Source organism: Aulonocara stuartgranti, assembly GCF_965226115.1.
Source record: "Aulonocara stuartgranti genome assembly, chromosome: 3".
NCBI classification, from domain to species: domain Eukaryota; kingdom Metazoa; phylum Chordata; class Actinopteri; order Cichliformes; family Cichlidae; genus Aulonocara; species Aulonocara stuartgranti.
The window spans coordinates 50,873,147-50,984,479 of record NC_138941.1 but is presented as its reverse complement, the minus strand read 5'-3'; the positions used below and the strand labels follow the sequence as shown (position 1 = coordinate 50,984,479).

At 40.1% G+C, this 111,333-nt stretch overlaps 2 protein-coding genes across 6 annotated transcripts; both read right to left on the bottom strand.

Moving 5' to 3' along the window:
• Positions 1-32,163: 32,163 nt before the first annotated feature.
• On the bottom strand, positions 32,164-45,128 carry LOC309703805 (type I phosphatidylinositol 4,5-bisphosphate 4-phosphatase-B-like). Its single transcript, XM_082528721.1, has 7 exons — positions 44,830-45,128; positions 40,882-41,063; positions 39,355-39,461; positions 37,020-37,131; positions 36,791-36,843; positions 36,593-36,683; positions 32,164-35,107 (listed from the first exon to the last, which is right to left on the bottom strand). The coding sequence occupies exons 1-7, from the start codon at positions 44,894-44,896 to the stop codon at positions 34,964-34,966; spliced, it is 756 nt and encodes a 251-aa protein (XP_082384847.1). The 5' UTR covers positions 44,897-45,128; the 3' UTR covers positions 32,164-34,963.
• A 2,587-nt stretch (positions 45,129-47,715) lies between these two features.
• Positions 47,716-97,411, bottom strand: LOC309703783 (uncharacterized protein). 5 transcript variants are annotated; one of them, XM_082528670.1, is made up of 35 exons: positions 97,061-97,411; positions 89,837-91,926; positions 85,082-85,143; positions 84,344-84,382; positions 83,953-84,219; positions 83,218-83,501; positions 82,601-82,818; positions 82,178-82,312; positions 78,802-78,900; positions 78,579-78,640; positions 76,217-78,489; positions 75,658-75,849; positions 75,522-75,556; positions 74,994-75,125; positions 74,665-74,793; positions 74,006-74,044; positions 73,758-73,886; positions 73,526-73,652; positions 72,621-72,791; positions 72,493-72,524; positions 71,794-71,958; positions 71,522-71,656; positions 65,885-65,923; positions 65,651-65,791; positions 63,697-63,785; positions 63,559-63,582; positions 62,616-63,141; positions 62,449-62,511; positions 55,511-61,228; positions 55,297-55,405; positions 53,867-53,965; positions 50,552-50,821; positions 49,016-49,117; positions 48,808-48,929; positions 47,716-48,485 (listed from the first exon to the last, which is right to left on the bottom strand). In XM_082528670.1, the coding sequence occupies exons 2-35, from the start codon at positions 91,556-91,558 to the stop codon at positions 48,402-48,404; spliced, it is 13,833 nt and encodes a 4,610-aa protein (XP_082384796.1). In that variant the 5' UTR covers positions 91,559-91,926; positions 97,061-97,411; the 3' UTR covers positions 47,716-48,401. The 5 variants fall into 5 exon arrangements, with proteins under 5 accessions (XP_082384796.1, XP_082384798.1, XP_082384799.1 ...); XM_082528672.1 differs by having other exon boundaries at positions 55,511-61,225; XM_082528673.1 differs by having other exon boundaries at positions 73,758-73,883.
• Positions 97,412-111,333: the final 13,922 nt, after the last annotated feature.

Here is a 111,333-nt window from a genome sequence, read left to right as displayed (position 1 = left end):
TGATGTGGACACCCAGGTATCGGAAACTGTCCACTCTCTCCACTGGCATGCCACTGATGATGATGGCTTTGTAATTCCTCGCCTGCTTTGTAGTGAAGTCCACGATCAGCTCCTTAGTCTTGCTGATGTTTAGGAGGAGGTTATTCTCCTGGCACCAGGTCTCCAGGTTCCTAATCTCCTCCAGGTAGGCCGTCTCGATGTTGTCGGAGATAAGGCCCACAACAGCAGTGTCGTCAGCAAACTTGACAATGGAGGTGGTGTCGGATGTGGCTACACAGTCATAAGTGTACAGTGAGTACAGCAGGGGGTTTAAAACACAGCCCTGAGGCACTCCAGTGCTGAGTGAGATGGAGGGGGAGACTTGTTTTCCCACCCTCACTGATTGGGGTCTGTCTATGAGGAAGTTGAGGATCCACTGACACAGTGATGAGCTGAGTCCTAGATCCGTCAACTTGGTGAAAAGCTTAGAGGGAGTTATTGTGTTGAATGCTGAACTGTAGTCCACGAACAGCATCCTAACATAATTCCCTCTGCCAGTGTCCAGGTGACTCAGGGATGTGTGGAGCAGGTGAGATATGGCATCGTCTGTGGAACGATTAGTCCGGTAAGCAAACTGAAGTGAGTCGATGGTGGCAGGAAGTGAAGAAGTGATGTGATCTCTCATCAGTCTTTCAAAACACTTCATTTTCCATTGTTTAAGCACTGCTTCCAGCCAAGAGTGATACCATATATGCCGCATAGCTGCAGAAAAGGCTAACATTGTTATCTTTTTACAAAAAAACAGCTGAACATGAGAGGTTTTTGGACCAATTTTGTGTTCTCCATTCTTTAAGCACCGGTTTAAGCACCGGCACCATTTCAAAAGTACCGGTTTGGCACCGGTATCGGATAAAACCTAAACGATACCCATCCCTAGTTGTAAGTAAGCTATTAAGACTCGACTGTACACTGTGTTCGTGTTTTCCTCCAAAACAATAAGTTCCGTTGGAGCAGCCTTTCAACGCCTCTCTCTGTCTCTTGCAAGAAAAGTTGACCCAGACAACAAAGTAAAGCTAGTTTTCAGCTACGAGCCCGACACGAACCCGACGTATTAGCCAGAGGTCCCTTTACTACGGTTCGGAGCCGCGGACCTTCAGTAACAGTAATAAATCACAGCAATAGTACATTCATGTAGTTGTAAACAGCATGATAATATATTAAGTAATCCAAAGTATTCCGTTACGTTACTCTCATTGAGTAACGTAACGGAATACGTTACAGAATACATTTTGGGGCATGTATTCTGTATTCTGTAATGGAATAGATTTTAAAAGTAACCTTCCCAACACTGCCTATAGCTGCAGAAAAGGCTAACGTTGTTATCTTTTTACAAAAAAACAGCTAAACATGAGAGGTTTTTGGACAAAGAGTGTGTTCTCCATTCTTTAAGCACCGGTTCGAGCACCGTTTAAGCACCGGCACCGTTTCAAAAGTACTGGTTTGGTACTGGTATCGGATAAAACCTAAACGATACCCATCCCTACCCGCAAGGGACATGGGAGAAAAAAAATTAAGATGGGCTTTTGCGACATCTCGCAAAAGTTTTGCGCGTTTTGCGACATCTCGCGAAAGTTTTAGCCGCATTCTTCAGAGGCTGCCAGCTCGAAGCCGACCGGGAGGTAGAGGCACGATGTGCCAGGAGAGCACCGTTCCACCCGGCTGTAGTAGGTCTCGACCTCCCGTTAGCTTCGAGATGGTGGGTGTCAGACATCTACGGAAACGTCGGAGCACTTTTGCAAATATGTGATGTCTTGTAAACCGAGCAGATATTTGACGTTTACACAGCTGCATGTACGCCTCAAAATATCTTAAAAGTTTATTTTGTGACCCAGAAAGAGTAATATTACAAATAAGTACCTGCCGCCGCTGTTGGAATTCAACTTTTGTGAGATCCCGAGTTTGTTTTGCGAGATCCCGAGTTAGTTTTGTGAGATGTCGGAAAAGTTCATCATAATTTTTTTTTCTCCCATGTCCCTTGCGGGGCTCCGTAAATATGCATTCTGCCAAATAATTATTATACTAAGTCATAAGTAATAATATCATAAGTGCCCTCTTTGTTACTAAAATTAGGGGTGTGTTTTGATTATCGATTTATCGATTAAAATCGATTCTGGCTTGGATAACGTGATATCGATTCATTAAAATCCTGAATTGATTTTTTAATATAAATTTATTTTGCCGGAAACGCCAGAATCTCAGTTTAAACCTCACAAAATTTCAACAACCACCAGACAGCTAAAACAGTAAAAATGTTAAATGGTAAATGGCCTGCATTTGTATAGCGCTTTTCTAGTCCCTAAGGACCCCAAAGCGCTTCACACTACATTCAGTCATTCACCCATTCACACACACATTCACACACTGGTGAAGGCAGCTACATTGTAGCCACAGCTGCCCTGGGGCGCACTGACAGTAAATGAGAGCAAGTACACAAAGACGTAAACACAAAGTGCGGATCCGCCGACGGATCAGAATCAGTGAGATGTCTCACCCAATGGCACGCACACGGTCGGGGCTGAAAGCCGACAGCTCGCTGATTCTGATGTTTCGGCGGGTCCGAGCTTTGTGTTTACGTCCTTTTTGCGCTGATTCTAAAGCTGTTAGTTTTATCTCTCTCCAAACGATATTGACTGAACCAGCAGCAAAAGAAGATCCAAACTACGCTTCACATAAACATCGTCATGGATTCCCTCTGACTATTGCTGTTTTGCTTCCACCACGATAAAATCACACTTCATTCACAGCTCTCTCTCTCTCTCTCTTGCTCTCTCCGTATACTCCAAGAACAGTTTCAGTCTAAAAATCTGTTTTCTGCATTATTCGCTTGCTTGTTACGCACAAGTCTACCGTTGTTTACAGCGCTGTCGGACGCTGTTTTTTTCCTTTTACTTGCTTCCGAAAAGAAAGCCTAATTTCTGCTGTTCAATAGGCTTCTGAACAAATGTAAACTTTTTAAAAGTATGCAAAATGCAAAACACTGTGTCTCTAGTAAAACCGCTGTAACTTCAGAGGTAATGTTCATATGTTCATCAGTGTTGGGACTAACGCGTTATTAAGTAACACGTTACAGTAACTACGTTATTATTGTGGTAACAAGCACGGTAACTAGTTATTATGCCAAAACCAGGAACGCATTACTCGTTACTGGGATTTAGATAGGCTCATTATTCGTTACTTCGTGTGGTGGCTATCGCGGAGCTTCCACAGATTCAATAACATTAGCAAGTGGTGGAAGCCAGCAGGTGGATGAAGGAAAAGGGAGGCAAGAGGAGAGACCCGAAGCGGCCGCTGGTCCGAGAGTGTCAGGTGAACTGAACTTCAGGTAAGAAGTTATGACCTGCAGTCTCTCTGGGTCAGATATGAACCAAGTTTAGGTGGAGTTTATTTTCGTTATGCTGACTTTTTCGTACTGCGTGCTAGCTAGCATGACGGAGTTTCTATACAGCTGGGTGGGTGCTATGTTACTGATGTTGAACTTTATTTTGTTCATAAGGTTAATTATTAGAGTTGTCAACCATCCTGTAAAAAACAGAATCGTCTCGTATTCAGAGAAAATATTACGCGTTTCGTATTGAGGTGAAACGGAACACAGTTTGTCCCGGACTTCAAATACAATGAAAAAGACACAAAGCTGGAGTTACTCTGTGTCTTTGCTGCACAGCTGCCTCTTCTTCTCTCATACTCAGGATGTTTTACCAGTCGGTGGTTGCTGGAGTACTTTTCTATGCTGTTGTGTGCTGGGGGAGCAGCACAGCAAAGAAGGACTCATCCAGGCTGGAGAAACTGATCAGGAGGGCTAGCTCTGTGGTCGGCATGAAGCTGGACACTCTGGTGACAGTGGCAGAGAAAAGGACATTAAAGAAACTGATGGACATTATGGACAATGCCAGGCATCCTCTGCACACGGCCATTAACAACCAGAAGAGTCTGTTCAGTGACAGGTTGCTTCTCCCAAAGACAAGAACTAACAGACTTAAAAACTCCTTTGTCCCACACGCCATCAGACTGTTTAACTCCTCTCTGGAGGGGAGAGGGAGGGGAAACAGGAGGACAAAGGAGGGGGGAACAACTAAGCTGTAGTGCCTCTTCACCTCACTGTGCAATACCTTTTGTGCAATACTTTTGTAAATAGTCAACAGTGCAATAGACTCAATACTTGAAATGTGCAATTCACTTGTATTTTTATTTTTTATTCCTATTTATTCTATTTATCCCCTTTGTATATTTTATTTATATTGTCTCTGTATTTATATATATGTGTGTGTGTGTGTGTGTGTGTGTGTGTGTGTGTGTGTGTGTGTGTGTGTGTGTATATATATAATATTCTGTAACTCTGTAACTTCTGTCGGTGCTGTGCTTTTTTGGAAATCGAATTTCCCAGAGGAACCCACCCGAGGGATTAATAAAGTTCTATCTTATCTTATCTTATCTTATCTTACTCTCCCCCTCCCTCTCCTGTTTCTACTTCAATCATGAAACTGATCAATGATCAGCTGATCGTCTCTCTTGGTTGTTTATCGCCCACTTTGCGCCAGAAAGAGGAAACCAGCAGATGTCGCGGTAAACAACAGCAGCACGTTTAAGCTTGATCAGCTGTTGTTAGAATTTATTTAATATTAATTTCTACTATCAGCTGATGTTTGCTGGAGCCACAGCTGTAAACCTGATGGTCATGATATCAGTTTGGTTATCTGGTGAGAGGGAAACATGAAGATGAAACCAGGAGATGTCCTTACTGGATCATCAGAGCTGTGATGGAGAAACAGGTTTACCTTTTAGGTGACATGAATGAGTTGAAGAGAAGTTATGAACTGTTTCTGAGAGACAAATAACACCAGGATCGTTTTCTAAGTAGCTGACAGCTGGTAACTGTGCAGGGGCGGGTCTAGCAAAGTGTTGCCAGGGGGGCATGTAGGGCATTAACGGGGAAAGGGGGGCACAAAGAAATACTTTTCTTTCTTATTCTCATTTAAAATGTCTAGCTTTTAAAAAATAATTATCTGAATCTTACAACAAACGATTGATAGATTGATGCATATATACCATCAGAACAGTGTACATCACTGTCACAACAGTGTTTGTTTTCATTCAAAGGCTTTATGATTTTTCCTATAATGGTGGGCGGTCTCTAGTCAAAATGCCCGGGCCAATTTTCTGTCCCAGTCCAGCTCTGTATGCGGCTCATCTGCAGTCTGGTGTTGCCTACATCTTCCTATTCAGAAGGCAGAATTTCTGAGTTCTGAGTACAATCGAAAGCACCACGGCTGCAGTTTTTGTGTTGGATGTAAAAAGCAGTCTAGAATCATGCGGCGGTCAACGACGGTCCAGGTGTGGGATTTCTCTCGTGGAAATGTGCACATTATTTTTTCCTTTCTATTGGTAGGTGGCACAGTGCACTGTGGCAAGTAAGCAAGCTAGAAGACTGGCAAAGTTATGGAAGAAACACATTAACAAGAGAATTCTGAGTAAAACCAAAGTTACTTTCCCTAGTAACTAGTTACTCTGAAAGTAACGAGTAACTTGAAGTAACTGAGTTACTTTTGATAGAAGTAACTAGTAATGTAACTAAGTTACTAATTTAAAGTAACTTACCCAACACTGATGTTCATTAATGGTTTTCTTTCGTTTTTGATGTACTGCAGAATATTTTTATAAAATCCCAGGCCAGGAAAATCACCTTCATGTTTTTTCTGTTTTATCTTCAGCTACTTTGACACAAAGGCACCTGCTGTGATGCTTACACCTTTGATAAAGTCTTGCGAGTGTCAGCTTCCTTTTTATAGATACAAAAATATGTAAATGTACTGATCTGAATTATAATATTTCTGACTGTCTGAGGCAAAATTTCCCAGATTCAAATCGAATTGAATCGAATCGTGGATCGAATAGATTCAGGACCTTGTGAATCGGAATAGAATAGATTCTAGAAATCAGTGACGATACCCAGCCCTACCTAAAATATATTGAACCTTTATCTCTCAAGAAGGATTTCAGTATTAATATGTAATACAGTTCATAGCTTAACTCTCCTCTAATCTTTTTGTTTTGTTTTGTTTTGTTTTGTTTTGTTTTGTTTTGTTTTGTTTTGTTTTGTTTTGTTTTGTTTTGTTTTGTTTTGTTTTGCTTTGTTTTGTTTTGTTTTGTTTTGTTTCACTGCTTATGTACTTACATTTTTGTTTACTTACATATTCATTTACTGTTTTGGGTTGTTTTTTTTTGTATGCATAAAGTTAACTGTTGTGTAATGTTTTGTTGACTCGATATGATGAAAGGGGATATCTGACCTGTACAGTTATGTCAGGCACAGAAATCTTTTGTTTGTGACCAGCAGCCACTCAGAAGAAAGGTCAAAAGGATTTAACAAGGATTGTTTCAGACATTAGATGATCTAAGAGACTTCCCCATGGACTGATAAAACTTTGTTAAGTATTATTTTGAACTGTTAATCACGCAAAGATACTCTGGAATAAAAACATGAAACCTAAAACAGAGTTATTCACACGTCATTGTTTTCATAAAAATATAATTTATAGCCATTTTAAAGGTCATCGAATTTGATTATAACTTGGTGGAAACCCAGTTACTCTATCTGTAGAACAGCATCCACTTTGTTTTTCTTGAGAAATACCTGTACACATCCAATGCTAAACTGTGCTCTGTGGCGGTATATTAGGGGACAGTAATAATATTTTTAATTCAGTTATGTCCTCCAGGCAGTGGCAACCATCAGTTTGCACCTGAATGTGTATCAGATAATATTACATAAGCCCTAAAAAAGAAGGTGACAAACTCTCTTTCTGCAAATAAATACATGAACGCTGAGCTTCAGAGCTGGACGCCCTCCAACGTGTGACTGGATTTAGCAAAACATAACAAGACTTTCTCTGTCCAGTGTGTGAGCTAGCTTGGAGGGTTTGATAATGCTTTGCAAATCAACAGTTTATCAAAAGGTGATGATGAATATTTTCATTAAAGGATCATTCTCTGGTGGGTATTGCAACAAATTACAAATATATCCCCTTTATCCCCTCCCCCGGACCACAGGGCTTAACACCTGAACGTGACACAACAGCTGATGGGCAGCACTCCGGCTCTGTGTGTGTGTCTATGGGGGGAAATCCAGCCAAAACTATGTTGGTTTTATTTTAAGCTGTCATCGCTACCTTGACTGAGGTCCATGGGGGTGACCTCACCATGGAGAACACACAGGAACGTGTGGAGACATATGGACGGACGGACACGTGTGTTTTGTGTGTATAGCACAAACATTCATGCAACACAAACTTCTTCAGAACGTTTCATCTTTATTTATTTCAGATCTACCTTGTACAGTGGTCCCTCGTTATCCGGTCTTTAAGTCTGACATAATTAGCTGCGTCTGGGCCCAAACTCTGCTGCAGGTCCATAAGTCAAACAATTACTGTGGGATTACTGAGAGTTGAAAAACTGTCTAAATTCTTTCATCTGTCATAAAATGATCAGTGTGACTGCTCTACCAGGTGTAACAATTAAGTTTAACATCCAGGCATCCATGAAAATGGAATTTATGACATTTAACGGAGTTAGAAGTTAGCGTGAAGTTAGCTTTCTTTGGCTTTTAATACAATACAGCCCCATATTTTTGAATTTTTGAACAGTTTGAAATCAAGAAAAACCTGGTGGGCTGGATTTTAGATTTTTTAACTGACAGGTCACAAAGAATGAGAATAAATGTCTGACCCAGTGTTCTCCTCCACAGGTTCTCCTCAAGGGTGTGTCTTATTGCCCTTATTATTCATTCTCTATACAAGCATGTGTCAGAGCAGATATGAAAGCAGGGCCATTATTAAATATGCAGATGACTCTGTCATTGTCAGCTTACTGAAAGAGGGTGAAACTTCTGATGACTTTTTACAGTGGTTCCCACATAGCAAGCAGGTCTGGCCCGGATCTTGTATCAAGCCGGCACTGCTGGCTGACTTCTGGCATGATAAGATGTATGTCATCCAGATATGGGCCAGGCCTGGCATAGATGGCACTGTCTATGTGATGGCATGCCATATCTGGCTCGATTGTGGTTTGGTTTATGTGGCCCAAGCTCATAAAAGACAGGTCTGGCCTGGATCCGGCATCAAGCTGGCACTTCTGACTAACTGGTGTCATGGCAGGGTGTATGTCAAGCAGATGCGGGCAAGGTCTGGCAATGAGGCACTATTTTATGTTCCTATTTTCCTATTTTAGTTAGAAGACCCAAATGTCATGTTGCAATACTATACTGCTATGGTAGCCAACGTTTCAAATGCAGGTTTGACAGGTTTGTGAGTAGAGATGGACTGATCCAATATTACATATCGGTTTTGGTCCGATACTGACCTAAATTACTGGATCGGATATCGGAGAGAAATAAAAAATGTAATCAATCCATTAAATATCAAGAAAGCACCTCACAAAACTTGCGACATAGCGTAACCCAGCTCATAACCTTAGCACGTCGGAGCAGTATGCATCACGTGATAGAGCGGTTGTGGCGTGTGAGACCTGTCGGCGGTCTGGTTGAGCATTTGGAGCCTCGCTATGAAACCGGCATTTCATCTCCGAGAAAGTTATCCCAGAGAGAAGTAAAGCAAGTGTGTAAGTTCATCTCTGAACATTTGTAAGCATCCCCACGTTAAGTTTAACCCACAATATATGGAGCGACTGCCTCTTCTCTCTCCCTCCCTCTCCTGTTGCTACTTCAGTCATGAAACTGATCAATGAGCAGCTGATCAGCTTTTCTGTCGCCACTCTCGTCTCTCTTGTTTGTTTTTGGCCCACTTTGCACCAGAAAGAGGAAACCAGCGGCTGAACAAGAGCGGCAAGTTTAAGTTTGATAAGTTGTTGCTAAAATTAATTTAATTAATTTATTTAGAATTTATTTAACTTTCTACACCAGGATCCTTTTCTTTTCTTTTCTTTTTTTTTTTTTTTTTTTTTTTTTTTTTGCCTGTCCCGTTTGGCTCTTTTGCCATCAGAATTGTTGTCTAAAGGCAAAGAAAGATGCCCAACGGATTTACTTTACCAAACTGACCATCCCAGCCTTGCCGTAATGGTCCATTTGATTCACCTTTTATTGTTTATTTTATTTTCACTCACTGAATACGGGACAGACTTGACTGGGGGAAAGAAGGGGAGAAAGAAAGAGGGAAAGAGAAACAGCTGAGAAGAGGGACGGGGGAGAAGGGCAAAAGACAAAAACCAACAGAACGGGCAGAGAAAAAAAATGCATCTATCGATCACCTGGATCACCTGCTGAGAAAGAAAAAAGAAAGCAAGCAGAAGAGAACAAGAGTAATAGAATAAACAACATCACAATGATATATGGGAATATGACAGTAAATACTAAATATTAAACATTATTGTGCAGCACATAAGATCAACAGAACACAGTGTGCTTTGAGGTAGGAGCCAAAAAGGGTGTAGTTTGTGGGTGTGATCACCCGTGTGTACACCTGTGAGCATGGACGCGCTTGTTTTTTGTTTTTTAAAAGGTTCCTTCATGTAATAATCTGCTAGAGGGTGTGGGGGGGCCACAGCCCCGTCCTCCAGGGCGTGAAGCAGGTGTGGAGGAGATCAAAACTCCAGACATCCAGAGGCCCCCAGAACACAAGAGACCAAGGAAGGAAAGAGCTGAGGAGAGTCCCAGATGAGGGCTCACTCAGCAGCCGCGGAGCAGAAGCCAGGGGGAGTTGCAGTGACGCGCCCGTGAGCTCCGCCGGCAGCCAGCTGCGCCTGAGTGACCGAGCCCCAGGCCGAGAGGCCGGGGGCACCCCACCTCCGAAGTGGCCCGAGCGAGCCCCAGGCTCCGGGCCCCGATAAGCGGCCGCCAAGGAGTGAGCCGGTGTGTACCTGGACGCCCATCCCCGGACACAAAGAACCACCAACGCACCGATGTCTGAGGGAGTCCGCCACTGGCAGGGGAAGTGGTGGTAGGGGGAGATAGGCCTCCAAACCTTGGAGGGCCTGAGATGTCCCCAGAGAGGTGGCGCCTGACACCCAACCTGACATATAGACACAGACATATAGGCACACACAGACACAAACATCCATTCCCACCCTCATGCTCTCATATGCACTTACTCCACACTCAACCACCGTGGAGACAGACATAAAGAGACGTTGTACACACGATCACACTCCCCAAGCGTACTCTACAAACCGGGTCTAGGTGCCCCCGCCCCTGGAGGGGGGAACTGCACCCAGACCCAGGTGGTGTTTCCCTTTTCCCTGCGGTGGGGGGAGGCAGACCGCCCCGACTCCGCAGCAGCAGGAAGGCTCCACACTCCAGACCGCAGTCGGACGGCCAACTCCTCCTCCTAGCCCCCCTGCTCCAGCAGGTCGCAGAGAATGGGGGTGAGAGAAGACTCCAAACCTCCCTCCACCCGCTCATTGTAATGTTGATGCATGTGTGTTCTAAGGTGCATTTAAAACCCAGGAGGGCTTGGAGCTACCTGCCAGAGAGCAGCAGGTAAGCGCATGGTCCCTCCTGCTAGCCCTCAATGTCTACGTGTATTTAAAATTGAGAGGTGGGCAACGATGCCAGGGGTGAGGTGTACACCCTGATGGTACTTTGGACTCCGTGTATCGTGCCCACCCCCAAGATCCTATATGTATGTGTAATGAGAGTGTGAGTAATGTGAATGTCTAAGTTGTGGGATAAAATTGAGGCAGAGGCAGCCAGAAGGGGACAGGGGGGGGGGGGGGGGGGGTAGCCTCCTCTGCACCCTGGTGACATACCCCTACTCCAAGGCCCTGCATGTGTGGGTGGTTGTGGTGGAGCGGGAAGAAGGAGGCAGCTGGAGATGGGGAGGGAAGGAAGGGAGGGGCAAGTGACCCCTCCCTGGGGCCAGCTCCCCCGCTGACCCCAGTAGGCACCCCCATACTCCGCGACCCGCCAGGGAAAGGGGGCCCAGGCCCATCCAGACCGGGCCCAGTGCAGCAGCGCCGCCCGGCCCCACAGAGCCCGGGACAGTCCACCCAACCCCACCACAGAGAAAACTGCACCCACCCCACCATCCACTCATCTTCCAGACTACATAAGACAATAAACACCCAGGCTGAGATCTTCCTCCACCTCTCCTGTATCTCCCCCTCCTGCAGAGGGAGCTCCTGAGGAGAGGAAAGCTCCTGCAAGATGTGACAATCTCCCCCACCAGTTGAAGAGCCCAAGTTTAAGTTTGATAAGTTGTTGCTAAAATTAATTTAATTAATTTATTTAGAATTTATTTAACTTTCTACACCAGGATCCTTTTCTACATAGCTGATGGCTGGTAACTGTGCAGGGGCGAGTCTAGCAAAGTTTTGCCAGGGGGGCAGGTAGGGCATGAACAGGGAAAAGGGGGCACAAAGACATACTTTTCTTTCTTATTCTCATTTAAAATGTCTAGCTTTTAATAAATAATTATCTGAATCTATCAACCAAAGTTTTAATCTGACATAAAATGTATAGAAATCAGTTACTGTATATAAGTCTAATATACCCTAGTAAGTATTAAACCCGATTCTTTGATCCCCATGACAGGGAAAACCCGACTCAGGAGTGGTCAAAACATTTATATTTCTTTATCCAATCATCTTCCGGAAGAGAGAGCCCTGCACAGCCCAAAGCAAGTTCCAGAATCTCTAACATTAGAAGCTAAAAATCTGTCTCATATAGGTGTTCTTTTGGTACTTCACACGTCACACATCGTTTCGATAAAAACAAGTCCTTATATGTTACTAGTTCCACTTTTCTGTCTGGTTTCCTGTATTTATTAATATACTTCTGCAGCTCTACCCTAGACTTCCTGTTTTCAGTCTGGCTAAGCACTTGGTTTATGAGTCAAAAATGGCCTTGCTTTGCAAGCCTTTATTATTAAAATACATAAAACAATATAATCAGAAAGTACTAAGAATATATGTTTATTTCGTAACATAAGCTATAGTACTTTTTCCTTTGGGAAGGTACAATCTGTGCAATCTGCAATTCTGTGCAAGAAAGATGTTGAATCTATTTAAATATTTTGAAAAAATAATTGATTTCTGTGCATTTGTTTTACACATGCATTGAATTAAAGTAGATTATATTGATTAAGCATTATAAGGCAGAGGGTGGGGGGTGGTTCCCTATTTTTCTTTTTTTCTTTTTTTCTTTTTTTTTGCTGGGAGTTTGCAACCCCATTACGTTGTATAATATTTCTGCTAAGTACTCTTTAAAATACCAGATTCTCGATTGGATTTAGATCTGGACTTTGACTGGGCCATTCTAACACATGGACATGTTTTGTTTTAAACCATTTCATTGTTGCCCTGGCTTTATGTTTAGGATCATTGTCCTGCTGGAAGGTGAACCTCCGCCCCAGTCTCAAGCCTTTTGCAGACTCCAAGAGGTTTTCTTCCAAGATTGCCCTGTATTTGGTTCCATCCATCTTCCCATCAACTCTGACCAGCTTCCCTGTCCCTGCTGAAGAGAAGCACCCCCAGAGCATGATGCTGCCACCACCATATTTGACAGTGGGGATGGTGTGTTCAGAGTGATGTGCAGTGTTAGTTTTCCGCTAAACATAGCGTTTTGCATTGTGGCCAAAAAGTTCAATTTTGGTCTTGAACAGTGCTATGTGGGATGTTCAAGGCTTGGGAAATCTTTTTGTAGCCTATGCCTGCTTGGGCCATGTTTCAGTTCTGGCCCCAGATGTCAGCCTAATGTGTACCTTAATTAAGCCATGTAATAACAACATGTGCATAATAGCATTCAATACCATCGTTCCCTCGAAGCTGGACAGAAAACTGCAGGATCTAGGACTGAGCACCTCCCTCTGCAGCTGGATCCTTAACTTCCTGTCTGACAGACGCCAAGTGGTCAGACTGGGCAGCATCACCTCATCCCCCATCACACTGAACACTGGTGCTCCACAGGGGTGTGTACTGAGCCCTCTCCTGTACTCACTCTACACCTACGACTGCACAGCCACTAACAGCTCCAACATCATTGTGAAGTTTGCGGACGACACTACAGTGGTGGGTCTTATCACCAATGGTGATGAGACGGCTTACAGGGAGGAGGTCAGCGCCCTGACCCACTGGTGTCAAGACAACCATCTCACCCTCAACGTCGCAAAGACAAAGGAGTTGATAGTGGACTTCCGGAGGTGCAGAGAAGTACACACCCCCATCACCATCAACGGCGCTGCTGTGGAGAGAGTGAGCAGCTTCCGGTTCCTTGGCGTACACCTGGCTGAGGATCTTACGTGGTCAGTACACACAAACAAAACAGTGAAGAAGGCGCAGCAGCGCCTCTTCTTTCTCAGGAGACTGAAAAGATTCGGCATGAGCCCCCGCATCCTCAGGACCTTCTATCACTGTGCCATTGAGAGCATCCTCACTGGATGCATCACCACCTGGTATGGCAACAGCACCGCCTACAACTGCAAAGCTCTCCAGCGAGTAGTGCGGTGCTCTGAACGGATAATTGGAGGTGAGCTTCCCTCCCTCCAAGACATCTACAGGAAGCGCTGCCTGAGGAAAGCGGGGAGGATCATCAAGGACTCCAGTCACCCCAGCCATAAACTGTTCAGACTACTTCCATCAGGAAGGAGGTTCTGCAGCATCCGGTCCCGTACCAGCAGACTGAGAGACAGCTTTTTCCATCAGGCCATCAGACTGCTGAACACGTCATAGACACCTCAGCTTCACTACTGGAACTTCAACATTATGCACTGCATACTGTACAGTAATGCCACTGTTTTGCACATGTCTCAACTCTGTATATTTTTATATATTTTATTTATTGTTTACTCTATTTAATTTGTAAAATATGTGTATACACACACACACACACGTAGAAAAACATTTAGTATACACATCCAGAATTTTTTTTTTTTTGCTTGCATATACTATTATATATTGTACATATATTTATTAGTTTCAGATTTAGCCATTCGTATATTTTGCCTGTTTATGTTATTGTATTTTGCACAACTCTGTTGCTTGTGAAGCTCGCAAGAATTTCACTCGCATGTGCTGTACCAATGTACCTGCACATGTGATGTGACAATAAAAAAAAAAAAAGTGAAAAAGTGAAAGTGATAGTGCAAAAGTAACGTGACAAAACTCTGTTCGGACAGTGAATGGACTGATTCTTATATAGCATTTTCCAACTCGCCCAGATTACTCAAAGTGCTCTATACAACATGCCACATTCCCCCAACCACACACTTTCTCTTAACTGAGTGCTTCCTAACTACATTCATACACACTCACACTCACGACATGCAGACTGGAGAAGCCAGGGATTGAACCACTAACCTTCCGATCAGTAGGTGACCTGCTCCGGCCTGGGCCACATAAACCAAACCATAATTGGGCCAGATATGGCATGCCATCACATAGACAGTGCCATCTATGCCAGGCCTGGCCCATATCTGGATGACATATGTCTTATCATGCCAGAAGTCATGAAAGTGGCCACTTTCATGAGTAAATCATATAAGGCTTACACGATTTACTCATGAAAGTGGCCACTTTCTCATTACTTTCATACATTGTTTTAGTAAGTATCCAAAACATACAAGTTTCATTATATAATTTTTCAAGGGATCTTATATCTGTTTTCACTCTTATATGCTTTTCATACAAGTTTCACACAAGACGGATACAAACTTTATAAGAGTTATATATATTTTTCCATATGGGTAGACTCCTAGATAAAACATTATGGGTCATTCCCACAACCCACAGCTTTACAGTGTTCCAGCAAAGTTCATTTCCAATGCAAGCTCTGCAAGTACTGTCTCTTCGCATCCAGACGCAATCTGTCTCTGTACCGTCCTTGTAACTGCTTTTAAGCATGTTTCTAGCAACCGTCCTTCCAACACAGCACAGTGTGTTTGTTTTGATTCGTGGCCCAGATATATGGCGCAGTACTCCCAAAATACATTGCAGTGTTACGTCAACTCCAAAGCCCTATGATCTAAGCAATTCTGGCTGGAGGTAACCAGACCCCAGACCACTGACAACAGACGGTGGCCGCTGCCAACATGGACGAGGAATATGAAATCTCAAATTAGTATCTGTGTTCAACCCTGAGTATCTTTCCGGGTTCCTACTTCCTCACTGTGATGAAACTGGAAATTCAGCCAGGGAGATATTACAAAGGAATATTTAACTGTCCCAGTGTGGCGGATGAGAAGATGTTAACAAAATGGCTGCAACAAATAACCCATTTACATGGCCATTTAACACAGTGAGAAAAGTGTGAAAAGCTAATGTGCTAGCACTGGTTTATGTTATGACTGTTCACTGGAATTTTCATCTAGAGACAATAAATAAAATAGAAATAACTCACAGCTATTACATCCTGTTCATGCTTTCTGCGTTTGGATGGTTGAATTTACATCTACACGTGACTGCTGTGAACACCTGAACATTCAGAGAACATAATGTCAGGTCTAAGGAGCTTGGAAAGAAAAGCATCTGGACTTCTTTAAGTTTCTTGAAGATGTTTCACCTCTCATCCGAGAAGCTTCTTCAGTTCTAAAGGTAAAATGGTGGGAGTTTCCCCCCAAAGACGGACAAAAGGACCCCCTAATGATCCTCTACCTAATCACATGAGCCAAGGTGTGAAAACGGGTGTGGGTCACAATCAGCCAGGGTTTCGGGTGAGCTCATTGTGAAACCTAGCCCCACCCTATCATGTGATTTCCTGAGGTCAGATGGCCCAGGATGTGAGTGGGCGTTAAGGCGTCTGGGAAGGGATCTCAAAACTGGATTATAGATGGCAGACAGTTGGTGTCGTAAACCACCGCCTCTGTTCAAAGATGGTCGCTCACAGTAGACATAAAATGGTTTCTTTCACTCCTCTTTCAAACCATCTGTCTTCTCTGTCCAAAATGTGAACATTGGCATCCTCGGAAGAGTGACCTTTATCCTTAAGATGCAGATGGACTGCTGAGTCTTGTCCTGTGGAGGTGGCTCTTTTATGATGTGCCATGCGTTTGTGAAGTGGCTGTTTGGTCTCTCCAATGTAGAGGTCTGGGCATTCTTCACTACACTATACAGCATACACCACATTGTTAAGTTTGTGTTTAGGAGTTTGGAGCAGAACTAAAAAGTTCCTGATATTAAACTGCTGCAAGGATGAAAGCAAAGACAGATAAATTGACTCGCCAGCTATTTCAGTAGATACACCTGTACCTGTTTAGCTAATTGTTAATGCAATGTGGCGTATTTATTCATGTAGATATCATCAAGTTGACCTGCTGAAGTTTAAACTAACCATCGAAATGGGGAAGAGAGGTGATGTAAAATACTTTGAACATGGCATGGACGGTCTGAGTATTTCAGAACAGAAACTCAAATAGACACTAGTTACAACCAAGGTATGTAGAAGAGCATCTCTGAATGGGGTACAGCAGTGGAAGACCACATTGAGTGCCACAGGAAACTGTTGGAGATGTTGTATAGGTGCTAAATGTATTAAAAATGGTACACTTATATAAAATCTTCACTTTTGAAACAATTTCAAATACGAAAGAATGTTCACTGAGATCTACTACTTGGCTCTTTTTTTCTAATTTGTTTACTGACCAAACTTTCTTCCTCTTTGGAGATTGTTAAAGTTGTCTTTCAGCCAGCTTCTATTTCAGACTTTAATATTGCCACCGTGTGCAGTGAGTCTGTAATGGAGACCAGGGGTTCCATTACCTGGTTGGTATTGTTAATAATAAATTGTTGGATTGGGAATTTAAAATAGGGTAATAAAGAAAACACATTAGTTCTTATGGAGTCTTTTATTAGGTTATTTGACATACGATTAAATTGACAGCTTGTAACAGAAAAGAGACAGTGGGACTGGCCATCCTACCTGTGTCGGAGAAGAGCCAAAGTTAGAGCTGTTTGCAGTTAATCATTTATCAATAACCTAAACATATGTGAAATGAGAACTTGTAAAGGTACTCATCTGTCCTGGTTGCTTCTTGCAGGATGTGGAGCAAAAGAGTGAAAGCGGCTCAATCACCTGCTTAAGAGCTCTTGGAGCAGACCAGTGTGCCGGGTTAGGGAGTATGGTTAAAGAGGGTTTTAATTTAGATAGAAATGGGTGAAGCTTATGTTATTGGTTTGTTTATAGTATGTGTTGGAAATATGTACAGTATATGTTTGTGATGTGCTTTAATGTTATTGTATGTTTGTTTGTGTGGAGGGTTATGTGTTCATTTTGATTAGTTAACCCCCATACTTGGGCTATTCCAGATGCTCACCTGAAAAGGTAGAGTATAAAAGGAAGCCATTTTGTTTAGTTGTAGTTAGTGTTTGTGCTGTTATCATGCTCCTTCTTTAATAAAGTGCCAATCCATGGATGTCTTTTACTCCAGTCTTGCGTCATATTATTGGACAGAACCTATGACCGCCGGCCAAAACTGACAGAGTCCATGAGAATCCTAATCATCACCCCTTTTGGATGCCAGCCATCACCCAACATACCCGGTCCTGACTGACAAGTCATGTGACATGAGTGTGGGGTTACCTCAGCCGTTAGTGGGAGTCCCTACACCCTCTGTTACATGCCCAGCAACAGACAGATGGAGTTTAAATCATCAGAAAGTGAGGACACAAAGTGCTCGCAGTAACCCACACCGGGCAAACCTTGCTGCTACACATGTTGGGGTCATAAATCTCTCCACAGCACCGCCACTTTAATAAGCTTTGATATTTTTGACAAATGACTCAGAGATAAGGGCATCTATCTGCTTAAGCTCAAATGCTTATGTTGTTGTTTGTATTATTATACAAAGATTTTCAGCGGCTCCTTTTGAATTATTCTACATTGATGTTAATTTGTGGTCTTGTGTGGAAATACAATATTGATTGGTAACAGCTGTGTACACCAGCACTCTGACAGCTGATGTAATCTCTGAGGTCCAGTTAGCCAGAGAGTTTAATAAGAACTGATGAAAATAAATCACTACTGGCTCAAGCAGAAAGCTGCAGTCACTCAGCACCTCGAGTCTTAGCTGTGGTGACGTGTGCAAAGATGTAAAACAATTTATTATGCCAGCACAATAAATGTTTAACTCTGAATTTGCAATTATTTTTAAACTTATTCATTCCTGTGAAGGCACATTCTGAATCAAAACTCTTTTTAAATTCTTTTAAAAATGATTTCATGCAAGAAAAACTTCTTTTTAAAGTTTCCTGAAGGTCAGGGCTTGCAGCAGTCAAGTCCAAATGTGGTTTCATGTCTTTGTTTTGACTTAGGTATGACTCAAGTCCAGGTCTCTGGTCACAAGGCTGCAGCAGCAGCACAAGAGCAGACGGCAGCAGCTGTTCGAAGGGTCAAACTTGGCCAAGTTATAACCCGAGTGTTTAGTAGGTGGAAATTTCTGTAACACTAAATAAAACCTAGTGAGACCACACAAGATAGTCCTTACATATACATAAGCTCTTGCTAAATATCTACAACTATTAATAACAATTATCAGTTATGCACGCCGGGAAAATTCAAAATGGCATTTCTCAAAATAGCATAGTGTATAAAAAGCCCATTTCCCCCTAGTAGCTACTCGAATTAACTCAACTCAGATTTACTGGTTTTCCATTAAAACCCAGTAGGGGTGGGTTTAAAAAAATTTTTTTTCCAATTTAAATAGATTTTAGCTTGAATAATGCAATGTCGATTCATGAAATCCTGAACCGATTATTAAATATAAATGTATTTTGCCAGAAATCCCAGAATCTTAGGTTAAGCCTCATAAAACTATTTCAACAACCACCAAACATAAAATGAGAGCATGTAAACAGATTCCGCACAAAGTTGTAAACACAAAGCACAGATCGTTCACCCCACATGGTGAACGATCCATATATGGACATCTCTCAAAGCCGGCAGCTCACAGATTCTGATGCTGCAGGTTTTGACACTCTCCGACTAAAATGCACTGAACCAGCAGCAAAAGAAGATCAAAAGTACGCTTCACGTTTGATAAAAATCCTCATTAATTCCCTCTTACCTTTGCTGTTTTGCTTCCATCACCATAAAATCCCATTTCCTGCACAGCTCTTTCTCTCTCAAATCTCTGTTTTCTGCATTATTCGCTATCTTATTACGCGCCAGTCTACCGTTGTGTGCAGTGCTGTCAGATGCAGTTTTTTTTCTTTCAGAAATGACCTCCGACAAGAAAGCCTCATTTGTTCTGTTCACCGAAAAAATGTAAACTTTTTAAAAATTATGCCAAATTGCAAAACGATGTGTCTCTAATAAAACTTTTGTAACTTTGCTCTGCTTCACTTCAATAGCATCAGGTAATATTCACATGTTGCTTCATGGTTTTCTTCATTTTTTGTTCTACTGCAAAATATTTTTAAGGTTATCTGCTATAAAAAGCTAGGCCAGGAAAAGCTTCATGTTTTTCTGTGTTTTATCCTCAGTTACTTTGACACAAAGGCATCTGCTGTTATGTTTACACCTCTGATGAAGTTTCACAAGTGTCAGCTTTGTTTTTATATAGCGATATAAAAATATGGATATGTACTGATAAATGATCAGAATTGTAATATTTCTGACTGTCTCAGTCAAAATTGAATTGAATTGAATCAAATCAGAATCGAATAGTTGGTTTTTTGTATCCATTTCCTGGGTTTCAAAAATGGCAGTTTTAATTTTTGTGAAGAAGACGCTCACATGACTCATCAGGTGATGCTCTGACCAGCCAATTGGTGGCATGCAGTGTGACATCACATTTTAGTACCTGCTTGGCAAACCGTGGCGAGTTGATCCGATTAGACACTAATGGAGAAGAAGCTTAATTAACAGAAAATTAATAGCTAATAGCATTACCCCATGTGACCATATCATCCCAATAACTGTAGGTTAGTATAATGCATGAATACTAAGTTTCTCATATTGTTTATGTGTAGCTAGAACATGTTTACACTTACAGAGGTCTAATGTGGCATTAGGAGTGCTATAAGAAAACTTTCATGCTACAGTAATGTGCTGTAATACCTCAGCATACAGCATCTGTTTGAAATTCAGAACAGGAATGAGAGTTCAGTAACCCTGCAACTACTATAAACCTTCAACAGTGATTTAGTTTTAATTTATTAAATAAATTTAACTTGTGAATAAGTTGTAACACAGGCACACAAAAAAACAAAGGGTGTTCATTATTGTTCTTGAGATATCTGGTGGAGATTGTAAAGTATTTCTCCCTTACACCATCATTATTTCTTAAGTAAGTTATGACTGAGTTTTAAGTGCGTTTTCTTTATCTTGTGGGTCTATGACCGGGGAACACCACAAACGAGTACAGGAGACGTTTCAGTGCAACTGTAACATTCCTGACTGCCCGACAGACGGTAGCCTTGGAAACGTGCTCAGCGTCACCAATATTATACAGAAAGCTCCCGTTTGCAAAAAAACGAAGTGCAATACAAATAATATGTACAGAACTGAGAGGATGTCCACGATGTGTCTTATGAGCAATATTAGGCCTGAGGGTGTTATTCAAATAAATTATAGATTGTGCTGAAAAACGATAACTTTCACACAGGAAATCATCAGGAAATGATAAAATGTCCAAACGTGCTCTAATCACTCTCTCCCGGCGGAGAGCTCTGCGGAGAATTTGGGCTTCAACATCTACTGGCTCTTCAAGGAAGGGACACGCCATGTCTGACACTTCCTACAGTCAGGTTTCTGACAAAGAGGCGGAGAACGTCAGGGTTAGTTGAAGTAAACCTGCTAGGGGCAGGTTAGCTTCACGGAGTGTGTCGTCATAGTGACTCACTCAGGATGAATCTAAACTTGCTTTGTGAAACCGAAAACCCAGAGTTTTCGTTAACTCAGGGTATACTTACTCAGAGTTTGCACTAAACTGGCTTCCTGAAATAGGGCCCTGGGCCCTGTGCTTCGTACGTCGCTTACTACATCCAAGATCAAATGAAACATCCAAGACCAAATCATCGCGCTAACTCTGAGCTCGCTATTCCGGTTCCCCGAACCCACCTGTTGTTGACGATTAGTATAGCTGGATGAAGTAATGTGAGATCACTGGGTGGCCCAACAGGGGCTACGCATCGATAGTAGAAACATTGATCGGCAACCCTTTGATTGGTCGGCGAAAATGTCGAAGGAGCGCGCTCGGTATTTTTCGGCAGCAGAGCAAGAACTCTTGAGTGAGGGATTTCAGGAGTTTCAGAGTTTAATTAAAACGCAAGGGAACACTGCAAAGGCTGCAAAAGCAAGGAGAGAGGGCTGGCAGAAAGTTGCTGACAAATCAAACTCGTAAGTAATCCAATAATAACAATAATAATGGAGTGGATTGATATAGCGCTTTTCAAGGCACCCAAAGCGCTTTCCAATGCCACTATTCATTCACTCTCACATTCACACACTGGTGGAGGCAGCTACGGTTGTAGCCACAGCTGCCCTGGGGCAGACTGACAGAAGCCAGGCTGCCATATTGCGCCATCGGCCCCTCTGGCCAACACCAGTAGGCGGTAGGGTAGATTTATCATATCACACCATATTATCCAATATTATATTACATTATATTATATTATAATATGTTATATTATATCCCCTTTCACATTAGAGCCACAACAGGACCCACTAGAACATGGGAACAAGTAAAAGTGAAATATAAGAATATTCTACAGAATGGTAATATTTATCACTTATATTGCTTGTCGTCTCTTGGAAAGAGACCCTGGAATACTCTGTTTGTTTGTTCATAACAGCAACCAAGAAAAGGGCAGAGCAAAAAAAGACAGGTGGTGGTCCTGCACCCCCTCGTCAACAAGTTGGTTAAGTGAATAATACCCTCACGGGAAAATCGATATCTCTCTATGAGCACACTGTCGCGCTGAGCTAAAGGATCCTGTCTGTCCCGCAATATACGCTGAATTCTGAGGACTCTCCTTATCAATCTTGCACCTTCCGCAATGGGTTGCTCGCGTAAACGGACAGGATATGACTGCGACAGACTTCCCAAATCCACCTTCGCTTTTATAGCCGTGGTCTCTCATCTTGATTACACGAAGTAATTTACAATTACTACTCTGAAATATGAATTACATCTGTAATAATCACATACATGTAATAGAATGTTAATAGTACATTTCCCTTTTTTAGGGAATGACCTGTATGTATCTGTGTGACATCAATAAAAGGATCAAGTGCTGCATTATCTTTAGTTACATTGATGTTATTTATTTATGGTGAAACAGTGGTGGAATATCGCTGTTGCTTTCGTATGAATGACGCGGACATACCTGCGTGGCCGCGATCTAATCCTGTTTACATAAAGTAAACCTGCTCCCCAGCAGGTTTACGCTTACGGCTCTGTTGCTATGACAGCAAGTCCCGGATGGGCTTCGGGGAACCGAACGATCCAGGATCACGCGAAATCGTCAACAATCTCATCCAGCTAACTCACTTAGTGCGGTACGAAGAACAGGCCCCTGGCGTCTGAAACTATTTTGGTTTTGATGTAAAGTATGACCCTGATGGTAAGTGCGTCATGGACAAAAGTAAAACAGTATGTTGAATGTGCCACGCAATGCTCAATTACATTGGTGGGAACTAGTGCGTTAGCGCAGTTAGTTCATTAACGTGTTGACACCATCCAGCCCCACGCACGGGGCGATCCGCAGGAACTCGTTAATGGAGATTTGCAAAAACAACAAGCACGCATGCTACAAACTTTACCCGAGTCATTTAGACAGCCGTTAGCACATGATTCTCCTTATGGGGACCTGATATGTTTAATATGCTGCTGAGAATATAGCCCAGAAGAAGCGTATAGTATAGCTTTATTTTGGAAAGAGCCATTTCTCTGTGATAAACACTCTTTTCCAAAGATGAGTGATTTCTCGATCAGATAGATTTATGTTGTTTTTTTTTTGTTGTTGTTTCAGCAACATTAAATTTAAAAACTGTACTTTTGAGTTAAAATATATATTTATAATTTTAATAAATGACAAATTAAAAAGGCATGAACATTTTTTTGTATCGAAAAAATATCGAACTGAACCGAACCATGAATTTTGTGTATTGTTGCACCCCTATCCACTGAGGCTTCATGTGTCTGAAAACTGAGTTCTATTTCCATGACGCAGAAACAGATATTAGAAGCTAGAAAAGTTTTTAAGTCATGTGTCATTCAGATAATTCACTGCCCGGTATCCAATCTTTTAATACATCCATATTCTTAAAGAAGTCTGGACTCTGCTGTCACTTCTGAGAAACCAAGCTGAGTGCAGATGCCATCCTCAACAAGCCTTCAGCGGGTGATTATTTGATACTTGAAGAGTAGATTTTTGCTAGTGTTTTATATTAATGCCTCCTAGAAATTAATGGAAACACTTGAGGTTAACGAGTAGGCACTTGACCACCTGCCAAAACCACGAGGATGACCATTAAGACAAAACAACTTCTCATGTAAAATCTTAGGAATCTCTCCCATCTGGCATTATGGCGAGCTCAAACGAGTTGGATATTGGAAAATGAGAGTGATACCACATCATGTCACAGCGTGTGAATATGTGTATGCGCCTAGTCCGAGTTACATCATGACACAGTGGCTTCAATTACAGTTGAGACTTTTCATCACCATCAAGGTATGTGTCATCCCGTCTCAGACACACTCACACACTCGACACTGTATCAACTGATATAGTGAGCTAGCTATAAGACGCTGACTATTTTAAGACACAAAAACAGATCATTTTTAATTGCTGAAATTGATGTGCGTTTTTGACTGCAAAGCCAAAGGAAAGTTTGTAGCCTTAGCTTTTCTTAACCACACACTATTTAAAAATCATGTCACTAAATCATGGTTTTGTACTGTGACATCCTGTCCACAGTTATTACACTTTAAAAGCCTCACTCTGAGGCGGGACTGGTTGGTGACCCAGAAATCCTTTTCACAACTGGATGAACTAATGGAGTCCAACACAAAGTGACCAGGATGTGAGGAAATGGCACTGCCCAAATATAAAGGATAACCACGCCAAACTGATCGCTTTATATAGATTTAAAACCATCATATATGTATATTTAATGGATTATTGTAGAGATAACAGATAGTGCTAAGTCCATTCATTTATCATCATCAGTGTGGCACCAATAGGGCGCCTCATCAACAGTTCAACAGCCCGCTCTGAAGATGGGGGTCCCTTCTGTGTGAGCCTAAAGCGTGTGATGCAGGATTGTCCAATATTGTGAAAGCCATATTTCCTATGATTGTCATATTTTTGTGATCTGCATCATCAAGAATAATTTAACTGAAAATTTGCCAATAATCAACAGAAACATTTGGATTATTATCTTAAACAGTAAAAGGTCAATGTTATTGTGGTTTTGCAGACATGCAATTACTAACCATGTGACATTAGTGTGTTCCCCATTTTGGATGACTGGATTCTATTACTTGAATGATGGACTTTTGTACATTTTGCCTGTATCTAAATTAGTATATGTATGCATGTAGGCTGCAATGCTAGGGCACAACTTTCACTTGAAGCCCCACCTTCCACCCAAATTCTGGTTTGTGTTGCACTTTATCAAGTTGTTCGACTGCCTGGCTAGTAGTTAGTGAGTATTTGCACACAATCATGAAAAAATGGCAACTATGGTAATCTGCTAGCAACCAAAACAATCAGTGGGAGTATTTTGGTGCTACACCATCTCTGAGTTTCACCTAGAACGAGCTAATAACCTCCAAAAGAGTCAAGGAATACACAGGATGGACAACTTTCAAGCAACGCACACCAAACCTCAGTAGCGGAAATTGTTTTCTATCACCCTCAAGTGGCCAAAAATAAAGCAACTGCAGGTTTTAAGCCACAACAATTAGGCACAGATATTTCCATACAACTTAAAAAAAAAAAAAAAAAAAAAAAAGATATTTTCTTAGACTTGAGGTTTCAAGATTTCATGACGTAGCATATACATAATGTATTGGGGGTTGCACTGACTAATAATTTTTAATGTTAAATGACATGACACAGACTTGGACTTAGGTTTGAGGAACACAGTAAAATCAGACAGACTGGATCCAGATTGTCTGGAAAACTACTTTAAAGCGTCCCGGCCAACGGGCATGGAAGGGCAAAGCCACAAAAGACAATGAAAATGAATGGTGGGAACTCCAGGAAGAATGCTTGCACATTAAAGAGGAAAAGTAAAGAAGAAATGATGGTAAAAATAAATAAATAAATAAATTTAAAAAAGCAAAAACGACAAAGTGGAGAAAAGGGAACAGCTGCTCTTTTAAATCCACTGGTTTGGATGATAACCAGCATCAAATTTCACAAACCAAAACCCTCTCAAACATTTACGAGGTGTTTGGTCATATGGTGAGTATGTAGGCTAAATGCGTATGTGACTCAGACAATGTTTCTATAAGGTCAGTGTGTCTTTGAACTGAAGGAGCGCTTAGATTTCAGTATCTTGCATAATCACATAATCTAAACATAGGAAATTAGTCAATGTTTTTATATCAGTGGCTTAATATGTGATGGAAAAGGTAAGATAAGGTAAAGGTAAGGAGTGTAGCTCAGCTCTGGCTCTTTAGCCTCCTATAGATAATTGGTTTTAGTTTTATAGCATACTGACAGCTTTAATTTGGGCACACATGGCCAGAAAAGCTCTGAGAAACCCACTGTACACGACCTGAGCAACAGCTGACAGAAAACAGCAGAAGCAGATGGTGCAGCCTTTAGCAATTTGAGATGTTTTAGTACAGTTAAAAACAGATTTATAGCACAATAAATACTGAAATCAAGTCAATACACAACCTGTAAAGAAGTTAAAATTTGTGTCATTGATGCCTACCACCTGGTGGCTAAAAAATATAATAATTGCAATTTAATCATCATTGATCTGTCCAAATCTGTCCCACCACAGTTAGCCTAACCAGCATCAAGCCATGTAAAAGTAAAAGATGACCACAGTCACCACTTTTCCTAATTTTTGGCACTCCCCAGATTCACATATCTTTATCCAAGGCACTCTCTCGACGGGATCTCTTTGGATCTAAAGTGCCATCCCTTTCTTATTTTATCCTGTCATACATTTGGATGAAATCAGCATAGACCTTCTTAACTTGTCTCCAGAATTGTGCTTTATGTGGTTGTGTTGAACTTCATTAAAAAAAACACCATTAGTTGATGCTTAAATCTGATGCTTAAAAGTAAAGATTTGTGCTTCGTATTAAGCTTCATATTTTAGTCACAGCTACTGATAGGTTGCTGGTTTGTGCAAGATTTCCTAGGCCTAAGAAATAGTGGTGTCAGATCAGAAAACACTTTAATATGTGTTTTTATTATTAATTGGAGCACCTGCAGTCTTCTGAGCGGTCCCTTAAAATCAATTACAATTGTTTTGATGGCATAGTTTTAAGTCAGGAATTAGAGAATACTTCTCAGTGGGTATCTGACTTGGATGCCTTCCGGTGCCTCATAGGTGAGAACCTAGGCTCTCTCAGATAAATAAGAGATTATGTATCTGGGCTGGCTGGCGATGTCACCTTGAAAGAGATGAAGGCGGCAATCTGGGAGACAGACTGAAGCTCTGTTTAGACTGCCTAGGACTCATATAAATGGAAGAAGATGGATGGATGACTCTATTCTTTAAAAGTCTAGATAAAACAGTACAGTACTTCAAGCTTGAATGTTTTATAGATCTTACATAAATGTAAAACTTATGGATTATGGGTGAATGAGTGAATACATGAATTAACAGATGAATGACCAAATGAGTGGGTTTCATTCATGGAAATAAAAGGCTGCAAACTGCAGTGAATGAGTGAATGGGTGAATAATGAATGAAACACTGAGAAAAGAGATGGCGATACAAATGAAAGGTAAAGACATTGTGATCTGACCATTAATGGATCCAGTTAAAAGTCAAACTGTCAAACAGCTGCTATGGTAACAATGAAGATACCATAGGTGGTTACAATTAACAACTTCTATCCAAACATCTTGAGTTGCCCACAGTTTCTTCACACCAAGCAAAGGAACATCTTCACCAAGTTGGCTATTCTGAGCCAGATTTTGGAACAACATCAACGTCTTGTTCTAATATAGCAAACGAATCTGGAATCTTCCACTGCAGTTAATCTTAAGACTCACATAAACATCTCTCAGACATGCCTGTAGCAGCAAGTAGGACTAGCATATACAGCCTCAACATTTTGTTAGGCCACTTCACTGAATAACTACAGAGCTTTATTCTCTTTGCCCTCTTTACTTTGCAGTGATATCAGCTGGGTATTAGATGTTTACATTCATCTCCTCCTACCTGGATTTGATTGAAATGGGAATCGAAATCGAGGGAATTCATTGTTGTCATCAACTAAAGAACATATGTTTGGTGGTACCATGCATGTACACACATGAATAAAACTTTTAAATACTTGGATCTAGACAGATGGGACATCCACATATACATGCATAGCCCTGTCACATGCAGTTGTTGTCTTCCTTTAGCTGTAAGAGCTGTTTGGGCCAGGGTTAATACCAAAGGACTATTTCCAACTTGCTAATTGTTCCATATGCACACGTGACATACAAGAATATAGTCGCGACTGTGGATAAAAGTCTTCACCAACATTTAGCAGGATTTTAAGGTTGACTGTTTCTCAACATTCATCATTAGTACTGTTATTCTTTGTATTTGTACCCCCTGAAAAAAGTCACACAATAAAAAATGTTTTAAAAAGACAAAGGTAGTTTTTTTTAAATCTTGATTTTACATTATATTTGGTTAGAAATGTTATTTCTAACAAAAGAAATAACATTTCTTTTTTTTAGCAAAATGTTTTTTAACATTTATCCAGGTTGTGATTGTATGACTTTTTAAAACTTTTTTTGTTGCATATTCACATTTTCTCCACACATATGAAAGGTAAAGGCATTATTAATACAAAATGCACACATGCATTGCATTTGTCACTTGCAGACAGAAAAAGAAATGAAACACAAAGATTTTCCTCTCTCACCCGTGTGCAGGTTTGAAGGTGTTGCCGCTGTTTGAGATATACTTGGTTTTACCCAATGTCGAGTGACAGGTGTTGCCGCTGTTGATCTTTGATGGTTTGTTCTGTTTTGGAGAACCTTGGTCCTTCTTTTCCTCTAACATGGCTATAAACATCCATACACATTTATGCACACAAACAGAGGCACAAGCAGCTCACACTTCCTTACTTAATCCTGTGTGTAACCACATTCATACACACCTGCACAATTTTTATTTAAGATAGAAAGTTTTGAGTCCTTAAGACTTGATCCATCCAACAATCCCAACATTAAGAGAGAAAAAGGGGAATTTTTGTGAATTCCAGGTTTACAAATAAAAATGTAATGCTTTCTTAATAAATCCAGTGCTCGTATTTCTTTTGTGATGAAATCCTGAAGAAGCAGATCCACATTTACAAGTATTTTATGTTACCGGAGAACATCACCAGCCCAATCTGCTACATGATAAATACTTAAAAAAAAAAAAAAAAATCCCCCAGAAAAAATAGCCAGTAAATCGTTGCAGCTTTCTATAAAGTATATTTTCCAGTTGTCCTTGATTTCAGATTTCCAGCTATCCCAGGGGTAGGGTGATCCAGGATTCAAGCATTTCAGATTTTTTGAGGCTTAAGCCATTAGTGGCCTCAGCGGTATTTGAGCCGCGAGAGACTGAAAGACAATCCGGGAAGAACGCGGCACTAAACTACACCCATCCCACTGAGGCAGCAGCTGGAGAGGGGGAGAAGGGATAGAGACTGAAGAGGAAGGAGTGAGATTCTTTGGAGAGACAGATGCAAGCAAAGTATAAGTTATGATATACATAGAAGATCAAAACGTCTCATCTGTTAACCCTGGCACAATTAATTTTTGAAGTGTTACTGAAGCATGTTTTTTTTCTTGATCTTTTTTGACTGCTACAGACACAAACATTGTACAGGAAGCCGCTTCAAAGTATTTAGTCAAGCTTCTGTAAAACTACAATATTACCCAATGAGATAAAGTGGGTTACAGTTATACAAACATTTAACTTAAACAGAACTGAGCATGTGCATACATCCAAATACAGACGTGTGCTGTTCTATGGCAGCCGCCCCCAACCTTTTTTGTGCCACGGACTGGTTTATGCCCGACAATATTTTCACGGACCGGCCTTTACATACAACAAAATAAAACTAGTACCGGTACCGAAAAAAAGAAGATTTATTCATAACATACGTGAAAAGACCCAGGAAAACAGAGTTAACGATAAAAACGATAACAAAATAACACTGAAAACCCTGAAAACCATACATTTCACACCTGAGCCTCAACTCTCGTGGCCCGGTACCAAACGACTCACGGACCGGTTCCGGTCCGAGGCCCGGGGGTTGGGGACTGCTGTTCTATGGTATGGTATTTCATAGTCTGGCTTCGATGATGGAGTTGAGTAGATAGCTGCAAAAAAAAGGGGGTGGGGGAAAAATTTTTTTGAGTCAATGTCTGTCCGACTTTGAAGAAAATCAATTCAAATCAATTTTAGCAGTAATGAGACTCACAGTGAAGATAACTACTTGTATATGCAAGTTAAGATGAATAATAACTGCTATAAATAGAAATAAATAGACTCACATATTACATTATTTATAGCTTGTCTATAAGTGTAGCTGGATCACTGTATAGTATTATTGTATTATACAAAGTTTTGGCATCATCAAATATACTAAGGACTTCTACGTTTATCACAGGCTGGGTTTTTGTTTAGTGTTTTTAGAAATAACACAAGCAAGAATCACCATATATCTGTATGTCTACAAATGGACTTCTTATCATGATCAGTACGCCATTATTTTATACCTCTCTGACCATCTAAGACCATCTCTGAATCGAGGAGGGGGCCTAAGGGTACATCTTTCGCCGTCTTACAATGCTGCGATTGCAGCCATTCCCCAACTCTCTGTGAATGGTACTCAAGGTACTCATGGCCATTGATCAGTGGGTTTTGGTCAGTGGTTGCTGATCAATAGTCATGAGAATCTGCATTATTAAGATTAAGGAACTGACCTCCCAGCCCATTGTTCCTTCAGTGGGCTGGTTTCAGTCATTATGCAAATGTACTGTTTATAAGATTTGGAGAAACCTGCAGTCAGCTGAGACTGAAGAAGTCACTTGGATGAGTGACGAAACGTTTCTCCCACTGAAAACACTACGTCCAGATGAACAGAATGAACCTTTGGGGTAACTATGATGTAGAATATCAGACAAACCAATGGCAACCAATATTTCCAGGCAATACATTTCTTTTTTAACACACACTCCAGGTAATGCTTTAAAGACAGCAGATTTAACTTAAAGATACTGCTCTTCTGACCGCTTGTGGCGTTCTGTGTTAAATACATAACATGGTCTTATTATTTGTATGCATTGAACAAGTTTTGTTTTTTAGCATACCTTTCATAAATATCCATTCATCTATCCATCTGTTTAATGTAGGCTTTTAATTTAAGTTAATAGAAGCAATTGTTCAATTCATTCTCGATGGTTGCTTATCAAACAATTTTCGAACTGGTTCTGCATAGAGAATAAAGTTCGAATGTGCATAAAGTTTTGTCAAAGTCCAAGAGTTTATTACTTCAATAAAACTAACCAATAAAACGAATACATTTATTACTGACATGAAACTGTTGCTGTGTTTCTAGACTACTGTCAGCTGATGCTTGACTTTTTTTGTTCTCTTATACTGATGAAAACTGGTGTATCAATATTAACAATCAGCTGAAGCATCAAATATTTTATTCTGGCCATTAATCTGCTCCTGTATAATTTAACTGTCTCATTATCCAATCACATAATGATATGACGATCTTCTTAAGTTCACGTCAAGCATCAGAACAGGGAAGAAAGGTGAATGAAGTTACTCTAAACACAAAGTGGTCTAAAATTGCTGAGGAACATCGCCAGATTGAGTCAATTGGAAGGCAAAAGAAACTCAAATAAGCACTAATTACAAGTAAAGTATGCAGAATAGCATCTCTTCAGGCAAAACTTAAAGCAGGTGGACTAGAGCAGCAGAAGACCACACCAGGTGTCGCTTCTGTGAGCCAGAACATGAAGAGCAGGAAACTGATGCGACTACAGTGGGTGGCTGTAGCTCAGGTGACAGAGCAGGTCAGCCACTAATCAGAAGGTCGGTGGTTCGATCCCAGGTTGCCTCCTGGCTGCATGCCAAATATCCTTGGGCAAGATACTAACCCCATGTTTGCCTACTGGTGGTGGTCAGAGGGCCCGGTGGCGCCAGTGTCCGGCAGCCTCGCCTCTGTCAGTGCGCCCCAGGGCAGCTGTGGCTATAATGTAGCTTGCCATCGCCAGTGTGTGAATGGGTGAATGACTGAATGTAGTGTGAAGCGCTTTGGGGTCCTTAGGGACTAGAAAAGCGCTATACAAATGCAGGCCATTTACTTCTATTCACAGGAGCTCACCAAACCTGGACACAGATAATAGTAGGGTCAGAATTTGGTACCAGTGAGCTTTGTTTAAACACCCCAGCCTCCTTGATGGCTAACCATGTCCATGCCTTCATGACCACAGTGTATCCATCTTCTGCTGGCTGGTTGGAACTCAAAGTGGTTTCTTGAGCATGACAGTGAGTTTATGGTACTCAAGTCTCCTCCGGTCACCAGATCTCAACCCAACAGAGCACCTTCGGGAGATTCCCATCGTGGATGTATGTCTGAGAAATCTGTAGCAATTGTGTGATGATGTCATGTCAACGTGGACCAAAGATTTTTGAGGAATGTTTCTAGCACCTTGTTGAATCTACGTCATCAAGAATTGAGGCAGTTCTGAAATTTGACTGAGTGGCCAGTTTGACTAGAAAACCACAAAATACATATACAGTGTAAACCAGGAATGGGCATGCAAATCAGATTCAACTGTAAATGCTGTGGTGTGGCATTCGGTTCATAAGCCATATGCCCCCATAAAAAGAAACTAACATAAACTATAAAAGTTTCACGGGTATTTAAGACATTACGATGCATCCTAAATACTCTGATAACTTTCTGTGACAAAGAGAGACACATATTATTAATAGCTGATATATGTAAATAAATAAGAGGCACATTGGAGTCAGAGGAAGTTGTTAAAAGTATTACTTAGTTTTGCATCCCCCCCCCACCCAAAAACAAAACAACTCCATCCACCAGGATAACATTGAAACAAAGATACAGGAGTTGCTCATCTGTACAATGTAGTGCAACATGTTTCACAGTCAGCAGGTACTTACATTAATCAGCCATGAGGGGGAAGAGACAGCTTTGACAATTCTGTACAGTCTAAAATAATCAACATCCACTGGATATATTTGCACTTCCACGGAGAAACGGACACTCTAACAGGTTCTACTAGAATGTCAGAGAAAGTAGTTTGATTCAAATAAAACAGATAAATAAATAAAATAACCTGCGTGTGGATCAAGTGTTTTAAACCTGTGATTCAAAGACAACTTTGAAGAATATGAACAGTACACACATATCAAAGCTCTGTCACTAAATTCAAACATGCCATCCTTTCATCAAACAAAAACTTTGAGTTTCTCTGACATGAATCATTACAAAATAAAGCTGGTGTTAAAACAAATACAGAAAAAAAATAAATCACATCAAATGCCCCAAACACCCTGTCTAAGATCTGATAAGAATGCTGATGTGCTACTACACAACATGACAAAAAAATAAAAGGAAACATGTGCTATTTAATCTCAGGTTAATGCCCCTCCATAATCATTTCCTCATGTGAAGCCTTTATTAGCTACAACTTAACTTCCCTCTTCATATCAGTCTCCACTGGTTTGCTTGTTCCATAATTTCATTTGTATGCATTAAAAGCACTTTTTACATACAATTTTAACTCACACCATAATTTGTCCCTCAGCAAACACATTTAAAAGTTTAAATTTAATGATTAATCCACATGGTTCCTTCGGATGCCATCTGCCTTTATATTGTAATTAAGGTCCTTTAAGTACTTCTCATAGTTTGGTCGTGGATTTGTTATTAAACATTGAAACATTATAAAAAACTGTTTGCTGTGAGACTTTCATTCATTGTGCATAATTCATCTTTAATTTGTTTAGGCCTCTGTCACATAGGCCTACAGACCAGTCTGTCACCCCCCCGGCAACCTCCTGTCCTGGAGGTGCTGGGTGAAATCAGTCGCAAACAGGCTGCTGGACCAAAAATCTCCTAGTGGCTACTAACAGATCACTGCAGTTTCCTCTAGTATACCCGGGAGAGATTGACTTCCGCAAAATCTCATAAACTACTTGACAAGCATTCGTGAACCATGCGAACGTATGACACCCCAAAAACAGAGACCTTTCCCCTTCAAAGTAAAAGCTTAGCACTGAAACAAATATGTTTCAAAACCCACAACTTCTATTTTGACAGTGCAAGGCCTCTTTCTGGAGTGTGTTGCACTTTTGCAAGTTCCACTAACACTAGTGGAGTAGATAACACAGCATAAATTTCACTAAGCAACCTCCAGCAACCACTTGCCAACTCCTTTTGGGCCAGTCATTGCCAGGTGGCTGCCAACTGGTGTGCCATCCTGTGTGACTGGGGCCTTAAACAGAATAATTTGCTGTTGATCGATGCCAGTCTCCTGTCAGTGCTTCAAATAAAGAAAAAAAAATAGCTTGGCTAGCTCTAGCTTAGCATAAAGAGAGGAAACACACGCAAACAGCTAGCTCGGCTATATGCAAGGCTACCAAAAAAATGATAGTAAACAAATAATCCTACACTTAATACCCTGCACAACATCAACTTTTAATTTAATCTTTTTCAGCATTTCATTTACATTTACACAAAGCTATGCTACGGTAAAGTAAGATATGCTCATTGTAAATTCTTGAAATTCTTATTTATCACACAGACATGAGCAATATCAGTCTTCTTGCCCAATTTTCAAAGTGCACAGTCTCACTTAAAATATCACACTAGTCCTTTAATAAGAGAAGCGTCTACTGGTTCTGCTCCATTTTGGATCAATTTAAAAGCAAATTTGGGAACGTAGGCTCCTCTGGTTGCTGGCAAAAAAAGTTAACTACTAAATTATTCTGCCTGATCTACCCAGTCTGATTACTACTATTCTTATAATTAAGTCCACATTGTATTTTAGGTTTTTTTTTCTCTTGCATAGAGGATCTTTTTGGCTACCATCCACAAGCGTTTTAGGCAAATAGAATATTCTCTTTAACCAGATCGGTTATTTGGGGCTTCATTTACTTGAGACATTTTAGTCAGGAATAACAAAGTGAATACATTTTTGATTTCCATAATCATGCTTATGGTCTTGGCAAACAATGAAGGACCTCTTCAGTGGAAAACATGGTAATCTGCGCAAAAGTTCAGCCTCATGTTTGAATTAATGCCTAGATGTTCTAGAAGTCTTTTTTTTTTTAAACAGAGATCGTCATTGCTGTTGGCAGAGCAGTACAGGATTGGCAAAAGAAGGAACCTTTAAAACTTTACATTACTTTTATTTTTAAACTCCAAGATAAAGTATTGCCCTTGGTGGAGTACTGCACTCTAGGAGTGTCCTTATCTACTGTTGCTTAAAATGTACGGATCTCTCAAAAATCACAGTCACAATCACATGCAGCTCTGCAATTTAACTGAATTATGTGAATTTTGCCTCTGTGTATGTTTATATTTTCTAACCCAATTTTGTAGGAACTTGATGTTTTTAACATGTTAAAAAACCTTTTCTTCTTTAACCTTCCTTCTTTATATCTACTGTTCCCCCATCTTTTCTTCCCTCGTTGATGTCAGGACTTACTGTTTTCCTCACTTGAGATCTAACGCTTTACTTTCTTATTTTAAATGTCTCCTCCTCATACACCAGCCTCCTCACCTTCCTCACCCTCTTTCTCCCTCTATGTGACATTGGATAAGGGTTCGCTAATTTTTAGACACTTCCAGTAGATTGTTCTGGCCATGGTGAACAAAGTGAGCAGGAGCAGGAGCACCCATGACACGTAGATCCCTTTTGAGCTCTTGGCGGGCTTCCAGGTACCGACCTGAACACAGAAGCAAACAGAAGACGTTTTTAAAAATTTTTCAATGATTTTGGTCATATAAAATTCTCAATTTATGTTTTATTTTGAAAGTGGCAACTTGTGATTCCAGTTAGCAATTGCACCTCACAAATAATTATTTACTGTAGTGAACATTCAATGAAGCCACAAAATCAGCAAAATAAAATACATATTAACCACACGCCACCACGACTATATATGTGGATTCAATCTAATCTACACCATGTTTAAATTGTCAGCTTTTCGAAGGGAATACTTAATGAAAGCTCATGCTGACTAAAGGACACATGAAGGGATAACATGCAACATCACTGCTGCTTTGCAACTTTGGGTATAAATTGAACACAATTATGAACAATTACAATGATATTATTGCTTATTGTGCTAGTGCTGCGCCTCTTTTCTCTTTTGTGACCTTTTGTATGATGTTTCGCTTTGTGTGACTTGAAAAATGTCATCCAAATTACCTAAAAATTGTTGAGAATTAAGGCTTTTCTGAAGCCATCTGAGCAGTGTGTGATCTACTTTAAGTTATTTCTCTTTGAAATGAATAACAATCATGTTTCTTTCTTAATGTAACTGCTGGTGGTGTAAATAAAGACAGAGTAAACAGTTTTTTTGTTGTCACTTATATAAAGGTGAACAAAAAGAGCATCTGTGAATCTGCCTTTTGTGCAAAAGTAGAGTTTACAATTAGGTTATATAAAATATTAAAGTACAGCAATAACAGTTAATTTATTAATTATTAACAGTAATAGTTACAATGAATAAAAGGTGATAACCAAAATTAAATGGTGAGAGGCAAATATCTAATCAGCCAATCACATGGCAGCAGAGCACTGCATTTAGGCATGTAGACATAGTTACGATAATCTGCTGAAATTTAAACTGAGAACCAGAATGAGGAAGAAAGGTGACGACAGTGACTTTGAATGTGTCATGGTTGTTGAAGAACTGCTGGTCTACTGGGATTTTCCCACATGGCCATCTCTGGTTTACAGAGAATGATGTGAAAAAGAGGAAATATCCAGTTTGCTTAAGGTCTGTGGAAGAAAACGCTTCTTTGTCAGAGGTCAGAGAATGGCCAGACTGTTTTGAGTAGTCAGGAAGGGAACAGAAACCCAGATAATCACTCGTTAAGTATATAGATGAGCACCTCTGAGCACACAACATGTTGAACCTTGAAGCAGATAGAAGTGTTTTTAACTGATAGCTTGTTAAATCTATGTTATGAAGAGTTAAGGCCGCTTTGAAGGCTAAAGAGTATTACATAATAAGTTTATGTTTACATAATAAAATGGCTATTGAGTTTATTTTCGCCTAAAATTTCCAGCAGTAGGATGTCTGCTGGTTAAACGATTTGGCTTTTGGCATCCTAATCATCATCTTTAAAAAAAGGATACAATTTGATCGACCAACAGTTTAAAAGTTAACATCACTCCAACATCTTCGCCCACAAATACACACCAAAAGTCCTGCTGTGGAGACGGCGAGGATTAAAAACAGCAGGAAGCATAGCAGGCTCCTCCTTCTGGGGTACCGCCAACCAATAGAAGAGCTGGAAATCAAACCGAGAGACAGTCAAAAAATAATAATTCAAATTATAAATGCAAAACACTTATTTACCTTCCTCACACACAGAAAGTGAACATCTGACATACTCACACTTTTCGGCAGTGGGGACATCGAGCTAAAGTGCGGGCTGAAAACTCTGTCCACTAAGAGAGAGGAAATGAAAAGGTCAGTGTGTGCATATATTACAGTTCTCTATCAGGGGGTAAAGCAGAAGAGTACATTGGCAAATAATTCTGTAGATGTCAGTAAATAAATGCATAAAGAAGTAAAACTGGCACTGTCAGCTGTAATATAAGCCATGTGAGTGTGTGACTTTTACCAGGAATGTGTTGGAGCAGTGTCCACAGATGACTCTGATGCCAACAGGCTGACGCCGCGGTTCAGGACTGTCCCCTCCAATGTGGACTGGACCTAGGTTGATGATGCGTTTACTGCCGGGGAACAGAAAACACTGATTTAACATAAACCCATGTGAACAGCCTTTACTGCTTATTTCAAAGTTTGTCCAAAAAGCACCTTTTTAGCTTTTTAAAAAAGGGTGTGAACCTAAAGTTGAAAAATTTAAAGCCAGCTCTGTGTACTATGAAGGTGTGTGACTTGGAAAAACTGTAACTGGAAGTGATTATAGTAAATAAACAAATGAGGAAATATACTAAAGTTACTGTACAAAAAGTCCCCAGCTGATTAAGAGTGTCAGGCGGGAATTTCACTTGGACTTAATCTGGAATGACCAATAAATTTTTTTTAAAAAAAACATAAAATCTCGGTGAGACAACCTAGAAAAGGAATGTAAAGTTCATTTCACATTATAGGTGACATAAAGCCCTCTGTATGTGATCTTAAGAGGGCTGGACTGAGGAAACTTGCATTTTATCCAGTGCAAAGAGGTGTAGCTACACATTTAATCACTTTTTCACCAGTACCTCTCAGGTTTTCGCAGGATAAAGAGATGTTTCTGTAGCAAAGAACAACTCTTTCAGCTTGAACTGTAATAAATAAATGTTTAGGGTTTTTTTGTTTTCTAATTGTTCGGTAGTTCATTACTCAGACTGACCTATATTTTATTTACCTATATATATTTAGTTTTTGTTAATTCACAATAGTACCAGTTTTTAACTGCAGACCCACTGTCCAAATCAAAAATTTCATTATAGACAGAAATAGTGGGGAACAAACACAAAACCAAAAACCAAACAGGAACTTTTTTGTTATTTAAGCGATATTAATGAATAGTATGTATGGCCATGGGGGAGGTCTTTATGAGTAGGAAAAGCTGTAAAACTGTAAAACCCCAAATTTTATGTCCTCCTTCACTTTCTCCAAAGTTTCTGCCAGCAGAATTCTGGGCCCCCAGACCTTATGTTTGACATCCCTGGATCATGATTTGTTAGTTGGTTTAAAAATGAGACACCAAGAGCCAATTTTAAACTAAAACACTGAAAATCAAAATATGAAGAAGAGGTCCACCTTCATGACTTTCGGCTCAACACACCTAACTAACTCATTAATCTCTGTTTGTTCTCTCAGAGCTGACACCAAAAGCCTTTAGAGCAGCTTACACTGAAAAAGTACTGGATACAGACTTAATCAGCAGTAATGGAAGATGACAGCAGCAGGAAATATTCCAGTCTGACCGATGTCAGGTCGTCATTCTGCTAAACCTTAGTGGATGAAGACGCGAGACGAGGAAGACCAGGAGGCTCATTCAGCCGTGAGCCTGAGATTTCTGAACATTATGTTGCCGTCAGGGCAAAAATCAAGACTTCAAGATGGAAAGATTTACGGTTTACCTATGTGGAGTAAACTTGCTTCTCTTTTCGGAGTAGTTTCATACTTCAAGCCTGCTTATAGAACAAAATGACCACGTCTGCATCAGAGGTTAGTGAGGTTGATTTCTGTATAAACAGCTTATTAGAGCTACCTTTGGAAAAACCCAGACGCTATTATAATAGTCATCAAACCACATCTTTTACCAATTTTTATACTGAAGGGTCAAAACACGCCATTAAGTGTACTGGGGAGGTCATGTCCTGGTTTTTGTATGTGCTGTGAGTGTTACAGAAACAAATAAAATGCTGGGAATACTGAAGCTATAATTATCGTTCCTTATATTGAGATGATAAGTGTTATAAACTCACTGATTGATTTAAAAACTGCGGCTAAGAAGTAGCTGGAAATGCGCAGGAGAACTCAATGGTATTGAAAAGACCAATAATAACAGCTTTGGGCTGCACCTCATTTACAGGTAGGTGCACACCGGCTTACATCATAGGGCTTCAGAGAGGTTTTTGGTTATAATGTAGCCCAGCATAGATATCCACTTGAAGCATAAATCGCCAGTAATGCCAGGCTGTTTCCAGAACTGTTTTATAAAATCTGGTCTGTTCTATTCTTTTTTAAACATATTTAATTTTGTTTCAGGCTTTAATATAAAAACGTTTGTTAATAAAAGTGTCATATAACTAGAGTTTATAATTTTTGCTTTTATTATTATAACTTTTCAAAAGCTGAAATTTTGCAAAAAGGGGGTACCTTCAACAGTCTCTTAACACCACGTAATGGTTGCTTTTGTTGAACGGCTGGAAAAGGTGGTGTGATTACGTGTTAAAGCTGAGATGGATTAAAAACAGCCTCTGTTTCTTTTCCTGACTCACCAGTACGGTCTTGGACAGGCGATCTTCTGCGACGTCACTTTGCAGATCAGCAGACAGTTGCAAGGACAGCGGACATACTTCTTTCCAACAGGAGCATTCTTAATGGGCTGAAACCAGAGAGGTGAAGACACAGATAGAAGAATAAGAAACTTCAAACATTTGCTGTTGGCTTTTCCAAATGTGAGGTTCTTAAATTGTTTTACTTTTGATTTCATCAGACAAAAGGAGAAGTGAACGACAATCCAACACGCCGATATTTTGTGGTTTACCAATGCAACTTTCCAACAAATACTGACGCAAGTACAGATTTCTATTATGTTAAAAAGCTATTAACTATTTTTTGGTATACAAAGTCTGGTTTCAATTACTCTTGTCAAATGTTTTTCTGGATTAATAGATCATTTTCTTCATTTTTCAAGCAGATAACAGTCTGTCTTTTTTTTTTTTTTTGAATGAAAAGAGTCAGGCACATCTAAAAGTGTGCCACAAGTCAGAGTTTTAAGTCACAGAATATAAAAATTGGGAATGACTTGATCTTACAGGGTCACCATTTGCAAGACAACAACTAAATTCCTTTTGAGATTATTTCCCATCATGCTCCAGGTGGAAATTTACAAGAAGCAAAAACTGCCCTAAGCATCAAGACCAGAAACAAAGTGATGTAAGCAGTAAGCAAAGTAAAAGTTGGGCCTTACTGCTGAAATTTTACTTTGAATGTCAATGTCATCAGTTTCACTACCACTTAGCAAGTACTTATCTGCAGACAAGTTGGTGACATCAATGCAAATTAAGAGACACTATGGCAGTCTCCTAGTGACTGAGGCAATTACAAAGAAGCAAATTACAACCCATAGTCAGTTTATAGATGGGCCTCCAATAATGATGGAACAATTAACAGCCAGTCTTATTTAACATAAAAAAAAAGCTTCAAACTGTTCAGTTACTTAATATCAATAAGTCATTTTACACATATAAAACGATAAAGATGCTTAAAAACAAACAGGTAAAGTTGTTTTATCTGTGCAGCTTTTCTCCATTCACTTCCATCAAGTCCTTACTAATTCTAACTAATTAATTATAGTTATTATAATTACCAGTTATAACTACAATGAGTAAGATCATTTTCCATTTGTTGTGTTTGACTCATTAATGTAGACCCACTTTGCTTTATTGAGTTTTAAATACTGTGTAGGTGGTGTTTAGCATTGAATGCTTCGCAATAAAAGCCCCATTAAGAAAGGGTTTACCGTTTTATTCTACTGCAATGCCAGATGACTTTTATTTTGAAATGTGTACAGAAGCACTGAGTTCTTGTAGCACCAGCAAAATACAGCAACTTAACAAGGCAGCAACATAGGATCTCAAATAAGGCTACAATAAAAATAAGAGTCCCTGCAGAGGAAAATGGACTTCTGTGTTAAATATACTTAACATTTATTATAATCTAAGCTTGTAGGAAATAAATGTTGTTTGTTTCTGTAGTTGAGGTACATCAAGACTATATAGTTCTCTGTATCTGCCTCTTACCGTAGCTTCATTGCAGATGTTGCACTTCACCACATGCTGGTGCGTCTTGCCCTCCACAGATATGGAGGTCTGACAAACCCGGCAGCTGATGACCGGAGCACTGCTGCTGTCTGGGCTGCCTTGTGGGGAGTACGGGGGTGGAGGCTCGCCTGGTGCCACTGAGCTGGGGAACGGAGCAAAACCTGATGAAGACGAAGAAGAGGTTTTATAAATACTGTATTTATTAACACTAATAAAACAACTTCTTTTGTTTATCATAAAAAATACAGAAAATATATAGCCTGAAGTACTGCTTCACCTACACATTACATCTACAGCTGCTCAGCCATGAGAACACATGCCATGAAGCTCCCAGCGCATAGTTTCTGTGCTGATATTAATGCACTGATGAGATTTGGAGCACTGCAGTTCATGAGTCAGCAGAGCCTTCTATGCACCTTAGCACTTGGTGACCCCGCCCTGTTTCTTTACATCGGTCTGACATTTTGAGGCTGAGCTGCCGTGGCTCCTAAACTCTTCCACTTTGGTATTATACTGCTAAGCCCTAATGAAAGCAAGAAATGTAATGAATTTGTTGCAGTAGTAGAGTCCTACTCTGTGAGCTCTTTAAAAGGACCCATTCCCAAACCAAATATTTGTAAAGGCAGACTGCTTGGTTCGGCGCTTTTAGAAACATGTGAGACAAAAACACTAGAATTCAAAGATTAAAATCTGTGGTCTGGTACTTTTGTCTATGTGGTGTATATATAAAATCTTTAACTATAACTTGATGAGACTGATCAGGAAACTAGTGGCTTAATAGATCAGTGTAACTGCTTCTCCCTTTTGTGTGGGGTATTTCTAAGAGCCATCTATTTTCTGATGGTAAATTTCTGCATTTTCACTCTTCAAATCTGTTGTATAATGGTACAGCACTGCAATTCAGTAAACACCGTTATCATTAACAAGTATTGGCTCACAATATCACCACTTTTGTGCTTGGTCAAGACAAACAGTAGGTGCACAAACAGAATTTAGATGTGTATCTGTTTGTTTATACTGACTCATGTGTGGGTCAGCAAATTGTATGTTTAATTATATTGATTAACATAATGTTATCTATGTGTGACACCGTTAAGGGTCAAAACTCCGTGAGTGTAATACAGGAAGCACAGAAAGCAAGTGACTGTCACAGTTACAAGGAAGCAACCAGAGAAGTGAGAGAGAGAAATTGGAGTCACAGCAGAGATAAGAGCAATGAAAAAAGACAAACAAGCCAGACATGTGATGTCTGACATGATCACACAGAAAAGTAGAACAATTTTAGCTTACAAGTTAAAAAAACAAAACAAAACCAAAAAACGTTTCATTTAAATCCCAGAAACTGAGATACTATTTCTGCAAGTTATTATATGGAGTTGCTTCTCGGCAATTAATCATAGTTATACTTCAATGACGATTTTTTTTCCTTCCGGTGACTATTAAAATCAACTAATTTCACATAAAAAAAATAAATTGCATTCTGCTTTGCAGTAGTTCTCTGGTTTTTGTCCTTCAGCACAATCATTTTCCTTAACTTCAAACCATAAAATTTCCTTGCCTTACAGGTTGTGACAGGCTTAGCTAAAGTATTTATACTAATTTCATTTAGTCAACTGACATATAAAGTTCACGATCGTGGCTCAAGAGTTGGGAGTTCGCCTTGTAATCGGAAGTCTTGGTCGTTGTGTCCTTGGGCAAGACACTTCACCCGTTGCCTACTGGTGGTGGTCAGAGGGCCTGGTGGCGCCAGTGTCCGGCAGCCTTGCCTCTGTCAGTGCGCCCCAGGGTGGCTGTGGCTACAATGTAGCTGCCATCACCAGTGTGTGAATGTGTGTGTGAATGGGTGGAGGACAGGTTGTGTAAACCGCTTTAGGGTCCTTAGGGACTAAAAAAATGCTATACAAATACAGGCCATTTACCATTCACGGAAATCTACTTGATTGAAATAAAAAGGTTTAATAATGTATGTTTAATACTGTATAATGTAAATAAAATGTATATATATTTGCATTTATTTGTATATTTTGTAAACATTTATTTACAAAATACACACTGGAGTAATTTTGCAAAATAATTTTGATTTCTACATTATTTTGCAGTAATAAGAGTCCTTATTTGTTTTGAATCAGTTCCCTTTTACAAGCAGTGGATATGACATTTAGGAGTTTTATTATGTAAAAAAACCAAAAAAAAACCAGATGTAGTTATGAAAAACAAATTAGGCCAAAGATACTTTGACACAGAGACTACAGGAGGTGGAGATTAAACCTGACAGATGACCTGCTCTACCTCCTGAACCACAGCCGCCCCTAAAGCTTGCAGTTTCCAAGAAATCTCCCATCTGCGTACTAACCAGGCCCCGACCCTGCTTAGCTTCCAAGTTCAGACGAGATCGGGCATGCACAGAACAGTCATCTTGTTCCTTGTTTATCATTTTACTGCTCAATAAGAATTCAGTAAATCTAAATTCTTGTTTATTTGTCACATTTTATTTTCTAAAGTTAGCAAAGCAAGGCAGCAAGCCTGATCTTGTCATACACATAAAAAAAATAATATCCAGTTTCTTCACTCACATTGTGGATTACAACTTATTGGCATTTTGCTGGTAACGGATTAGTACTCCGTATTGGTATCGATACTGTATAGGAAATGAAAAGAAATGGTTGATTGTTATTGGTTTTCAGATTATCTCACACCAGAAATGGGAGCGTCGCCCAATCTGAAAAAAAGGTAATGTTTATACACCATTAGTTTTGAGGTATTTACAGGTGGGAAATAGTATCAGTCCATCCACCTGATACCAGACATCATGTGGTTTCTCTCCATTTCAGTCACTAAATTACTTTTGCATGTGCCTGAGAATACACAGCAATGCCAAAATACTGGTTCTACCAGGTTTCAGAGGTAGAGTGGTGCGAAGGAAGAAAAAAACCCAACATGCTCCCACATTTGTCATTCAGCAGACTGAAGATGCTGAAGCAAAACATGTTTAAAACATGTATAAAAATCCCTGTGGCAAAGCACAGACTGAAAACACATGAGCACGACACAGTCATTAATCGGAAGCAGGCTGTGGTGATCACTAGACCGACTTGCAGGTTTTTTCCCCTAACTGAGAAACAATTGTTTCATGACGCAATGCCAGATAAATCAGTGAAACCGCTGAAGCGGAACAACTCAAAGGTTTGGGAAATTTGTGTGATTTTTAATATTTTCCTGGTACAAGAAAAAAAGTACATAACCCACAACAATAGTGAAATAATGACACAACAAAAATGGTCTGGTCACATTGTTATTTGTAATCTCTAGTATTGGTCGAGAATTTTACAATTAAGATATCCCTAAAAGTCCAAAACGAAGTTTTTAAATTACTTTACTTTATGCCTGTTTCATCAGAACTCAATGTTCAATACCATGCACTAAAGAAAAGCAGCAAATCCTTACATGAGAACAATCAGAACCTGCTGATTTTTGCTGTTCAGGCTTGATAAATGACTAACCACAGAGCGTTGTTACAGTGATCTGACAGCCGGGAGCTCTGACCCCTTATCATAATGCAAATCACCAAATCAAACTCACCCACATGAAAAGCCTTTCAAACACCCGGTTTTTCATGCCTAACATCTGTTATAGACCGCTGACAGCTCAAAGGTGCTCATTAGCTTTGGTAAATCACCCTAAAATCGGTTTTCAATTAATTTTTGTGTGGGTTGAATCCCCTGTAGTTGTGTGATAATGTCTCTATTTACGGCTAACGTTAGCCTGAAAGCTAACACTTGTTTACAACACGACACCTTTAAAGGTAAAAACAAACTACAATACCACGCTGTTGAAGCCTATTAATGACTGCTCGTATTCTGAATGGTGATGTGAAAAGGACACAGAGGTTACTCTGAGGTTTCGGTAGATATCCGTGCGAGCTTGTACCGGGAGAGAAGCCGTTGGTCCCGTCGTGCTGATCGGGCAGCAGCGGTGACCGTTCCCCGTCTGCCATCGCTCCCTCCGGACCCAAGCCTTTCTTCCAACAACGCCCCGCGGGAAGTGTATCTGCGGCGTCTGGGAGACTCCTCGGACCTCCGGTAAAGATTTGTTTGGAGGAGTCGGTGTGAGGCTTTCAACTCCTGACCCTGCTAGAGGTTTGGGTTACTGACAGCCACATGACGCGGCGAAAACATTCACTAAACGCGGAAACGATACAACAAAAACATCTGTCACATGATTCAAGGAGTCAGGAAGTGACGGACAACGGGCTAGACCAATGAACGAGCCGTGTTTGAATGGGCGGGTCCTTCTGCTTTTGTTGACTAACAACAATTATAAACTGTAAGGCGATGATTGCATTACAATTACTGCTGGTATATGTGCACATAATAGAATAGGTTAGACTTTGTCATTATAAAAATGCAATGACATTTAGTCTGGCATCTCTCCTCTACCCTATCAGAAAACAACAACAACAAATAATAATAATAATAATAATAATAATAATAATAATAATAATAATAATAAACAGCTAAGTTTGTGTCTCTTCTCACAGTTCAAAGACATGTATGGCAGGTTGGTTAAAGCTAACTCTCTATGACTACGGTTAGCATGGCAGCCTGTCCAGGGTGTATCCCACCTTTTAGAGCTGGCAGGTTCCAGCCCATAGTGGAAGAGGGACGGTTGGATTTATGAGATTATTTATTGTCAAAGGAGCTTGCAAAGAAAAGCGTCTGGACTTCTTTAAGTTGCTTGAAGACGTTTTACCTCTCATCCGAGAAGCTTCTTCAGTTCTAAGGTCAAATGGTGGAGAGTCCCAGATATAAACCTAGTGGGAGTAACCCCCCACAGAGGGACAAAAGGACCCCCTGATGATCCTCTAATCGCCTGAGCCAAGGTGTGAAACTGTGCGTGGGTCCCAATCAGCCAGCGTTTCGGGTGTGTTCATTGTGAAACCTGGCCCCACCTTATCATGCGAATTCCTGAGGTCAGATGGCCCAGGATGTGAGTGGGCGTTAAGGCGTCTGGGAAGGGATCTCAAAAACTGGATTATAGATGGCAGAGAGTTGGTGTCGTAAACCCCCACCTCTGTTCAAAGATGGTCGCTCACAGTGGACATAGATGGCTTTTTTCACTCCTCTTTCAAACCATCTGTCCTCTCTGTCCAAAATGTGAACATTGGCATCCTCGAAGCACTCAAAACGTGCGGCTATCCTAAATGGGCGTTCTTAAAGTCAGCAAAGAGGCACAGAAAAGAAGACCAGACACCAGCGAGGGAGGATAAGAAGGACAGACGCAACAACATTGTCATCCCCTATGTAGCCAGTGTATCAGAGAAACTCAGGAGAGTTTTCTCCAAGCATGACATCCCAGTGTATTTCAGACCCAGCAACACACTCAGACAGAAACTGGTTCACCCGAAAGACAAAACTCCAAGACACAAACTTAACAATGTGGTGTATGCTGTACAGTGCAGCGAGGAATGCTCAGACCTCTACATTGGAGAGACCAAACAGCCACTTCACAAGCACATGGCACAACACAGAAGAGCCACCTCCACAGGACAAGACTCAGCAGTCCATCTGCATCTTAAGGATAAAGGACACTCTTTCGAGGATGCCAATGTTCACATTTTGGACAGAGAGGACAGATGGTTTGAAAGAGGAGTGAAAGAAGCCATCTATGTCCACTGTAAACGACCATCTTTGAACAGAGGCGGGGGTTTACGACACCAACTCTCTGCCATCTATAATCCAGTTTTGAGATCCCTTCCCAGACGCCTTAACGCCCACTCACATCCTGGGCCATCTGACCTCAGGAAATCACATGATAGGGTGGGGCCAGGTTTCACAATGAACACACCCGAAACTCTGGCTGATTTGGACCCACGCCCAGTTTCATACCTTGGCTCAGGCGACTAGAGGATCATCAGGGGGTCCTTTTGTCCCTCTGTGGGGGGTTACTCCCACTAGGTTTATATCTGGGACTCTCCACCATTTGACCTTAGAACTGAAGAAGCTTCTCGGATGAGAGGTGAAACGTCTTCAAGCAACTTAAAGAAGTCCAGACGCTTTTCTTTGCAAGCTCCTTTGACTACGATGACCTGGATGACTGAGAACCTTCACAGAGATTATTTATTGCATCTTCTGTAATGTGTGCAGTTCTAAAACAGTCAAATACAAGAGTCATGTGGTAAAAGCAATTAATATGTGAGCTTCTCCTTGTACAGCAGGAGCTTTAGACGCAGGGCAAGTTAGATGGTAAATGGGTCGACTGGTGCATACATAGCACCTTTTTTCTATACCCAAGCACCTCATCTAACACTCTCCACCTCAGGCTTCAGTATCTTGCCAAACTGGAGTAAGTGGGGAACCGGTCTACCAACCATACAGGTAGGCAACTCAATTTATCTACTGAGCCGCAGTCACCTCTGTGATCCAAGGGTCACCAGACTGAGCTAAGAGGCAGAAATCATAAATTTGGTCTTTATAAAAGAGTAAATAAAAAAGTGGATGTATACTCAAGAGATTACATCAGAGACTAGATTTTTTTCTAGTAACTGATTGGGATGAAACAAGAGCTAAAAAGAAGACGTGAAGTGAAAATAAAATGGTTGCATTTGATTGTGTGTTTAATGATATTAAATTCAGATGTAATACAGTATTAATACAATTAAAAGTTAAGATAAATATTTATGGCTACACAAATCCTATATACTATTTTAATAACTACTACAGTATTTAAGAATTCATTCATGTATACAATATCTTTGTGAAAAACATTTAACAATATAAGGAGCAGAATCGAATAAATGACAGAAATGTCTAAAGCTGAAAAAACAGGAAGTGTTTTATTTTCCCCAAGGTTACACAGGAAATGTGTACAGATATTTCTGTAGTGACTTGCAGGGAGAAAATGTTGCATTTAAACATCACTGATGTGCATAAAGATTTACAGGGTTACCATAACATAGTTAACAGCTTTTACATACAGCAAACCAATCATAAAAAAAAAAAATATATATAGTTATACTCTCTCTCACTGAAAGAGGAAAAAAGTATATTAGCTTTGCATAAATCTACACAACATGCTTCTCTCTAACAGCAGCAAAGTACATGAAGCTGAAAACTGACATCCTTTCTGTTTCACATGACTTAAACAAGTGGAGCACACAACTGTAAACGTGCATCCGGTTAGCTAAAGAGTGAAATGTGGGTAATCCTATCTCCCTCTTAAAAATAACCAACATTTAGTAAACAAACGTCATGTTTTTGTTAGAATTACCTGAAACAAGCAGACTTCCTACCAACTTCTATACAACTAAAACCCTTCTGCAACCAGAGGAAAGAAAGCTCTTAGTTTTTTTTCTTATAAGAATATGTTCATGAGTGCTAATTACTCACATGAAAGTTTACATTTTAAACGTGTCCACGAACTTGAGTCACTCGCCACCAAATCTCAACGACACGTGGTTTTGTTTGCACCTCTCATAAAAAAGGGAAAGAACACAAAAAAATCTAGTTATATTCATCCTTAACAGAGCCTTGAGAATTTCTGAGCGACATTCTCGAAGGCCTCCGTCGAAGATTCTGTTGATGTTTCTGGAAATAAAAGAAAGGGGAAAAAGGTGAGACCACTTGTATGTTTTTGTGCAGTCACTCGATTACAAAGCCTCAATAAGAAAGACCTTTAATCACTCATCTGCCTGCTTTCCTTAGTGTTCAGGCTCCCACTCTTTCCTTTACATCACTTCCTCTCTCTCACGCAGTAACTCAATGCTAACATCCTGGCTTCTGTCCAATCGCGTCCTTGACCACCTTCTATGAGCCAATCAGCCGCCCCTCTGCCTACTTTAAGTATCTAAATAAATCACATTCAGTTCCTTCAGATGATCTTTCCTTATTGAATTGAGTTTGTGGGTACCTTCAGGTTCTCCTGGTGTTTCTGGCTTCTGCAGTGGAGGTCCTTAGCATTTTGCTCATCCAGGTAGAAAATGGAGCAGAGGTTACAGAAAAGCCCCATTTTTTGGACAACATGCTCATCACCTAAGAAGACCAGAAGCATACAAAATAACTTAAGAGAGAAAAGAAAGACTTGAAATTGACGTCATTATTTTATGTTTCGTTCTCACCAAGGGACGCGTCAGCATCCAAGTTGTCTGTGATGCGAGGAGACTGAGAACAAGATCGCTTTGCTTTGGGTTCAATAAGTGCTCTCCTTCGTTTACGGACAGCTAAAGAAAAGGAAAACAACTAATAAATGATAAATGATGACTGAAAATTAAACTGTACCTACTCCAATAACAAGTTAATATTTTTACTTCTCTAGTTACAGCTGCTCGAATGTCTTGAATTGTCGATCAATCAAAGTTTTATTCGTCACATGCAGGTTGCCCTGCAGTGAAATAGGACCCCCCCCCCGACCTTACACATATAGCATAAACATTACATGGGGATACAGGTCGGAGATTGGTAGAATCAGAGAAAAAAAAAACATTGAAATGTACACTACAGTGGGGAAAGTACAAGAGGAAAAAAAGAGACCCCTACTCATGCTGTGCTTCCATGGTAGGACAGCATGAGAACAGGAAACAAAAAAACTCCTCTGCACAAAGAGCACATAAATGTCCACAGCACAACATTATGAAGACATGACAAGCTACGTTGGAGAGCCGCGAGCCTCCCCATGATGGTATCAAACTTCTGTTCCGTGGTGTTGTCATTCTTTTGATTCTGAGACCCCACAACTGCAGTGAGCCGTTCTGCAATGTGATCCAACTTTCGCTCAAGGGTGTCAATATGAGCAGGCCCCTCTCTGATGTATCCCATCATACGCTCAGTGGTGTTAGTTTGAGCCTTCACGGCAGCTGTAAGCGTCTCCAAGGTGTTAACCATACTGCGTTCGGTGTGAGAGGTCGCGCCTCGACCCATCGCTTCAATTCCAGCGGTCAGCCTTGGGGGGGTTTGAACAGCTGGTTCCGCTCTCTTATTTCTCCGATAAGTCAGGGCCAAGCCAGCTCCGATCAGCAAGAACCCTGTTATCATGGTTCCGAATAGGTAGATATCTTCAGCGTCCTCGATAGACAGTCCCGCCAGGCACAAGATCCTCCAGGTCTGCCACCCGTCCATCGTGTATCCGGCAGGGAAAGTCCCTCCAGGGCACTCAGGCTCTCCCGAGCCCAGGCTTCTCGTTGAGAAAAGGGTGTCAATAGCATTCAGAGACCAGTTGATCAAATCCATAATTCTCTTTTAGGTTTTAGAGAATGACAGTGAGAGACTGTTCGAGGGAAAAGTAATGCACACAAGACAAGACAAGGACACAAGAGGCTAAGCAGGGAAGATAAGGGTGAGGAGGAGAGGAGAAAAAGTGCGACCGCCTTCACTGAGAGCCAAGAGAAGAAGAATATGTTGTAATATGTAATATGTAATATGATTAGTGACTTTTGATGGACAAACTTTAACTTCACAAGTTCCAGATTACAAATTGTGGCTGTCTTCTGACAGAGTGTGTTAGGAAAACCACAATATAGACACTGACTTGGATGCAGTTTTGCTCTATTGTAACAAATTCTAAGTGGAAAACAACCATCATCCACTTTAGTGAATCATATTGAAACATTTTGTTGGTTTAAAATCAGCACATTTTGAGGTAAAACAGCTTCTCGTACCTTTAACGTCACTACTGCTCGGTCCTTCCTGTGTCTGATTATCAAGACACTCAGGCTGTTGCTGTTGCCCAGCAGAGGCAGCATCAACATCGGGCTGGCTCTCTGGTTTCTCCTCTGTTTTTTGGCTGTCTGGTTTGTCGTCACTTGACAGTACAGATATGTTTTTGTCCAGTGACGAGGACTCGAGTGAAGCGGCAGACAGTGATTCTGTTTCTGCATCTTCTCTCTCGTGTGTTGCGACCCCTTTTTTCCCTCTAACAGATTTTCTCACTGCAGGAAAAGAAAAAGAAATACTTGAGATTTACAATTTAGTCCTCTGACCAGATTGTACAGTTTTGTGCACATTCTTAGTGGCAGCAGTCTTCAGGAACAGTTCTCCAGGCTTCTTGATGAACATTCAAAGCTCTTCTTCAGATCTGGACTGCCTTTAGATCAGGGGTGTCAAACATAAGGCTGAAGGCCCAGAATCTTTTTTTTTTTTTTTTAAATAAAACTGTGACTTGTATTATGTGTCTGTGGTCTGGGAGAGAGTCCTGTAACTGTCTCCCTGCAAAATACAGTATATAATGACCAATGTTGGGCAATTAATTATACAGTTACTTCTTCAAAAAAGTTACTGAGTTTTGCAAACAACAATGTTTTTTGCAGCTGTTTACCTAAAAATGCAGCCAATGCGGTTTTTTAAACAAACCTTTCAAACAATTTACAGAACAATCAGCTGTTCTGCATCTAATTTAATGCCACACAAATTATTTGTGCCACTCCAAAAAATAATTTCTGTCCACTATGAGATAAAGGAGAACAAGCCTGATACCTGCAGGCCTGGCAACAGGAGATGTATCACTCCTGTAACATCGCATTGTTCTGACACACACAACAAAACTTTTGACTACACTACACACTAACTACACAAGATTTGCGCTAAACGCTGCAAATCTCTCACATCTCAAAACACCGCCGTCACTCCTAAAACTTCCTCCCGTTTCTTAACAACTAAATGCCATGTTTTGATTGGTCGACATGGTACATTTTTTGACCAATGGGAAAGGGTGGGGTGTTTTGGTTTTGTTTTAGCTCACAGGCTTTCGAGCGTTTTCCTTATAAAACGCAGTTTTTACCGTTTCTTCCCGCAGTAAATCTAAACAACGGTAGTATTCAGGAAGAAAACCAAACATTGCAGATTTTTTTTATCATAACTCTGGTTTTACGTGGCCTATCAACACAATTTAAAAACTGTCCACACTTTTTCCGTCAATTGTTCCGTCTCTCCTGCTCACATCTCCAATGTTTGTACACGTTGTCATTAACGTGGCTTCACTCCACATCAGCCACGCCGCTTTGCTAGCTAAAACACCGGTGTCGGCACATATTTAATTTAATTTCAATTCAGGTTAGAATTTTTTTTGTGTGTGCGCAACGCAGATTTTCTCTGCGCAGAGACACGTGCGCAGCTTAGAGGGAACATTGCTTTTAACTGTATTTAAATAGGTTTCACAGAGTCTCCTGCTGATAAAGACTCCCTCACAGTCATTCATACTACACAAAAGTAATTAACTAAGAGATAAATAATTAAATGACAGAAAAGTCTTGTAAAAGCTAAGATATCCACCGTCACTCTGTAGGAGCTTCTGACTCTGAAGTAGACTTCCTGTTTCCCCCACTGTGTTCCTGTCAGTTATTTTCAGGTTTTACTCTTCCCTCTATAACTGACGTATCTAATCATATTTAACTAACACAGTGGGAAGAGGGTCAAGTTGACAGGTGGATAATTTAGATTTTTTTTTTTTTAAAGCCTGTCTTCCCTCGTTAGCTCCTCTCATAACCAGTATTATCCGTTCCTCCCTTAAAATTGGAATGGTCCCTTCATGTCAGAAAAAGGCTTCTGTTATTCCAACTCTCAAAAAGCCTGGTGCAGACCCCAAAAACTTTGATAGTCTTCGCCCTATATCAAATCTCCCCTTTATTTCAAAAATTCTTGAAAAAGTTGTCGCCTCCCAGCTTCACTTACATTTCAATGACCATAATCTCTATGAACAATTTCAATCTGGTTTCCACCCCAATCATAGCACAGAAACTGCTTTGTTAAGGTCAACCAATGACCTTCTGATGGCAGCTGATTCTGGTCTACTATCCATCCTCATTCTTCTTGATCTTAGTATGATACCATTTCTCACAATATCCCCCTGAACCGGTTAGCATCCATTGTCATTCGTCATACCCATTTGCTTGGTTTGCCTCATATCTTTCAGACCGCACTCAGTTATATCCAATTTAAATCCCACTCTTCAAGTCTCTATCCTGTTTCTGCTGGTGTGCCCCAGGGTTTAGTATTAGAGCCTCTTTTATTCATTATTTACATGCTCCCCTCCTGATCATATATTGCGAAAATATAATATAAATTACATATAAATATAAACAGAGCTTTCAGTCGCTCTGCTCCACGGCTCTGGAACTCTCTTCATCAAGCCATAAGAAATATAGACTCTCCTCCCGTATTTAAGTCACAGCTCAAAACACATCTGTTCAAACTGGCTTATTCGCTTTAGTAGTGATTTTATCTGTTGTCAAGTTCTGTTTTGCAATTTTAACTTATTTTATGTATTTTATGACTATTGCTCCTTTTAATTTTGTTCTTTTGTAAGGCGCCCTCAAATAAGATGCAGTATTATTATTATTAATACAAGGTCCAGTTTTTCCAAAGACTACAATAGAAATGTTATCCACGGTACATTTTCTGTGAATTACACATCTATCATGTAGTTTCATGGGTCCAGCCCACTTAACATCAAAGTGAGCTGTATGTGCCCCATGATGAAAAAGGAGTTTGACACCCACGCTTTAGATGATCCCACATTCCATTAAAGCTTGAGTTCTGGTGAAGCCAATCCGTGACTGATAGTGTTCCACCATGTGTTTTTCTACCCAGGTATGATTTTACTGCCGTGTGTCTGTAACCATTGTCATGCTGTCGTGAAGCTGTTTCCAATTTGTTGATTGACAGCACTACATGGCATTAGATTACAACTGGCTCATCACATGACTAAGGTTCCTTTTTTTGTCCTTGAATGATTCATAAGTCAGTGTTAAGTGGCTTAACAAACAAACAACAACAAAAACATTCCTCTGAAAATGCTCAGGTATAAAGACTGGACTGAAAATCAGTGAATAAAAGCAGCTGAAGTCAAAAGAAAAACTTTGAAAGACTAGGGAACATTTCCTCAAGATTATTTAACAAAGTAACAAAGTATGAAGAAATGAGAAGTGGCTCAATATTTCTGCACAATTATGTAAACCAGAAAGCTGTGCTTGTGTTACCAGGGATCTGTCTAGTCCTCTTCCTGGCTTGGCCACTTGTCCTGGTTCTAATGGCTTTCTTGTCCTTGTCTTCATCTCTTTTCAAGTTCACATTCTCCTCTAATATGAGATACAAAAACAAAGACTCACATTAATGCAAAACAGTTTGCCATTTTCTTTCTTAGTAAATTTAGGAGTAAACTTTACAAGATTCACACAACAGACTAGTACACAATGCTTTCCATTTAAAAAAAAAAAAATCTATAGTGATAATAATCTGCCAATCAAAACACACCAAAATCAAACTGTCTTGGCTAACAAAGCATGTAACGGGTGATAGATTTGTCTTTAATAGTGTGTCTTACCTTTAATTTTAAATTTCTGTTAGGCTGTAAGCAGATGTCAGTTTATTTGCACCTTAAAATAATTAGTAATTTAGCTTTTATGGTTAGAGTTCCATTATACTGGAAACCTTTAGCTGTTAACACAATCCATTTCACCTGGTTTATGTCTTATCTGCTTTAAGATGTGCTGCTCCTTCTATCAATGAAGGCACCACTGTTTATGCCTGCTTATCATACCTACCATGTACAAACAGTCATGTGAAACGAAGTTTACACGAGACTTTGTGCTGTCCTTTGAAAAACTATGGTAAATGGCCTGTATTTGTATAGCACTTAGTCCCCAAGGACCCCAAAGCGCATTACACTACATTCAGTCATCCACTCATTCACAAACACTGGTGATGGCCAGCTACATTGTAGCCACAGCTGCCCTGGGGTGCACTGACAGAGGCAAGTCTGCAGAACACTGGCACCACCGGGCCCTCTGACAACCACCAGTAGGCAACAGGTGAAGTCTGTCGGAGCTGGGGCTCGAACCCGGCAACCTTACACAATCAAACTGCCAACTGCCACGATCACCCTATGTACAGTCCATGTTTCAATCGCTTCTATAACCAGCTTTAGCTAAACTGAAGGAATCATTTTCTTTGTGACTTCATCAGTCTCTCACATCGTTGTGGGAAAAATTTGGCCCACACCTCTGTTGCTTCAGTTTATTGAGGTTGGGGATACACATTTACGCACAGCATTCTTAAGGTCCCAAACCAGCATTCCAATCAGGTTGAGGTCTCGACAGGACTGGGCAATTTCAACACCTTGATTCTTTTCTTTGTCAGACATATAGAGGAGTTCATGGTTGACTCTGGGAATGCAATGTGCCCAAGGTTTATAAAAGAAACCCAAAGGTGTTTAAAGGACATTATTCCACAGGTTTGTATGGCTTCTTCAGATGTAACTTGACCATGCACCAGAGCAGCAAACTAAACTTTAGTAAAGGAGGTCACGCCTGCTGATGATTAATTAATCAACTGACTCTAATTAGAAACCTGTTGCCTGCTGCTAATTTATGACATTTTTTATGGAAGCAGTAAGAAGACTAACACAAACCTGCATTGTCATCACCTTTGCGTTTATTAGATCTTGAGATTTTCTGAGCCTCCTTTTTGACACCCTTCTCATTCTCATCATGCACTGCTTCATTCACATTTGACAAAGTCTAAAAAGAGAAAACCAAAATGTTTGGCATCAAGATTTATGTTATCAGAACAAAGATTTCTCGAAGAAAGAAAAATGTTTGCAACAGTTTAAATGCTAACATTACCTCTTGGTTTAAGGACTTCACTGACTGGCTATCTGGGTTGAGTTGGCAGACCTCATGTCCCTCCTCCTCTTCTTCACCAATCTCATCCAATGTGACAAACTCCTGCAGCTCATCCTCTGTAATCTCCCTATTCCACTCTTCTCCCTCCAAAAAACCTTTGTCTCCACCCTCATCTGCCCCCACCTCATCCAGAGTCACTAGCTCAGATGTGTCATCCAAAAAAGTTTTCTCAATATATTTCCTTGGTCTTTCCAACGTTGTGTTTTCTGAAGTTGCAGGTCGATTATTCCTATCATCATCTTCCACAGGGTGTATTTCATAGGTAGAGTCTTCCCTTAAGTCTTTTATCAAGGCATCACTCTTTGTTGTTGGTGTCTTCTCGGTCGGTGGCGTTGTCTCCTCATTTTCTGTATTTTTCTCAGGATCCTGTTTCTGGGAATGTACAGCCCATGTGGTTCTCCTTCTTGCTGTAGTCTTGTCTTTTGTTGGGACTTCTTTAGCCGTTCTTTCCTTTCTCCCACTGGTAGATTGTTCTGTAATGGCTGAATTGCTGTTGTCAGTCTCTACCGCTTCTGGCTTTTTAGATTGTTCTGTGTATGTCAGTTTGTCCTTTTTGTATCCTCTAGCAGACCTTCTACTATCAGACCTTTCTGCAGTAAAAGCATCTTGAATTGGTTCATCTTTATCAAAGTTTACTTTCCCATGAATGATCTTTTCAGTGTCCTTGAGAATATTTCTGTCTTTTTCTGTATTGCTTTTCTTTGTCTCATATTTTTTCTCCATCTTGTCCTCTTTTATTGGTAATTTCCCCTCCTCTTCACTTTTAGATGTTCTGGACCTTGATCCAGTCCTCCTTGTTGGTCTATCATCTCTTTTAGGTTCATTGGATTTATCTGTTCTTTTTTCCTTGTTGTCTGCCTCCAATTTGGTCTCTGTGGTTGCTGGCTCATCTTCCACAGAATCAATTACCTGGTAAGCTTCTTCCTCTTCTTCTGTGGCTTCTTTAGATACTTGGGTGCCGAGGGTTTCAAATTTTTGGTTATCATCTTCTATTTCAGTCAGATCATCAACTGAATCCAGTATCTCAAATGCTTCAGTAGCATCTGTTGAAGTTTTTTGGATGTCTTGACATTCAATGTACTGTTTTATTTCATTTCGGATTGTGGATTTTATATCGTCTAAAATCTGATAACCTTCCCCATGCAATGTGTGGCTTTGTTTAGGTCCTGAATACTTGGTTTTAGCACAGCCATCTTGATTTCCATCGTCATCCAGCTGTTCTTCTGTTTGATCATCAACTGAATCAATGACTTGGTAAGTTTCACCATCTTCCTCCTCCTCCTCAATACATTTTCCGACATAATCCCCTGCCGCAATGCCCTCTCCTGACACGTTGTGGTCAGACTTTGCTGTTGCACACTCTGTGTTTTTTTTCTCTGATTCATTAGAATATTGAATCTTTACAGATGCCTCAATATCTGATGTTGATGCCATCTCTGACAAATGGGTCTTGTGGCCTGAGGATACAGTGTGTGGTCTTCTGGCTGAGGATTCTGTCTTGTGTGGCTGTGCTCTGCGAAAAGGCGATGCATGAATTTCGACAGGCAGCGAAGAAGAGAATAAAGGGGTCTTAGTGGCCTGAGCAGATTGCATAGATGTGGTATTGAATTTGGTTGGTTCAGATGAGCCTTTTTGTTTTTTTGGTGAGTCAGTGGTCAAGCCTAAAGACAGGGTGCTTTTCTCTGAAGCTTCAGTGGGCTTGGATTCAGAAGATAAAGCAGCTGAGTTCTTAGACTGTTTCAAGGATCTTGTTGAGATCTTCTTGGCAGAAGATGAAACATCTGAGTTTTGTCTTTTTCTTTTCTTTCTGGAGATCTGCTCAGATGAGAAGGTGCCTTGGTTGTCATCCACATCCTCAACAATTTCATCAACAGTGACAAAACTCTCAAAATTCTGCTCATCAAAAAGCTGAGCGTCTGAAGAAATAGAATAATCATTATAACTATCAGTTGAATCCAGTATCTCAAAGGTTTGTTGTTCAGTACCCTCTTTTACAGTGTTGTCTCCCTCTTCAAGAGGCTGTTTTTTACCTTCTGCAATTAAGCCAGCATCTTTGGAGGCTTTGGATGATTCCTTCAAAAGCGTTATTTCATCTTTCCCCTTGATTCCATCTCCCCTGCTCTCTGCTTCATTTTTGTCACAAATGTCCACTACCAGAATCAAATCTTCAGACAGCTGCTTTACTGTAAAACTTTCATTTTTGGCCAAAGGATTGGACTCTTGAACTGTAGTTATTTGGTGTCTGATATCATTGTCTAGCACTTTGCGAGAAGCATCCAATTCAATTTCACTGCACTCTTTTAAACATGCGTCATCATCATTAACACTGTCCAAGACCTGAAAGCCTCCTTCATGTAATTCTTGGCCTTGCTCAGGTCCAGGTGTCTGACTTATCTCCGACTCAATAGTTTCCCCAGCAATGCCTTTTATTGAAACTTTGTGGTTTGAGATCGTTTTGACATTAGAAGACAACCTGCTTTTCAAAGTGGATTTCCTTGTCTTAGATGAGGAAGGTGACAAAGAAATCTTGAAGCCTTTCAAGGATTTTAATGAGGTTTGTTCGGCAGAGGATAACACATCTGTGCTTTGGTCCTCCCCCGAGTCATCGAAAATCTCATCAACAGTGACAAAATTCTCCAAGTTAAAATTTTGCTCATCAAAAAGGGTGGTATCTGAAAAGACTTGGTCATCGATGCGATCATTAGCCGAGTCCAGTGCCTCAAAGCCTTCTTCTTCAGTACTATCTGGTGAAGCTTCTTTGATGCTTTGATGTTTAACATTTGTCATTTGGCCAGAGTCTTTGCAGGTTTCTCCTGAAAGCATCTGTTGTTCTTTTTCTTTCCCCCACCTTCCATCGCCCCTGCTCCTTGAAGCTTGATTCTTACTTTTGTCCAGCACTTCGTTTCTCTCAGCCAAATCTTCAGCAACAGATTTATCAGAATTATCTACTTGAATCACATGCTCCTCGGACAGCTGCATCAATGTGGAACCTTCATCTTTAACTGTTTGAGTGGCCTCTTGGACTGTTGCTGTTCGGTCTTCAGTTACACCGTCTAGTGCTTTGAAAGGCACATCTATTTCCATTTCACCAAACTCCTCAGGACTTTCATCTTCAATACTGTCCAAGACCTTATAGCCACCTCCAAAGAATTTCTGGCCTTGCTCAAGAGCAGATGACTGGCTTGACTTTGACTCAACAATTTTCAAAGCAATGCCATTGGCTGAAAGTTTGTGGTCAGATGTTACCACTAAACTCTCTGTTGGTTTTGCTTGTTCTTCATTTGGCTGACAAGTCTCAACTCCACTTAGAGCTGCTTTTGATGCACAGGTCCTAAAACCTGAATACAAAACTTGCAATGCTCTGGCTGGAGATTTTGGGTTACTTGATGCTGCTTTTTCCACAGAGGAGGCAGGAGTTTCCATAGCCATACATAAACTGCTCCTCGCAGTGGCTTTCATTGACTTGGATAAGGAATGTGAGAAAGAAGAATAAGTTGCTGAGCTCTTGGAGTCTTTCAGGGATCTTGTAGAAGTCTGCTTTACAGGAGATGAAACATTTGAACCTTGCCTTTCACTTTTCATTCTAGAGTTCTGTTTAGATGAAGCCGTGCTTGGGTGGTCTAAGGCCATATCTTCCACATCATCAACAATTTCATCAACAATTTCATCAACAGTGACAAAGTCCTCCAAGTTGAAATTTGGCTCATCAAAAAGATTGGTGTTTGATGAAGCATGGTCATCAGTATGATCATCAGTTGAATCTAATATCTCAAAGGTTTCATGATCAGTACTATCTGATGAATTGTCTTTCATGTCTCTGTTGTCAGCATCTTTGGACGCTTTGCAGGATTCTTCTGAAAACATTTCTTCCTTTTCTTTTCTTCTTCTATCTTCTGTTTGGCCTCTCGGGTTTTGGTTGCTACTTGTAATTGACATTTCAATTTTATCAGCTGCATCTAGAACTGTAGATTTATCAGAATTTTCCATTATCTGAATCTTGTTTTCCTCAACCTCTCTTTTCTCTGCTGAGTCTTCATTTTCAACCAGACGATCATCCTCTTGATTGGTAGCTACTTGGTGTTTAGAAACCCCATGTAATAGTTGGACAGAAGCATCCAATCCAATTTCACTCCATTCCTTTGAACAGGTTTTGACTGCATCTGTATCGCTCTCCATGACTTGACTGTCCAACTTATGCAGTCTATGGCCTTTCTCAGGTCCAGGTGACTGCCTTGACTCTGACTCAACAGAACTTGTTTCTTTGTGCAGCTTATATGTGTCAACCGATGTCTCAGCTTCTGCTGCTGATGCCATCTTTAATGAATGCGCCCTGCAATCTGAGGATGAAGTATGCAGTGCTCTGGCTGGGGACTTTAACTTGCTTGGGTGTGTTTTCCTACAAGTTTCAAAAGACTGAGAAGATGAGGAGGTAGAGGTCTTAAAGACATTAGAAGACAAATTTCCTTTCACTGTGATGTGAGTTGGCACGGGTGAGGAAGAAGAGGAGGCAATGTGAGAGCTCTGCCTTTCTCTTTTCCTTTCAGAGTTCTGCTTATGAGAAGAGCGGCTTTGGTGGCTGAAGGCTGCTTCTCCCGTGTTGTCACCAATTTCATCAACAGTGACAAAGTCCTCTAAACTGAAATTTAGCTCATCAAAAATATGTGTTTCTGAAGAAACATGGTCATCAGTGTCATCATCAATTGAATCCAATATCTCAAAGGTTTCTTGTTTAGCACAATCTGCATCGCATGACATGTCTTTGTTGACTTGTTCTTCAACATTTAGGATTTGGCCCAAATTTTCGAGGGCTTTAAAAGACCTCTGCATTTCTCCTTGTGTTTGTATGGTTGTTCGAGCTCCCTTGATCCTTGGACTTTGGTTCGTTCTTGAATCTAACACATCCTTATCAGTGGCATCTTCTTGAGAGTCCTCTTTAACTACAGATGCTTGGTCCTCGGTAACACTATCTATCACCTGGTAAGAGTTTCCTTGCTCTTGTACACACCCAGATAAATTGGTTTCAGTGCCATCTTGGCTTCCGTCTTCATTCATCTGTTCATCCAATTGATCCTCAATCGAGTCCAGGATTTGGTAATCTTCAAAGTCCTCCTCCTCAGGATACTTGCCAGAATAATAATTTCTGCATTCTTCTTCCGTCCTCTCCTTCGACTCTTTGAGTATGCCATTGTTAAAATCAATTTCTAGATTCGGTTTTTGGCTTGTCAACTCTAACCCCTGACTATGTGCAGCTGAATGTATAGCTAATGATGTTTCTGTTCTATTTGTCTCTGTAGTAATGCCCTCTGCTAACACTTTACCCGACTTCCCTACTGCACTTTCTTTGGGTTTTGCTTCTTCGTCTCTATGAAGCTGATATGTCTCTACTGTCACATCTGCTGCTGCTGCTGTTGATGAAGAAGGCTTACAGCTAACGGATGGAGAATGCAAGGCTATCTCTGGAGACTCTGGATTTTCTGGCTGTGCTGTTTGGCAAGGGAAGGGAGGAGTTTCAATAGATTGTAGAGAAGAAGAGACAGAGGTCTGGCTGACACTAGGAGATGAGCTGCTCGTCGAGTCGTTCAAGGGCCTTGTTGAGATCTGTTTTGTAGTGGTCGACACAACCAGGCTTTGGTTTTCTATTTCCACTCCGCAGGTCTGCTTAACCAGTTAAAGAGATGAGTTATTTTCAATTACATAACTGAGCTATTTTAAAAAAAAAAAAAAAAAAAAAAAAAACTAATAAAAGGGACCACAGAAGACTGTCACTAATAAACTCTAAGATATATTATCATATCTAGGGATGGGTATGGTTTAGGTTTTATCCGATACCAGTACCAAACCGGTACTTTTGAAATGGTGCCAGTGCTTAAACGGTGCTCGAACCGGTGCTTAAAGAATGGAGAACACAAAATTGGTCCAAAAACCTCTCATGTTCAGCTGTTTTTTGTAAAAAGATAACAATGCCTTTTCAGCAGCTATAGGGGATTTATGGCATCACTCTTGGCTGGAAGCAGTGCTTAAACAATGGAAAAAACAAACTTTGTCCAAAAACCTCTCATGTTTAGCTGTTTTCCACTTTTTCTTTGGTCATTTTAGCCTTTTTGGCCAGGGTGAAGGGAGTATCTGCCATCAAACAAGAAGACAGCCGCATGTAGCTATGATGATGTTTGCTAGTTCACCTTACATGCATTAATGTAATAACGTGGTTAGCCTACTCAACGTAAATTACACACGAACTACATTAAGCTACTCACGCAGGGAAGAACTGCTGTGTCTGCCATCATCATCCGTCATCATTTCTGCTACACTGGCAGGGCTAGAGGGCAGGACTCTAATCTTCGGGTTTTTGGGGGATGTTGCTAACCCCGGGTCCGATAACAGGCACCACACCCGCAGTAGATGTGCACGGTCTCGCGGCAAGCTATCAAATACGGCGCATTTCTCGGCTTTTAACAAAATGCTATACGTCGCCATGTGTTTCATCAGATTTGAGGAGTTACCTCCGTTGCACAGTATCAGCTTAAAGCACTTGTTGCAGGCTGCTGAGTTTACATCTTTTGCTGTGAAGTACAGCCAGACTTTGACCGCTTCGCTTTGGGCATTTTTAATCTTTAGCTCTGCTCTAAAAGAACGTACGTACCTGGGCCCACCTACTACGCTCGCAAAGGTAAAATGATTGGCTGGAATCCAAAGTGTATGACATCTCAGGAAAAGAAAAAAGCACCGCAATGTGCGCTGCTTTTCGGTCTGGTTACTACCGGTGCCATTACCGGTACCCATCCCTAATCATATCATAGTTTAGTGGGTTTGATTCTATATACACTGTATGTTTATGCATATATGCAGACCAAATTTGAAGGTAGAAGTAAGGAACACACCTTTTCTTCCATTTTCTCTTTACCCAAGTCACTTCTAGAGGTTGTTTCTCTCTTGCTGGGGCTCTAAAAAGATAAAGATTGCTTATTACTTTACTTCACAAAAATATGGCAGGTCATAGTTAGAACATTTTTGGCACTTTGCAAATACACTTTTTGCCAGATATTACCATTTTATCCACAGTCTGTGTCTTGGTTCCCTGAATCAATATGGGCTCGTCAGCATTAATATAAGGAAGTTCTTTGATCATTTCCTTAGACTTTGTCAGACTTCTGACTTGAGGAGCAGGGGTAGAAGCAGCTGAAAAAGTTCTTCCATCAGCAGAGGTGACTGAAATTACTGGTGACCCTTCTTCCCCTACCCTCCCTTCTGCCTTCTCTACATCCTGACTCGCCTGAAGAGCAACGGTGGATGTTATAATCTCAGTTCCTGGTTTATCACTGGCTTCTTCCATTTCTTGGTCACTTGTTGCACTTTGTCCTGCTGTGAGAGACTTAGAAATGTTCGAACTAACTGATACTGCTGGTTGAGCAGAACCAGAGGTACTTGTTTGCTGAAGAGTTTGCTCCCCTTTATCAGAAAGAGAAGACTGTGCTCCACTTATCACAGTCGGGAACTTAACATCTGTGGTGTCCAGTTCAAGATTTACTTTAATCTCACTGGAGTCTTGCAGACGCTGTTTTAGGCTCTTCAAACTAAAATCAAAAGCAGAAAATCTTTGTTAGTTGTCCACAAAAAACAAGTTTGTTTTCACAAAAATGGTTACACATAACATGTTACAAAACAGAGAAAGAAACAAATATCATTTCCAATTTTTTGTTCAGCAGTTATTAGCTTAAGACACATTTACATAAACTGCCTGTTTTGTTTCTCCACATCTTTTAGAGCCAGTTCATTATAAAAATTAGAGAAAAAACAAAAAACAACGCACCCCCCCCCCAAAAAAACCCAACAGGAAACCATACTTTGGCAAAATAATATGAGCCTATAATTTTTTCGTCAAACCAAGAATCCGAAAACCCAAAATGTTTAGTATTAGAACTGTTTTAACTTCTACAGGAGAAGCTGCACCCAGATTCAGGAATTGTCATATTAGAAAGAGAAATACTCACGTTTCAATGCGACGAACCTTTTTCCTGTATAGAGGATAAAAAAGGAGACGGTCTAAGGGTCTATTTTCATAACAAATAAATACGTAATTTATTCTAATAATTTATTCATCTCTTCCCCTATTTTAGTGAAAGTCATACCAAATTACATTCGTAGATAAATGTTCATTTGAAGCAATCTTCTCCAACACCTCTGTTACAAGACTAGATTCTGCCATCTCAATGTAAATCTGAGAATAGAAATAGTCATAAGAAAAGCCCAAAGACAAAAAGGAAAACGTTTCTTATTTTTTTAAACTCGTTCATGCTTTAGTTTACCCAAGCAAAGGTGCAGTATGAACTACAATATGACTGAACATGAAACGCATACATAGATGGGAACATAGATGCAAAATTTATGCTATAGCGATCCTGACTGAAATACAGTGGGATGCAAAAGTTTGGACAACCTTGTTAATAGTCATTATTTTCCTGTATAAATCGTTGGTTGTTACAATAAAAAATGTCAGTTAAATATATCATATAGGAGACACACACAGTGATATTTAGGAAGTGAAATGAAGTTTATTGGATTTACAGAAAGTGTGCAATAATTGTTTAAACAAAATCAGGCAGGAGCATAAATTTGGGCACTGTTGTCATTTTATTGATTCCAAAACCTTTAGAACTAATTATTGGAACTCAAATTGGCTTGGTAAGCTCAGTGACCCCTGACCAAAATACACAGGTGAATCCAATAATAAGAAAGAGTATTTAAGGGGGTCAATTGTAAGTTTCCCTCTTTTAATTTTCTCTGATGAGTAGCAACATGGGGGTCTAAAAACAACTCTCAAATGACCTGAAGACAAAGATTGTTCACCATCATGGTTTAAGGGAAGGATACAAAAATGTCTCAGAGATTTAAGCCGTCTGTTTCCACTGTTAGGAACATATTGAGAAAATGGACGACCACAGGCTCAGTTCAAGTTAAGGCTCGAAGTGGCAGACCAAGAAAAATCTCAGATAGACAGAAGCGACGAACAGTGAGAACAGTCAGAGTCAACCCACAGACCAGCACCAAAGACCTACAACATCATCTTGCAGCAGATGGAGTCACTGTGCATCGTTCAACCATTCAGCACACTTTACACAAGGAGATGCTGTATGCGAGAGTGATGCAGAGGAAGTCTTTTCTCTGCCCACAGCACAAACAGAGCCGCTTGAGGTTTGCTAAAGCACATTTGGAATAAGGTGCTGTGGACTGATGAAAGTAAAATTTAGTTATTAGGGCATAACAAGGGGCGTTATGCATGGAGGAAAAAGAACACAGCATTCCAAGAAAAACACCTGCTACCTACAGTAAAATATGGTGGTGGCTCCATCATGCTGTGGGGCTGTGTGGCCAGTGCAGGGACTGGGAATCTTGTGAAAGTTGAGGGACACATGGATTCCACTCAGTATCAGCAGATTCTGGAGACCAATGTCCAGGAATCCGTGGCAAAGCTGAAGCTGCGCCAGGGCTGGATTTTTCAACAAGAAACACTACTCAAAACCCACAAAGGCATTCATGCAGAGGAACAAGTACAACGTTCTGGAACGGCCATCTCAGTCCCCAGACCTGAATATTACTGAAAATCTGTCTTGAGTTAAAGAGAGCTGTCCATGCTCAGAAGCCATCAAACCTGAATGAACTAGAGATGTTTTGTAAAGAGGAATGGTCCAAAATACCTTCAACCACACATTGGAACCTACAGGAAGCGTTTAGAGGCTGTAATTTCTGCAAAAGGCGGATCTACTAAATATTGATTTCATTTCTTATTTTGTGGTGCCCAAATTTATGCACCTGCCTGATTTAGTTTAAACAATTTTTGCACGCTTTCTGTAAATACAATAAACTTCATTTCACTTCTCAAATATCACTGTGTGTGTCTTCTATATGATATATTTAACTGACATTTTTTATTGTAACAATCAACGATTTATACAGGAAAATAATGACTATTAACAAGGTTGCCCAAACTTTTGCATCCCACTGTAAGTAAAACCGTTAATGCAGTCATGCAACTGAAAACACAGGGAGGAGGGGGGGGGGGGGGGGTGTAGGTGTGTGTCGTACCCTGTTAGCAAGTGGCAAGAATCTGACAAAAGAACCACTGAATACCACCACTTGCATGACCATCATGATGAGGTCCACAGATGTCTCAGAGATCTCCACACAGATCAGCCGCTCCTCCAGAGGCTCTGAATCTGGAACATGCTGAAAAACAATGAAAAGCTGCTGTTAAGGAGCAGGAAATAGAAAAACTTTTTTTGGATGACTACAGATATAATTAAGTGATAGCTTACTTACAATATTGCTCCATTTCATCAGATTTCTGTACATGACCTCCTACAAAAAGATGTTAAAAGATATTGTCACACACATTGCTATTCTGTAAATTCAATTATCCAACTCATAAACTGTATGCAGTAAACAGCATACAGTTTTAGAAAATGTATAAATTATGTAACTATATCAAACATTTTGAAAAATTATCCAACCAAAATTGTAAAACACGTCCCTATCCCAAAGGTATAATTAAATTTTATTTATATAGTGCCAAATCACAACAGCTGCCTCAAGGTGCTGTAAGGTACATTGCATTACATTTTAAGGTATTTTTTAAGTCATAAATCAAAACATAACATCAAACAGCTTCACAATAGTACCGCAATGTGGGTAAAATTCGGGGCAGAGCATAACGAGTAAATGCACCGAATGAAAGTCAAACTAATTTGCGTCAAACGCCAAATTGAACAAGTGGGTTTTAGGTGCGATTTAAACAATTGAATAGACTCAGACGTAAGGACATCAACTGGGAGATTGTTCCAGAGTCCCCTTTGGGTGGAGCAATGTTTGGCACAGTGTGTTTTGGGGTTTAAAAGCCACAGAAACACGGTATCAAGAAAAAAAAAAAATGTGTCTCAACTGTTCCGATACTCCTGACACACACCAGATCAACTAAAGGTTTTCGCTTAGGCAGCGGTTGTCCTTCTCTCCTGGATTGGCTGGAGCTTCCGAGCTTTGACAAAAGTCCAGATAGGATAACCACATTTACTCAGGGCCTTCTTAATGTGATGTTCTTCTGCTTTCCTGGCTGCTTTGTCTGTGGGGATGGTGTTCGCTCTGTGTTGTAGCGTCCCAATGACACCTAATTAATCCTTGGTCCACCCCAAGGATCAGGTCCCCCGACACAAACAGAGTAACATAGTGTACGCTGTCAAGTGCCAGGAGGAGTGCCAGGATTTATAAATCGGGGAAACCATACAACCTCTGGCAAAGCGGATGACACCACACAGAAGAGCTACCTCTTCTGTGTGGTGTCATCTGCAGTTTATTTACACCTATAGGCCAGTGGACACTCTTTCAATGACGAGGATGTACACATCCTGGACAGGGAGGAACGCTGGTTTGAGCGCGGAGTCAAGGAGGCCATTTACGTGAAAAGGGAAAGACCATCTCTGAATCGAGGAGGGGGCCTAAGGGTACATCTTTCACCATCTTACAATGCTGTGATTGCAGCTACTCCCCAACTCTCTGTGAATGGTACTCATGGCCATTGATCAGTGGGCTTTGATCAGTGGTTGTTGATCAATGGTCATGAGAATTTGCATAATAATGATGAAGGAACCATTGTTCCTTCAGTGTATGGAACGCCAGGACTGCCATAATGAATTAATTAAATACACCATTAAATGATTAATTAAATGTGACAATAATTAATTAAAATTGGAATTAATTAAATAAATAGTTATGACACATGTAATTAATTAATTATTGACACATTTAATTCATTATTTATGTATTTCACATTTTAATTAATTATTGACACATTTAATTATTTAATGATATATTTATTTATTTCATTTTGGCAGTCCTGGCGCCTGGCTCTCATCTTGAAATCATTTTATCTGTCAGCCTCACCCATCAAACTTAGGGGGCGGGGTTAACGCTGCCCATGCAGCTTCTCTAACATTTGATTGGTTGCCGTGCAAAGTAAGTCAAAACAGGTCGATCCTAGATAATCGATTGCTTGTGTAGACTTGGGGCAGCCAGTTATCCCAGAATGCAGATCAAATCACAAGCAGCAATGGTGGTGGTGTAGTTTTAAAATACCCCGTTTTTCTGTCACCAGCTACACTTTTAACAGTGTTTTAGCCGCGAATGTCGCGACGTATGTCTGGTCAGGTTGTCAACATAGAACATGTTTGCAAAAGTGCTCAGATGTTTTCAGAGATTTCACTAGCTCTGCTAACAATTAGCATGCAGAGTGCACCCAGGGGGTTACGTTAACCGGTTTGTTTACATATTCCACTCTCCGTGTTCCACATGTTGCATTCGCAGATTCTCATTTTCACCGAACGATCGTCTCTTTCCGCCTGGTCTTGTGTCTCTGTGCTTCTGTAACATAAAGAACGAGCTGACATTTTTCTCACGAAGCCTGCGACCAGCTCAACAGACCCTCAGTTTACCTGCATGCATCCTCCTCCTCATCTGTCAGCTGTTTAACACCTGCTGCTAATTCAAGAAACACGCCTAGTTACCTGGTGATAGTCACAGTTTAACTGGGCAGCCGGTGCTCGATATAACGCAATGTCAGCGCATTTTTCTGCACAAGATAAGTAAATATAGTGTTTTCCCCGAGCGCAGAGCTGCTGGAGTTTGTTTCCTTACAGAGCACTTTATAGGCGAACCAGCGTCATCAGCGGCTGATGTCCAATCACCGGCACACAGCTTTGAAACCTCAGCTGAGTTTTAGCTCTCAGTGGTTAAACGCTGGACTTCATTCACTCAGATTCTGTCTGTCGGGTCACGTTTACGTCGCTGTTTTATTTACAACTGAGCAAATCGGTTTGGCTGAGGTTAAAGTTACATTTCACAACTGCATAGTTTCACAGACGTTTAATGGTTCACTGGCACATGTGTTAGACTGAACTATTCGCTTTTCTTTATCTGGTGTGTTTTGGATTTAACAGTGAATTTTGAGATTAAACTGACTTTTAAAATGTTTTTATACAAAGAGGAAAGAGAAGGCGCATTTCCACCGAGAGGAGCAGGGTTTGCAACAGCATGTTCAACATGAAGTCTGCAACCTGGACAGAAATATTATATCATCTGTTTTTTAATAGTTATTCAACTGTATTCTAAGCACCAGCTGTCTGTTAGAATGTGATTTTTTCTCTCTCTCTGTTGGCAGACGTATAAAAATGCGCAGGAAAATCTGACGTGCATGGCGAACTTCACCGACGATATTTAGGGAGGAATAAACACGCATCAAACATAAATGAACCATTTGCCTGTCTCCATAATTGAGAGCATTTTCTCTTCTTATGTCAACACTCTCTCTCTCTCTCTTTTTTTTTTTTTTGCTTTTTCGGTCATGTTATGTTTACCTGTCAAAGGCTTGTTACAAACTATGAAACACATCGTGCAGACTTCTGGATGTTAGAAGAAAACTAATACTGCTCATGAAGGAGACTAAAGGCAGGAAGGTGTCCTTTAAAACTAAACATGTTAATAGGACCTCCCTATTTATATCATAGTTTATGATATAGCACGTGTATTTCAGTAATAGCCTGCTGATTTCAGTGTAGTGGTGAACAGTCACACAGCTCACGTAGGCGTTATCTGTGATACTCCTTAACTATAATTTATCCAAGTTAACTTCAGTTAACCATTCAGACAGTTCTTTTGCAATGAAAAACATAAACACCCATGCTGCCGGTAGGTTTCCTCAGTGCCAGCTGTTAACATTATAGCTGCTTATGCAGTAACCATGGTAACCACGGACTGAGCGGCTGGATCGACGGAGGTCAGACAACAATTTTACATGTATGATCTTAAAACAGGACACAGCCACTATACGTGCTGGCCTCATATCAAATGTGAAGGCAGACTGAGTCTATGTTTGATGTTGTTTATATCTAATCTTCCTTTTCAAACATTTAAACAGCAGCGAGTCTGCAGCTGAGGGAATACAAACTCAAATTGTCGGAACAGGTTTGCTCGTTTCTTGGATTCATTTGGTGATTTATTAAATGTATAACTGTTATTCTAATCTGCTGCTGAGTCTCTTACACTTTTCTTTATGCTGTATATTTTCACATCTCTGGAATAGTTGGAAGTTAGATAGTCAGCTGGGAAACTTTGTGTTAACTCATGGAGCTGAGGATATCGTGGATATGCTGACCTCGCTGCGTGGTGTACAGGGCCGTTTACCCTCATGATTAATATTCACTATAAAAATATTAGCCGAACATCATGAAGTCTGTATGTGTTTCATAGTGTCGAACAACCTTTGTGCAGCTAAAGCCAGCAGTTACTACATGACGGAAACACCAACGTTATCTCTTTTACACGTTTATACATAGGTCACGCTGATTACTGAACAAAAACCCAAAGATCAGATGTTAAACAGATTTATTTGCTCTCTCGCCTCCTTAAACATGTTTTTAATGTTAGTTATAATTCAGAATTGGCGACTGAAACACGTAGGACACATAAGAACATCAGGAAATAAAACACCGATAAATATAACCTCAGTAAAAGAAGTCAACGGGGGTTACTACAGCTGTGTACCGGGGCCTGCGCTTTGTCGGTGGGATTGCTTGCGAGGCGAACAGGTCTATCCCACGCTTTGCCGTGAGACTGGGCAGACATCTCCGAAATCATCGAAGCACTTTTGCAAAGAGGCTGTATCTTGACAAACCGACCAGACACATGAAGATTAAACCACTACATTCTCGGCTAAAAAAACATATTAAAACGGTATTTGGTGACACACAAACAGGGTTTTTCAAAGTTCAGTTCTGTTAGCTTCTACATGCAGGTTGTTGTGTGCTAGAAACAATGGCCACCAGGCCAAAGCAATGGTTTTGACTCGATCAGCGTTAACCCCGCCCCCTGAGTTTGATGGGTGAGGCTGACAGATACAATTATTTCAAGATGAGAGCCAGGCGCCAGGACTGCCAAAATGAAATAAATAAATATATCATTAAATAATTAATTAAATGTGTCAATAATTAATTAAAATGTGAAATACATAAATAATTAATTAAATGTGTCAATAATTAATTAAATGTGTCAATAATTAATTAAAATGTGAAATACATAAATAATTAATTAAATGTGTCAATAATTAATTAATTACATGTGTCATAACTATTTATTTAATTAATTTATTCCAATTTTAATTAATTATTGCCACATTTAATTAATTATTTAATGGTGTATTTAATTAATTCATTATGGCAGTCCTGGCGTTCCATATCAGTGGGCTGGTTTCAGTCATTATGCAAATGTACTGTTTATAAGATTGGGGAAACCTGCAGTCAGCTGAGACTGAAGAAGTCACTTGGATGAGTGACGAAACGTTTCTCCCACTGAAAACGCTACGTCCAGATGAACAGAATCAACTTTTGGAGATGGTTGTCAACTGGTTGCATTCAGGTTATAGTCCCATATAAAGGCAAAGTTATCAAGCATGTATGTTATTTTGTAGTTAAATTGAAATCCTGCAGGAACAAGATAAAAATTTATTTCAGATTCTAGCTGGACTCTAAAGTTAAGAAATTGAGGTGAATTTGTATGTTTATACTACGTAACAGTTAATCAGTGTATTATCATGAACAGACTGCATGTAATTGCTAACTTAAACCCATTAATTCACAAAATGATTCACTGACTCTGCCTTATAGTTTGTTTTTTTTGTCGCAGTCTTGATACGCCAAAGATGGTAACTGACTGCGCGTGGCCACAGCCCTGGTCCCCACCTTTGAATAAACTACATCAAAGGCAACAAGACTGCAAGTTCATTGTACAAAGTCGCAATGGTTTTGGTTGTGCCAGTCTCCAACTATCATCCAACCATCTTCCCTATGATTTGATCATAGTTCAGCAAAATAACAGACCGAATAACACATCAAAGTTTTGGACGGAGCTCCATACCTCAGTGGATCCAGGATGCATGTCCTGTAACACGAAGTGGATATTGAGTATCTGACCTCCGACAGAAATAGGATTTTTCCTGTGCAGTTGAACAAAACTGGTACAGGCATTCCAGTCACTGAAGTACACGAAGGCCTGTAGGTTAGGATAGAAAAAGCCTCAGATAAAAATAAAAGTTTTCAATAAAGCTTTGTTTGATTTAAAAAAACAAAAACAAATGAGGAATATTAAAATGTCTGTGCTTGTGTCAGTCTTCAGCATCTATTCCTCACCCTCCTCTGCAGTGATAAAACGATGATCTTGTAGTACAGAGTATGAAGATTATGAACAGGGAAATGGTGCCACACCAGCTTGGCGACATCCTCGTGTCGGTAGTTCCCTTCTGGCAAACCGGTCAGCATAATGTGGGGGAAAACAGAGCCTGGAGGACGGTTTTTCTATAGGACACAAAGTTAATTCAAAGAGGGGGGGAAAAAAAGCAGAGGCAACACCTGCACATTGTGCTTCCTTTGATAAAGTCATTAACTATTTTATGCTATTTGATACTGAAAACAGTTCATGACATTTTACATAATTAAGCACAGATTTTCAGAATGTAATGAACATGGGATAAAAATGCAGATTTCATATATATTCATATCAAAATGAGGAGCATGGAGCTTAGAACTGGAGATCAGGGGTGATTGGACGATTGACTCAAAAGCATTACAACATTATTTCTTTAGCAATTAAGAAGAAAATGACAAAAGTTGGTTCAAAGAGAAGCATTTGCAGATTAAGATTCAGCCAGTTTCTCCAAACTTCCAAGGGTGGTTATGCAAACAATTTTCAAACCACTTTCTTAGCCAAATGTTATATCTAGTTGGTAAACAATATCTTATCACAAGTAATTAAAATTACAATTTTCTTGTTACTTGACCAGATTGGAGAATTTATATAAAAAAAAAAAATTTAAAAAAAAAAGTGCTTACCTGTTTTTTTGTCAGCTGGACCGTCACAAAATCTATAAGTCAAAAATAAACAGAGTCACATGTAAGAGCCACTTATTTCCTACATTTTGAATCTGGAGTTAAGTTCTAGTTTAATTTGTTTTTCTCACCTGGGATGACAAACCAAGGAGATGTGGTAGGGAACAAAAAGGGATACGTTTTCATTGTAACCCAAAATGGTGAAATGCTTCCCTGAGGAACGCCAAAATTTGCTGTTGGGATTGTTGCCCCTTCAGTGACAACCTTGCTGTCCGGCAAAGCTTTCGCTGCCAGTCTAGGTGCTGCACAAACAAAACGAAAAAAAAAAAAAAAGAGAGCTTTATTTTAATTTATTAAATGCTTTGATTTTGACATTTCCTATTTACCATCATATCATTCCAATTATTTTAAGATATTTAACATATAAAAAAAAAAAATAGTGACTAGCTGCTGAGGCAGTTTGTTTTTGTTTTCAATGTAGCAGGCAACAGAATTTTAAGTCAAGGTTAATTCTGTTGTATGCATGTATGGCACACGGTTGGTGTGGTCGTGATAATTTTGTGAGGCCACATAAAGGCTCAGATGAGCTTGCCAAAGTTCTACAAGTTGTCCCTCCATCGCTTGTGTCCAGATCACACGCTACACTGCCGTGCTGCTCTTTTCATCTTCATTTCTGTGTTTGCGTGTGCACAGTGTGAGAGGCTGCGTTGACACCCTCACGACGGCCGACAGGATTTCAAACAGGTTTGATTTTCTTATGACCAAAAGATTGATGCTCGGGAGCTGGTCGAGGTCGCTTCTCGTTACCCCATGTATACTACACAATGCACGACATACGATTAAGGTGAAAATCGGGCCGATCCCCAAAACTGTTGCACGACGGAAAAATCGACTCTAAATGGGCCAAAAATCACTCAGTGTATGCCCAGCATAAGGGTTACCAGTTACCCTTAAGGATATTTTTAGCTACCTATTATGTAACTCCCCATACATCTACATCTCATCTGCTTTATTTTATCCAAAAACAAAGACTTACGTCTTGCTGTGGATTCATTTCTTGGTATCTTAATCCTGTAGACATTATGGGCAAAGCCCTGTTTCAGGAGGCTGTACCAAACTCCGAGTCGATCAGCATCGTAAATGGACTCAAATTCAATAAACACCTAGAACAGACATGCATAAACATGAAAGATAAGAGAAGATAAGACAACAATGTCTTTTTTGTTTAAATCCTCGTAATCAAATGTATGAACAGGTGTGTTTTTAACCTTGTTGAGGAGAGGCAGGTAGTTTTTGACAGAACCGATTTTTTCCAAAGCTTCCCTGAGATCATTGGTCTCACTTGGTGAGATATTCTTGATGTAGATTACTGTTGATCCATCATCAGTTGTCTGCTGCTTTAAGAAGAGCCAGCAAACGTTCAAACAAATACAAAGAGTTTATTTTTGTTTGTTCATTTGATATGTTATATTTACAAATCTATGTATAATTCAGGGGAGAAAAAAAAGTTACTTACATAATTCACCAGATTCATCAGGGTGCTATAAAACCCAAGCTGAAACATGAATGTAAGAGAACACAGCGTTAAAGGCACTACGCTCTACGGCAAGACATTTCTTACTCTCTTATTTAATTTTGGGTAGTATCATTTCAAACATTTATTGTATGTAAGGTGGTATTTATAAGGCACTTCAGTCTGGAGGGTTTTCTTTTTTCCTTGATACAAATTTAGCAATTTGTGGCGCAGCACAGCAAAAGGCAGCGAAAGATTAATTTATCTAGTTGCATCATCAATAAATCATAATAATTATTCAAAGAACAGACAGTTTGATATTTTCAAGTTAAAAACTTGTAGCAAGGAAATCAAGATAGATAAAAGCTTTTTGCTAATGTTAACCAAGAAGCTTTGAAGTTTGAGGCAACATAAAATATTTTTAAAAAAGAAAATTTTAAGGCCTTAGTATGGTATTTACATGCTCTATTACATTTAAATAATCTAAAAATTCAATTGATAAAAAACCTACTTTAAACAATATTTTAAAGTTATTTAGTTAATTACCATCCTCTCAGTGCCTTATTTACTAATCTACAGGGATCAACAAGATTGTGCACTAGAAGCATGGCAATTTTTTCCAAACATGCCACAATATACAGTATTTTTGTATTAGTACGTACCGGATTCATTGGAAAGGAGTGGATTAAAAAATCCAAACAAAGTGTGGACCCATTGAGAATAATACTCTTCTCTTTTGACGCTTGAAAAAGCTTTTTTGCCTTCATCAGACTTGGTGCAATGGCAAAAGCCTAGAAGGAAAAGTCACATTTGTTATTATTCCAATTATTCACTGTGCACTGTATACTGTACTTGTGTGTATTTGTGTACTGTGTTGGTGTACACAAATACAAGAAAATGTAGGCTGACCTCACATAAAGAAACCAAAGAGAGACCTAGAAATATACCTGTGGGATCACTGAGTAATGCAGATTTATAACTTGGTACCTACCATACGCATTTGAGGAATAACATAGATGTCATCTTCTAGATATCCAAATTCAAATAGGGTGAGCTGATTGGCAACGTCCGCCTCTGTGTAGCAGCTATTTTCATATTCTGGCAGGTTTGTGATCAACATCACCTTCATTTTAAACAGGAGGGGAAAAGGAGAAATTAGAAGTTAAGATTCAGGAAAGTGAACTTACCCAAACTATTAAGCAGAATGCAACACAGGAGACAAAAGCATGATGACTATCTTGTAAAAAGAAATGTGAAATGCCAAAAGCACCATTTCTGAAAAACAACAACAACAAAAAACACGTTTTGTTGTCACGTTTGTTGACTAAATTTCCAAATTATCTTTACCAAAGTGGAAAAACATTTGTAATTTTTAAAGACATACAGATAACACTATTACTTTTGCTAAACATTGATAAAGGATATTTTACTAGATTTTTATTATTCTTTTCGCTACAACTAAAACTGAGAGATAGGTTATTCACACCTTTAAGAAAAAGAAGAAAAAAAAAAAACTTACCTTTGACGGCAATGTTTTATTATTTTTGAAACAATCTGCGAGGTAGAGTGAACATAAAAACAGTTAAATAAATGGGAGTTTTGATCCAAAAAAACCCCAAATAATGACCCACATACAGGCTTCTGTCATTACTTACTCAGGCGATTTCTATCCATGAGCTTTTCCATCTTCTCCCCAAAAGTCAGGTTGCTAAAACTTTGCTGTTGCTTGCCTGCTGTTGCAGCTGTTGGCTCAGTTTTGGAAGATGCAGCTACTGCAGTCGACACTGCTAAAACATTGCTGACAGTTTTTGACAGGTCCTTTTGACTTGTCACAGCAATCAAAAGATCTTAAAAAGGAGGAGAAGTTTTATTCAGATAGATTGCAGTATTTTGAAAAAGAATTTTAGAAGCAAACCTCATGAACATGTCCACAGGCAGACATAAACTAAAGAAATGGCAGCAAACTCAGTAGGAATGTGTTCATAGAAATGCATTGAGTCCTGTGAAAACTATTTTTCAACATGAGTGTATGTTTTTTCATTATCAGTAACAAAGACACAACCTGTATTTTGTGTCTCCAACAACACTGCCCTACATATTCCATGCAATACTAAAGTCACAACTAATAATGCTAATAATGGTGCCTAACTGTTACCTTACTTATTCCTAAAATATAGAGTTTCAGTTTCACAAGCTTAATGGTATCAAACATACCTTTTTGCTGTGCGACTGTGTTCACACTCTGAACCGTCTGCTTTGCCTCCAGGGCAGCTTCAGTTGAACTTCCTGACATTTGCAGGATTTTTTGTCCTAGTGCAGTTGTGGACTCTGGATCTGGCATCACACTCTGTCGGATCTGTGATGAGGATGGCATTTTTATAGTTGTCTGTGGTGTCTTTAGTGGTGTCTTTAATGGGGTCGAAGGTTTGGGTAGAGATGCATCTAGTATGGTGTCAGCTGTATCAATTGAAGGTTGATTCTCCTTGAATTTGGTTGCTAGGGCCTTTTTACATGCTCCAATCTCCAGTGATTCAGCACGTTTGGTATCTTTTGCATCTACATCAACACTGGTAGATTCTACTGGGTGCTTTGTTTCAGAAGCTGCGAGATTTCTTGTTTCAAGAACCTTGGTTGTGTTTTCAAGCACTGTTGCAGATTTTTGAATCTCCAAAGTTTCTGTGTTTTTGACAATGGTCTGTGTCGTATCAATAGAGCTTTCAACTTCCATGGACTCTGTCTCTTTTGTTTTTCCAGATTCTAGTGATTCACTGTGTTTGGCCTCTTTTGTCTCAGCTCTGGTCTGCAGTCTCTGAGGGTGATCAATTGTTGGTGTGGTCTTGGTTGTACTGGCTGGTGTCTGACCCTCACTCGATTTGGCTAGTAAGGCCTTTTTCTCAGCAAAATGTTCGACTTCCATTGCCTCGTCCACATCATTTTTGGCAGATCCAGGATCTTGAACCTTTGTATCCTCAAAGCAATCCTCAGTGTGTTTGGGCTCTTTTGTCTCAACTTTCAACAATTTTGCCTGCTGCTGTGTTTCAGAAACTGATACATTTTTTGTCTCAGGAATCTTGGTTTTCTTTTCGTGAACTATTCCAGATTCTTGAACCTCTGAATTCTTGTAGGATTCTGTTTTTTTTATGGTAGTCCGTGTTCTATGAGGTGTATGAATCGGATATTTTGTTGGAGATACATCAAGTGTAATCTGAGTTGTGCTGGTTGGTGTCTGATCCTTATTGGATTCGGTTAGTTCAGTTGTTCTGTCAGTAAAATGTTCTGTGGGCTGTGTCACTTTTTTATTCCCAGAATCAAGTGGTTCAGTATGGCTGGCCTCTTTTGTCTCAGCTTTGGCTAATTCTGTCTGCTGCTTCATTTCAGAAGCAGACGCATTTCTTGCTCTGTCTTCCGGCATAACTGCAGATTCTTGAACATTTATATCACTTTTGGGAGTCTTGAAGGTCTCATCAGGCTTATTTTCTGAAGCTTTAGGTTTGGGTGGAACATTTGTGGCATGAACTGTGTCCAACATGCCTTTTTGCTCCTCTTGACCCTTTTCGATCCTTTCAGGTGTCTGCTTTGTATCCAAAGCAGCTTGAGCTGAGCTCCCTAAAGTCTGTAGTGGTGTTTGTCCTATTTCAGAGGACTCTGGTTCTCGTAAGCATTTGCTACCGGAAAAACTTTCAATTTCCATGGGCTCTACGACTTTTGTATTCACAGACTCTAATAGTTGAGTGTGTTTGACCTCTTTTTCCTTCTGATTAACTTTTTCATCAGCCTGGTTCTTTGTTTCAGAAGCTGTTGCATTTCTTGTTTCAAGTACCTTGGTTGTCTCCTCACTCACCACTGTTGGCTGCTGAAACTTCATTTCCATTTCTGGTGGCTTTAAAGTCTCTACACCAGGCTTATCTTCTGAAGTTTTAGATTGAACATTAGTGCCCTTTACAGTAATTTCTTCCACATTTAATGTTGTTGAAGTTCCTGTTGCAGCCAATTGTTGTAATTGACTTTGAGGTTTGTCGATAGTTGAGGCCGTTTGTGCTTGGGCAACTAAGACCTTTGCACGAGTGACAATTGCAGTTCCTTTAATTGGATTCACAGTCTTTTTTGACAATTGGACCACCTTGACTGTATCTTTAGATGCAACTACAGAGCTTTTAGCATTGCTTTCAGATCTTTTGAGGGCAGGTCTTTGTTTTGAGACAGCATCACCCTGCTGCTTTCCTGAACTTTTGGAATCATTACAACCTTTAAGATTTGAAGCATCTTTCTTCTCTTGAACAACATTTACAGCTCCTTTTGCAGCTACTTTGCCTTGCTTTAAGGTTTTGGAAATCGGTTTTGTTGAGACACTTTTTGCTTTGGAAACCAAGACTTTTGCTTTAGTAACAAGTTTGCCTGTTGTATTTTTTTTGTCTCCAGATGACAAAGACAACGGCTTTTTAAAAGAATTTCCAGTTGAAGCAGATTTAGTTGACTTGACGATTTTTCTGTGAAGAAAAGATTTTAATAAGTGCAAATGACAGGAACAAAGAGAATCTCAATCGAGATGAAGGTCTGAATGTCAAGCATATCTTACTTCGGTGGAAGCTTCTGTTGTTTTTTGGAAAAGGTTGGAAGAGGCTTCTTTGTAACAGTATTCTGTAAACAGATTTAGTTTGAATAAACATGAAAAAGTATAATATATTAAATTACATAATAAAATTAGTAAAAGAAATACAGTATAATGATGCTACAGCAATACATTCCAAGTTTTGACAGTTTGACCATAATTAAAAAACAACTCAGAAAAGGTACAATACCTGTTCTCTGACAACAGTGACTGGTATTCCTTTTATGTCGATGCTCTTTAACTTTTTCAGTTTTTGAGCATCCTCTTCTTTCATGAAATTCACTTTTGCCTACATGTGCAAATAAACACACAAAGTGAAATCATTGTGATTATTTCAACCATCTAGACTATGTCCCCACTATATTCACAAACTAAAGGTCAGATTTACCATGTGGGGCAAATTAGCCAGAGACCACATTCACATTCAGTACCAAGACCAGCACAAAACAGTGGTTCAAAAACAAGCAGACATAACAGCAATCAACTAAACTAAATTTTAATTAGGTATAGGTTGTTTTTTTGTTTTGTTTTTTTAAATCTTCTCTTCTAAAACAGCACTTCAAATCATGTAATGGCATGTTTTTTTACACAAGCCTGAACTGTCAAATATTGCTCATAAAAAGAGATTTTTTGGGATGAAAAGCATGTTTTGCTGCTTGGATAATCCCCAACCAAACAGCAAAGCAATAACCAAAAACAGAACAAGGGCACTTCTATACATGTTTATGTAACTCAGAGTTATGTTAGGTTATTGTAAAACTTTCAGTCATGTAAAAGAGAAAGAGCAGGTTGATATGGGCTCAAATTATGGTCATAAATATTTTGTACTTGTAAATCAGGATTTGTATGTGTAAAAAGAATTTGTGTGTGCGTAAAAAAGATTTGTGTGTTAAAAGAATTTGTGTGTGTGTGTGTAAAAAAGATTTGTGTGTGGACTTAGCCAAAAAACTACGTGAGAAAGTCTGCACTCAAGTTTCAAGTTACAAGTACGGATTTTGACCCTATTTTTCTTCCTTTGATCTGATTGGCCAATGTCATGTCAATCACAAATTTAACTATCCAATCAGAGAACAGATGGGTTTGGCTGTTTGAGGGGTGCTTTTTTGAACTGCAGGTCCTTGAAGGGTAATAGTTTGAAGCTGGAAGATCTCTATATAAATATCTGGTAGAAGCTAGGTCCCCTAACTTTCAGCAGCTGAAAGGATAAAGTTGTGGTATATCAGTGGTTAGAAATACCATTATTACTTTAGGATTAGTTTAACACAACGTCAGGGCTGACCCGGGACCATTGCTGTGAGTCACAGTGCGCAGCATAAAGGTCCTTTCACATCGGACGCAGCATGTGCTGCTAATGCTAACTGCTAACTAAAAGCCAGGGATCCAGAATTTGTTGCACTGGCTGCTGGGCTCTGTGGGTTGTTGCAGCAGCTCTACCTGTACTAGATGCACCTGCTCCTTGTCGTTTCTATCTCTAATTTTTTTTCTTTTCAAGAGTTTTTTTTTTGCTGGTTCTTCAAATGTTCAATAAAAACATGTATGCTCATTCATAACGAAGGACAGCTTTGTAATTATCCCCACTAGTGAAGACTGTCATTTTCACAACACTGCCCCCCCCCCGCCGGAGGTTCGCAGCGCTGTTGAAAAGGTTCAGGAGATCCCTGTATTAAGCATGTAAACCTGTGACACAAAAATCAAAAAACTCAGACCACCACAGACTGTTTTCCTGGTGATGAAGGAAAACCTGGGCTGGCATGTAAAAGGGCATTTATTCCGTTCAAGGACCTGCAGTTCAAAAAAGCACCCCTCAAACAGCCAAACCCATCTGTTCTCTGATTGGATAGTTAAATTTGTGATTGACATGACATTGGCCAATCAGATCAAAGGAAGAAAAATAGGGTCAAAATCCGTACTTGTAACTTGAAACTTGAGTGCAGACTTTCTCACGTAGTTTTTTGCCTAAGTCCATACACAAATCTTTGTTACACACACACACACACACACACACACACACAAATCTTTGTTACACACACACACACACACACACACACAAATCTTTGTTACACACACACACACACACACACACACACAAATCTTTGTTACACACACACACACACACACACACACACACACACACAAATCTTTGTTACACACACACACACACACACACACACACAAATCTTTGTTACACACACACAAATCTTTGTTACACACACACACACACACACACACACATCTTTGTTACACACACACACACACACACACACAAATCTTTGGCTACGTTCACACTGCAGGCGAAAGCGCATCAAATCCGATTTTTTGACCCTATGTGACCCATATCCGATCATGCTATGACAGTGTGAACGGCGCAAATCCGATATTTTCAAATCCGATCTGGGTCACTTTCGTATGTGGTACTGAATCCGATACATATCCGATGTTTTAGAAAGCGACTGCTGTTTGAACGGTCAAGTCGCATTAAATCCGCCTTTTACGTCACCGACACAAGACTGAAGCCAATTATCAGCGCCAGAGAAGCGCCCGAGAAGACATCGCGAACGCTTCCTGGCCATCCAGTGTGGATGTCAGTGAAACTGTTGGGAAGACAACGTAAACATTTTATTTGTACTGTATAATCTGCAGATTCTGACAGAAATCTACAGCTATCCTTTGAAGCACCGCTCCTCTCTTAAACGGCAATAAGGATCATTATTAGGTTATTTACATTATTATGTAAATAACAAAATAACTTAAAGCAAAAATTGGGAAACGTGAAGACCGAAGTCTTTATATTAAGGGCCATCAGTCAAACAATACTGTTGCTCTGGGTCTAAACAGAGCGCGTTGTGTGTGACATCTTCTTTTGCGCATGCGGGCCGCTTTGAGCGTTCACACTAGAGCGCGTTTGCTGTCGCATTTTATTTGTAGTGTGAACGAGCAGACAAAAAAATCGGATTTGATCAAAAAATCGGAATTGAGCATTAAGACCTGCAGTGTGAACGTAGCCTCAGTTACACACACACACACACACACACACGCACACAAATCTTTGTTACACACACAAATTCTTTTTACACATACAAATCCTGATTTACAAGTACACAATATTTATGACCACAATTTGAGCCCATACATTGAGGTCAAGGGCATATGTACCACCTTCATAAGGTCCAATTAAAGCATTTCAGTCAGGTTGAGGTCTGGACTTTTACTATTGCACGGTCTAACTGTGGGGTGAATTTACTAGAACGTCCACTCCTGAGAAGATTGCCTTTGAATATTTTCCACTTGTGAAGAATCTTTCTAACTTTAGAATGGTGGACTACAAATAGTGGTATAAATAGCCTAAAAATACAGATTGACTGATAATAATAACTGACTATCTAAGATCATTGCTTATGTCTTTCCTCCTTGGCATTGTATTAACACACACCTAAATAGTCCATATGCTCACACTTCCTTAGAAACCTTAGAAATGACAAAGGGTGTACTTCCTTTTTCACATGACTCCATGTACCACATACCTTTATAGCAAAAACATATCAGCTGATTACTCCCACTATACATACCTCTAGCTTGGACCTGTACAGTACAATGGACTCTGTTTTTCCAAAATGTTCCACAGCAGCAACCACGTCTTCATGAGAAAAAGTTTCGACAATCCCATGTAATTTGACCATTGTTGAAGTAAAAGATTTACTAGCCTGTGCAACCAGACAAAAAAAATAAATAAATAAATCAGTAACTAACTATAGACTTGACTGTGAATGATTGAAACTAGTTCCGTTTATAATTTGTTTGGTGTAGACAAACACATCCTTGTCTGTCGACGAGTCCTGTTAGTCATAAGGAAAACTTTTCTTTTAATTGTTTCTTTCTTTTCCCTTTATCACAGATCAAAACATTTTCTCAGTGCCTTAGACCCAAAAGTTGAGGATGAAAGAAGGAACTATATTACTTAGCACTCCTTAACTGTTGGCAAACACACCAACCTTAGGCTTTGAAGAGGTACTTGCTTCACTCTTATGAAGTCCAGGTTTACTTTCAGATGACTTGGTGGTCTTCGCCTTCTTTGAGGAGGAGGAGGATGTAGAAGCAGAGGATGATAATGATAATGGTGACTTCATCTTGGCTAGCTCAGCCAGTATGACAGGAGCGATTGTTTCAGCTATGGCCTCCAGGTCAGACTTTTTTGACAAAGAGTGGAGACCTAGAAGGACAAAGATGGAAAAAGAGTCACACTTTGGTGGTTCATATGTCTAAACAGAGAAGGTTATCCTGTCAGTTGGAGTGTTTTATTAAAAAAAAAACAGAGATAGGTGAAATTTCTGTAATTTCAGTAGTTATTTTATTTATTTTTTAAAGTTAAATGGTAAATGGCCTGTATTTGTATAGCGCTTTACTTAGTCGCTATGGATCACATAGACAGACACACAGACACACATACATACATACAGAACATTTTCACTATACTCCACAGCAGTATAGTGAAAATGCTGTGGAGTATGAATTTGATTATGTTTGACAATGAAAACATACATTTGGAAGTGGGAGAAATGTATTAATTATGAGTATATTTTAAGTTATATGTATGTGCACACTGCCAAACCTGTGGTTTCCAGCAGCTGTTTAGCAAGTCTTTTTGTACTGCTGTCCAACTTCTTTTGTTGAGGCCTCTTTTCTGATGATGAGCTCTTATGACTTCTGCTCAGTGGCAAACGCTTATCATCTTGTCTCCTTGTCAGCAATCGTCTTTCATCACTCCTCTTTTGTAGTAACTGCTTCCCATCTCTCCTTTTCGGTGAGGATCGTCTTTCACGGCTCCTTGAATGTGATTGATAATGCAAGGAGGCAAGATAGTCCTTCCGTGGGGAGAAGGAACGAGACCGGGACCTAGAAAGTAAGAATCAAACATTTTTTTCAAAAAGTGGTTCAGTATGGCTGGCCTCTTTTGTCTCAGCTTTGGCTAATTCTGTCCGCTGCTTCATTTCAGAAGCAGACGCATTTCTTGCTCTGTCTTCCGGCATAACTGCAGATTCTTGAACATTTATATCACTTTTAGGAGTCTTGAAGGTCTCATCAGGCTTATTTTCTGAAGCTTTAGGTTTGGGTGGAACATTTGTGGCATGAACTGTGTCCAACATGCCTTTTTGCTCCTCTTGACCCTTTTCGATCCTTTCAATAAGGACATTTTCAAAACTGCCAATGAAATACCTCAAAGAAAAATTTCTATTACAAATCCAGTAAGGATAAAAAGATCAAACCTAACACTGATGCCATGATACAATTCACTGGAATGGAAATCTTTTATTTTTTTATTTTTTTATTTTTTTTTAAATCGGACCTGCGAGCACGTCTGGAGCTGTTTGGCGTTTGTGATCCACTACTGAGTTTCTCTCTTCTCTCCCCAGAGCTGTAGTGGTGGTGAGGGCTCTTTGAGCGAGAGCATAAATAGCTTCCATGTTTAGGCCTTCTGCCATCCAAACCAAGGCGGCGACGTGGGCTGTGTGAGCGAGAACGGGAATGACTCTCACGCCTGGTTTTCTGATGACGATGCTGGGAAGTTTTGCCAGAGGTGGAGGACGAGGACTTCTTTCCTGTATTTGAAGCACTAATAAGAGCAACAGAGGTTTAAAAAAAAGAAAAAGAAACTATAAATAACTGTAAAAAAACAAACAAACAAAACCCTGCAAAGCTGCTGTACTTTTAATTTCCCAAAAGACAAAGACATTTACCTTTGGTACGTCAGTACTTTACCATCCCACTGTGGATATCTGTCAAAATAAATAAATAAATAAATATATATATATATAACAATATAAGGGAAATCAAAAATCTATTAAAACAGCAAATGTTTTAAAAATGTAGATTTCTGCAACTACTAATCAATCTTAAAAGCATGATTTCTCGAATGATCAATTAACCCTGGCAGATCAACCCTATTAACAATGTTGCTTGAGAAAAGTAGCTCACCTTACAATTTTTAAAACTGATTTTGATTACCTCTTCAACAAGCTATAGAGCAGCAGTCCCCAACCCCCGGGCCACGAGAGTTGAGGCTCAGATGTGAAATGTATGATTTTCAGGGTTTTTAGCGTTATTTTGTTGTCGTTTTTATCGTTAACTCTGTTTTCCTGGGTCTTTTCAGGTGTTTTATGAATAAATCTTCTTTTTTTTTCGATACTGGTACTTGTTTTATTTTGTTGTATTTATCCGCGACACCTTAAAGGCCGGTCCGTGAAAAATATTGTCGGGCAAAAACCGGTCTGTGGCGCAAAAAAGGTTGGGGACCACTGCTATAGAGGATATACTACCCATCTAAACTACTAACTCCAAAGCATCAGGAACAATGCTACGAAAGACTTTATAACGTTACAACCACTCATTCTGTTCAGTAATCCACTGAAACGTTAGGCCAAAACGTGTTCAGACATCCCCAGTTAAAGAAAAAGTTAAAAGAAGAAAAGACTGACCGTTTCCGAAGAAGTTTGCAGTTGTCAAGGTGAAAGCTGGTATTCTGGTGAAGGAGCCATTCCTAGTAGTCAGAACAAACATTTTAGATGGGCCTCATTGTCATAGCAAAAGTATTATTAACCACAACCGCTCGGGTGACGTTTTTTCTAACCATCTGACAACCAATGTACTTAGCATTCACAGCAGCCTTTAGACTTCTTTCAAAGTTTGGACATCAGCTGACTGTTCATAAGCCATAGTGGAAAGCAATAAATGTACATACAAGTATGATAAATCTATAAAGACAAAATCCTTAAAGATTGAATAATTTAGCATATTTATAAACAACACCAAATAGGATGGCATGGAAGACCACAGTCATGGATTTAGTAACAAAACAAAAAAAATACAGAAATGTAAAAAGTCTTGCAGGACTCTTGATTCTGCAACATAGGTCTCTTCTGTCCTATGTGTGAATGTGTCAATAAAAATGAGTCCTGAGGTTTGATGTCATTTCAGCAGAGGTCAGGTCTGGATGGAGATGGAAAACAAAAAACAAAAAACAAAAAAAAAAAAAAAACCCACCTGTAATTGGTATTTGGGCAGTCAAAGAAGAAGACCCATCCCCCTTTTTCTAAAGGTCTCGTATAGGGGTTTTTTTTATTTTATAGCACAGTAGTATGCCAAAGTCTTGAACCCCTTGTTTATTTATACTAAAACAGGAAGTAACTACAAGGACTCACTGAAAGTCTGCAAGCAATATCCGGTTGTTCAGTGATGACGCGACGAATCCTACTTCCGGGTCTAAAGTAGTCTGCGTTTAATATGGCTTTTGTGTTGTTAACATGTTTAATGTTATGTATTTTCTTCTATTTTATCTCAAAAAGCTCCTAAAACAGTCAGTGATCCCTGTTGACCTCCCTCTGCTTTTATTACCAGTAATCATTTATTTAAGCTCAGTTTTTAAAACCTTAGGATGTAACTACAGCCCAGCCCATGCAGCAGTATATGAATGACTAACCTCGTATTGTGGATGGATTGTCTCAGTTGTTCTCCTGGCTGAAGTTTGGTCCTTTTACAGCATCCTGCCATGCGATTACATTTGTTCCTGACCACCGAGAACACTCACGTTAACTTTTATCGAGTGGAAAAAAGTTAGCTTGTTTATATTATGCTAACATAGCTGTGTCGCTAGCGGTCACGTAGCACATCATTATATACCAGCTAGCCAAACTTCAGTAACCCTACAAACGTCACTGCTGTTTAGTTTTCTGTCTTCATTTATGCTGGAAGTGATAACAGAGCTGTACGTTTTAATTTGTTTCCAAAACCCCGCAGTCAGGACATGCTATATTGTATTTAGATAGAAGCTAGCGAGCTAACTCCCTGCTAACTTCTAACTCCGTTAAATGTCATAAATTCCGTTTTCATGGATGCCTGGATGTTAAACTAGAGCTGGGCGATATGAGATTTTTTCATATCACGATATGTTTTTTTCATTTCAGGCGATAACGATATCTATCACGATATAAGCCAAATAACTATATTTGTAAGATTTAAATGTGCCGTTGCTCACAAGTAAAATGTGAAATAATCAGCAGCTTGTTTTTATTTAAATATTTATTTCCCATAATAAGTTCAACAGGGTAGATGTACTTAAGGAACATGAGACTTTTTCAGATAAATAAAGGCAAATATTGCAAACTACACAAAAGGCAGCCGCTAAAGCGTTTAAGTTTCAAAATAGAACAAATGAAACAGACTAAATTGTCAATTCCACTTAGAAACAAAGTATTAATTCTAAAAATAAATCTTAGTTTGTTTTACAGAAGAACAGACAAAACTGACTAACTTTTGTCAATATCAAATAAACTGAGAACTAAAAGGAAATTCTCAATCTCTCCTTGTTGTATAGCTTAGCTTTTCAAACACTTTTAACAGTTACTTTAGTCTGACAAAAGCCGAATGACGAATTAGCGCTTCCAGTCAGAGACTGAGGCTACGTCCACACGTACACGGGTATTTTTGAAAACGGAGATTTTCCGTTTTCGTTTTAAAAAATAATCCCGTCCACACATAAAAGCAGAAATGAAGGAAAATGCTGCTATGAACATGCCAAAGCAGCAGGTGGCGCTAGATTCCTAACCGTGCAGAAATGTTGGCCAATCAGAAGTCTAGAAGCCTCGGTGGGAAAAAGTAAACAAAGCTGGGGCATAGAAGCAGAACCGAGTCGTATGCGTGGACGGACAGTAACTGTGTGTGTATATGTAAGCATTTAAACACTGCAGAGAGTAGAATTAACAGTAACAGTATTGTAGAAATTCATTTCACCGAAACAATAACGTGGCGCACAGTGTGACGCATGCACCAGTTTATTGTATTTCCAGACTTGCTTTCGGCACAATTTACAGTGCACGCTACTCTGTTTTTGTCAGACTTGAAATAGCCGAAATACCTTCACACTACGGAACTTCTATGGCTCTTCCGTTCGACAATCTCTCCGGCATTGGAACCATCATCTGTTTTCTCTTCGGTCACACTCGGTTGATTTTTCTAGTCGGCACACTCATTTCCTCCATTATGCGCTAGCTCCATTACCCGCTGGCTGCTTCCCAAACAAACACACGTGCGGCTTGGCACTTGTGCTGTACGTAACAAGTCACGCGACGTGACGCTGCGGCTGTGATTGGTTCGGCTCTGCGCTACTTAATTTGGATTGGCTGACCCTTTTTTTTTTTTTTTTTTTTTTTTAAGAGGACAAGAGCGGCGAGGTCTATCGCGATAGCTTAATTTCTCTATCGAGTAAAAGTTATATCGCGATACATATCGTTATCGTTCTATCGCCCAGCTCTATGTTAAACTCAATTGTTACACCTGGTAGAGCAGAACGCTGATCATTTTATTAAAGATGAAAGACTTTAGACAGTTTTTCAACTCTTAGTAATGCCATAGTGATCGTTTGATATATGGACCTGCAGCGGAGTTTAGGCCCAGACACGGCTAGTGACGTCAGACTGAACAATCGGATAGAAATAAACTTTATGAGGGCAAGACAAGAGTTTTTAATAACATCTGGATACCAATATTTGGAATGGTAAATTGTTAAATGGCCTGCATTTGTATAGCGCTTTACTTAGTCCCTAAGGACCCCAAAGCGCTTTACACTACATTCAGTCATCCACCCAGTCACACACACATTGACACACTGTTGATGGCAAGCTACATTGTAGCCACACCCACCCCGGGGCGCACTGACAGAGGAGAGGCTGCTGGACACTGGCGCCACCTGGCCCTCTGACCACCAGATGTTATTAAAAAAGGTTCTTGACAGCCACCCTTCCACTGAGACCATGATGAGGCTTCAGTGAACAGGAGATTGTTCAACTGAAGGGCCACATGCATGTTGCAGGTCTTTTTTTTTTTCCTGTCTCTGAAGGACATGACTTTCAGGTACTGTTTATCTGCTTTAAATAGTTTTTCCAATACTGTCACTTCTCTTTTCTTGCACTTGTCCAGCTTCCTCAAAATATTTTAAGGACACATGCTAAGGTTTTGGCTAATGGCTCTTTTGGAATCATCTTTTTGGCGCAAAACCACTACACGTTCTGCAGTGGTCAGAAAGTGTTATCTTTGGCAATTTACATGTATTTAACTAAAAATGTATTTCTGCAACAAGCTGACAAAGTGCGTAAAATTACAATTTAAAAAGAATTAGTTGCCTAGTTATCGGTTTTGTGTAGACACACTAGTGGTTCAACCTGTGGGCTTGCTGGATTTTTTTTTATTGGTTGAATCATTCATAGATCAGTGTTAACTGGTTTAACAAACAAACAAAAAACATTCCTCTGAAAATTGTTTGGTACAAGAACTGGAGTGAAATGAGTGAAAAAGCAGCCAATGTCCAAAGACAATCTTTGAAAGTCCTTCATAAAGCCTGGAGAACTATTGCTCAATACCATTTGCAATAACAATTGCATCTCTGGATCCTTGGAGAGGAAATGCAAGGGGCTCAAGACTTTTGCAGCATACTATAGAACATCTTAATTTTGCTTCACAATCTCAACCAATGACTGTCACTGCAAGATGACTGCTACTCTTCTTAAGACAGTAACTGTTCTTAAGTGGATGGCTGTAAACTAAATATGAATTAGGGGGAAAAGTCATCTTTCTGATGCTCATGTTCCTCAGATTTGCAGACTCTTCATCTTCACTTATCGTTTTCTTTTTGTTGGGCAGAAACTTCCAATTTGCCATTATTGTTAAATTAAATTAGAAAAAGGGTAACTATGAATTACTTTCAGACTAACGCAGCTCGGATAATCCAATCTTAACTATTTTCCCCATAAATACAACATCTGGCAATCTCCCTTGTGCCCTAAGTGACATGTTTTGACATGTCAACATATATGAATAAAGATGTTGTTTGAGAACCATTATAAAATGTTCCAGTTTTTTCAAGAGGCAGCTCTAGTAAGCTATATGAGCAGACTGATGCACACCCAGTCATTTTCTTCTAGACTGAAATATGACAGAAATCATTTACTTCATAAGTCTTGTATTTGTCCAAGGTGGAAAGACTTAAATAACAGATCAGAAGAATATGCTACAGAAATTTACATTTAAAAAAGCAGTCGTAAAGTTTGGAAGCAAGGAGGTTGTTTCACAAATTAATGTTGGTTTTTTGGTTCTTTTTAAAATTAACCAAAATGATAGACAGAAATAAATACCCGTAATGTTCTAAATGGAGACAGAAGAGAGTACGGTCTTCCACTCACCTTCATACCAGTACATTTTTGCAAACACAGAGAACAGGTATGTGGAAAGGTTTGTGGTGTGGCTGCAGCATAGTCTTGCATCATGGCCAACGCTGGCAGAACCTTTGATAGCTCCCTGTCTGCACGACACTGCGTGCTGGAAAGTGGCAGCGGCATATAAACGAAGTTCACTGGTTTAGGAATTATCTGAGGTGCTAGAGGAGTAGCTGGTTTTGCAGACTGGCATTGTCCCATTTGCACTGGTGGTTGTTTCTGGTCCTGCTGCTGCTCCGCCTGTTTCTTTAGCTCCTGCTGCATCTGCCTTTGGTGCATCTTCTGATTGTTTATGGGTTTAGCAACCTTTGGCACTTGTTGTTGACTTTTACTTTGATCCTTGGTGCAGCTGTTATCCTTCTTGCCGATGAGCACAAGCCCAGGTTGATCAGGATGCACACCACGTGCAATATGACTGAGAGGTGGTTGGATTTTTAATGCCAAATGGCAATCTGGCTCTGGTTCTTTCAAAGGAACTGGTTTGAATTTGAGAAGTCTTAAGTCTGTGTCTTTCTTTGGCAGAGAGAAAGAGCTGATGATTTCTTGAGATGCCTGGTGTGGCTGAGTCAGCAATCGTTGAGTTAGATTCCTGCTTGGAGGAGGCTCATAGCTCTGCATTGAACTATTAATGGAAACAGTACCCCGGTGGTCATGTGAAGAAACCAAGGTGCTGGTTTTCACCTCTGCCGTACCTTCTTGCAGTGGTTCTCTATTGCAATTGTCACCATCACAAGTGTCCATGAGCAACATACTGCCACTCTCACTACTGTTAGCTCTACTTTCACTGCTCTTTCCTATATCACTGCCAAACCCTCCAGCGTATTTGCTAGTATGTCCATAGTCAATCACTTTACTTGGTTTGATAATCTGTGCCAATTCGCCCTGTTGCATCCCTTCCCTTCTGAACCTGTCCATTACGGTCATGCTGGGGGTGGGTTGAGGTTCAGGACAGGCTTTTGAATGAACAATAGGTTTAACATTCTCAGCCTTCTTCATGCGGATTTGCCTTAAGATAAAAGGCAGATTGCCAGGGGTTATCTGGTCTTCAGGGTAGGAGATCAGATATTCCAAGTCATCTTTTTCAAGTCCAAAACGTAAAAGGATGTTAGAAGCTTCTTGTGAAGAGTACTTTGGGTAACTGGAATCAGTATTGAGCACAGGTTTCTCTTGCATTCGATAGTCAGAATCACCTAAGCCTGGAATGGACTGCATATCCTGTTCTCTTTCACCACTGCCTTGGAAGCTCAGTGAAGTAGATGAAAAAAATCTAGAAGAAACATTTTCAGTGACTTTCTTATAGGTTGACCAGTCCAAGGAGCAAGGCCCACTTTTAAAATCAGAGTGTCTTTGAGATGCTGAGCACATTGGACTGGAGGCAACCGTTGCAGTTGAAGAAATAAACTTGTCTTCTTGAGTGCTGGTAAAGCAAGGGGCCTGGTTAACAGGCTGCTGTCTCATCTCTGTCCTGGCTTGACCAAGATACATTTCTGTAGATCTCTTCATGCCTCCATCTAAAATAGAACTACTCTGTGGGGGGGTGTAGCTCACTGGAAAAGCACGCAGTGAAGGAATTGTTCCCAACGTAGTGTCAGAAGTTCCAGAGGATGCTCCAGAAGAGCTAAGCGCATTTCGACACTGCGCAGAACTTTCTATCCCAAAATTATAGGGGTTATGAAGGGGATGGGACATGGTTCAGAAAGTCAAGGATGGCCACAGCAGTCAATGGAATGGGTGTTTGAGTGTTTTGTTTTGGATTTTTTACAAAGTAGGTATGCTGGAGGTCATTGTCAATGTGGAGCTCGTGCAAAATGCAAAGTGACCATTCAGTCAGGCAACCATAATCACGAAGTCTTGTGTGTAGAGAGATCCTTTAGAGAACTTCAAGTATGTGGTTTGATGGTGATCCTGGGTGCGGGAGAAGGGAAATCTTCAATAGCAATTACAAAACTGAGAAATTTAAAAAAAAAAAAGTTTTTGAACTGGTGTGGGCTTCAGCTTCCTGGATGGGTGAAATCCATCTGGAAGGTCTTGTCTGGATTTGTTCACTCTGTTGCTTCCTGCCAAATATAAATTTATCATTACAATATCAGGATCTTTACTACTAGAAATAAACAGGAAGCACAAACATCAAAGGTCAGATAAAAAGAGAAAACAAGGTCAGAAAACAGAAAAAAAAATGCAGGCAAACTCATTTACCACCAGCAGATTGACTACAAAAATTTAAAAACCAATTTGTACTTTAGAGAACATCATTATAAATCACTGAATAATTTGAACTGAGCTTTTTTGGGGCAGAATGACTGTGCAACGTACATTTTTAAGAGTAAAAAAAAATTATCTGTGCACAAAATTGAATTCATATAAGGTTTTCTTACATATACATTCAGAACACCTATGCTTTTGTAGTATCATTCTGTTTGCAAATTTTACCACTTTGTTTGAAATAATTTCTTCCCTGGCAAAAATCTGACTTTCAAGTATAGTCCACATAATTTGTTATCAGCTGAAGCTCAGGACTTTGAAAAGGCCATTCCAAAAGCTTAGTAGCTAGCCTGTTCCAAAACTAGCCCTATTGACATATCTGATTTTGTCGAAACTTTGCACAATGGTTTGGGGAGTTGCTAAAGAATTCTTCAGTAGTCTGTTTCTTTCATTATTATATCCACTCTAATTCGATGTACCAGCTTCACTGGCAGCAACAGCTCAATGCTTGTTCATAAAAATAATCTCTCAAAGTCTTCTTTGTCCTTTTGGTAGGTTATCAACATTAACTGATTTTAAAAGTATTGATTTTGTTGCAGTGGTTTTTCTCTTCAGACGCAGCCTCTCGGTCAATGGTGATGTAAAACTTGCTCAGCAATGATCTTCTGTCAGCTCCCAATCCATGGCAGAGCTGTGCTTTGGTGGTTTTTGACTCTTCAAACCAACTTTTTATGGTGTCCTTCGGGTCTTTTTCAAATCTTAACAAAGTATGTACAGTTCCCAATGACTTATATAATTGAATCTATTCTATTCCATTCCATCTGATGATGCCAGAATCTGCAATGGTTTAGAAAGGGCTCAGACACATTTCTCACTTGTGTACTCCTATAATCCTCTTCAGATCTCCAGTGATGTCCTGGGAATCCCCCATTTTACTGTGTATTAGCTTCTACCAATGAGTGCTGTGAACCAAACCTTTCTGACACAATTATAACCTTGGCCTTGACAAGTTCAGAATTTTTCAAACTTTCACTGCTACTAAAATGTAAGCAGGTATACGGTCACATTTCAGAAAACCCCAAATATAGACAAAATATTTGGCACCAAATTCTTGACTGTTTTACTATGAAAGATATACGTTAGGGCTGCTCGATTATGGCAAAAATGATAATCACGATTATTTTCACTGAAATTGAGATCTCGATTATTTGACGATATTTATTTAACAATAACAATGTATTGAATAATGACTTTAAAGACTGTCAAAAAAATAATATAAAATAGTGTGCAAATACTGATAACAGTGCAAATGTTTGCAATATAAAAAATAAATGAAAAATGTAAACATCTATGTTTAGTGAACTTTGCAGTGTTGCTCTGTGGTGCAGCTACGACAATGTAGCAAAGTTTACACACTCTGTCTACTTGATCCACATCTGACTCCGTGAACCCATAACGTTTCCACACCACTGAAGTTTTTTTTACCTCTCTTTTCAACCAACAGCAGTCACTCTCCTCTCCAAATAACTTCTGCTTAGCTTTCAGAGCTTCCCTCGGGTCCGCTTAATCAGCGGTCCCCAATCCCCGGGCCTCGGACCGGTACCGGTTCGTGAGTCGTTTGGTACCGGGCCGCGAGAGTTGAGGCTCAGGTGTGAAATGTATAGTTTTCAGGGTTTTTAACCGGTTTTCAGCGTTATTTTGTTATCGTTTTTAATCATTTACTCGGTTTTCCTTGGTCTTTTCACGTGTGTTATGAATAAATTTCCTTTTTTTCGGTACCGGTACTAGTTTTATTTTGTTGTATTTATCCGCTATACCTTAAAGGCCGGTCCATGAAAATATTGTCGGGCATAAACCGGTCCGTGGCGCAAAAAAGGTTGGAGACCGCTGCTCTTAATTGTTGTGACACGTGTTCGAAATGCAGAGAGGTGCGATCGGTTTGCCACACGGAGCAGCGCGAGAGTAAAGCACGAGGGAGGGGCTAATAATCGGCTCAGTCATTTTTAATGATCGTTGAAACCCTAGATCGTAATCGAGATTAAAATTCAATTAATTGAGCAGCCCTAATATACGTTATGCAGCCATTCAGCCCCAGAAAAAAATTACATTTCTCATAAATTACTGACAGCGTTATATTGATTTGACATTTATGTCCATGAATGTATGTACACTTATAATCTAAGTTGTGTATCAACATTCAGGTATTTAAATGCTGATGCCATTTAGAAAATTTGAAAACATTACCCAACCTTTGACTGTATTATCCAAAAAGATTGCAAAAGTATATCTTCAATAAAAATTATATCCAGACATTACTTCTCAAAGAAAAACAAACGATACACTCCTTGTTGATCTGGTAGGCAATGCAAGTGGTAATGCAAAAAAAATTAAAATAAAAACAAAAAAAATATTAAGGTTAGCAAGAAAGAAAAAAAAAAAAAAAAAACATGCTTTTGGCTCATCTTCAGTCAGTCCACATATTTTCATCAGATGACATTGTCTTGCAGCCTGAGAAAGCCAAACCAATCTGGTATCTGACATGCAGTACGGACAGACCGTAAATCCAGCTTTACTTTGTGGTGTGGTAAAACATGTCCATGTCCAAACTCCTCTCCGTGAAGTTTTTGGTGCAGGAAAATGTCCCAGTATCCATTCGATGAGAGATGAGATTACCAACTTCATGAAAAATTATATATTTGAATGAGGATATTAAAAATGGTTAAAAATAAATAAAAATGAATGTGTGTGTCTGGGATAGAACAAAAATGCTTCCAGACAGCCTACAAGATAGAGGACTTGAACAATTTCACAAGACGTTTCAGGAGCAGTAAAAAACAACAACAACAAACAAACAAAAACAACAGCAATAATACTAGTAGTACAAAAGCTACAAAATAACATTACCAGATATTATCTAGCAAGTATTTAACATCTTAACATTTTGTGCTCGTATACTACACATCATGCACAACTTCTAAAATTAAATGATTCTTAGAAATGCAGGAAATACAACTCTAGACTAAAAGTGCCTCAAGTCAATAACTTGAAACTAGAGCACAGAGTGTGAAATACAGCCCACAGACTCGATCCAGCTTCCTGCTGCCAAAAATAAAAAAAATTAAACTGTGTCCAAACAAACTTTTTCATAGGACAAAATAACACCTTTACTCAAAATGTAAACTATAGAGACACAAAGCTGCATCTAAGTGACCTTTTCAAAAAGCCATATTTCCTAACAAGTTTTTGGTTTAATAATTAAACAAAATATTAACCCATTCCTACTCGTTGTGTCTTCTAAAATTCAGTTCTGCATAACTCAGCACTATGTACATCATGTTTCAATTCAGTTTTTCACAATGTAGCACTTTAGTCTGTTTTCCAAATCAAGAAGAAGTAAAACACAGTATCTGCAGCTGACCTAGAGGAGCTAAAGGCTGCCTGCAGCTGCTTTTCTCTCTGGATCGCTCAGTGGGGTTTTTTAGCAGTTCGCTTGAGCTCGGGTTTGGTGGCCCATGATGGTCCAGGTGTGCTGAGGCATACAAATCCACGTAACTACAGCCCAACTCAATAACAGACAGCATTGTCTCTCTAACTACACCACCTCTCCCTTCATTTATTTTTCATCTGAATTAAATTTTCATGATATTTATCCATTTTTGAAATTAAATTACATGTATTTGCTTTGAAAAACAACTCTCTATATGTAAATTATTGAATTTATGTGCAGGGACTACTCTGAGAAGTCTTTGCAATACATCTACGTTACAGATGAAAGAATATTACTGAGCCAAAAGTAAGTTGAATAAGACCTTTAGATTGCAGTTGTAAAATGAAAAGTCTGTTAACTTACATGCGGAACTTGCCTGTGTTATCAAACCCAGTAAGCGCTAATGGTTCTGCATTCATGACTCTTCTCAGTGCAGAATATCATTGCTAACATGTTAAATAGGAGTTAATTAAAGTTTCTTCAAGCTATACTCTTATTCCTCTACATCACACATTGGCCAAGGTGACTAATAAGAGAAAGGTTATCTGTTAAAATTATAAGTTAGAGTAATTACTCATTAATTGCTACTGCTCAATCGTTTCCACACACCTACATTTTCAAAATGTTTCAAAATGTGTGGTAAAAAGTGGGTGTACACAAGCTAATCTTCATTTAAATATCTGTATCTCTTTCTTTTAGCAGTGCACAGGGAAATAGGACCCTGTAACTTAGTAAAATAAGTGATCAGATTTCCTTAATGCACTATGAAATTTTTTTGCATTAAAGAAAAGTTGATTCTCCCTGTCAAATATCCTGTCAACTACAGTTCTCAGTAAAAAAAAAAAAAAGAAAAGAAAAGAAAGAAAAAAACCTTTATGATTATGATGATCATAATCATAAAGAAAAAATTGCCATCTGTACATCACTTGCTATTTTGGTTATCAAAACCTGACCAGGTGCTTTTTTAAACAATTAAACCTAACAAAGTGTTTTTTATTACTAAAACCTTGTCATGCTGTTAGGTTAGGTTTAGGGGAGGTCTGTGCCACCCCATTTTAAAAATCCTGGGAATCCCCTGTTTGCAATTAGGCCTTTGCTTTGCCTGTACACAGGTATACACACTCATATACATATGTATATCTATACAAGTCTCTTCTTATGTTTTTTTTTTAACAAAGAAAAGAAAAGTGTTTTAAACTGTATACCATCTAAGAGAACATGCACATGCGGCCCACATTTTGCAGCATTTATGATACAAACAGATCTTTTTCATATGGATGCTAAAAGTATTATCCCAAGCTCACACTCCTCTGCATGAAACATGGCAGCACGGCTATCCAACTGTTTCTCCAAACAGTAGCTGCTGCAATTTTTACAGGCTGCCTTTACTAGCTTAACTGAGGTTAGCTTCTAGCTAAGCCTGAAACGACTAACGGCGTACACACATCCACTGAGATTAAAAACATGTCGCTCTGTGTTTAGTAAGAGCTCCCGTTACATACCGTTCGTAATAAATGCGTAGCCAACAGCTTTGATTGCGTCTGTGTTGTCCTCCGCTTTCTTATCTTGGGTCCAAATAAAAACTGTCCCTGTTTAGTGTGACGTCTCGTGCAGGCGGAACGGACTTCCGCTTTATAAGACCTCCCTTCAAAATAAAAGCATAAACTTCAAATCTGGCTTTCTCCACACAAATCTATCGCTTAGAGCAGTGGTTCCCAAACTTTTTTTGCTGGGCCCCCTGTTGTATGTTCACCAGTATGATAATGATGAAGCAGTAATCTCAGTTAACGTGGTTTTATTAACCAGCACAGCAGCAGAGAACTTACATGCTTGGATTCAATAACGGAATGGCGCCTATACCACTCAAAACACACACACACCTACACGGAGGTACGGCAAGCGGATTAGGACAAAATACCAAACTAACAGCAGGTTATCTACATCCCCCTTCTTTAGTACATCCCCAACCGGACATAAAGTTTAATGCATACTGAATAATAATAATCACAGCATAAAAGGTGACATACGCTGACCTGATTCAGCCGGAATTTGCACTTTAATGGGTTTAGTCGCAGGTTTACTTCTCTGGCACGATCAAGGACTTTTCTCAGGTTGTCGTCATGTTCTTTCATGGTTCTTCCGCCGATGAGTATATCATCAACAATGATGGCACATGGATACCCAGCGAATATCTGCTCCATGGCTCTCTGAAACACCTCGCTGGCAGCGTTAAGACCAAAAGGCATTCTGAGGAACCTGAAACGACCAAAACAAGTGCTGAAGGTGGTTAGCATGGATGATTTTTGATCCAATGACACCTGCCAAAAAGAGTTCTTAGCATCCAAAACAGAGAACACAGTAGCGTTTGACATTATTGCAGCCACTTCTTCTACTGTGCGCATGGGATGGTGTGGTCTTTTCAGAGCAGTGTTTAAATCTCGAGGATTTATGCATATCCTGATTTCATCTTTGCCCTTCTTGTTGGTGGCTACCATGGAAGACACCCAGTCCGTCGGCTCTGAGACGGGAGTAATGACGCCTAATTTCTCCATCCTGACCAGCTCTGCCTTGACCCTGTCTTTCATGGCCAAAGGGATGCGATGTGCTGGGCGAACAACTGGTTTCACATCTGGGTTCAGTGTCATGCGATAGGTGACTGGCAACCTCCCAAGCTCATCAGAAAATAAGTCGCTGTATTCTGTGATAAGCTGTTGTGACAGGTCATCTGCAGACATGCTCAATTGGTGGACGTCATTGCTGAATGATACAAGTCCCATTTCTCTGCATGCACATAGTCCAAGTATTGGCTGAACATCTTCATTAATAACAAAGAATGATAGCACATGTGGCTGCCCATGCAGAAAACACTGCAGCTTAATTACACCTGAGGTTTGAATCTTGCTGCCTCCAAATGCTACTAGGTTAACGGACTTGGGGTGTGCTTTCATTTGTTTATCTGCTCTTATAATGTTAACTGTTTTCTTGGGAAGCACATTACATTTAGCACCTGTGTCCACCTTCATTTCAACAGGAATCCCATTAATCTGCACGGTGACAAAAACTTCCTCTTTGTGTTCCACATCCACATCAGTCGCATGGATTGCATATTGCAGATTTACACCATCAACGTAGAATGTGTCATCTCTGCTGTCATCAGCTTGGTCTGGTTCCACATGATGAACTGACTTTCTGTGTCTTGCTACGTTTTGGGTAGGCCGAACAGCTCTGCACCGTTTCTTAAAGTGATTCCACTTTTTGCATGCATGACACTGCTGCCCAAAAGCTGGACATTTGCTCTTTTTTGCAGCATGAGCACCCCCACAGTTAGTACAGTTAGTGACATGCTGTGTTTCAGACCTGTCTCCTTGTATTTTCTTGTTATCTCCTCTGTGCTTTCTCGTAAATGTGGGCTGGAGCACATCAACATTTGATGCAGATTGTTGAGGAAAAGCAAGTGTTTTATTATGCTCTTCAGTCATTTCATGAATCTGGCAGACAGATATGGCTTTTGCTAGTGTTAAATCACTATCACGCAGTAGCACTTTCCTTAAATCGTCATTGTTGATGCCACAAACTAGTCTGTCTCTTATTAGTTCTTCACTCAGATCACCAAATCTGCAGCTTTTTGCTTTAATCCGTAAATCACTTACATAGGATTCAACAGTCTCGCCAGTCCTCTGATTCCGCGTGTTGAACTTGTGTCTTTCCATCGTGACATTGGTTTGAGGGCTGCACGTTTCTCTGAATTTCCTTTTGAGGCACTCAGGATCCTCCTTCGATTCTGCAGGAATGAGGACTCGTCCTCCCTCGCCGGGCTATCCCACTTCTGACACCATGTTGTATGTTCACCAGTATGATAATGATGAAGCAGTAATCTCAGTTAACGTGGTTTTATTAACCAGCACAGCAGCAGAGAACTTACATGCTTGGATTCAATAACGGAATGGCGCCTATACCACTCAAAACACACACACACCTACACGGAGGTACGGCAAGCGGATTAGGACAAAATACCAAACTAACAGCAGGTTATCTACACCCCCCTTTGTTTTACAAGAAAAATGTTCGCCTCCCCCCCTTCCTAGCGCGTGCACGCGCCCACGCCCAAACACATCCTCCAACCACACACAGCCATATTTTGCTCCATTGCGGTTTATTTCACACCTCAAACATTTAGTAAACAATTAAGCAAATAGGAGTAATCTGCAATAAATTACAGGGAGTAATAAAATAAACTACTAACTCTTTTACACTACGTCCGCACCTACACGGGTATTTTTGAAAACGCAACTGTTTCGTCCACACGTGAACGGCGTTCGAATCACCGAAAACTGAGATCTTTTAAAACTTTTTTTTGTGTTTACGTGTGGACGAGGAATAGACTATGGCTGTATCCCAATTCAGGGTCTGCAGCCTTAAAGGCCGCATTTTAAGACCGATTACGTCACAGCGACGCAACGAAGGCTGTCCCAATTTGAAGGCTGCTCGAAATGCGGCCCTCAAATGCGTCCTTCATTTCCCTGAATTTCAAGGACGTGGCGGTGTCACTACCCGATCCGTACCGGAAACCCGATCGGTACAGCGACAGGTGTAGGCTGTCTCCCAATTCAGGGTCTGCAGCCTTAAAGGACGCAGCCTCAACGATCCTCAAGGGCCGCGTACTCAAAGACCGCTAAGGCCGGAAGTGCAAGGCTTGTGAAATGGGACGGTCTAGCCTCCGTTGCGCTGATACTGTTGTTTGTCAATAAAGTAAAAAAAAAAAAAGGCTGCGTTGCGCTGCCCAGGTTGCCTAGCAACCATGATACTAACCACTGGAAACGTGTCATACAGCTTTGTTTGACAGAAATGAAGGAGAAAATCTTTTGTTCATTTGTTTGTTTGTTTCTACATGAGTTTTGATCATTCTCTGTAAGATTAAGCTCAGCTATTGAACGGCGTATATTTTAAAGTAAAGGCTTTGAAACAGAGGTGTGGACTCGAGTCACATGACTTGGACTCGAGTCAGACTCGAGTCATTAATTTTATGACTTTAGACTTGACTTGAAAAAATGTTCTAAGACTTGTGACTTGACTTGGACTTTTACACCAATGACTTGGGACTTGAATTGGACTTGAACCGGTTTACTTGAAAAGACTTGATATTTCACCCCAAATATAAAATTTAACATGCATATTATATAGAGATTGAAAATGTGACGTCATTCAGGGGTAAAACCGCAAAGGATTCTGGGAACTCGTGGCAAGAGGTACTAGCGAACGCAGGCTTTCAATTGAAATCAGTCACACAGCGATAAAAAGAAACACAAAAATGTCAAGAAGCTGTTGTATTATTAACTGCAATAGCCGGTCGCATGACAGCCACGGGAAGCCGACGGGTAAAGAGATCGTTTTTATCGGATTACGTCGTTGAAGAGAAATTGTTCGAGCCATGTTTCCGAAGTAACAAAGTGGCGACGGATGGCCTGGATTGCAGCCATCCAAAGACCAAATATAACGTCCCAGAACACTCCAGCTCACAGGTTAGTCTGCTCCAAGCATTTCCACAAAGGTCAGAGTTTTGTAGTAGTTAATACGTCATTTTCATAACATAATTGGTGATATAGGTTACAAGCAAGTCTGGCGCTGAACAGAAATGGTCGCGCTATGCTCCTTTATTTATTGTGCATAAATAGTGAATTGTCCTGACACAATATTGTGTTTCGTTTCTGTTATTACCATGGTACATTGACAAAAACATATACTTTTATTCACAGGATAAAACAGTTGTTTTGTATCACTAATTGTCCAGTGCGATTACAACATACAGTACTATTGTCACTGCTACATTTCTGTAACGCGTACCAGAAATTATTTCCACTACTAATTAATTACCGTTGAGCTCAAAGGTTATATATTAATAAACGGTTAACGAATGTGTATTTATGAAGACGATTTGTGAGACTGGTAAACTTATGATATGTACGATGGTCTTTCGTTCTACACGGTGCATTTCAAGGTCCTGTACCCATCCGTCGGTAAACTGTACCTGGGCTTGTTGCAGTGACCTGAAGTTACTAAACTTCACGAGTGTATGCACTCACTCCAAGAACCGTATGATTATAAATATGAGCGTGGTGAAAGTTGGGCAGCACGCTAACGTCTTTTGTCCACTCTGTGTGCTCATAAGGGTCTGACCCTTTCACTGGTTTGATTTTTTTCCTCGTATCTTTTCTTTGACTTTTCATCAAGTCTGTCTTTGTACGGACCGGCATTGTTCTCCTTCGTTTTGTACATACCTATTTGGGGGCGAAGAAAAAGCAAGAATTTATTGGAACCGAAGAATGAATGTTTTGCGGTGCTGCAAATGCTTGCATTTGATGCGGTACTTGGATTGTTTTGCCACGAGTTCCCAGCATGCAATGCGCGAAAGTCACGTGGTCTGTCAATCTCTATACCCTTCAGTCTTTTCACGTATCCCAGCCTGGTCTCCCACCTTGTCTAGGTCATGACCTCTTTGAAGGAGTTGTGTCATATGATCTAGCACTGTACCTGAAGAACATTATAAAAAATAAAAAATGGTTCACATACTCCCTTTTAACTCATTCACTGCCATTGACGTCTATAGCCGTCAATTGCAGTGAATGAGTCAATGGGTTTAACTCATTCACTGCCAATGGCTGGCAGTGAATGAGTTAAACAGACGCATTAAACAGTTTAAATATAAAGGATCCGAAGCACTTACAAAGCCATGTACTGTCAAACCTGACGGATCCAAATTATCAGGGCAAGCCGTTCAAAACTGGAACCTTTTGAGATTGCTGCCAGTTTTGATTGGTGACAAAGTACAAAACCATGAGGATGAAGTATGGCAGTTAGCTCTCCAGTTGAAAGATATTGTGGATCTTATTTGTGCTCAGAGCATTTCCTTGTCCCAGATAGCATTTGCTGACATTTTGATCCAAGAATATTTGGAGATGAGAAAGATGTTGTTTCCTGGAATTAAACTAAAACCCAAGCACCACTATTTGCGCCATTATTCAGCACTGTTGTTGAAATTTGGTCCATTGATGAGGTTATGGACGCTTAGGTTTGAATGTAAACACAGTTACTTCAAAAGATGTGCCAGACACTTGAAAAGCTTCAAAAATATTTGTCAAACTTTGTCAACACGTCATCAGATGTATCAGGCTTATCTTTTAGCAGGGCAAGAATGCCGTGAACTGCTGCAAGTGAAGGAGAGCTGTGTGTTTTATCCCAACCTCTACAGTGACACTATTCAGCATGCGGTCAGGGAGTTAGCTTTTTCAGAAAGCAATACCACAGTTACCACAGACATTCAGTACAAGGGCACTGCATATAAAAAGGGACAGTTTCTTGTGTACAGAAATGACGAGTGTACGGAGTTTGGTGAACTTCTACTCATCTTGATTCAAAATGACACATCTGTGTATGTTCTAATGGATATCCACAAAGGCATCTTCCTCTCAGAATACCATCTGTATTCTGTGACAAAGGACAGTCTTGGGTTACAGTGTATCAACATTAATGACCTGCCTGATTTCTATCCTTTGGTATCATACATTCTTGAAGAATACCGAATCATTCCACTAAAGCATAGTATTGTGGCAAAATAATGTCCAACTAATAGCTCACTTCTCACTGTAAATAGTTTAACATTAATATAAGTGTTACCTGATCCATACCCTGCTCAAGTGTATGAACTGTATGTGATTTTCTATTTTGTTTGGAGGTGGCATTTCTTCTTCAGTGCAAGTATGAGTGACTCAGAGCGAACCTTCCTAGATGTCGCCATCACGGAAGTCCTACCAGAACTTCAAGCTGTGAACAAAAACATCCTGGAGGAGCACTTGCAGTCCATTGGAGTTGAGACAAGTGATGATCTACGCTTCGTAACGGAGGCAGATTTGATGACAGCATTAAGACCTGTACAAGCAAGAAAGCTTCTTTCTGCTTGGAAACAGAAATGTAAGTAAAAACAACTATTCAAACTCAAAAGCAGAGATGGTCATGAACAGACATACAGTGTGAATCATAATTGTATTTGTTTTGTAATTTAAAGACCAAACTCCAGAGAACAGCTCGCTATCATCTGTGGAAGCCTCATCAACCCAGTCGCTGTCATTGCTCTCACTTTCACCCCAAAGTCTATCGTCGACCTCCTCCAGCAGCCCAGGATGTGACACACAATGGGATGACAACTTTGAAATTCCATGGAGTAAACTTCCTGCAGAAGTGATGCATTTTCTTGAGAGGAGGAAAAGGCCTCGCCCAAAACTGAGGAGGCAAATGGTCCGGATTGTTGTGACTGAGATGATGGAAAAATGCCCACATGTAGTTAGAAAACATTCAATTGACGTTGCAAAAAAAAATGGTGGCAAAATATCCCAATTCTCTGCAAGATTTAATAGAGGGTGATATTGTTGGTGCAGGCTACCTTTCACTTGTCAAACAGTTGCAGAACAGAATTGAAAATGTAAGGCGCACTTCAACACCCAAAATAAGAAAAAGAAAACATCAGACTGACTCAGACCACACAGACGAGATCCCTTTAGAAGAAAGAGCAGCCATGCAGGATACATACGGGTGCATTAAATGGAATGTAGAATTTCTGCCTCTTGAAGAAACTCCAGAGAGCCAACAGCAAAAGATGGAAAAACTCAAGGTGATGTTCCAGCAAGCTGATGCCAATCCAGAAGAGGTAAAAAGTCTAATGAAGTCCACTTACTACACACAACGTCAACATGTCAATCAGGGGAAAAGTATCAAATGCCTTAGGGAGGAGTGGCCGTTTTGGTTTGATGAACTTGGCATGTCTGTCCACTTCAAGGAACTTACCCGGTTGTTCAGTCTGACGTCACTAGCCGTGTCTGGGTCTAAACTCCGCTGCAGGTCCATATATCAAACGATCACTATGGCATTACTGAGAGTTGAAAAACTGTCTAAAGTCTTTCATCTTTAATAAAATGATCAGCGTTCTGCTCTACCAGGTGTAACAATTGAGTTTAACATCCAGGCATCCATGAAAACGGAATTTATGACATTTAACGGAGTTAGAAGTTAGCAGGGAGATAGCTCGCTAGCTTCTATCTAAATACAATATAGCATGTCCTGACTGCGGGGTTTTGGAAACAAATTAAAACGTACAGCTTTCTTATCACTTCCAGCATAAATGAAGACAGAAAACTAAACAGCAGTGACGTTTAGGGTTGCCAACCGTCCCTTAAAATACGGAATCGTCCCGTAACAAAAGTACACGTCCCGTATTGAGCTAATAAGGGACGCACTTTGTCCCGTAATACAGTGAGAATCAAAAGTAGTCTATAACTTTTAATGGAATTAACGCTTTGTTTGAAAACACAATTCCCAGCCCCTCTCCTGCTTTGTGACCAATGAGCTGACAGCACACTTATGACAATTCGAGTATGACAATTCAGATTACCGCTCATCTCATTGGTCAGGAAAGGTCGCTTACGGAGAAAATACCGGAAGACAACAGATGACCACAACAAGAAGCATGGCCAACAGGGAAACAAACGCCGACACTGCGGTGCAAGTCTCGGACGACAGTACACCTAAAGCTGGGCAGACACTGTGCGATTTTTACAGTCACGTTATTCAGCTCCTGCTCAAACTGCACGATTGACTCGCAGGGGTTAGAAGTTGGTAGGTCACGATGCAGGTCTCACACTATACCGCCCGATGCTCTGATGCGACCTGAGTGCTCACACTGTGCCTCCATAACATGAAGGTTATAACAGAAAATCTGTCGCTCGCTCTCCGTCTTACACTCACACAGACACACCACCACCATCAACTTTGCTAAATTGCTAATGAAAAACATGATCAGGCAGCTGTGACTGAGCAGCGATGTAGATCCAACTATTTTCACGGTTGTTGTGGTCGTGATAATTTTGTGATGCCACATCGAAAAGGCTCGGATGAGCTTTCCAAAGTTCTACAAGTTGTGCCTCCATCGCTTGTGTCCAGATCACACGCTGCACAGCTGTGCTGCTCCGTCTTTTACACCAACGTTTACGTGTTTGCGCGCGAGCAGTGTGAGTGGCTGTGGTGAGACCCTCACGAGCGATTGATGATCGGGAGCTGGTCGTGAGGTGTTAATCACTTCTCGTTACCCCACGTATACTACACGATGCATGATGAAGGCCAAAATCGGTCCGATCACTCAAAAATCGGCTCAAAATGGGCCTAAAACCGCACAGTGTGAGCCCAGCATTAGAGCAGCAATGTTTGTTCCCCTCAGAGAAAGGGAAAAATGGGAAAAGGAAAACACCTGGCTGGAAAAAGTTAATATGGGCATGTGCAATGAATATCAGCGCTATGTGGCCAGAAGTGTGATAATATAATTTATTTTGTGTAATAAACATGATTACAACAAATAGATGACTAATACATAAAAGTAATACATAGATGAATAATGATGAGTTATGATGCGTAATCATGGGAACAAGCGGGTTTACAAACAGGAGCAGCTGATTAGGATTAGAAAAGCTGAAATAATACCTCAACTGAAGCCAATTGTACTAAATGCACTAAATGTGCACTGTTACAAGAATGTTTTTCTTTCTATTGTTTTCTATTATTTTAAGTTAAGCAGGACAGAGTTCTTTTAAAGAAAGATTTACTTATATTCTCAAAAGTTAAGCATGACAGGCTTCTGTTTAAGAAAGAGACCTGTTTTATTGTGTTAATGTTGTCATTTTGAAAATAAATGGCTAAATGATCATTTGTTTCACATGTGTTCATATCACAAAGAATACACATCTACTTAAATCAAATTCAAGTCAAAGGGTTAAAAAAATAATTTCACACACAAAAAAAGAGCTAGAAAATTCACCACACTGGGAAGGGTGAAGACAACTGGGTCGCCCGGCCCTGGCCACGAGGTGTCCCTTATTTATTTTTCAGGGAGTTGGCAACCCTAGTGACGTTTGTAGGGTTACTGAAGTTGGGCTAGCTGGTATATAATGATGTGCTACGTGACCGCTAGCGACATAGCTATGTTAGCATAATATAAACAAGCTAACTTTTTTTTCCACTCGATAAAAGTTAACGTGAGTGTTCTCGGTGGTCAGAAACAAATGTAATCGCATGGCAGGATGCTGTAAGAGGACCAAACTTCAGCCAGGAGAACAACTGAGATAATCCATCTACAATACGAGGTTAGTCATTCATATACTGCTGCATGGGCTGGGCTGTAGTTACATCCTAAGGTTTTAAAAACTGAGCTTAAATAAATGATTAGCGGTAATAAAAGCCGAGGGAGGTCAACAGTGATCACTGACTGTTTTAGGAGCTTTTGAGATCAAATAGAAGAAAATACATAACATTAAACATGTTAACAACACAAAAGCCATATTAAACGCAGACTACTTTAGACCCGGAAGTAGGATTCGTCGCGTCATCACTGAACAACCGGACTGGGATTGACCTCAAAGAGACATTCACACGAAATTTGGCTTATGGACTACTTATGGACTACTTGACCACAGTTGCTGTCAGCAAAAGCAAGGTGTTGCTTCAGACTTATGCAAGGCTTCAGAGGATGCGGGGACCGCAGAGTGGCTGCTCAGATGATGTGAAAGAGATGGTCCTGCTTCTGCTCAGCTACTTTGAAGAGAAGGAGGAGTCCATGCTTCTCTGTGTTGAAGATACATGTCTGGCAGATGAGGACAGTCCTGCTATTCCTCAAGAAGATACATGCTGAGTATTGATCGGAACCTCGTCAGCACAAACATATCCTCCTTCATTTCTGCACTGTGCCTCGTGTTCGGGAGCTACTACAATTTCAACATCCATTATCCATCTGAGCTGGCTTCCACTTTAGAGTTTCTTCAGAGGTGAACAAATATGGCTTTGTTATTTCTCATAACTGAGACTCTGGGATCTGGAGTCTGGCTTTGATGTGGTTCGAGTCCAGGTCTGGCTCTGAGTCTCGGTCGGCTTTGGAGCCGGTTTCAGTTGTTTTTTTCAGTTTTTTGTTGTTGGTTTTTTTTTGTTTGTTTGGTTTTTTTAAATACATTAACAGTCTGAATCCGGGTCCAAGCCTGGCCGAGACTCAGGGCTAGACCAAGCGTCAGCTGACGTCTGACTACCTATAACCTTTGCTTTGGATTTTAAAAATGCTAAAGTGTGACATATCACTGCAGAAGACACTCGTGAAGGGTGCCAATACTTTTGACCATGCATTGTTCACTTCCCCACAGCATTTTGGTTATACTTTGTCTTGAACGTGGTGTGGAGCAGGGAAATTATAGCATTTTGATGTAACTCAGTTACCATTAATTGTAGAAACACATGACTGATAATTGTTCCGTTTTAAGTTTATTTTTATGATATAGATTGGAACATGAGTGGGGAAAACTGAGCATTTTTAAGTTTTGTATAGTATCTTGACACATGAAATGTATCAAGATAAAGGGGGTTTAGGGTTTAATAATTTAATTGTTTAATAATTTAGGATCATTTTAGGACCTTTTGGGTTTTTGATCATTTGGATATGGTAAAACTGAAACTGTTATTTTTAAGTTAAGGTTAAAGGATTAAAGTGAACTTGTCACGGTTTGCGGGGCAAGCCGTGTGGAGTTGTAGAAAAGGACCCAAAAGGCGGCAGCTCTGGTGCAGGTGAATATTTATTTACAACGGTGGGCACAAAACAGCACTGGTGGAAAAACAAGAAACCGGAAACCTAAACTGGGTAAGCTAATAACACAAACCAGAAACGAGGATGCAGGGAGGTCCGGGGAAATACACAAGAGACGCAGGGAGACCGAGGGGAAACAACACAGATGAACCAGCAACTACCATAACAGAAGACAACTTAAATACACCCAGAGAGCACGGGGAGAACACAGACATAACAGGCTGGGGGAAACATGGAATAAACACAAAGAGAGACGAGAGCTCATAAATACACAGAGGGGCACAAGGGGGTAAGAGTCACAAAGGGAAAAAACACTTAGGGAACACCACAACAGGACACCTCAGAAAACCTGGCCTAAATAAGGAGCGAAAATACAAGGAACCAAGAATACTGGGCCAACATGGCCCAGGACCATGACAGAACTGAATCCTGTTTAGAAGATACAATGCCGGTTTTTCAAAGCTGTGAATAATTCTTAGAGGGAAAATTAGTGAGGGTTGAAGGAGTAGAACAGCTTTGATTTCTTTTTGATTTCTAGAAGTAGTGGTTATAATGTAGGCTTACACATACAGATATTACATAGGAGGTATTTTTAGGATAAAGGGGAGAGCTTATAAATATATCTATAAAATATCTGTTTATGCTTTGATTAAGTCGAGGACTACTGGCTGTCTGCGTACAGATTGTCTTCCCACCCATGGTCCAGAAGGTCTTGGTCCAACAATGATTTTAATGAACACACGTGTGGGAAGACACTCTGTACGCAGACAGCCAGTAGTCCTCGACTTAATCAAAGCATAAACAGATATTTTATAGCATCAGGGTTTGATTTACTGACGCCCCTTCATGCGTCACAGATACATTTTATACATAGATCAGATCAACACCACAATGGCTTTTCACCCAGAAAATCATCTTCTATTTTCATGGCTGGTACTTTCCGTTCTTGTCTTAAAGTGAATTGTTCCTCTTTCTTGCCGAGACAACAAGGACGGTTCCTCTTTTACGAGACACTTTTGCAGTTACAACCAGACATGACTAATCTCTCCTCTAAATAAATTTAACTCATGTGTGTGTGTCACGACCTCACATGCTCTTTCTCAATTCACCTGTTGCACTTCTGACCTTTCACCAGACCAGAGGCTCACTGAGACTATGTGTACAGTGGGGCAAAAAAGTATTTAGTCAGCCACCGATTGTGCAAGTTCCCCCACTTAAAATGATGACAGAGGTCAGTAATTTGCACCAGAGGTACACTTCAACTGTGAGAGACAGAATGTGAAAAAAAAATCCATGAATCCACATGGTAGGATTTGTAAAGAATTTATTTGTAAATTAGGGTGGAAAATAAGTATTTGGTCACCTCAAACAAGGAAAATCTCTGGCTCTCACAGACCTGTAACGTCTTCTGTAAGAAGCTTTTCTGTCCCCCACTCGTTACCTGTATGAATGGCACCTGTTTGAACTCATCATCTGTATAAAAGACACCTGTCCACAGCCTCAAACAGCCAGACTCCAAACTCCGCCATGGCCAAGACCAAAGAGCTTTCGAAGGACACCAGGAAAAGTATTGTAGACCTGCACCAGACTGGGAAGAGTGAATCTACAATAGGCAAGCAGCTTGGTGTGAAAAAATCAACTGTGGGAGCAATCATCAGAAAATGGAAGACATACAAGACCACTGATAATCTCCCTCGATCTGGGGCTCCACGCAAGATCTCATCCCGTGGGGTCAAAATGATCATGAGAACGGTGACCAAAGATCCCAGAACCACACGGGGGGACCTGGTGAATGACCTGCAGAGAGCTGGGACCAAAGTAACAAAGGTCACCATCAGTAACACACTACAACGGCAGGGAATCAAATCCCGCAGTGCCAGACGTGTTCCGCTGCTGAAGCCAGTGCATGTCCAGGCCCGTCTGAAGTTTGCCAGAGAGCACATGGATGATACAGCAGAGGATTGGGAGAATGTCATGTGGTCAGATGAAACCAAAGTAGAACTTTTTGGTATAAACTCAACTCGTCGTGTTTGGAGGAAGAAGAATACTGAGATGCATCCCAAGAACACCATACCTACTGTGAAGCATGGGGGTGGAAACATCATGCTATGGGGCTGTTTTTCTGCCAAGGGGACAGGACGACTGATCCGTGTTAAGGACAGAATGAATGGGGCCATGTATCGTGAGATTTTGAGCCAAAACCTCCTTCCATCAGTGAGAACTTTGAAGATGAAACGAGGCTGGGTCTTCCAACATGACAATGATCCAAAACACACCGCCCGGGCAACAAAGGAGTGGCTCCGTAAGAAGCATTTGAAAGTCCTGGAGTGGCCTAGCCAGTCTCCAGACCTCAACCCCATAGAAAATCTGTGGCGGGAGTTGAAAGTCCGTGTTGCTCGGCGACAGCCCCAAAACATCACTGCTCTCGAGAAGATCTGCATGGAGGAATGGGCCAAAATACCAGCTACTGTGTGTGCAAACCTGGTAAAGACCTATAGTAAACGTTTGACCTCTGTTATTGCCAACAAAGGTTATGTTACAAAGTATTGAGTTGTATTTTTGTTATTGACCAAATACTTATTTTCCACCCTGATTTACCAATAAATTCTTTACAAATCCTACCATGTGGATTCATGGATTTTTTTTTATCACATTCTGTCTCTCACAGTTGAAGTGTACCTCTGGTGCAAATTACTGACCTCTGTCATCATTTTAGGTGGGGGAACTTGCACAATCGGTGGCTGACTAAATACTTTTTTGCCCCACTGTATGTCTTCTACTAAATAAATGTTTTAATCAAAAACCCCTACTAAAAGCTTAATATGAAATGACCTGATATATAAGTGTTTTGTAAGCATGTATTGCAATTCCTTCTATGTTCTAGTTTTCCCTCAGCATGGATCATCTAGACACTCTCACTAGATGAAGCTTAAGACCATTAATGAACCTGAACATCAACTCAAATAAGCACAGATATGCATTGTGTATAAAATAGTCATAACTGCTTAAGGCCTTCTTAAAGCTATCTGTTACATTGTTAAAGCCTCGTCTTAGCCTGCTGCTCAAAATAACTTCCACTTCTGCAAAACTCTCCAAGCCTGTTTCCTGTCCTGT

What these genes read in the sequence shown, in the direction of transcription:
- LOC309703783 (XM_082528670.1), bottom strand. Translation starts at nt 91,558, where the DNA reads ATGTCCCATCCCCTTCATAACCCCTATAATTTTGGGATAGAAAGTTCT. An exon ending in TCACTGTTGTCAGAGAACAG is followed by an intron (nt 78,641 to 78,801) that starts GTATTGTACCTT and finishes ATCTGTTTACAG; the next exon opens with AATACTGTTACAAAGAAGCC. An exon ending in ATAAAACATTGCCGTCAAAG is followed by an intron (nt 75,126 to 75,521) that starts GTAAGTTTTTTT and finishes TTTAAAATGAAG; the next exon opens with GTGATGTTGATCACAAACCT.
- LOC309703805 (XM_082528721.1), bottom strand. Translation starts at nt 44,896, where the DNA reads ATGGCAGACGGGGAACGGTCACCGCTGCTGCCCGATCAGCACGACGGG. An exon ending in GACCAACGGCTTCTCTCCCG is followed by an intron (nt 41,064 to 44,829) that starts GTACAAGCTCGC and finishes CGTCTTCATCAG; the next exon opens with GTTTTGCTCCGTTCCCCAGC. An exon ending in TCTCCACAGCAGGACTTTTG is followed by an intron (nt 35,108 to 36,592) that starts GTGTGTATTTGT and finishes TTCTGTGTTCAG; the next exon opens with GTCGGTACCTGGAAGCCCGC.